The sequence below is a fragment of the Vipera berus genome (genome assembly GCF_964194415.1).
Source record: "Vipera berus genome assembly, chromosome: 4".
In the NCBI taxonomy this organism is placed as follows: Eukaryota; Metazoa; Chordata; class Lepidosauria; order Squamata; family Viperidae; genus Vipera; species Vipera berus.
This window is the reverse complement of record NC_138206.1, coordinates 79696031-79840209: the sequence shown is the minus strand read 5'-3', so window position 1 is coordinate 79840209 and position 144179 is coordinate 79696031. Positions and strand designations below refer to the sequence as shown.

General features: G+C 45.2%; 3 protein-coding genes across 3 annotated transcripts in view; 1 reads left to right on the top strand and 2 right to left on the bottom strand.

Annotated features, from left to right (window-relative positions):
- The window catches only part of LOC308667631 (P2Y purinoceptor 8-like), a 16238-nt gene extending 6604 nt beyond the window's left edge, over positions 1 to 9634 (bottom strand). The window contains exon 1 of the mRNA XM_081326981.1: positions 9624 to 9634. The gene's annotated coding sequence lies outside the window, so the exon portion shown is untranslated. The remainder of the gene's footprint in view (positions 1 to 9623) is intronic.
- Positions 9635 to 43518: 33884 nt separating this feature from the next.
- On the bottom strand, positions 43519 to 92934 carry LOC308667242 (P2Y purinoceptor 8-like; the record flags this gene model as incomplete). The annotated part of the gene is made up of 2 exons (XM_081326382.1): positions 92855 to 92934; positions 43519 to 44605 (listed from the first exon to the last, which is right to left on the bottom strand). Exon 2 carries the CDS (start codon positions 44572 to 44574, stop codon positions 43519 to 43521), a length of 1056 nt encoding a protein of 351 aa, XP_081182508.1. The 5' UTR covers positions 44575 to 44605; positions 92855 to 92934.
- A 27537-nt stretch (positions 92935 to 120471) lies between these two features.
- AKAP17A (A-kinase anchoring protein 17A) lies at positions 120472 to 132516 on the top strand. The gene is made up of 5 exons (XM_081326719.1): positions 120472 to 120637; positions 122448 to 123571; positions 125932 to 126080; positions 129436 to 129676; positions 130719 to 132516. The coding sequence occupies exons 2-5, from the start codon at positions 122810 to 122812 to the stop codon at positions 131589 to 131591; spliced, it is 2025 nt and encodes a 674-aa protein (XP_081182845.1). The 5' UTR covers positions 120472 to 120637; positions 122448 to 122809; the 3' UTR covers positions 131592 to 132516.
- Positions 132517 to 144179: the final 11663 nt, after the last annotated feature.

The following is a 144179-nucleotide window of genomic DNA, read 5'->3' as shown; positions in this document are numbered from 1 at the left end:
GACATACACTCAAAATTCTAGATGTGCCACTGGCACCTTCTCCTGTTCCACTGCAAACCCAGCACCAGATACAATAGAAACCAATGAAAGTGAAAAAGACCATCATCATCATCATCGTCGTCGTTGTCATCGTCGTCGTCATAGTAGTAATAGTAATAATAATAATAATAACGATGATGATGTGGTCAAAAATTTTGCTGATGCAAATATGGGAGTTGGTGCCATTTATCCAGCAATCACCAGATGAACTGGGAGAGATTTTACTAGTAAATGCATGTATCACAAGATAAAGACAATACTTTGATTGCTAGGAATGTATAGAATTTCCATTTTATAAATCATATTATATGCATACTATCTGATTAAAATTTCAAAAGCAAATTAATGCTAATGTCTAGGAGTGTGAGCACTTCCCTTTTCATCACAAGATCGAAGGCAAAACACAAATGGTTTACTACCACAGAAAGACAAGTCATTCCATGTCAAAGAAGAACTGGCCATGCATTTTACAACTAAATACATATGTATATCATGCATGCATGCAGCATACAGAATATAAAGTACGTTATAATATTCTATTTCAGGATTATGCAAAACTCAGAAAAAAAGAAGATGGAATTGTAAGCCAGAGAAGTTATAAACTAGGTTACCAATTGTACCAGTTGTAACCAGTACCAGTTGATTGCTTCAAGGGCAACCAAAGTTCTATTAATTCTGTTATTGTTTCAATCCAATATTTTATTCTGGCTCAGGAGTATTTTAGTGAATGATACAGAAGCAATGGTGTAGATCAGGGCTTTTCAACTTTTTCACCCATTGTACCACTTTTAAGATATGGCAACACGTGAGTAACACCAGTTGCTTAGCAAGATGTCAAAAACCTGATGACCAAGAAAAAAAGGACAAAAGTGATGAAGTACAGATAGTCCTCGACATACAACAGTTTGCTTAGTGACTGTTTGAAGTTACAATGGCACTGAAAAAAGTGCCCCCCAAGCCACAGCTGAGCAAGACACCTGTCTGCCCCACTGGCTGCGCTTTTCCTCCTATCCAAGGTTTTCATTGTTGTGAGCATTTCTGTTGAGGATTGGGAGCATGGGTGGGGTGGGAGGTGTTTGATTTTTATCCCCCCCCCACATCTGCTGGGTGGTTGCAGCAGGTTTTGGTCACTTCACATGAGCCTGGGACAGTGTGACCATCATAAATATGAATCAGTTGCCAAGCATCTGAATGTAAATCACAAGACCCTGGAGATCCTGCAACATTCCAGCTGATTGGTGCTTTTTCTGGGCTCAGCAGAAGCGCCAGCATCAGCGCCGAGCTCCAGCTGGAGCCTGGCATTGTTCCTGGCATTTCTGCTGAGCCCTGACAGCCCCGAAGAAGCGCTGATCCTGGCGTTTCTGCTGAGCCCTGACAACCCTGCAGCTCCAGCCATCTCTCGCTCAGGCTTGTGTGGTGCTGCCACTGGTTCAGCTCATTCCCCTCCCCTGCTACCACTTTTCTAGGATGGTCGCGTACTACCTACCAGGTGCCAATGTACCACAGGTGGTACCCATACCACTGGTTGAAAAGCCCTGCTTTAGAGAGGAGAAGGATGGCACTTTGCGCTTGGCACCTATCAGGTAGTACGCAACCATCCTAGAAAAGTGGTAGTGGGGGAGGAGAATGAGCTGAACCAGTGGGAGCACCGCACAAGCCTGAGTGAGAGATGGATGGAGCTGCAGGGCTGTCAGGGCTCAGTGGAAGTGCCAGGATCAGCACCAGGCTCTAGCAGGAGCTCAGCGCTGATCCTGGTGCTTCTGCTGAGCCCAGAAAAAGTGCCGATCACCTGGAATGTTGCAGCATCTCCAGGGTCTTGTGATTTATATTCAGATGCTTGGAAACTGATTCATATTTATGATGGTCACAGTGTCCCAGGGTCCTTCGGGAGAAGGGCGGTATAGAAATATTAATAAATTAATAAATTAAATTAAATTAAATTAAATGTGAAGTGACCAAAACCTGCTGCAACCACCCAACGGGGGGGGGGGGAATAAAAACCAAACACCCCACCCCCACTGCCAATCCTCAACAGAAATGCTCACAACAATGAAGCGGGCAGGCGGGCAGGCAGGTATCTTGCTCGGCTGTGGCTTGGGGGGCACTTTTTTCAGTAACTTTGAATCATCACTAAGTGAACTGTTGTAAGTCGAGGACTACCTGTACTTCATCACTTTTTTCCCTTTTTTTGATCATCAAGTTTTTGACACCTTGCTAAGTGACTGGTGTTACTCACATGTTGCCATATCCTAAAAGTGGTACAATGGGTGAAAAAGTTTAAAAGCCCTGATTTAGAAAACAAGCAACATAGTTTAATTGTGGTAAATCCACCTGGGTATACACTTAGACAACCTGTAGTTCTAAGTATGTACACCATATAAAGAAAGCAGCTGCTAAATCAAACAAGACTGGAATGAATAAAAGCCTATTTCCTTTATTAGGAATAATTCCAAGTGGAGAGATTCTTGGACTATCAATCAAAATATATTAATTTTCTGTGAAAAGGAAAAAAAAGAATGAAATGAGAAAAGTTGGGTAGATTGCAAATGGGAAATATCATTATTGATTATTATGAAAAAGGATGCTTGTGATGGCAGTTCTGTTTCAGTTTTTGGAGGCTGAATGAGACAAAGCTGAACCCAAGTAGGGTCAAGCTGCTGTTTGTTCATCAGGACTCTCCATGTGCTTCAGGGCTGTATTTCAAAGACAAAGCAAGTCTGTGCCTTGAGGATCCTTGCAAATGTTTTAATAAGTCAAGTCTACTCCCTTTATATACACACTCTCTAAATCGGCCAAATTACTATTAAAGTCTCACATCCATGCATTTCTCAATAATATGCTTAAGAAGCAAAAATCTGCTTTTCATATCACTTCCTAGCTAAAAACCAAACTATACTTCCCAAATGTTGCTGTCACCTCTTCTACTCTTTGAAACAGAAGGTTATATAACACATTCCCAGGTACATTTAATAAGCTAACTCCTCTATCATTTTTGCATTTCTTTCTGTTATATTTCCTTTTGTATAAGAAAATGACATTCTTCCATTTATCAGGTGCAGAAGCATACACATGTATGAAACAAGTTATAGAGTCACTCTATAAGCAAACAGTACCCATATTATAATCTTTCAAATAAAATCTTTATTCTTGTTATACCATCTTTAACTGCAGCCTTACCATATTTCAAGATCATAGACGTTTATTACTCTTGTTTCATTTTTGTTTTTTCTGGGATAATAACATACAGCATATAACAACTGCCAAGGTCAGCTACAATATTTGGGCTTATACAACAATAAATGATGAAAATCAAATCTTTTTAAAGCTATGCTTATGCATCAATCTCTTTTTAAAATATTTTTTCTTGACATTGCATGTACACTTACCTATTTGGATTTTATTTGTTTCTTTGCTTGCAGACAATTTCCTTTGCAGTAATAAAGTTAGAGGGTGGAGAGATAACCACATTACATTTTTCTCTATAAGCTATCTTCTGAAAAAGGAGGGGTATTTTTTATTTGTTTTTGGAAGTATAGGCACATGTAAAGAACTTGTGGTAAGGCACAACATTACCACACCGCAAATCTTGAAAGTCTAGGTAGAGATTTTGGAGCTCCACATAAGGGAGTTCAGGAGGAAGACTTTACAAAAAACAATGAGGTGAAACAACAACTGTGTAATTGCTGTGTTGATTATAGCAGGGAAACTGAGAGACATTAAAATAACTTCAATAAGGTTAAGATAGCAAGGCCAATTATTAGGGATCATGAGAGTTGTCATTTAAAACAGTGGTTCTCAACCTTTTCTTCACCACAGACCCCCTTTAAATACTTTTTCTGGCCATGGACTATGGCCACAGACCATCAATATTTAACTCAAGATTTTAAATCATAACATTTCTTCAAGCATTCACAGACCCCCTGTGATGACATCATGGCTCCTCAGGGTCTGTGGACCACGGGCTGAGAACCACTGAACAACATCTGGAGATCATCTGAGTAAATATCTCTCTAGCCTAGAGAAAAAGGTAATACTGTAAGAAAATCAGTTTGGCATTATTGAATAAGACTCTGCCCCACAATTAAGTTTTTTAATTACCACCAGGTCTTAATCAGAGTTGACGTTATCTGTGACCATCAAGATATGGTTATCAACATTTCCTATGATTAATACATTATTCATGGAGAGCCACAGATTCCCCACTCAAAGTCTAGAATATTGGTGATACAAATGCAAAAATAATAGGAACTTTTGTATCCCCTCCTGTGTACCTTGCCTACTATAACTCTGCAATTTTTTATTATGCACCCATGGGTGATGTTAAAAAACCCCCTCATGTATGACATTACTAATTTAGGCTACAAATATTTATACACAATTTCCTTGAAGTATTATTTGCTGGAGGCAAATTTGGTCTGGTTCAATATTATTATATTACTATTAATTAAATGTATATGCTGTCCATCTCATTCTAAAAAGTGAGTCAATAGAAGCAGAAATTTGTTAAAGAACTCTATATTATTTTTTCTCATCCATTCAAATTATGTTTCTACTCAAAAGATCACCACTTGACATTTTTTTCTTTTTCCTTTTTTAAAAATTCCCCACCAGAGTACTAGTAAAATGTTTATTTACGTATGATAGAGGACTAGCCTCAAAGTAACTAAAATATTTCATTCTAGGACAGCTCTTGTGATCAACCAACCGGAATAAATATTGCAAAAAAAAATGTTCACTGAAATGGATGAGTTCACAACTGTCTCTGTCTCTGTCAATATTGTTACCAACAAATCTCAACAATAACCTTTTTATCTCTTCTGCCAGCCTAATGAAGAATATTCTGCATACTTCAAGCCATTTTTTTTAAGATCTAGTGGTTTCAAGCTTGGCTGATCTGCACATTGCATCACTGCACACAAATAGCTTGCCATGTGAAAATAACTGCTGTGTGGCATGATTTTATCGTAACGTTCATGTGTGCTGTAAACAGACTTTGAAACTGTGAAACAGAAGCCAGAAGAAATGAGGAAGTGGTGGAAATGATTTGCATGAAAGGGTTGTGAGACTCAGAGGGCACACTGCTGAAACACACATTTGAAGGTAACCTCCAAATCTTGCAACCAATCATGTACTATACCAGACTGCACAATTGCTTCAGGAATGAGGACTCACTAAAATTAGGCATTGCATTCCCAAATTTTGGTCAGAGGAAGCTGACAACAAGGCAAACAGTAATAGTCACTTATTTGCACTTAAATTTTATTTTATTATTCAATTAAGTCAATGTAATTAACATAATTGCCTCCACTATAATTAATAATTTCCTTATGTCATATTCAAAATGACAATTTGAACAAAGCAGTTACTTTGGAGATTTTAAAGAGTGATAGGACTCTGAAGCAGCAGTTTATCCTGCTATGTAATAAATGGATAGGTAAAAAAGTGAACTTTAAAAAATAATACCTTATAGAAATTTTTTATATCCAATGGTCTTTCAGGAATATTGGATTATAATGACTATTATTTATAGCCAAGAGTAGCTAATGACCCCTAACTAAGAATTACCCAACCAAATGCTAAGCTTGTAAGCCGCCCTGAGTCTTCGGAGAAGGGTGGGATATAAATGGAATTAAAATAAAAAAATAAATAAATATCACTTTCAGTTGTTTCTTACTATTTTAATGACCCAAAGTTGCTTTTTCAAAAGGCAACTTTGTTTTTCCTTTAAGACATTTCACTTCTCATCTAAGAAGCTTCTTCAGTTCTGACTGAATAGTGGAGGATGGAAGGATTTACATTCCTCGCAGTCCATCCTCCACTATTCAGTCAGAACAGAAGAAGCTTCTTGGATGAGAAGCAAAACATTTTCAAGAAAAAAGTCCAGTTGCTGTTTGAAAAAGCATCTTTGACCTGGATGACTGAGAATCTCCATACACTTATTATTTTAAGTAAAGAGCAAATCAGAGCAATGACTTCTTCCGAGAGAAAATCTTTATCATCACTGTTGCTGCCATCATCATTATAATCTTCACTGATGTAGTGCCTAAATAGTCATGGAATAGGAATACTGTGTCTAAAATCATTGTCTACAATAAATTGAAATGAATATTATAATGCCCAGAATGGAATAACAATAGAATGATAATGATCTATTGTCAACTACAGAGCACTGTTGAGGAAGTAGAGTGTCTAGACCCATTTTAATCAGATTCAGACATGGTCATGGCACAGAAACAGCATTGATTTCATTGGTAGATGACCTCTGTTTGGACATAGATGGGAGGAATGCACCCCTTGGTACTTTTAGATCTCTCAGTGATTTTTAATATTGTTGCTCATGGTAATTCCTCAACTAACTAAAAGAGTTGGGGCTTGATGGTGCTGTGCTTCAATTGTTTCATTTCTGCTTGAGTGACTGGTACCAGTTCTTGGTAGGTAAGAAGAAATCTACCTTGTGGTTCCTTATTTCTGGAGTTCTTCCAAGTTCTATCACTTCACCTGGTTTACATCTAAATGAAGACACTAGCAAAGGTTGCCCATCAATTCACAGTGAGATACCATCAGTACCCAATTACATATCTCCATTCTGAACCAAGCTGGAGATGCAGTGAAGTCTTAAACTGAGGTCCTCAGACTATATGGATTCGAATAGGATGAAATAGTCTCAAATTGAACCCTAGCAACCCTAGTTGCTCTCGGTGCAGAAGAAATCTCTCTTTTTCATTTTTGGTGATAATTCTTAAAAAATGATACTCCCCTAAAAAAGCAGGTACATGACTTGGGATTTTTCTAGATTTATGGCTACTGCTTAATAAGCAGATGGAGACCACAGCTATGGGACTTTCTTCCAGTTTTGGCTGATGTACTATAGTAGGGAACCCTTGCCATAGTAACTTATTTTCTCATAACCATCACTTCATGTATTGTTTTTTTATTAAAGAGTTTTACAAAAACAAAAATTTACAATATATCCCCAAATCCCTCCCACCCCAAACCCACCCACTTCCCCCCCCCCACTTCCCAGAGCTAAATACAGGATTATAGTTACAATAATCATATTCTAAATAAAAATTATGCATAATATACAATTAACCAAATTCATAATGCGCTTTAACTCTCTTTTAACATAACTACCAACAACGTACCAATAACAATATCCCACTAAAATCTACTCATAAGCTAAATGGTACATTTTAGTCCCATATTTGTTTTGAATATAATTTATCCATCTCCTCCAAACTGAAATATATCTTTCCTGTGAATGATCCTTCAGATAAGCAGAAATCTTAGACATTTCTGCAAGATTCGAAACTTTAAACACCCATTCTTCTACAGTGGGCAAACTATCCTTCTTCCAATATTGTTCCACCAGTAACCGTGCTGCCGTTATCATGTTCAACATCAAGTTAGTTTCTTTAACATCACAATCTACAACAATGCCCAATAAAAACAATTGCGGGGAAAACTTTATCTTTCTCTTAAAAATCTTTTGAATGTTCCACCAAATTTTAATCCAAAAAGCTTTTATATTTCTACAAGTCCACCACATGTGAAAATAGGTAGCTTCTAAACTACCATACCTCCAACATTTAGACTGTAAATTAGGATACATGTTGGACAACTTCTTGGGATCCAGATGCCATCTATAAAACATTTTATAAAAATTTTCTCTTAGATTTTGAGCCTGGGTAAATTTAACATTTCTGACCCAAATTATCTCCCAGGTGTCCAACGAAATTGGTTCCTGAATATTTTGTGCCCATTTTATCATGCAGTCTTTAACCAGTTCCGTTTCTGAATCCAATTCAATTAAAGCATTATATATCCTCTTTATATGTGCACAATTTGAATCTCTAATTTGCTTTACTAAATTTTGATCTGTAGTTGTGATGCCAACCTTTTGATCTGACTTCCACCTAGCTTTCAATTGGGTATATTGAAACCAAGAGTAACTTATGTTTTCTTGTCTTAACTCCTCTACTGGTTTAATTTGCCAATCATTCCCTTGCAATTTGAGTAGTTCCTTATAAGAAACCATATCCATACTCACTCCCATAGATACGCCCTCTATCGCGTGTCCAGGAATTCCCCAAATCGGTATTTTATAATTTAACTTATAATAATACTTTTTCCAGACACGCAATAAAGCACTTCTAAGAATGTGGGATTTAAAAGCCCTGTCTACCTTCTTATCATAAAGCAAGTATGCACTTCATGTATTGTTGTTGTTAGTTGTGAAGTCATGTCCGACCCATCACGACCTCATGGACAATGTTCCTTCAGGCCTTCCTGTCCTCTACAATCTTCTGGAGTCCATTTAAGCTCATGCCTACTGCTTCAGTGACTCCATCCAGCCACCTCATTCTCTGTCGTCCCCTTCTTCTATTGCCCTCAATCTTTCCCAGCATTAGGCTCTTCTCCAGTGAGTCCTTCCTTCTCATTAGGTGGCCAAAGTATTTGAGTTTCAACTTCAGGATCTGGCCTTCTAAAGAGCAGTCAGGGTTGATCTCCTCTAGGACTGACCGGTTTGATTGCCTTGCAGTCCAAGGGACTCGCAGGAGTCTTCGCAAGCACCATAGTTCAAAGGCCTCAGTTCTTTGGTGATCAACCTTTCTTATGGTCCAAGCCTTTCTTATGGTCCAACTACTTATTATAACGATCAATAAAACAATACCTTCCCCCTCTTTTCTCCTCAGATTCTAGCTATGAAGTATGTTAAGCTGATAAATGAATAAGTTGCAATTACTCTATGAGCTTCCCAGTCCAACATTCTAACCAATATACTGAACATGATACAGAATCAATGATAATAATCATATTACAGGTGAATAGACTGGGTAGGTAAGTACAAATAAGTACAAATAAGAGCCAATGGGTATTTGGAAGTAGGAGTAAAAAGTAAACACATTTTTAAATACCTAAACATTTTGGTGGAATAGCTATTATACAATATTTTACATTTCAGAAAAGTCTGGGAAAGTCTGTAAAAGCCACTTTCAATCAATTACCTTCTATAAGAAACAACAAAGAAAGTTTCTTTATGCATGTAAAAAATAAATGCTATTGTAAGCTATAATTCCCCATGTTCTGTTTTCAAAGCAGCTGGAGCAAAAAAAGATTCCCTCCCCTCCAATAAAGTTATTACAGTATTTATGTAGTTTATGAATCTTCTCCTAACTTTTGTTTTCTCTAGAACAGCATTGTATATATTGCTTTGTTTTATCAGATGCCTGTCTCAGATGCAGAAATAGTACTAATGTATTTCTTTCTCCTTTAACTAAAATGCAACATTATTTATAATAGTCAATTATGTTAGAACATCAACTACATATGCAGTTTTAATAATAGTTCTGATTACACAGTAACAGCTCTTCCCCAACTCTTTGCTGATTGCATATTAGTGTATCATCTGTTTTAAAAATATCTTACAGTTTTTTAATTTATCAATAGTGGCTTTTTATCAGTAGTTACAATGTAATAAACTATAGTACTATTTTTTATTGAATAATAAACTTGAACTATCTCACATTGTTCTTAGAATGTATATATTTTAAGCAAAAATTTGACAAATGAATAATAATTACCTGCTGCAGTGTGTGCTACATTCAAGAGTGCTTATAATAGGAAGTGAGCTGATTTTGTTTCAGACTAGCTCAGGAAATGACCATCTCTCTCCCTCACTGTCATACAAAGACACACACACACACTTAACTCTTTCATCACTGATATTATGTGTTATGTATCCAGGTGCAGGCATCTGCATAGCAGCAGCCACTAGGGGGTGTTGGCCAGGACGGTTTTGGCGGGAAACCTAGTTTCGGTGGGAAACCTAGGGCCAACCCCATTGGCAGGCCGCCTACCTGGCCAGGTATATAAGGAGGCCAGGTAGCCCTTGTTCTCCAGTGCACACCCCCCACAATAAAGATCTGAACACGTACTCCGGCTGGCGTCTCTTCCTTGCGTCGGATCCACTACATTACAGTGGCGACGAGGGTGGGATTCGGCCGACAGAAGAGCTGAAGTCACTAGGGGAACACACTGCGTGCTGAAGGAAAAGAGGAATCTTTTCCTTTTCCCCCCAACACGACCGCCAGCCACCGCAAGAGACCTGAGACCGGCTCTGGCCACCGCAATAAGCATCCTGACCACACGCCACAGCAACCAACGGAAGGGCGATGGCACAAACAGGGCAACCCCGCAGGTTTGACACCCGCCACCCAGAGAAATGGGCCCGATACCTGTTGCACGCCAAGCTGTACATGAGATTTAACCAAATCTCGGAGGACGACTCTAAGGCGGCAACCCTGCTCTGCATAGGCGGACCCACACTCCTTGAGGTTGCCACAAACCTGTTCGCCCCGGAGGCCATAGAAACCGTCTCTTACCGGGACCTCATCACCAAGCTTAACGTGAATTTCCGGCCCCGCATGTCCAAACTGGCTTCGAGGTCGCAGTTTGAGAAGAGGGACCAGCGTCCCGATGAGTCCGGGGCCGACTACATCGCCGCCCTGCGAGAAGCCGCCGTCGCCTGCAAATTTTCGAACCTGGAGGAGGCTGGTTTGCGGCCTACCAGACATGAGGCTGCAGGAGCGCCTGTTCGCGAAAGACGAGGTCTCGCTCCAGGAGGCCCAGGACGCCATCCTGGCCCACGAAGTGGCCTGCGGGGCTGTCCAGGCTGTCCATGTTCTGTACCAGCCTACTACCGGCCCTGCAGAAAAGGCAGGGACAACCCCTTTACAAACGGTAAGAGGCTGGAACTAAGCCTGCCAAATTTATTAACATAAAACAGAGCAAAACAAGACATGAACCATGAAACAGGAGCTATTCAAACGGTTGCCTTCAGCAAACCAGCCCTCCCACGCATTCCCCTTTTAAACAGTTCAGGGCGTGGCTTCTCTCTGCCTCCTTCCGAGGTACCCCATTGCCTTCCTCTGTTTACTCCTGATTGACTGCCTCCTGCGTCGGGCTTCCTTGAACAGGGCCAGCTGTGGGTCATCTTCATCCACGCTGTCAGGCTCACACAGCAGGGTCTGCATCATAACCAGATGGGAGGGGCCTGGCTGAGGGCTCTGTGGAGCCTCAAGGCCATCATCAGCAAGCTCTCCAACACCCTCAGCAAGCTCTCCAACACTCCCCTCCTCCTCCTCTGAATCGTCCGACCCAACTGCCAAACCCACAGGCTGACCCTGAATCACAACAGTCCAGGAGTCCAGAACTGGCAGCCAAACGGCCAGCATACACCAGCAAGTCATCTCAGCCGAGGATGAGGAGGATGAACAAAGCATCGACCTCCTCCGGCAGAGGTTGACCCCCGACCAACGAGGTGGGTGCCCGGACAAGCCCAAGCTGGCCAACAACTCGCAGAAGTGCGCAGGTTGCGGCAGAAACCACATGCGCAGCCTCTGCAAGTTCCGGTCGGCCACGTGTCGGGCCTGCAAGAAGACAGGCCACATAGCCATGGTCTGTCGTATCCGCCGGCCCCAAGAAGAGATCCACAAGCTGTACCAGGATGAATCACCGTTGAGAGGTACTGGGGCCCCGATCAAATTACGAATTGGCTATGTTGAGAGCTGGCTGGCCATCCACCACACGGGTAGCCGCCGGCTGCTCAAATCAAAAATTAAATTAATAATCCGCTTGCAGGACGTCCCCTGCAGCATGGAGCATGACTCCGGATCGGCGGTCTCCGTCATTTCGGATGAGACCCTTAACTATATTTTTTTTTATTTAAAAAGTTTTACAATACATTTTAACTTTAATCCCCCCCTCCCCCACCCCCACCCAACCCTCCCTATCCCTTCCCCCCATTCCCTCCTCCCCCCCCGACTTCCCAGAGCTAAATACAGGGTATAAAATCAAAAAACAAACATAAGCACCCCTATGTTATCAGCAATAAACTATTAGTTCTATCTCCCTCTAGCTCATGTAAAATGAATACAAACAATATTAATATTACAAATAAAGTAAAAAAGAAAAAGAGAAAAACAAAAAAAAGCTTTACTCAGAATAGATTTTCTTAATCCCAGTCCTTATTCATATTAATTTCAAAGAAAAAAAAATAAACAAATTCTCAGTTACACGCCAAAAGCGCCTATCTATTAACCTTAATAATCTCCAACCAAACTAAACCATAATCAAAAATAATTCTTGCATGTATCACACCAAATGTCTCGCAGTTCCAGGTCATCCTTGAGTTCAAGTAAAAAGAGTAAAAAAAAAAGGGTTAAGCAGTCTGTAAGACAACTTATTGTTAATTAGGAGCTTGCATACCCATTCTTAGTTCAACACACACTTTTGGTCCATAACCCTAATATACTTTTCTAACAAGCAAATAACATCCATCTTAAATTGTGTTACATATTAAAAAAAAACTTTCTTTCTCCTCTATGATAAATTTAATCCATTAAGATACTAATTTAAAAATTTAATCAGCAATCTTAACGCCCCAAAACTTTTGGAGCACGTCTGTCATGACTCCCAAAACTTCTTTGGACCGCGCCCCTCCCACATCTTCACTGTAAATACACTTTGGAGATTCCATAACTATCTGCTGGTCTTGCTCTTGCTCTCGTCTCGCTCTTCTTAAGGCGGCACGCGTCTTCCTCTGGCCTCCTGCAACATCCAATGAAACTGTATCTTGATCCCCTCCAACACCATTATCCTCTATCTGTCTGTCTGCAACATCTTGAAGCTTTCCCTCGCCGTATCCCTTAACAGCTTCCAAAAATGATAGGGGGGTTGCTTTTAACACATTGCTATAAAAATCACGTGCCTGGGCCACAGTAACCAGACGATGTCTTTTACCTTCATGCGTCACCACCAGTCCAACTGGAATCTCCCATCTAAACTTAATATCACATTTCTTAAGTTCCTGTACTAAAAATGCAAAATCTTTCCTTCTCCTTAAAATCTTCGGAGGAATCTCTTTTAAAACCAAGACTTCTTGCTCAGCCACTACCAGTTTAGTATCATAGGCAGCTTGAATAACTTCATCTCTAATTACTCTCTTTGTAAAATAGACCACCACATCTCTGGGTAACTTCCTTTGTCTTGCAATCCATGAATTTACACGAAAAATTTTGTCCATATTTCCCTCAATTTCAGATGCTGGCTGGCCCAATACCCCTTCCAGAGCCTCAGAAATCAGCTGCTTTAAATCTTCTTTACAGTTCTCCTTTAAACCCCTGATTCTAATAGCATACTGCATCTGATGATACTGAGCAAGGCTCAATTCTCCATCCATTTTATCCCTTATATTTTCATTTTCTGATACTTTTGCTTCTAATATAGAGTTCTTTTGACTGAGATCCTTCACTTTTTCATCCAGCTGTTGCACACATTCAGCTACAGATTCAATCATAGACAACATGTCCACCCTCATTGCTCTAAACTTCTCTTCCATCTTCTTCTCCAGTTTCTCCTCCAACTTTTTCAGCTTTTCATCCATCATGTCAGACATCAATTGTGAATGCTTTCCAAGAGCATCTTGTAAATCCTTAAGCGTCAATGCCGGAGGAGGTGCAGGAGGAAGCAAAGCTTGCAATGAGGTCTGTTGCACCAGGGAAGACCCCGCACTCTGAAGAGCTTTAGAAGTTTTAGCCGCCATCTTCCCCCACTTTCACTTATTGCGCACTTTCACTTTGAAGCTATAAAATCCATTGAGCTAGAGAGTAAAGATAAGAGTCCACATCACCTTGACCTCCTGTACCGCTCTGCCTGCATCTTGATAATCAAAGGTATTTCCTTTTGGCAGGGGTGGTTGCTAACGCCTGGCTCTGCTCCATAAATCCCGGAGCAGGGGCGCTGCGCAGCTCGGAGCAACCCAGGCTTCAGGGGGGCTCAATCCTTCAGCCGCCCAAACTCTCAGCTCAGGCGGCCCCGGAGAGCTCAACCCCTACCTGGGGCCTCACCCCCTCCTCTTCTCCCGAGGAGGGGGCTTCAAATCCATCTAAACAGCTGATCGGCGCTGTTTACGATGGAAAAACACAGCTGCGGAGCGGGCAGCCCGAAAACGGCTGTCTTCGGCGTCGCGTCGCCACCGGAAGACCCTTAACTATATTAACAAGCTGGAGCAAGCAGCGGATTCAATTACGGTCCTCAAATTTAGCCCTGACTGACTTCCAAAACTCGCCGGTCAAGGTAAAGGGGGAGGCCACCATTTCCGTGTGGTTTAAGAGTCGCGAGGAGCACCTGGAAGTCGTAGTGGTAGAGGGCCGGAGACCCAGACTATTCGGCCTAGACTGGTTTGAGGCCCTGGGAATTACAGTCTCCAGGATCCACTGGATCCAGGGAGAATCCATCGAGGCCGTCTGCAAGGAGTTTGCAGAGTCTTCAATGGGAAGCTGGGCAAGTACACAGGGCCCCCCATCTCATTCAAGTTGAACCCGAGCGTTCCCCCTATTAGGGTCAGGCCGCGGCGAGTCCCCTTCGTGCTCAAGCATAAGATCAAGAGCGAACTGGACAAGCTGGTGGGCCAGGGAATCTTAGAGCCCGTAGATGGGGGAGAGTGGGAAACCCCGATAGTCACCCCACTGAAAGCCAATGGGGAGGTGAGGATCTGCGCCGACTACAAGTGTTCGGTGAACCATGCCCTAAACCCACACGCTTACCCGGTCCCCACGGTCGGCCACGTTCTCGCTTCCCTCCAAGGCGGCGCCATCTTTGCAAAGCTCGATCTTGCGCAGGCATACCAACAGCTCACGGTTAGCAGGGCAACGGCTGACACTCAGACGATAGTGACTCACAGGGGAGCTTTCAGGGTAAACAGGCTGCAGTTTGGGATCAGTGTAGCTCCTGGCATTTTTCAGGAGATCATGGAGAAAACTCTCAAGGGCATCCCAGGGGTTTGCCCTTATTTTGATGACGTCCTGATCGCAGGAGCATCAGCTGAAGAACTGGCAGGCAGGCTGAGGGAGGTACTAACCAGGCTGCGCGCTGCTGGCCTCAAACTGAAGAGGGAAAAGTGCAGCATTGGTGTTCCCTCCACTGAATTTTTGGGATTCAGGATAGATGCCAAGGGAATCCACCCCACAGAGTCCAAGGTAAGGGCAATCAAACTGGCACCCACACCTAGGAACAAGGCAGAGCTTCAGGCATTCCTGGGCCTGCTCAATTTTTATCACACCTTTCTTCCTCATAAGGCAGCAATTGCAGAACCACTACACAGGCTATTGGACAAGAAGGCAGCATGGTCCTGGACTCCTGTCCATGACCAAAGTTTCAGGGCCTTAAAGGCACTACTGTCTGACAAGTCCACAGTAACACACTTCATAGAAACAAAGCCCATATGCATCGCATGCGATGCATCCCCTTATGGCGTGGGTGCTGTACTAAGCCACCTTGAGCCTACTGGGGCTCAAATCCCAATAGCCTACTATTCCAGGACGCTGTCTGGAGCAGAGAGGAACTACGCCCAAATAGATAAGAAAGCCCTGGCAATCGTGGCAGGGATTAAGAAGTTCCACGATTATCTATATGGCAGGGAGTTCACCATTTACACAGACCACAAATCACTACTAGGCCTGTTCACAACGGACAAGCAGACCCCCCAAATACTATCTCCCAGAATGCTCTGGTGGTCCATCTTCCTGGCAGCTTACAATTGCAAGCTGGTGCACAAGCCAGGGAAGGAGATGGGCCATGCAGACGGCCTGAGTAGGCTACCCATAGACACCACTGAACCAGATCCGGCACCAGCAACACAGATCCTAGCTCTGCAGGAACTACCAGAATGCCCAGTACATGCCAAGGACATTGCAACCAGCACAGCCTCTGACAACATCATGAGCAGGGTACACTCGTGGGTTTGCACTGGTTGGCAGGACAAGTCCCCGGGGCCCGAATTCCAGGCATACTTCACCAGCCCACACGAGCTCTCCACACACCGGGGTTGCCTCCTTTGGGGAAGCAGGGTCATCATTCCTACAGCAGTCCGGGGCAGAGTGCTGGAGTCTCTACATGAGGGACATCCGGGGGTGGTTAGGATGAAGGCACTGGCCAGAAGTTACCTCTGGTGGCCAGGGCTGGACAAGGACATTGAGGAATGGGTCAAGGCCTGTTACACATGCCAGAGATCCAGGCCAGAAATGCCCCACGCCCTAGTGCACAGGTGGGAGTCCACACACACACCCTGGTCCCGCATTCACATCGACTATGCGGGGCCGTTCCAGGGCCAACTGTTCTTAGTGGTAGTGGACAGCCACTCTAAGTGGCTGGAGGTAATCCCTGTCCCCAACATGACCTCAGCAAGGACAATCCAGGTGCTCAGGGCCCTCTTTGCCACACACGGCCTCCCCGACGTAATCGTGTCAGATAACGAGCCTCAGTTTACCGCTGATTTCCAGGCATTCTTGAAGGCGAATTGGATTAGACACGCCACCTCCGCGCCCTTCCACCCATCAACTAACGGGCAAGCTGAACGGATGGTAAGGACGACCAAGGACGCACTCAGGCGCATCATCAGCGGGGACTGGCATCACAGACTGGCGAAATTTTTGCTTGCCCAACACACCACACTGTGTGTTGCCACCGGGAAGAGCCCAGCAGAACTACGATGGGGACGGCACCTCATCACTAAGCTTGACCGGTTGCACCATGACCGAGTGGCGGCAGAGACTGATAGGCCCTCATCACACAGGGTACTCAACGTGGGGGACCTGGTTTGGGTAAGGAACTACGGGACAGGGCACCCATTGATTCTGGGGATTGTGGCTGAAAAAACGGGGCCTCTCTCTTACATCGTGGGGGTGGAGGGGGATCGACACATCAGGCGGCACATCGACCAGCTCAGAGGAAGGGTCCCACGGCCAACGGGATAGCCACACCCCAGAGGAGGCCAGACCAACCGGAAATGGCTCGGACCCTGAACTAGAGGAGAATGGCCTCCTGCAGCCGGCCCTGCAGCAGCAGCAGGGCATCTTAGGAGGTGGGAATCCAACGGCCGGACTCAACCCAGCACAGGGGCATCACGAGCCAGACGTTCGAGGCCAGGGCGAAGCCACACCCAGACAGTCCACCAGGCCCCACAGGACACCAGCGTATTTAGCGGACTATGTTTGCAAGTGATCCCCAACTCGCTGCATATGTATTGGCACACATTGTATATAGTTATGCATGTACATAGTTGTAGGATGGTTCTTCTCTAAGGGGGGAGGGGTGTTATGTATCCAGGTGCAGGTATCTGCATAGCAGCAGCCACTAGGGGGCATTGGCCTGGACGGTTTTGGCGGGAAACCTAGTTTCAGTGGGAAACCTAGGGCCAACCCCATTGGCTGGCCGCCTACCTGGCCAGGTATATAAGGAGGCCAGGTAGCCCTTGTTCTCCAGTACGCACCCCCCACAATAAAGAGCTGAACACGTACTCCGGCTGGCGTCTCTTCCTTGCCTCGGACCCACTACATTACATTATGTAAATAATTGAAGAAGACACAAACTGAAATTATTAACTGAATTTGCGTTATGCACATAGATCCCTCTGATAATATATTTGAGTCTAATATAAATGTTTCTAATTACACATTTGAGTGTCATTATTGTCATACTAAAAGTGATCCAATAGCTATGAAAAAATCAAAATACCTCAGAAGTCAAATTACTGCCATTGAAGATTTCAGAGATTTTTAAAAATGTATGCAGAAAAGGCAGAATTCTGTAATCTTTTAATGGGTAGAGAATCCCTTTAAATTGTTGAAGTGCACAAAGGCTGATGTGGGTATGCTGATAATGACAAATGGCAAGGAAAGGATTTTGTGGGTACAGAGGGATGTTTTTCCTTTTTTAGACAGGGGAATAACATGGATTTTTTAAGGATTTAATAGCCTAGTTTATATTTTCCATCTCAAGAAGATATACAGAGAAGTTTAGGGAGAGGGAGAGGGGGAGGACCTTGGGGGAATCTCCTCTCTCATGTTGCCCAGCTTTACAGAACAGACTGGTTTATTCTTTATGCCAGAGGTCCCCAACCTTTTGGGCACCAGAGACTAGTTCCGTGGAGAGAGGTTTTTCCGTGGACCAAGGGTGTGTGGTTTTGTATGCTGCTTGCATCACACGGATGGGGCTTTGCTTGTTTGTGTGGACTAGTTGCTGGCATGCCTCCGCCTGGTACTGGTCCATGGACCGGGGGGTTGGGGACCCATGCTTTATGCTATTTGTACTTGCATAAAGTTCAAACACAAAGAAATATATTAGTACCATTTCTCTCAACTAAGACTGAGAAGCATTGACCTTTTCATCTAATTTCTTATCTTTGTAACATTCTTTCTTTGTGCTGTATTAGAAATGGCCAATCTGTGGCCCATCAGGTAAAGAGTTCTATATCCTTTCAACTTGAACATGATAGTTGGATTGATTGTGTTCAAGAATTTTGGAGGGAGGTTCATACATTGTCTATCTCTAGACTACACAGTGCTTAGACAAAATGGTGGTGGACAAGGGGCAGGGGCAGAAACTTCTACATGAACTCACATCAATTTATAAAGTGAGCTTTTAAAAATGTGAGAGATTTCACACTGAAATGTCCCTCTGAATTTTTTTCTACATGTGAATTTGGCATAAATGAAGTTGATACAGCTTTCTACAATTTCTCACCTTTTAGATATGGCAACCCTATCTGGGAGTTATGGAACTTGGAATAAAACATGTTTGAAGACCACCAAATTAAAAAAGTTATCTTAAAAGATAAATAGACCAAGCAGTCTTGGATGAAAATATTAATTCAGCAATGGAAGACCTTCACGGCTGCAAGAAAGAAGACAAATATCTAGATTTTTTTTTATTGAAAAGTTTTAACATACAATTTTTCCCTTAGAAAATCCCCCCTCCCCCACCCTTCTCCCTCCCCCCCTTCCTCTCCCCCCTCCCCCCCTCCCCCCCGACTTCCCAGAGCTAAATACAAGGTATATAAAAAAAAAACAATCATAAACAACCATATACTAACAACCATAAACTCTAAAATCTATCACTCTCTAGCTTATATAGGATAAAACAAACCTTAGTAATATTAAATATATGTAAAAAAAAACTAATATAGAAAAAGAAACAAAGAAAGAAGACTTATTCAAATATAAAACTTCTTAACCCTATACTTATTCTGGATAAACTCAAGCCATTCTCTCCCTTCCATAATATAGCGTTCCTGCAAATAATCTTTCAATTAGGCCGAAATCTTCGCCATTTCAACCAGGTCGGAAACCTTTAAAGTCCACTCTTCTATGGTCGGCAGTTCCTCTTTCCAGTGCTAACCTATCAAAAGTCTTGCTGCCGTAATTAAATTCAACATCAACTTAGTATGTTCCACCAAACTTTTATCCAAAAAGCCTTAACCTTTTTACAAGTCCACCATATATGAAAATATATTACGTCTTCATCACCGCACCTCCAACATTTAGGCTAATAATTCAGATACATACTTAGCTTTTTAAAATCTAAATACCATCTATAAAACATTTTGTAAAAATTCTCTCTTAGATTTCAAACTTGTTTAAATTTTACATTCCTCACCCAAATCTTTTCCCACCTCCCACTACTTGGCTGTAAGTACGTTGTGAAAGTTCCATGGACTTCTGCTGATCTTGTTCTTTTATCTTTTTTGATCGTTTTAAAGCAGCACGCGTCACCCTCTGTTCTCTGGGATCATCCAAAGGTGTTATAACTTGATCTCCTCCAGCACCATTCTCCTCTGTCTGTCCATCTTCAGCCTCTTGATGTTCTCCTTCTCCAGATCCCTTTGCAGCTTCCAGAAGTGTTAATGGGGTTGCTTTTAAAACATTATTGTAAAAATCACGCACTTGCATCACAGTAACCAAACGGTACCTTTTACCTTCATGCATCACCATCAACCCAGCTGGGATCTCCCATCTGAACCTTATATCTCGTTGCTTGAGCTCTTGCACAAGAAATGTAAAATCCTTCCTTCTCCTTAAAATCTTTGGAGGAATTTCTTTTAGAACCAGAACTTCTTGATCAGCAATCACGACTTTAGTATCATAGGCAGCTTGTATAACTTCATCTCTAATTTCCCTTTTTGCAAAATAAACCACCACATCTCTAGGCAACTTTCTCTGTCTAGCAATCCATGAGTTCACACGAAACACTTTATCCATGCCTCCTTTTATTTCAGATGCTGGCTGATTCAATACCACTTCAAGAGCCCCAGAAACCAGCTGCTTTAGATCTTCCTTAATATTCTCCTTTAAACCTCTGATTCTAATGGCAAACTGCATCTGGAAATATTGAGCAAGACTCAATTCTCTATCCATTTTATCTCTTAAATCTTCATTCTCCAGAACTTTTGCTTCTAATATGGCATTCTTTTGAGTCAAATCTTCCACTTTTTCATCCAAATCTTCCACACATTCAGCCACTTTATACACTGAAGACAAAATGTCTACCTTCATCACCCTGAACTTCTGTTCCATCCTCTCCGCCATTCTCTCCTCCAACTTCTTCAATTTCTCCTCCATCTGTGCAAATTTATCACCAATTGATTGATTAATTGATTCCAAAAGTACCTGGGTATGTTTTTCAAGAGCATCTTGTAAATCCTTCGATGTCAATACATCAGGAGGATGCAATGCCTGCAATGATGATTGTTGCACCGGAGAAGTTCCAGCACTCCGAAGAGTTTTAGAGGGAGGTTTAGCCGCCATCTTTTACTTTCAATTGTGACGCACTTTCACTTAAAGTTTAAAAAGTCCATCAAGCTCGAGAGTAAAATAAAATAATCCTCTTCACCATTTCCTCTTGTACCGCTCTGCCTGCTCCTTTTAATCCATAGTCCTTTCTTCAGGCAGGGGTGGTCGCAGATGCCTGGCTCTGCTCCAAGAAGTCCGGAGCAGAGACGCTGGCCAGCTGGGAGCAACCCAGGCTTCGGGGGAGTTCAATCCTTCAGCCGCCCAAGCTCCAAGCTCAGGCGGCCCCGGAGAACTCAACCCCTACCTGGGGCCTCACCCCCTCCTCTTCTCCCGAGGAGGGGGCTTCAAATTCGCCCGAACAGCTGATCGGCGCTGTTTCGGGCGAAAAAACACTCAGCTGAGCCGCGGGCAGCCCGGGAAGGCTGTCTCCGGCGCCGCGCAGCCACCGGAAGTCTACAAATATCTAGATTTTTAAGCACCAGAGGGAAGGACAAGAAATAATGGATGGAAACTGATCAAAGAGAGAAGCAACCTGGAATTAAGGAGAAACTTCCTAACAGTGAGGACAATTAACCAGTGGAACAGCTTGCCTTCAAAAATCATGGGCACTCCATCACTGGAGGTTTTTAAGAAGAGACTAGATAGTCACTTGTCTGAAATGGTATAGGTTCTCCTGCTTGAGCAGGGTGCTGTACTAGAAGACTTCCAAGGTCCCTTCCAGCTCTATTCTATTCTAATAACATACAAATTTGGGCTGAAAAAGTATAAGGTGATAAAATATAACATTTAAAAAAAGTATTTAGAAACATTGGGCAACAGTAATTAAATAATTAATGTGTTTAAATGTATTTACTTTAGTTGTTAGACTTATAACCTTTTCTTTCACCTTTCACTTTCAGGTTTGCCCCATAACAACAACCTTTGATGTAGATTATAATGAAAGAGAGTTAGCTGAAGTATATTTGAAGCAAAACAAAACAAAACAAAATGCCTGGCCAATTGTTGGACAATTAGAATACAAAGGTGTTGAAGGAGTAAAATAATAATAATAATAATAATAATAATAATAATAATAATAATAATAATAATAATAATAATAATAATAATAATAATAATAATAATAATAATAATAATAATAATAATAATAATAATAATAATTTAATTTCTATACTGCCCTTCTCCCGAAAGACTCAGGGCGGTGTACAGGGCAATACAATAAAATATAATATATAAAAGTTAAAAAAATATTAAATATTACAGCCCAATTCAATAAGTTAATACAATAACATTAAAATAGGGAGATTGCACAGAAACATAATTAATTTTCATCTGTATTTATTGCAGAAGGTATAGGACAGTGATATCAGCCTGTAACCATTTTCTCAGTAACAACTGAACAGTCCAAATGGAAATTCTAGAACCTCCTGACAAATCACACAGTAGCAAATCACCCAGACCTGTCATCATTAATCTATAAATTCTCATAATCGGGGAAATAAAAAAATGGAGTTGTTCAATATATGGCATGTGAGGAATAGATGGGCATTTCAGCTTCTCTCTTAAGTCTGGCTTCGGTGCAGGTGTGAATCCAAGAAAGTGCAAACCACTTTTGGAAATGCTGCCAAATAAACCAGGGCTTTTCAACCTTTTCACCCATTGTACCACTTTTAGGATATGGCAACATCTGAGTACCACCAGTCGCCTAGCAAGGTGTCAAAAACTTGATGACCAAAAAAAAAAAAAGGAAAAAAGTGATGAAGTACAGGTAGTCGTCGACTTAGAACAGTTCGCTTAGTGACTGTTTGAAGTTACAATGGCACTGAAAATGGCCCGGTGGCACTCTTCCTCCTGTCTGAGGGTTTCATTGTTGTGAGCATTTCTGTTGAGGAGTGGAAGCGGGGGTGGGGGGAGTTTGGTTTTTATTCCCCCCATCTGGTGGGTGGTTGCAGCAGGTTTTGGTCACTTCACATGACCCTGGGACACTGTGACCATCAATAAATATGAATCAGTTTCCAAGCATCTGAATGTAAATCAGAAGACCCTGGAGATGCTGCAACATTCCAGCTGATAGATGCTTCTTCTGGGCTCAGAAGCACCAGGATCAGCACCGAGCTCCAGCTGGAGCCTGGCGCTGATCCTGGCACTTCCGCTGAGCCCTGACAGCCCTGCAGCTCCAGCCATCTCTCGCTCAGGCTTGTGCAGTGCTGCCACCGGTTCAGCTCATTCCCTTTCCCCACTACCACTTTTCTAGGATGGTCTTGTACCACCTGCCAGGTGCCAATGTACCACAGGTGGTACCCGTACCACTGGTTGAAAAGCCCTGCCTTAAACTACTCATTCCTAAATGATGACTGCAATTATATTATTTAGTCCCCAAGATTCTGGAACCCATCCTCTTGTTCCTGGCATTGAACCTGGGCATATCTGTACTTTGGCTTGCCCATCATTTTTTTTTTCTCTCTCTCTCAAATTTATTGGCCACCCATTTTACTGCTGGGTAACTCTGAGTAGCTCATTAGTACCAGCCACTCATCACTTCCTGAAGGTAGGAACAGATGATGTTGTCTTCCTTTCATTCCCATCCTATTACAGCCGTACACCTTATTCATGTTTCTAGCCTCAGTTAAAAACACTGTTTTCTGACTCAAGTTACTTGAGGCCTTCAGTGTAGATAGTCTTTAGGGCTTCATTCCAGTTCTAGTGACAGCCCTAGTTTCACTGGCATTTTCCCACACCTCCAGTGGCTGGTTATTGTCAGGGACAGTCATTTCATTCTGGGGTGCTTTGTTCTCTGAAGGTCAGTGGTGATTTTGTGTCACAGTTTCTAAGGTACAGTATGCAATGTTGATTTAACAGGCCACTGTTGAGTGGCTGTTAAATCAATGATGTATACTTTACTTGAGGGACGCGATGGCTCAGTGGGTTAGGACGCTGAGCCTGTCGATCAGAAGGTCGGCAGTTTGGCAGGTCAAATCCCGAGTGCCGCGTAACAGAGTGAGCACCTGTTACTCGTTCCAGCTTCTGCCAACCTAGCAGTTCGAAAGCATGTAAAAATGCAAGTAGAAAAATAGGAACCACTACGGTGGGAAGGTAACAGCGTTCCGTGCGCCTTTGGCGTCTAGTCATGCCGGCCACATGACCACGGAGACGTCCTCGGACAAGCGCTGGCTCTTTGGCTTTGAAACGGAGATGAGCACCGGCCCCTAGAGTTGAAAACGACTAGCACGCATGTGCGGGGGAACCTTTACCTGTACCTTTATACTTTACTACAGAAACTCATGTTCCATTGAATCCTTAAATCTCCCTTTTGCTTTCTCTAGGCTGGATGAAGCTTGCTCCCTTTGCTTTCCCACCTCTTGCACACAATACTTTAATATATGGTAATATATTTTTTTTTTAAAAAAAGATGCTTAAGGACAGTGATCCCTAACCTTTTTATGGCTTGACAGACCAGTAGGGGGTGGAAAGGGGAATTGGCCTGTGCAACTGAAGCTGAGCTGCATGTGCATGCATGGTTCTGAACGGGCCACAGCCCAGTAGTGGGCTGCAGGACATGGTTAGGGCTTAGGGGACTGGTGGCTAAAGTGTACAATGAATGGTTGCAGGAACTAGGTGTGTTTAGTCTGTTGAGGAGAAAGACTAGGGGTGACATGATAGCAGTCTTCCAATATTGATGGACTGTTACAAAGAAGAGGGGATCAAACTATTCTCCAAAGCACCTGAGGAAAGGACAAGAAGTAACAGATGGAAGCTTATCAAAGAGAGCTCCAATCTAAAATTAATGAGAAATTTCCTGTCAATGAGAAAAATTAATCAGTGGAAGGGCTTGCCTCCAGAAATTGTAGCTTCATCATTTTTAAAAAGAGATTGGACAGCTATTTGTCCTGAATTGTATCAGGTCTCCTGCCCAAGCTGGGGGTTGGACTACTAGAAGACCTTCAGGAACCCTTCCAACTCTGTTATTCTGTGCTCTCCATTTTCTGAGTAATGTGGGTGCATTTGTGACCAAATGTTGTGTACCTTACAACAAAATCCTTCAGTGTGAAACTGATTAAGTTCTGGTAGTTTCAGGCAGCAGTGCCAGGTTGGGTTCTGATCAACTAATTAAGATCACAGAACTCAGCTTCTTAAGTTGTACTTAGCATTTCTTAGGAAAGGGCTATAATGATATGGCTTTGGAGAAAAAAGAGGAAGAGTTACTGCTTAGGTTATGATCAGATAAAAAGAAGGGAGCCCTAGCTGAATAATAGGCAGAGAAAGAAATTTAGAAGGCATCTGCTCTAATGTGCTAGATAGTAAAAAGAGATGGTGGGAGATTTATATTTTCAGACTTGCAAGATTCTGTTAATATAGCTTTTCAATAAAGTACGATTATCTCGTCATGTTTCCTGTCTGGTTACTTGAAAGTCTGACTGGGTTGCACCGTGGAGAAAAGCAAGTCAGGAAGAGATACCTTGTTTAAACTATCTGTCTGCTCTGGGACTGGGGGAAAAAGTGGGTGAGGCACCGGACACTGTACAAGGGAACTATCTGACAACAGCAGCCAGTGTTCTTTGCATATCTCTTTCTCTCTTAGTCATGTGTTTACTTAGTGACCATTTCACTTAACAACAAAGTTACTAAAACAGATAGTGATCATTAAATGAGAGAGGATATTCTTTCTTAAAGCTTTAAGTTGCAAAAGTTTAAGTGCTACATTGTTTCTATGAATCTGAATGATCACTTTTTCCTTGCTACAAAATTTTCATACAAATCTAGAGGAATATAGGAACAAAAGAGCAACCTGTTCCCTAGAAAAGAAGATGAAGGGAAGGGAAGGGAAGGGAAGGGAAGGGAAGGGAAGGAAAGGAAAGGAAAGGAAAGGAAAGGAAAGGAAAGGAAAGGAAAGGAAAGGAAAGGAAAGGAAAGGAAAGGAAAGGAAAGGAAAGGAAAGGAAAGGAAAGGAAAGGAAAGGAAGAGGCCTGTGTTCTCTTCTGTGAACAGAAGTCACAGAGGTCTGTGTCAAAGAAGATGATGAAAGCATGTGTGTGTGGAAACAGCTGGAAAGGAAGGGCAAGGCGTAGGAAGTAGTGAGATAAACAATTTCTAAAAAGAAAAGACAAGCACTTATAGTCCACCTGATCTATGGGAGCCAACTGGTGAGACTTACTTTTCCTGGATGGATGGGAAGAGCCAGAAGAAAGGCAATACCCAATCAGCCTTATGGTAGCCATACTTCAAACTGAGCAACAGTTCACCCCGACTGACAAACCACTAAAACCCAATGTCATGGTCCCAACAGATGAAACCATTCAAAAGAACTTCGAGGCATTGTTTTCTTTAAAGAATTTTTTATTTGGGAAACAAAGTATCAACACTACATAGTTGAACCCAAAAACTAAATTCCCCTCTCCTGGATACAAAGTAACAAAGTACAATTCCCACCCCCAATAAACAGGCATAAAGCACATTCCCCAATTAGCTTGAAGCACGGGCTTTCTCCCAGCTCTCCAGCCTGCCAAAACGTTATCAGCTCTGCACCCAGTTTGTCCTTGGATTCCCACAGCAGAGTTATTATTATTATGACTAACTGAACTCTCATCCCAATTCTCCCTCCCAGCACCAACAAATTCTAAAAACATAGAGAAAATGGCTGCATTTTCATCTGTTGTCAAAGCAAGAACATCCGATGTTAGCAGTGTTGACATCTGGCCCCCCTTACAAAAAGGACAAATCCTGTAATGCAAACAAAATCATATGTTAGGGGTTGCCTCTTGGTTTGTTAGGGTGTTTCTTATAGAACTTATTAATGAGTCCTTCAGCTTTTACATTGCTAGATTTTATCCAGGTAGCTTCAGACAATGGATACCCTTTCCATTGCACTAAGTACTGTAGCTTCCCTTTAAAAAGTCTAGAATCAAGAATATGCCTCACTTCATAGTAAGTCTGTCCTGATACTACAAGAGGTCCAGGTGCCTTCTTAGGGGGAGGTTGTAAGGCAGAATCCTGAAAAGGTTTCAGCAGGCTACAATGGAACACAGGGTGGACTTTCCCTAATAGTCTGGAAAGCTTTAATTCTACTGTGACTGGGTTACGATGGGGAAGGGTCCTAAGTATTTCAGTCCTAACTTCTTACTAGGTAACTTAAGCCGTAAATATTTTGTGGACAAATAAACCTTTCCCCAAGTTGGAATGACCTTTGAGGAGCTCTCTTTTTATCTGCTTCCTTTTTATATGTCTCAGAAGCCTTTTTCAGAGCAATTTTGTGGTTCTCCAGACTTCTTCCTACCCCCTCACCCACTGATAAAGAGTTTGGGGAGGGTCCCTGAGGATATTCAGGTATTGGGCTGATCTCTTTTCCTTTGGCCACTTTAAAAGGTGTCAAACCAGTACTGCTGTGAATAGAGTTATTGTAAGCCATCTCTGCAAAAGGGAGGAGGTCAGTCCAGTTTGTCTGCTGATAATCCACATAGCTTCTGAGATACTGCTCCACCATTGAGTTCACAGATTCAGCCACCTCATTGGTAGATGGGTGAAAAGCTGATGACAGTCCTTAAGATGAGCCAATTAGCTTAAGAAAACCCCTCCAAAACTTGGCTGTAAAATGCACACCCCCGATCTGAGATTATATGTTTTGGTGTGCCATGCAGTCTGTAGATGTGTTTTAGAAACAACTTGGTTAGTCGCTGGGTAGACGGGAGCCCTTTGCAGGCAATGAAGTGAGCTTGCTTTGAAAACAGATCTATCACAGTCCAGATAACTGTATTTCCCCTGCTTTCAGGTAGGTCTACTATAAAATTCACAGCAATTTCTTCCCATGGTTGGGAAGGATCTGCCACCGGTTGTAATAGTCCAGGGGGTTTCCCCAGAATTCTTTTCATGGTGGCACATACAGCACAAGTCCTGATATAGTTCTCTATGTCCCATTTCAATCCCAGCTACCAAAATTGCTGGTGGATGAGGTGTACTGTTTTTAAATATCCAAAGTGCCCAGACTGTTTTACATCATGGCTGTGCTGGAGCACGTTAAGGCAGAGGGTTTCAGACAAGTACAACTTCCCCCCTTTGTAAGCTAACCCATCCCTGCATGTTAGGGAGGTTTGATTATCTTTGAACCATTGGTCGGTGAAGACCTCTTGTTTTATTTTCTTTGCCCTAGGGTCATCGGGGTTTGGGGCTCTTGAAGGTGGGACTCTGCATGGTGTTAGTTGAGAAGCAATTTGTGGAGTAGATATAATTGCTTCATTAACCTCTTCTCATGGCTCTTGTATTAGGGCAATGTGGATAAAGCATCAAATAAAAAGTCCCCCCCCCCCCGTATGTACTTTAGGGTGAAGTTAAATCGGTCAAAGTGTTGCACCCTTCGTACTAGTTTTGGGGACAATTTGCGAAGAGTTTTCAGCACCTCTAGGTTTTCATGATCAGTCCATACCTCAAAAGGCACCTTGCTCCCTTCTAGATAGTGTTGCCAGTTTAATAGAGCCCAACGAATTGCAAAGGCTTCCTTCTCCCACACAGCCCACCTCCTCTCTCAATCAGTGAATTTTTTCAAGGTGTAGGCACAGGGTTGTAGGATCCCATCCTGGTTCTTTTGCAATACCACAGCTTCGATGGCCATGTTACTGGCATCATCTTGAATCACAAAGGGTTTCCCTGGACAAGGATGCTTCAAGACCGGCTCAACCGCAAATAGCCTTTCAAATTCTCAAAAGCAGTTTGACAGTTCATAGTCCATGCTAGTGGCTGGCCTGGTTGCAGCTTCTCTCGCTCTTTGCCTGTTTTCAGTAAGTCCGTAAGGGGTAAAGCAATTTCAGCAAAGGAGGGGATGAACTGGCAGTAAAAGTTGGTGAATCCTAGAAAGCTCTGAAGCTGTTTACGAGTCTTTGGGGGTTGCCATTCGATTATGGCTTTCACTTTAGCCAGGTCCATTTCAATGCCTTCACTAGAAATTCTGTAGCCAAGATAATCTAGTTGGGTCTGGTGAAACTCACACTTTGATAGTTTAACATAAAGTTTGGCATTCAGCAGTTTCTTTAGCACTTCTCTCACTAGTTTTATGTGGTCAGCCATATTTGTGCTGTGTATTAGGATATCATCAAGATACACCAAAACCCCTTTGTATAAATGATCATGTAGTACCTGATTGATCAGCTGCATGAAGACAGCTGGAGCCCCCTGTAGTCCAAATGGCATGACTTTAAATTGGTAGCTCCACATGGGACAGTTAAAAGTAGTCTTCCACTCATCTCCCTCTTTTATCCTCACTCGGTAATATGCCTCTCTCAGGACCAATTTAGTGAAGACACTCTCCTTGGCCAGGTGGGTTAGTAAGTCCTTCAGGCTGCTCGGTTCTTGTTCACATACTGCTGCATTTCCTCCATCTCAAGGGGGGTCATGGCATACATCCTTGGTCATGGGAGTTTAGCTCCCGGTAACAGTTCAATAGAGCAATCAGGCTGGTAGGGAGGCAGGGTGTCACATTCTTTCTCACTAAATGCCTCTGCTAGGTTCAAGTACTCACTGGGGATGAATCGCTTGCCTGGTTGAAACAGAGCATCTACTTTTGCTAGCTCGTTAGATGGGTTAAACTCTCTGGTAACGTCAGTCGAGTTAAGGGGGGCTTGGGTCCTACAGGTAATCTCACAGTTATCATTCCCTTCTCCCACCAGATAAACAGCTTCCATTTGTCTAACCAGGCTAGCCCTAGGATCACGGCCTCAGTCATTTTTGGAGCCACCATGAAATAAATTAACTTCCAGTGCTCACCTATTTCTAAGCGTATGGGTTCAGTTAATTGCGTGACTAAAGTTCCTCCCATTAGAGAGCCATTGGCTAGCTCAAACCTCATGGGTTTGGAGAGCAGCCTTGCTTGTATGCCCATTTTCAGGGCAAGTGACAAGTTAATAATGCACTGGGAGCATCCTGAGTCCACTAGTACTTTCAGATCTACTTGTGCCCCTGTCTTAGGGATTATGAGCTTGACAGGCAGAGAAAAAGGTGGAACGGGCCGACTCACCATTGGGTCATTCTCTCCTTCATTGTCGCTGTCATAGGAGGGCAGAGCAGTGGCAGGTCTGGTTTGGGCCTCAGTGCTCTCCTGTGTGGGCTACGTGACTTGGGCAATGGGTTCCTGCGCAATCAAGTTGGATTTCTCTTTCGCCGGCTGCTGGGCTGGTTTCTTTCTCACTGGTGGTCCCAGTCTATTCTGCTGTTGAGAGTAAGGGACTGGTGTTGTGACTCAGGGCCAGCCGGTGGGTCCGACAGCCGGGTCCGATGTATCGGAGGACTCAGATGAGGGGGAGGAGGGAGACGAACCGGCTGATGATGGTTTGGAGGCTTTGCAGAGTCCTCAGCCGGGGACCTCTTCTCAGCTGCGTGAGCCCGAGAGTGCGGAGGATGATGACCCACAGCTGGCCCTGTTCAAGGACGCCCGACGCAGGAGGCAGTCGAGCAGGAACAAACAAAGAAAGGCTATGGGACTCCTCGGGAGGAGGCACAGGGAGACCACGCCCTGAGCTCTCTATAAAAGGAGTGTTTGGGGAGGGGCTGGTTGCTGAAAGCAACTTTTCCGCTTGAGAAGACAAGCTCTAGTGTTTTTGTTAACTGCATAATTAAATCTTGGCAGAAGCCTTTTAGCCTTGGACGCTCTCCAGTCTCTTCTTTTTGAATAGGGGTTTGCTAGAAGAGGGCTGGTTCAGAACAACTGGGCAACTTGCTGCTCGATGTTCCTGTTGTCCACATCTGAAGCATTTGATCGATGGGTTTGCAGGTGGTTTCGGGTTTTCATTGGCTGCAGTGGTTGGAGGCTTTTGGGGGGGTGGCGGCTCTCTGGGATGATCTGGCCTCGGCTTGGCTTCTTATGGTGGTGGCTTCTTATAGAGAGCAAGCTGGACGTCCAGCCTTACTGCTGCCTGGTACCATTCTTGCAACTGATTAGGGACCACTTGATAGACATAAGCCTGGGAGAAGTGATCATTCAGTCCCTCTTTGAAGTGATTAACTAGGGATTGCTCAGGCCACCTCGCTATTTGGCTGGCTATCTTGCAAAACTTTCACATATTCCATTGCGGGTCTGCCAGGTTGTCTTATTTTATGAATTTGCTCCTCCACTTTGAGGGCTATGGATGGGTCCTCAAACCTTACTCTCAGCCCTAGGAGGAAGAGGTAGAGGTCCCCCAACTCAGGTGCTTGCTTGTTGTATAAATTGTTCAGCCACTCAGATGTTTCCCCGTCCAAGTTGGCCGCAACCACATCGATCATAGCAGCTGGATTTGGGTAGAAATAGGCACAGTGATTCATGTGGGAATGCACTTGGTTGAGGAAGAAGATCAGCTTCTCCGGGTCTCCATCAAAATTTGCTCTAAGGGATGGTGCCATCATCTGTTCCTGCACTCCCCAGTGAACCTGCATTCCTGGTGGTTGCTGGCCTCCCAACTGTGGATGTTGCACCCCCAATGGTTGCTGACCTCCCCATGGTGGCTGCAACATCCCCAGTTGCTGCAGACCCCCCCAGTAGTTGGAATAAATTGAATTGAATTGAATTTATTGAATTTATATGCCGCCCTTCTCCCTAAGGACTCAAGGTGGCTCAAAACAAAAAATTTAAGAAACATGGAATACAAAATTTAAAAAAGAATTAAACAATAAATATAATAGATACATGACAATTTAACTCAATAAAAAACCAAATTTAAAAAACGTAGTCAGTCCAGACCCGCTTGTTGGAATAACCAAGTCTTCAGGTTATGGTGGAAAGACCGAAGGTCAGGGGCCGTCCGCAGCTCCGGAGGTAGTTCATTCCAGAGGGTCAGCACGCCCACAGAGAAGGCTCTCCCCCTGGGGGTCACCAGACGGCATTGCCTGGCCGACGGCACCCTGAGGAGGCCGACTCTGTGGGAGCAAACCGGGCGATGGGAGGTTGATAATGGCAGCAGGTGTTCTCGCAAGTACCCCTAAGCCATGTAGGGCTTTAAAGGTTATTACCAGTACCTTGAATTGCACCCGGAGGGTAACCGGAAGCCAATGCAGCTCACAGAGGAGTGGTGTAACATGGGAGTATTGAGATACTCCCATAAGCACCCGCGCGGCCGCATTTTGTACCAGCTGAAGCCTCCGGGTGCACTTCAAGGGCAGCCCCATGTAAAGAGCATTGCAGTAATCCAGGCGAGAAGTGATGAGGGCATGGGTAACCGTGCATAGGGCATCTCGGTCCAGAAAGGGGCGCAACTGGCGCACTAGGTGAACCTGTGCAAAGGCCCCCCTGGTCATGGCCGTTAGATGATCTTCCAAATTAAGCCCTGAATCCAGGAGGACACCCACGTTGCGGGCCTTTTTTGAGGGGGGCAGTGCCTCCCCCCCATCAAAAGAGATGGAACTTGTTGAACCATACGAGATCCACAGCCACTCGGTCTTGGAGGGGGTTAAGCCTGAGCCTGTTCCTTCCCATCCAGACCCGCACCGCCTCCAGGCACCGGGACATCACGTCAAGGGCATCACTGGGTTGGCTAGGGGTGGAGATGAACAGCTGGGTATCATCCACATATTGGTAATACCTCACCCCAAAGCCATGGATGATCTCACCCAGTGGCTTCATGTAGATGTTAAACAGGAGGGGGGAGAGAACCAACCCCGAGGCACCCCACAAGAGAGAGGCCTTGGGGTAGATCTCTGTCCCCCTGCCAATACAAACTGCAAACGGCCCGAGAGGTAGGAGGAGAACCACCGTAAAACAGTGCCTCCCACTCCCAACCCCTCGAGCCGTCGCAGCAAGATATCATGGTCGATGGTATCAAAAGCTGCTGAGAGGTCAAGTAGGACCAGGACAGAGGAACAGCCCCTGTCCCGGGCCTGCCAGAGATCATCAACCAGTGCGACCAATGCCATTTCTGTGCTGTAGCCGGGTCTGAAACTGGACTGGTATGGGTCCAGATAGTCCGCTTCATCCAGGAATTGCGGGAACTGACGCGCTACAACACCCTCAACAACCTTTGCTACAAAGCGGAGGTTGGAGACAGGACGATAGTTATTCAACGAGGCCAGGTCCAGAGCAGGTTTCTTGAGGAGGGGCCTCACCACTGCCTCTTTTAAAGTGGAAGGGAAGAAACCCTCTATCAATGAAGCGTTGACAACTGCCTGGAGCCAGCCCCCTGTCATCTCCCCGGCTGCCAAAACCAGCCAGGAGGGACATGGGTCCAGTAAACAGGTTGTAGCGCTCAGTTTATGCATAATCCTGTCCACATCATCCAGAGTCACAGGGTCAAACTCACCCCAAATGATATGATCAAGACCTGCCCTCTCCACTCCGCTGGACTCCGCCCAGTCGAAGTCCAAGCCAGTCCGAATCTGAGCGATTTTGTCCTGCAGATACTGTACAAATTCCTCAACCCTACCCTGCAAGGGGTCATCCCTCGGTCCCTGGTTAAGCAGTAAGCAGGTCACTCTAAACAGAGCGGCTGGGTGGTTATCTTCAGATGCAATGAGAGCAGAAAAGTTAACATGCATTGCCGCTTCCATCGCCACTAGGTAAGACTTAAGATAAGTTCTTAGCAGTGTTCGATCAGATTCGGATCTGCTGGACCTGCAACAGCTCTCTAGGCATCTTTTTCGGTGCTTCATCTCCCGGAGTCCCTCGGTAAACCAGGGGGCTACCCGGGATCTGCACCAGGACAGAGGCTGCAAAGGCACAATTCAATCCAAGGCCCCAGCAGCCACCCTCTCCCAGGCTGCCACTAAGGCCTCGGCAGAGTCGTGGGCAAGGGAAGCAGGAAAAGTCCCAAGCTCCATCTGGAACCTCCCAGGGTTCATCAGGCGCCTGGGACAGAACCACCTGGTCGGTTCTGCCTCCCAGCGACAGGGGGCGGCATACTGAAAGTCTAGCCAGAGAAGAAAATGATCGGACTATGACAGGGGTTGGATATGTTTGGGGGCTGCAGCCACCCCCACTGCTGTTGCTGCACTGCCAGTGGCTCCTGGCCCCTCAGTGGCTGTGGCATTCTCAATTGCTGTAGGACCCCTAATGGTCTCAGCAGCTGCTGAAGTGGCACCCCACTTGCTGCAGGCCTCCCAGTGGTTGCTGCACATTTGATGGCCAGTTGCCACCCCCATTCCTGCTGACCTATGAGTGGTTGTGGCATCCCTGGTTGTTGTAGACTCCCCTGTGGCCCCCAACAGTGGTTGTTGCAGTATCCCCAGTGGTTGCTGCATGTTCAGAGGCAGCGGCCAGCCCCACTGCTGCTGCTGCACTCCCAACAGTTGTGGACCCCCTGGTGGCTGTATCATCCCCAGTTGTGGCAAGGCCTCCAGCTGCTGTTGCACATTCGGGGGCTGCGGCCACCCCCATTGCTGTTGGTGCACTGCTAGTGGCTGTTGGCCTTCCTGCTCTGGAGGCTGTGGCATCCCCCATTGCTGTAGATGCCTGAGGCTGGGTGGCCAGTAGGCACATCAGTCCGGGCTTCGGCTGTCCCTGTGGCGGCTCAGGCTCTTGTCTTGGTGGCGGTGATCTGGGATTCTGGAGGGACGATGGTACTCCAGGCTGCCATGTCTGGAATGGTGACTGGAGCTGTCCCTCTCTGTGGGGCTGGAGGGTAATGTATTCATGGATGAGGAAGCTGCTTGCTCTGTGCAGGTGGGATTGGGGCTTCCCCTTGACAGGAATTGGTGACTGCCTCTTCAATCATCATGATTGCTTGCATATGGAGAATAGGAGGGTTGTTCCCCACTTCTCATCTCTAGCCCCTCGAATCTCTCCACCAACTTCTCCACTGATTGACTACGGACTGTGGACAGGTACTTCCACTCACCAGAGTCCTCAGCACTAGTCCATTTTGCAGCTCTCCATCGGTCCGGGGAACATGACTTGCGGGAAGCCCCTCTTTGCAGCTCTACCTCATATGTCTTTGAAGCACTTGATTGTGGCAAAGCCTTCTTGAGGTGTCTGGAGTCTCCACTGGGTAGGGTCCAGTCCAACAACCAGATCAGTTGTCCTCACAGCTTGGGATTTGCCTCCAACTGAAAGGCCTGAAAAAGTTCCTTCTCCACCAGCACGCTGGCCTGCGCTCCCTCCTCTGAGGTGGCAGCCATGGCCGGGGTGCTGCTCTCAGGCACCCTTTCCTTTTCCATGTTGAGATCTTCCCCGAATCTTTGTCAGTCTATCCCTTGACTTTAGGAACAGTGACTGGAGCTTGGGACCCCAGGATGGATAAGTAAAAATTGTAGGTTTTGGGTTAATGTTATGGTTCTGACAGACGAAACCCTTCAAAAGAACTTCGAGGCATTGTTTTCCTTAAAGAATCTTTTATTTGGGAAACAAAGTATTGGCACTACATAGTTGAACCCAAAAACTAAATTCCCCTCTCCTGGATACAAAGTAACAAAGTACAATTCCCACCCCCAATAAACAGGCATAAAGCACATCCCCAATTAGCTTGAAGCACGGGCTTTCTCCCAGCTCTCCAGCCCGCCAAAACGTTATCAGCCCTGCACCCAGTTTGTCCTTGGATTCCCACAGCAGAGTTATTATTATTATGACTAACTGAACTCTCATCCCAATTCTCCCTCCCAGCACCAACAAATTCTAAAAACATACAGAAAATGGCTGCATTTTCATCTGTTGTCAAAGCAAGAACATCCAATGTTAGCAGTGTTGACACCCAGATCATAATTTTTGAAGTTAGCTTAAGAAACAGTCAGGGGCAGCACAGGAAAGTTTTGATTGCAGTATGGAATTGAACTCTTTGTGAATCTTTCTTCCTTGGCTATATATTGAGATCATTCAAGAATTCTTTTAAATCTCAGATATGAATTTGTTAATTTCATAGCAAAATATGTAATTTATCTCTGAAATCAGTGCCAGAGAACTAGAAAACAGCCATCATTACTCTCTTTTTCCCCACAATAACTCAAGACTGATCTAAGCAAATTAAACCCTATTAATTTAATTGTCAGACCCTCAATATATTTCTTTCTTATGCCTTCATTTTCGGGTTCTGCCATTCTATTGCGTGGAGGGGCCCTAGGGATATTCTGCAGTGTACTTCCTTTGCTTTGTTCTATCCTCTTTGAAGTATCTTTTGTGGGGTACTGTATGAAAAGAATGTGCCTCCAGCCATCTGACTTATCTCCAGGTGGATGGGAAGAAGCCGCAGAGAAACTTGGTAGAAACAGTAACTAAAGGAAAAAAATAATAAGTTCAGAGAACAACCTTTGCTAAAAAAAATTGAATTTGCAGTGTTAAATCCTGCCATGCTGATCTGGATATTTTGAACCTGTCTAAAGGATGGGGTCAATCTTTTAACATTATATATTTTGATTTTCACCAAGCTTTGAGCAAAGACATGAGCTTTTATTGACCATAATCTATGACCAAGTAATCTTTTTTATGGGTTGTTAGCTGGCTAAAAAAATAGATGCACCAGTAAGTCAATTGTGCTCCAAACTCTTCCCTGATTAACCAGCCAGCCAACCAACAGATTTCAGTTAGATAAACCTACTTTCTGCAAATTACACCTTAACAGTTTTATGTATAGACTATCTGAGACTGAGACTTTCATTCTTACTCAATATTCTTTTTCAGGCAGGATAAAGAAACATATAAGTTAAGCAAAGGAAGTGCTTACTTCTTTCTGGAGGTCTTTTAAATTAATTTTGATATGTCTTCTATTAGGGACTTTAGAGCATGCAATGAAATCCCTCACAGTCAAAATAAAACAACCGCAGGGAGTTGACCCAAGAGGTGTCACTGGAAGACTGAATAGAACCACAAGATGTACAAATGTAGCAAAAAAGAGAGAATACCTTTGTGCAATGGGAGAAAATAAAATTTGACGCCATATTTTCTTATATTGCAATATCTTCTCCATCCAACCAGGTGTTCTTTGGTTGCTCTACCAAAGAACCTGAATATTGTGAAGTTGCCATTAACTGTGGAGTATGTCTAAAATAAGTCTAGGTGCTCATTTGGTATTTGCTTCTGAGACATGGGAAAAAGATGAGAAACTACTGTTTTACCACTTCACCAAGACTCTTAGGGTGATATATATTGCATCAGTATAGTGTTGGACACATTGCCAAAGAAATATTTCCAGCACCCACCATTTTTATTTTCTAAGAATGTTTAAGGGCCAAAGTCATTTCTGTAATCAAATAGTAGAGGCAGTGCTTTTTTTCTAACAAAAAAAGGTGCCGGAACTCAGAGGTGCTGTCACTTGCTATGGCATTGACGCCCGTCCTTTGCACCCCCACCCCTGTGGCTCAGAGCCACATGCCGCGGGGATTCCCCTCCCTGCAGTTGCCACACCACGGCCCGTGCTGAGCCCCCAACCAGAGCTGCTCCGAACTCCAACCCAGAGCTGTGTTCCTGGTGGCAGTGGTCTCCAGTGCCAAACAGCCTCTTTCCAACCACATCCAGAAAAATTTGTAACAAACATTGGAATTCCCAAGGCCATGTTTGGTATTTCCCAGCAATCTGTTACTGGAAGGGAAAAGCAATCCCTGCTGCATTACTGATCCCAGAGAAGCATTTGCATGTATGCAGGTATCTTTAGGGTGCCATAGTTATGGATGAAAAATATTGGTTGCAAAGTTGGCATTTCTGGATGTAATACAGATATTTTGGACTTATTTTTGTTTCTTTGCATGTTTGATATTTTTAAAAAGGCATATGCTACTGACTACACTTAGGCACATATGTAACATCTTTTGCTAGGATACATGGCCACTGCTTGTCCAAAATGTGAAAAGTGAAAGATTGTGACTAAACAAAATTTTAATGTACAGATAATACCACCAGAAATTATTTTAGCCTTTTTAATAAATGTTGTTATTGATGTTAAGCTCACATGGAAAACATCATATATTGTTATGTATATACTAGGTCAGGGGTCAGCAACCTGAAACAGTGAAAGAGCCACTCGGAACCGGTTCCCTCACAAAAGGAAAAACTGGGAGCCGCAAAAAATGTGTGTGCATGTGTGTACATGCGCACATGCGCAGAACAGGGTTTGACTGAAGAGTGGAGCCAAGGCAAGATATGCACCTACCCTGCATATTTGAATTGATTGGTTGAACTTTTTTAGTCCCACTTTTTTTGGGGGGGACTGCACGGCAGAGGACTGGGAGCCGCAGGAGACAGCTGGAAAAGCCGCATGCGGCTCCGGAGCCGCTGGTTGCAGACCTGTGGTCTAGTGCAAGGGCCGGCAACCCGAAACAGTGAAAGAGCCACTCAGAACCGGTTCCCTCACAAAAGAAAAAGCTGGGAGCCACAAAGAAGGGTGTGCATGCATGCGCATGCACGCGCATGCGCAAAACAACAGGCTCCAACTCTTCCCCCCCCCAGGAAACAAGAGGTTCGTGGACCAGTTTTCACGCCGCCTTCCAGCTGCTGCCACTACTGCTGAAAAGTGGAAAGGGCGATTCATAGCTTCGGAAGCCCCCCAAGCAGGAAAGCGTGTCCCGATGAAGCCTTTTCCTACCAGGCTTTGCTGCAAAACCCCACATTGTCCAGGGCCCCTGTGATCACCCAGAAGTGACCCAACAAACAGCACACCGAGAAAGGCCTGCAAAATGGCACAAGTGCAGCAAACGCCCTCTCCGAAGGGAACCGGGAACCCTTCCGCTCCCTAAACCCAACGATTGGCGAATGGCATCAGCTGGTCTTCTTGCTCCTTTCCCTCCCTTCCTCCCTCCGCTGCCGCCACCGCCTGCCGTTCCCGCGTCGCCTTTACTCCTCGCCTTTACCTTTGCTAAGCCTGCCCGTGACGAGTTTGAAGAGGGTGCGGGCAAATTTCACGAGGCCGTGCTTGCACCGCTTCCTGCACCTGCTCATGGCTCCCGAGGAGGAAGGGCCTGGCTTTTCTCCTGCTAGCTAGCCCAAAAGGTCCTCGCCAACTTTGAGAGCGCAAAACTCTGAACTGAAGCCGGGTGGGGGAAAAGGGAGACGGCCCTTTCGCTGCCACTTCCCCGGACGCCAGGCTTCCCGCGTGAAGCTTGCAGCCTTGGGAGGCACCTGCGCGGCAGCGGCAGTGGGTCTCCCTGATGACGGGCGCTGAGTCGCGGTGCCGTCTTCAGCCCGGGCGCCGCCGGAACCACCCGAGCGCCCTGCCCCTCCCCCCAGGGCCTCCAAACTGCTGCCACCAGTTTGGAGATCATGTTTGACGAAAGCGGAAGCTCTGCAAACGGGATGGCGGTGGTTTGGAGAGCTGCATGCGCAGCTCTCCAAACCGCCGTCGTCCCATTTTCAGAGCTTCTGCCTTTGTCCATGTTTGACGGAGGTGGCCAATCTCCAAACGGGCGGCGGCGGTTTGGAGAGCAGCGCGCGCACTCTCCAAGCCGCTGCCGCCCGTTTGGAGACCTGCTGCGCTCGTCAAACATGGACGAACGTGGCAGCTGTGCAAACGGGATGGCGGCGGTTTGGAGAGTGCGTGCGCACTCTCCAAACTGCCGCCGCCCATTTGGAGACCTGCCGTGCTCGTCAAACATAGACGAATGCAGCAGCTGTGCAGCTCTGCAAACTGCTGCCATCCCGTTTGCAGAGCTTCTGCCTTCGTCCATGTTTGACGGAGGCGGCCGATCTCCAAATGGGTGGCGGCGGTTTGGAGAGGTGCGCACACACTCTCCAAACCGCCACCGCCCGTTTGGAGACCTGCCACGCTCATCAAACATGGACGAACGTGGCAGCTGTGCAAACGGGATGGCGGCGGTTTGGAGAGTGCGCGTGCACCTCTCCAAACCGCCACCGCCCATTTGGAGACCTGCCACATTCGTTCATGTTTGACCAGCATGGCAGACCTCCGAACGGGATGGCAGCGGTTTGCAGAGGTGCGTGCGCACCTCTCCAAACCGCCGTTGCCCGTTTGGAGACCTGCCGCGCTCGTCAAACATGAACGAATGCGGCAGCTGTATGAACAGGACGGCGGCAGTTTGGAGAGTGCGCGCGCACCTCTCCAAACCTCCGCCGCAGGCAGCAGTTCTGCAAACTGTTTGGAGAGCTGCTGCCTTCGTCAAACATGGACGAAGGCAGCATCTCTGCAAACGGATCAGTGGGGGTTTGGAGAGCTACGCACGCAGCTCCCCAAACCTCCGCCGGGGGAGGAAGACTGGGAGCCGCAGGAGATGGCTCAAAGAGCCACATGCGGCTCCGGAGCCGCGGGTTGCCGACCCGTGGTCTAGTGGTTAAGGCATCAAGCTAGAAAACAAGAGATTATTTATTTTATTTTTATTTTAATTCCATTTATATCCCGCCCTTCTCCGAAGACTCAGGGCGGCTTTACAAACTTAGCAGTAGCCTTCATTCTATGTATATGCCTGCTTATTAGGGCTTTCACACACACACCCCAAGCGGCATTATTATAAAGTCAGCTTAATTGCCCCCAACAATCTGGGTCCTCAGTTCAAGTTCCACCTTAGCCATTAAAGCCAGCTGGGTGACCTGGGCCAGTTACTCTTTCTCAGCCCAACTCACCTCACAGGGTTGTTGTTGTGGGGAAAATAGGAGGAGGAAGGTGTGTTAGATATATTCCTGCTTCAAATAATTTGTAAAAATTATAAAGGAGGGATATAAATAAATGAATACATAAATACATTAAAAAGTAATCCACAGACTTAAAATTAAAGTATATAAATTATGGAAAAACAGGGAAAGTATCAAAATAGATACTGGGCTTGTGCAAGTGAAGAGTAGATATAATAAGTGATTAAGGAATTATTAAAAATACTAAAAGTTGTAAAAGAAGAATACTGTAGTTATGGAATGCTGAATATCTGTTTATGGTGCTCAACCAGCATCTCAGATTTTATATGAAGTGTCAATGTGCCAGCTTTAAGTGTATCGAACGTAACCAATATTTCATGTAAGACTATAATGACTATAAAAATACTGATATAGAAATGGGGAAATTATTCTTTTTTTTTTCTTGGAAGCTATGGAACATGTTGCTTATTTTCTTCAAATCTAGGCTTTTCTCCTGTGATGAAAAAGCACTTTTTTTGAATTATATAAATTATAAATTATATAAACTGTACAGAATGCTCAAATATTTAAATAGCTTAAATTTGCTTATCCTAGGAATCAGGCTAGCAATGTTTTTGAATTTAATATATTTACCAGATTTGAATTAATATTCTTTGTCCTGGACTATGCTTTATTTCTGATTTTGATTTAATCATTTTAGTCAATTATGTTGTTTTGTTTGTTTAATCCTTTTATTATACAGTAATTGATTCATTTATGGATCATTTTATTTAATATTTTCATTTTTGTTACCAGTTTACTTACTGCTCTAATAAATTCTAATTTGATTCTCTTCCTTCTTTACTTCCTTCCTTCCTTCCTTCCTTCCTTCCTTCCTTCCTTCCTTCCTTCCTTTCTTTTTCTTTCCTTTCTTTCTTCTCTCTCCTTCATTCCTTTTCTTTCTTCCTTTTTCTTTCACTTTCTTTCTCTTTTTTCTCTTTCTCTCTCTCTCCCCCTTCCCTTCCCTTCCCTTGCAATTTTGATATAATGGTGTCTATCAGTTTTCTGGAGCAGCCAAAAATAAGAGTAAGGTAGGAATCCAGTTTTCACTCACCACTGCCATCTCACAGTCACCTTCTTCAAGTATTACAAACACTGACAACTGGCATAGTATCAACAGCAGCATCTGCCTCCTTAAGGATAAGATGAATTAAGCTGGCATATGCTTGAGCCTCTTCTGAATGTTATCTCATTGTTCTGAACTTAAAAAAGAAACTTGAATGGTTTTACACATTTCCATCAATATCATCTTCCTTATTCTCTACCCAAGTTAATAGGCCAGCTGAAGTATACAATTCTCAATATATTTGCAGGTGTATGCAGTGGTGGGAAGAAATATTTTGGATGGACAAAGTGTTTGCCTATCTCTAGTCATAAGTTAGGGTAAATTGTCAAGTGTTTAATAAATAAGCCTTTTCACAATTAGTTAGCATAACATAAGGATAGCACTGTAGTAAAATAAGACAACTTTATAAAATATTCCATTTTAGGACCAACTGAAAAATAAGGGCAAGCTTAATATGATATATATAAATTTATAACTAAAATTTTCAGGTAGGTGATCTGATGTTTGTACTGAAGACAGAAAATGTGAAAACACTGAAATATTTAATCTCAAACAGAACTCCAAATATGCTGGTAGTTTCCCCAAAAGTATATATGCCAAAGCTGAACTTAATTTCAAACAGAGATTAGTGGCATAACATCAGTTGATATTAATCTCTCTGGACCTTATACATAATTTAAGTATAAATCTGTATCTAGCCTCGTTGACCCAATCCAAACTCACAGCTTTTGCCTGTTCTTGTATCACTTTAAGTGATTTGATCCATGCAAAATGCTAAGCTATAAAGTTATTGGTAGAATGAGTTAAGAAAGTTGTGTGAACCCAGCCATTATGGTTTGAAAAATCATGATTGATTGATTAGCATGTTTATGATTAATTTGTAGTTTATATAGTAAACCATGGTTAAAGAAGCTAAGGTTTTCTTTAACATGGGACAAGAAAACTAACAAACTTATTTGGGGTTATTTCTTTAGTCATTTGAAACATAAAAGGTTGATTTTAATGATCAATTTGACCTGCCATATAAATATGGGTTGATGTCCAATATATAGATGACTCCTACATCTAATATATATTTTGAGAGCTCAGATGATGACTGATGACTTTATGGTTCTTGCCCATAGAGTATTTGTTTATACATTGTTCTTCAGATAATATATAACAGTTTATCCATGGTTTCTATGAAGTCTCAAGGCAACACAAACTTTGTTTCAACCACCCCTATATTGCTTCAATGAAAATTACCAACAAAAGTATCTCATAGAAAGAGTGCAGGTAAAAAAAAATCTAAACAAATCATGCCATGTTACAGAAACAATCCAAAGAAATCCAAATGCAAGAAGTACTGATTAATTAAATATCTGGCTGTTTTCAGGATGGTGCTCTCTTCAATACTGCAAGTGAACTCTTTTACCCTGGTCCAAGTGGAATTACAGAACAACAGAACAGAATAACAGAGTAGGAAGAGATCTTGGACTACAGATCACTCAAATATCCTTAAATTGGGAGATTATTGCTCATGGAGAGCAACCACCCAGAGTAAGTAGGAGTCAAGCAGCATATATATTTAATTAATTGATGATGATGATGTGACGATGACAACAACACCTATTCTGGTCAAGCTTATCTCATCAAGCATGGCTTTTAATCACATAATGGACAAGCAGTTGCTAAATTAACAGTTAATTAGAGCAGTAAATCTATTTCAGACTTGTATTAGTTTGATGTTTGGATAACAGAAATAGCAGAAATAGCAGAATGTCACATTTTTTTTCTATTTTGGCTCATTTTGTAGAGTAACTAACTGCCATACAGAAGAGAAACTTGTATTGTCTTAGTGTTTCACCTTGTTTCTATGGATTATTTCCTATTAAATATTACTTATTTACCTATAGCATTTAATGATCATAAAGGATATTCAATTAATATCTTAATATAAAGACCACAATATTTTTATTTAAACTATATAACTGTTCATGTTTTGAACAATGCCAGTCATGTTGTTATGACAATTGTCAATTTTATACCAATTCACACACTTTAGTAAGGCCTATCTATACAGAGCTTTTTCTAACTATCCTCGGTTTTTAAAAAGCATGTATTGTAAGAATGTAGTACACCAATCAGCTGCTACATCCTTTGATTATTAGTGCAATCCATGTTCTGAGGAAAATGTATTTCAATAAGTCTCTGTTTCTAGATAACAAACCTTTCTGTTAAGAACAGATCCTTCATATGGACATCCATCAGTATGAATTGTTAATTTTTTTGTTTATTTATTGTCATAAATACATTTATTGTTAAAGTTTTGGTGCTTCTTGTGCTGGCATGATTTGCATGTCATGCTGTGAAAAAATTGGGTTTTCACTGAAATTTACTGCCACACACTTGCAGAGTTTCCTCTGTATTTTTTGTTGAAACTCTTTAGAACCAAAGTAATAAAGAAATGGGTCAAAACAGCAATTAAAGCTGGCTGTAGCAAGTGACAGTTTGTATTCCACATAAAAAGATTTCTTTTGGAAAAGGAGAATATAATGGGTCACTGACATGACAATGTAAGGGAGGTAACAAACAGTAATCAGGAACAGCAATGTTATGACAAAGTAGACAGTCTGCCTCTTGGTTTCTCTGAACTGAGAAGATGACTGGAGAAGTGTTACTATGATTGAGATGTAGCAAAATCCCATAATGATCAAGGGTAGGAAGAAAAATAGAAATAGCAGGGATCCAAAATAAACAATAAATTTTTCTTGGGAGCTAAACATTTCTTTTGGCAAAACATCAAAGCAGGTGACAATAGGGAGCTGCTGTAAATGAATGGTGAGCTTATGCTGCATGAGAGGAAAAAGGGTGAGTAAAACCAAGGCCCATATGCTGATGCACACCAGGAAAGAGACCCTAATTGGCTTTGCTGTTTTGTAACGCAAGGGGTAGACAATGCCTACATATCGCTCTATGCTAAGGCTCATCATGGTTAAAATGGAGCAATGGAGGTTCCCATATGACATAATGGTGACAATTTGACACAAGATATCTCCAAAAGGCCAATTATTTTCCTTTAGATGGTAGGCTATTTGAAAGGGGAGGACAAAGGCATAGAGCAAGTCTGCAATGTTTAAATTAATGCAAAATATAATGGTAGGAGTCCAAGGCCTTGAATACCAACAAAGGAACCACAAGGAGATTAAATTGAGAGGAATGCTGATACTGCAGTTGAACATGAAGAGGGCTGGCAAAATCGTCTGCATCACGTAGCTCTGAAGTGCAGTCAGTGTGGCATTGGTCACATTTCTGGGACTGTTTAGATGTGACATCACAAATTCTGATGTGATGGCAAGGGGGACATTCTGAACCATCTTCCTTCTGAAAATTAGTGGAGCTTCAGTTCTAGATTTAAGAAGGAGAAATACAGGCTGGTGAAGTAACCTTTTGCTGCAACATATAAATATTAATATTTAATTAAATATTAATATTAAATTAAATATTAATATTGAATAAACACAAGTATTTCTTCTTCAACTCTTCACTGATTACTTCTGAAAGCAAAATCTATTATGACCTCCTTGCTTCAATATTTTTACTTGAAAGGAGGAAGATTTGTTCTTGCAGCAATAGAAGTTTTAAATGCCAAAATTGCATCTCAAATTTTATATGGAGCTTTGATTTGGATGACATTTGCTAATAACCACCTAGCACAACTGCAGGTGAACATTTTAAGATGTCTTTTAAGTGTCCCAAGCTGTGTTCCAAATTCATTTGGAATTTCCTTCCATGCCTTTATTGCCAAAAATGACTATAAAGGCATGGAAGGAAATTCCAAATGAATCTTTTTTAGATATGTAATTGAAACAGATGACTCAAAAGAATAATCACATTTATAGTGATCCTGGTTATTTATACCCCAGGGTTGACAATTCTTTATATCAAAGATAATTAAGTTCAGGAATTAATGGCCAAAGCCAAAGTATCATATTCACCTACAACATCTGGAATTAATAATAGGCATACTTTTCAACTCCCTAAACATTTAAATAAAAAAGGTAAAGGTAAAGGTTCCCCCACACATGCGTGCTAGTCGTTTCCAACTCTAGGGGCCGGTGCTCATCTCCATTTCAAAGCCAAAGAGCCAGCGCTTGTCCGAGGATGTCTCCATGGTCATGTGGCCGGCATGACTAGATGCCAAAGGTGCATGGAACGCTGTTACCTTCCCACCGTAGTATTTTTCTACTTGCATTTTTACGTGCTTTCGAACTGCTAGGTTGGCAGAAGCTGGGACGAGTAACAGGCACTCACTCTGCTACGCAGCACTCAGAATTCAACCCACCAAACTGCCGACCTTCTGATCGACAAGCTCAGCATCCTAACCCACTGAGCCACCGCGTCCCTAACAGGATACATACGAAAAGCCAAACACATTGCAGTAATAGTATATATTAAAAAAAATTTCAAAATTTCAGATTAAAACCAGATTAGATATGCTGCCATTAAATAAGGTATGTGGTAGTTTTTTTAAAAAAATCCATCTCTGAAAGATTTTGTCCCTGTAATGGTACTGATCCTGCAATGGTGGATTATATTTTATTGCATTGTGAATTTTATAAGAGTCTTCAGCAGGAAGCCATCTTGCCTATTTTAAAATTTAAACCAGGACAAGTATGTAATTTCTGAATATGTAAACATTTTACTTGCAGATGAAAATCCTAAAACAGTTTTTTAACACTGGATACTAAAAAGATATAACTATGTCTTTTTAGATATTCAAAGGACCACATTTTACTTTTGACCTGTGTTCTGTTAATGGGACTCAAAAAGCAGTTGAGGGCAGGGCAAACAGATAGACATAGCTACCACAACACCTGCATTTGATTTAATTTTAAATTAAATTAAAAGATATTTATATAAAAGATATTTACTCCTTATTATGTCTCACGTTTTCTCTATTTAAATTTCAGTGTTAGAGCAATTTGAAGAAGGATTGGATTGGAGAGGGTGGGACTACCTCCAAACCTTCAAAGGCCACAAAACTTAGAAGGTGACCTGAAGCCTCAGGATGTGCACCTGAGTATTAGATTAGTTTGAGTTTAACTATGATGTGACAAGCTCAATTCCAGGTCATAATCCAAAAATTAAAAAAAGTTATTATGGGGCGGATGGATGGACGAATGGATGGATGGATAAATATAGATAGATGGTGGATGGATAGATCACCCCCCAAAATATAATCAAAATATCAGCTGCTATGGTGTGATCAATGCACAATGCATACAAAACCAGGTAGAGCTTTCATTGAGCTGTAATCAGCACCATCTTGATTTTGTAAAATCACATTCTAAAGCATTCTGAATGTGTATGGATGCGAGTATATGTTATATATACATAAAAAAACAACAGTGTTAATTCAAGGGTATATGTCACCCCTAGGCCACATTGACTGATGGTGCCGTCTCCTTCCAATACAGAAGAATACAATTTGTTTTTTTTATTTGGTCCATCACTTTCAATGCAAGATTTGCATTTTTGGAGTGATTTTGAAGGAGTGATAGCATTGTTACCTCCTAAACTTGGGTCCCTAGGCCAGGGTCTATTTGTGCTTAGGTTAAAGGCAGCCCTGAGACATTTAAACATTTGAATGATTTTTACCAGAATATGGTGTGCATTTTTTCCAGTTTTTTCCTCCCAAAATATAATTGCACTTCTTAAATTGTTGAATTAATTCATGGATTGCATAGAGAGCTTTGGCTATTGGTATTTTGGAAATGAAATGAGGTATGCAGGAATAATTAGTGAGCTTATTACATGTTATGAAAAATCAGTAGATGTAGGAAGAAGCACAATTGTAGCAGCCTGAAGCTGTAGAAGAAGGACAGGAGATGCTGAACCAGAGCTTCTAGATAGAGTGGGAGATACAGTGGCAGGAGGCTAATACAGATAGTCATTGACGTAGACCAGAATTAGAACCAGAATTTCTGTTATAAGTGATTGAGATCATAAGTCAAGTTGGACCTGATTTTATTTAAATGTTTATGGCATCATTAAGTGAATCACTACAGTTGTTAAGCAAATCATGCAGTCATTAAGTGAATCCAGCTTCCACAATGGATGTTTTATGCTGGAAATTGGCAAAGAAAGGCCAAAAATTGCAATTACATGACTGCTGGATCCTGCAAACAGCTGTAAATGTGAGCTGGTTGCTAAGCATCCCAACTGTGATTATGTGACCGGTGGTGGCATGACAGGTGTTAAGTGTGTGCACAAGTCATAAGTCTCTTTTTCCAAAGCTGTAATAACATTGAACCATCATTCAATGAGTGATTGTAAATCAAGAGATTTCTGTATAACTACACATAAATATGCATCTAGATGAACTATTGTCTGTATGTACATTTTAGATCAGGGCTTTTCAACTGGTGGTAGGCATACCACTAGTGGTACGCGAGCACCGGGCTGGTAGTATGCGGCATCACCTTCTCCCCACCCCCACTCCATGTTGCGCCCATGCGCCAGCATTGCTGTGTCGACCTGCTGGGAGCTCTTCATGGACTGGAGTCCTTCGGCAGAGGTTGGGCCAGCCTTATGCACCGATCAGCTGGCGACTCCGTAGTGCTGGTCCCGACCTCTGCCAATGGGCTCCAGTCTCCCGGCGGCAGCCGCAGCTGGTGAAAAGGCTGGGAGGGAGGTGGCGGTCTGGTGCTGGTGCTGCCAGGGCTCAAGCGCCAGGATCATAGCCGCATAGAGATGTAGCCTCACCCCAAGCCCAAAAGCCAGCATCCAGTAACAATGACATAAGTGGGGGTGGCAGTTGTTATTAAGGAGACCCTTTGTCTGTGGGAGACCACTGCCCCGCAGATTGGTGGATGTGAGTCCCTTCTCCTGAGGTGGGGTCCTGGGAGTCAGTTGGGTCTGTTGCTCACGTACCTTTCTCCCAGCTGCGTGGCAACAGCCCTGCCCGGGCTACTTGACGCTCTCTCAGGGTTGGCGGTTGAGTTTCCCAGGCTTATGGTTCTGGGAGATTTTAATCTGCCTTCCCTGGGTGGTGTGTCGGGGGTGGCCCGAGAGTTCATGGCTTCCATGATAGCCATGGACCTGACCCAGATTATTCAGGGTCCGACTCACGAGGGGGGAAACACGCCTGACCTCATTTTCATCTCTGGGCAGTGGTTTAATGGTCTGGGTACGGTTACTCCAACATCTCAACCCCTTTCATGGACAGACCATTATCTCCTGCGGCTGAGCCTCCGTCATGCCACTCCCCGCTGCTGAGAGGCGGAACCGACCAGATGGTTCCGCCCCAGGCGCCTGATGGACCCAGATAGGTTCCAGACGGTGCTTGGACTTATTCCTTCCTCACTTTCCCACAGCCCGGTCGAGACCTTAGTTGATGCCTGGCAACGGGCGGCTTCAGAGGCTCTCAACCGTGTTGTGCCTTTGCGGCCTCTGACCCGGCGCAGATCCCGGCACGCTCCTTGGTTCTCTGTGGACCTGCGGGAGATGAAGCGCCGGAGAAGGGGCCTAGAGAGCATTTGGAGGTCCAGTCGGTCTGAGTCTGACCGAACACAGTTAAGATCCTTTTCTAGATCTTATCTTGTGGCAATGGAGGTGGCGAAGCGTGCTCACTTCGCCACCCTCATTGCATCCGCAGATAACCACCTGGCCACCCTGTTTAGGGTGACCCGTTCCCTTCTAAATCAGGGGACAGGAGAGGACCCCTTGCAGGGACGGGCTGAGGAGTTTAGTGAGTATCTGGTGGATAAAATCGCTCAGATTCGGGCTGGCTTGGACTCCGACTGGGCAGTGTCTGACGAAGGGGAAACGACGGGTTTGGCCGATAATATCTGGGAAGAGTTTGATCCTGTGACTCCGGATGAAGTGGACAGGATCATGGGGAAATTAAGTGCCGCCACGTGTTTGTTGGAATCGTGTCCCTCCTGGCTGGTTTATGCAGCCCGGGAGGTTACACGAGGCTGGCTCCTGGCAGTTATAAATGCTTCCTTGAGTGAGGGGTGCTTCCCTGCCACCTTGAAGGAGGCGGTGGTAAGGCCCCTCCTCAAGAAACCTGCCTTGGATCCAGCTATTTTAAACAACTTTCGTCCTGTCTCCAACCTTCGCTTCCTTGTGAAGGTTGTTGAGAGCGTGGTGGCATGGCAGCTCCCTTTGGTCCTGGAGGAAACTGAGTATCTGGATCCATACCAATCGGGTTTCAGGCCCGGGTACAGCACGGAGACGGCATTGGTCGCACTGGTGGATGATCTCTGGTCGGCCCGAGACAGGGGTTATTCCTCTGTCCTGGTCCTTTTAGATCTCTCAGCGGCTTTTGATATCATCAACCATGGTATCTTGCTGCGACGTCTTGCGGGGTTGGGAGTGGGAGGCACTGTTTTACAGTGGTTCTCCTCCTACCTGTTGTGACTCAGGGCCAGCCTGTGGGTCCGACAGCCGGGTCCGATGTATCGGAGGACTCAGATGTGGGGGAGGAGGGAAACGAACCGGCTGATGATGATTTGGAGGCTTTGCAGAGTCCTCAGCCGGGGACCTCTTCTCAGCTGTGTGAGCCCGAGAGTGCGGAGGATGATGACCCACAGCTGGCCCTGTTCAAGGACGCCCGACGCAGGAGGCAGACGAGCAGGGACAAACAAAGAAAGACTATGGGACTCCTCGGGAGGAGGCACAGGGAGACCACGCCCTGAGCTCTCTATAAAAGAAGTGTTTGGGGAGGGGCTGGTTGCTGAAAGCAACTTTTCCGCTTGAGAAGACAAGCTCTTGTGTTTTTGTTAACTGCGTAATTAAATCTTGGCAGAAGCCTTTTAGCCTTGGACGCTTTCCAGACTCTTCTTTTAATTAGGGGTTATGAGAAGAGGGCTGGTTCAGAACACTACCTCTCGGGCCGCTCGCAGACGGTGTTGACAGGAGGGCAGAGGTCAACCCCTAGGCCCCTTAATTGTGGGTTGCCTCAGGGGTCAGTGCTCTTGCCCCTCCTGTTCAACATCTATATGAAGCCGCTGGGTGAGATCATCCGTGGTTTTGGGGTGAGGTACCAACAATATGCTGATGATACCCAGCTTTTCATCTCCACTCCGAACCAACCCAGTGATGCCCTCGACGTGATGTCCCGTTGCCTGGAAATGGTACAAATCTAGATGGGGAAGAACAGGCTCCAGCTCAACCCGGCCAAGACCGAGTGGCTCTATGTGTCGGCATCTCGTGTTGTCCAAGATTTACCATCTTTGGTTATGGGGGAGAGGTGTTGCCTCCCATTGATAGGGCACGCAATGTAGGCGTCCTCCTGGATGCACGACTCGATTTAGAACATCATATAGGAGTCGTGGCTAGGGGGGCATTTGCCCAGGTTTGCCTGGTGCACCAGTTGCGCCCCTATCTGGACCGAGATGCCCTACGTATGGTCACTCATGCACTCGTTACCTCTCGGATAGATTACTGCAATGCTCTCTACATGGGGCTGCCCTTGAAGACCACCCGGAGGCTTCAGCTGGTGCAGAATGCGGCCGCGTGGGTAGTGATGGGAGCATCCTGATACTCCCATATTACACCCCTCCTGCGTGAGCTGCATTGGCTACCAGTTGTCTTCCGGGCGAGATTTAAGGTGCTGGTACTTCTCCCTCGGGAGAAGGGCGGTATAAAAATTTAATAAAACTGAAAACTGAAACCTTTAAAGCCCTACATGGCTTAGGCCCGGGATATTTGCAGGACCGTCTGCTACCGGGGACGACTTCCCATCGCCCAGTGCGCTCACACAGAGAGGGCCTCCTCAAGGTGCCGTCGGCCAGACAATGTCGGCTGGCGACCCCCAGGGGGAGGGCCTTCTCTGTGGGAGCACCAGCCCTTTGGAACCAACTCCCCCTTGAGCTTTGGATGGCCCCGGACCTCCGGTCCTTTCACCGCGACCTCAAAACTTTTTTCTTCCATCAGGCTGACCTGGATTGATGATGGGTTTTTAAATATGTTTTAATTTTTAACTGTGTAGTTAATTTATTTTGGGGCTGTTATTTAATTCTTTTTTAATTTTTGTATTGTTGTTTTTTATTGTTGTTAGCCGCCCTGAGTCCTTCGGGAGATAGGGCGGCATATAAGTCCCAAAAATAAATAAATAAATAAATAAATAAATAAATAAATAAATAAATAAATAAATAAATAAATAAATAAGTGGCAGACCAGAGGCCTGTTTCCCTCCTCCCCCCGGCAGGTCAGGCCCTAGCCAGCTGCCATGTCCCACGCTGCATCGAGCTGCATCCATGCACTGTACGTCCCATGGGGATTCCCCCCCCAGTCGCCATTCTGCCCGTTGCCGCATCACCCATCAGCCTGCAACCCCCTGGAACTGGCCCCAGTCTCCACTGACATCGGCCAGTGAGAGGGTGCACAAGGGAAGGAGGCAACCGGCTCCACCCTCCGCTGGCTTGCTCTGGACCGCAGAGAGGCCCCAGCGGCATTTGCATCCACTTGTGCAACAGCAGCAGCTCCGACTGGTGAGAAGGCATTGGAGGGGAGGCGGTAACTGGCCCCGGCCTCCACTGGCTCACTCTGGATTGCGAAGAGGCCCTGGCGGCATCTGCATCCACTCATGCAGCAGCAGCAGCTCCAACCAGTGAGAAAGAATTGGAGGGGAGGCGGCAACTGGCCCCAGCCTCTGCTGGATCACCCCAGACCACAGAGAAGCCCCGACAGCATCTGCATCCACTCGTGCAGTAGCGGTGGCTCCGACCATTGAGAAGGCATTGGAGGGGAGGCAGCAACCGGCCCTAGGCTCTGCTGGCAAGCTCCAGACCACTGAGAGCCCTGGCAGTGGTGGCGTCTGCTCCTGCAGCGGCGGCAGCTTCATCAGGGTAAGGTGGTGGAGACGGGGTGAGGCGGCAGCCAGCCCCTGTCTCTGCTGATAAGCTCCAGGCTGTGGTGAGCCTCCAGTGGCGGCGGCGCCCACTTCTGTGGCAAGAAGCATCAGTGAGCAGACCCTGAGCTTTCCCCTCCCTCCATTGTGTGTTGGGCCCACAGGGCTCGACAGCTGATTTGCAGCTGATTGGTGCTTCTTCGGGGCTGTCAGGGCTCAGCGGAAGTGCCAGGATCAGCGCCAGGCTCCAGCTGGAGCTCGGCGCTGATCCCAGTGCGTCTGCTGAGCCCCAAAGAACCATTTATCACCTGGAAAGCAGCATTGATCCCTGCTCACATACAAACACGTGCAAGCAGTTACAGCTGAAGGCGTTTCAGCCTTCAACTATGTCTCCCAGTGCTTGCCCCTCACAGGGCTCCTGATTGGCCCTGCAACTGGGCACCTGCCACCTGGGAGAAGCACAGCCCCATCCAAGGCACACATGGTCCGCTTCTCTCCCATCGCCCTTTGCAGGCCTGCCATAGAGCTGGACGTAAAGCGCCCAGGGAAGGAGCCGCGGAGGCGGGCAGGCGGGTAGTGAGTCCCCTCTGAAGTGAGGCTGCGGAGATGCTGTGTCCTCCCAGACCATGCTCTGTTCATCGCCTCAGCACAGTGCCTATCTTCCATGTGGCCGCCATCACCGCTGTCCTTTTTCAATGGGCGCATCCCCAAGGAGGCTGTTGGGCACCACCCACCCAGCCCCAGGCTCTGCCCCCACCCTGATGCTGCCGTCTGAGGGTGGATTTCTGGCCTCCCTCTGTGTGTCTCCTTGCGTCTTCTGAGGCAGCCAAAGCCCGTGTGGGAAAGAACGATCTTTATGGAAGCAAAATAAGCCCAATTTCGGGAGTTTAAGGGCAATTGCAATGGAAGTGTGACTGTGTCTGATACCTCCCTATCTTGGACTTCATAAAGTGGTTTTCCTAAACCGAGAGTGCCTGGTAGCAAGAGGAAATAATGGGGAAAGGAGACGGGGTGGGGGAGCAGACCCTGAGCTTTCCCCTCCCTCCATTGTGTGTTGGGCCCACAGGGCTCGACAGCTGCTTTGCAGCTGATTGGTGCTTCTTTGGGGCTGTCAGGGCTCAGCGGAAGTGCCAGGATCAGCGCCAGGCTCCAGCTGGAGCTCGGTGCTGATCCCAGTGCGTCTGCTGAGCCCCAAAGAACCACTTATCACCTGGAAAGCAGCATTGATCCCTGCTCACATACAAACACATGCAAGCAGTTACAGCTGAAGGCGTTTCAGCCTTCAACTATGTCTCCCAGTGCTTGCCCCCTCACAGGGCTCCTGATTGGCCCTGCAACTGGGCACCTGCCACCTGGGAGAAGCACAGCCCCATCCAAGGCACACATGGTCCGCTTCTCTCCCATCGCCCTTTGCAGGCCTGCCATAGAGCTGGACGTGTAGCGCCCAGGGAAGGAGCCGCAGAGGCGGGCAGGCGGGTAGTGAGTCCCCTCTGAAGTGAGGCTGCGGAGATGCTGTGTCCTCCCAGACCATGCTCTGTTCATCGCCTCAGCACAGTGCCTATCTTCCGTGTGGCCGCCATCACCGCTGTCCTTTTTCAATGGGCGCATCCCCAAGGAGGCTGTTGGGCACCACCCGCCCAGCCCCAGGCTCTGCCCCCACCCTGATGCTGCCGTCTGAGGGTGGATTTCTGGCCTCCCTCTGTGTGTCTCCTTGCGTCTTCTGAGGCAGCCAAAGCCCGTGTGGGAAAGAACCATCTTTATGGAAGCAAAATAAGCCCAATTTCGGGAGTTTAAGGGCAATTGCAATGGAAGTGTGACTGTGTCTGATACCTCCCTACCTTGGACTTCAGAAAGTGGTTTTCCTAGACCGAGAGTGCCTGGTAGCAAGAGGAAATAATGGGGAAAGGAGACGGGGTGGGGGAGTTGGAGTAATTGAAAGTACAATTGCTCAGAGAATGGAGGAGAAAAGAAAAGAAGAAGACCCAAAAATCTTAGGGAAGAACTGGAAAAACAAAAAGGTGACAAAAGAAAAAGCCCAGAATTATGAACTGCTGAGAATGAACTGAGGTTGGTAGAGGAATAAAAAAAACTTCTTCAAATATGATCAAGTTAAAAGGAAAAAAAACAAGGAAGGAAGGAAAGAAGAAAGTGACAGTGGGAGAGAAGGAGGGAAGGAAGGAAGGGACAAAGGGAGGTGTTATATAGCTAGTCTGGACCGTGTGGACCGCATGGACGACTTGGACCACAGGTTACAGCATCAGATCACTCTTTATTGAATGGACACACCGAACTGGGACAAAGGCCACTGTTGGTCCTACATATACACTTAGCCAGGTGAACCTGGGACCAATCTCTTCGTCTGGATTACCCACCGTGGACTATCCAGCCAATCTGGATAGAGTATGTCGCCACCTGGTGGTGTCAGTGGCTCAATGCTGTAAGACTCTATGTACATAACACCCCTTCCCCCCATATGTAATAAAGACACAACAATTGACAAGAAACAGTGTATAACTGATTATTTGGACCCTACTAGACCCTAAGAGACCCTTGCCTCAATCCCTCGCAAACTCCTCTAGATACGCTGGTGGCCTATGAGTCCTGGCGGACCGTTTTGGTGTTTGTTCCTTGTTCATGTCCATCGGGTCCACCATCTGGTCATCAGTTTCACCCTGATCCCATTCCCTATTGACCCCCTCGTCATTTTGGACCTGGGGCTTTTGTTGCTCGGCCCCACCAATGCTTCTGGGTAAATGTCTACTGTCAGAGTGTTTTTCCACCTCCCCCTGACCCGAAGGAAATGAGTCAGATGAAGATGGTTGGTCATGTTGAGCTGCCTGAGATTTCTCAGGGGCCCGCCTCCTCAATTGATCTAGATGTCTTCTGACCTGGCGGCCCTCCTCCACCTCTACAATATATGATACAGGGCCCGTTTTATCAACCACCACCCCTTGAATCCACACGTGCCCAGCACCATAGTTCCTGACCCAAACCATGTCACCTATGTGCAGTTCTCTAGGAGTGTCGGGTTGCTCCATTTGTGCAGCTACTCTGTCCGGGTGCAGTCTGTCCAACTTAGTGATGAGGCGACGTCCCTAACATAACTCAGCAGGACTCTTGCCCATTGATGTGCACGGTGTGGTGTGTTGTGCTAAGAGGAATTGAGCCAACCTTTGGTGCCAGTCTCCACTGTTGATGCACCTCAATGCGTCCTTAGTCGTTCTCACCATTCATTCTGCTAAGCCGTTAGTCGACAGGTGGAAGGCCGTGGATGTGACATGCCTAATCAAGTTGGCCCTGGTGAATGCCTGGAAATCAGCAGATGTGAATTGTGGGCCATTGTCAGAGACCAACACATCAGGTAACCCATGAGTTGCAAATAGTCCCCTGAGCACCTGGATAGTCTTAGCTGTAGTCATACTAGCGACAGGAACTACTTCTAGCCATTTTGAATGACTGTCCACTATTACCAAAAACAGCTGACCTTGAAAAGGACCCGCATAATCAATGTGTACCCTTGACCACGGAGTATGAGTTGTTTCCCACTTGTGTATGGGAGCTTGCGGCTGTTCCGGCCTTTACCTTTGACAAGTATAGCACACGGCTACCTGCTCTTCTATGGCTTTGTCAAGACCAGGCCACTATAAGTAACTTCGAGTTGGAGCCTTCATCCTGACTATGCCTGGGTGACCCTCATGTAGCAACTGCAAGACTCTTTCCCGCAGTTTCTCCGGGATGATAACTCTACTACCCCACAATAGGCATCCCTTATGAGAAGACAACTCATGCCTTCTCATGAAATATGTCTGAAACTCTGGGCCAGGACTCTTTTCTTGCCACCCGGATGCCACCCATGTGAGGACTCTGCACAGTACCTTGTCCGCCATGGAGCCAGCAGCAATGTCTTCCACCTGAAGTGGGCAATCTAGTAGATCTTGGATGGCTAGGATCTGCTCCGCAGGTGCTGGGTCCGGATCCGTGATCATTAATGGTAATCTGCTTAATGCATCAGCGTGGCCCATATCCTTCCCTGGTCTATGGACCAGTTTGCAAGTATAGGCAGATAAGAATATAGACCACCTTAGCATTCTTGGGGAAAGAATTTGTGGTGTTTGTTTATCAGTGGTGAACAACCCCAACAATGGTTTGTGATCTGTAAAAATAGTGAATTCTCTGCCATACATGGAATTTCTTGACTCCTGTCATGCTTGCTAAGGCCTCCTTGTCAATTTGGGCATAGTTCCTTTCTGCCCTTGACAGAGTTCTGGAGTAATATGCAATGGGCCTTTGCTCCCCATTTTCTTCAATGTGGCTCAGTACAGTGCCCACACCATAAGGGGATGCATCACAAGCGATGCATATGGGCTTATTTTCCATAAAATGTGTAACAGTTGAATCACTGGACAATAGCTGTTTAAGATTCCTGAAATTCTGATCATGGATTGATGTCCAGTTCCATGGGGATTTCTTATCTAATAATCTATGTAAGGGCTCCGCAATTGCTGCTTTGTGGGGCAAAAATGCATGGTAGAAATTAAGTAACCCCAGGAAAGCTTGCAATTCAGCCTTGTTCGTTGGGGTTGGAGCCATTTTTATTGCTGTCACCTTAGAGTCTGTAGGGTGAATTCCCTTGGCCTCAATCCTGAACCCTAAGAATTCAGTGGATGCCACTCCTATACTGCACTTACCCCTTTTCAGTTTGAGCCCAGCAGAGCAGAATCTGCTTAAAACAGCCTGCAGCCTGTCAGCCAAGATCTCCTCAGATTCTCCAGCAATCAGAAAATCATCAAAATAAGGACATACCCCAGGAATTCCCTTCAGAGTCCTTTCCATCACTTCTTGGAATATCCCAGGAGCTACAGTAGCAATGCTACTTCGTAGACTTCTGCTATTGAGTCAGCGCAGATGGGAACAGCATCCCACCCTCGTTGCCACTGTTATATAGCTAGTCTGGACCGCGTGGACTGCATAGACGACTCAGACAACAGGTTACAGCATCAGATCACTTTATTGAATGGACACACCGAACTGGGACAAAGGCCACTGTTGGTCCTACATATACACCTAGCCAGGTGAACCTGGGACCAATCTCCTCGTCTGGATTTCCCGCCGTGGACTATCCAGCCAATCCGGATAGAGTATGTCGCCACCTGGTGGTGTCAGTGGCACAATGCTGTAAGACTCTATGTACATACCAGGAGGAAAGGAAGAAAGGAAGGAAAGAAGGAAGGAAGGGACAATGGGAAAGAGGGAGGAAGGAGGGCACCCACCCCAGTCCCACCCCCCTCCACCAGAGACACATGGATTCCCCACACACAGGCACCCTGCAACCTGAGTGATGAGCTGCCCTCTCCCGGCCATTGACTTTGCTTGTCAAAAAGTTGCAAAAGGTGATCACATGACCCCTGGACACTGTGACCATCATAAGTATGAATCAGTTGCCAGCCATCCGAATGTAATTGACATGACCCTGGTGATGCTGCAACAGTCATAAGTGTGAAAAATGGTCATAGGTCACTTTTTTCAGTGCCGTCGTAACTTCAAACAGTCACTAAGAGAATTGTTGTAAGTTGAGGACTACCTGTACTTTATCATCTTTTTCCTTTTTGGGGGAGGGTCAAGTTTTTGACACATTGCTGGGCGACTGGTGGTACTCGGACATTGCCTTATCTTAAAAGTGGTTGTTGTTGTTGTTAGTTGTGAAGTCGTGTCCGACCCATCGCGACCCTATGGACAACATTCCTCCAGGCCTTCCTGTCCTCTACCATCTTCTGGAGTCCATTTAAGCTCACGCCTACTGCTTCAGTGACTCCATCCAGCCACCTCATTCTCTGTCGTCCCCTTCTTCTATTGCCCTCAATCTTTCCCAGCATTAGGCTCTTCTCCAGTGAGTCCTTCCTTCTCATTAGGTGGCCAAAGTATTTGAGTTTTAGCTTCAGGATCTGGCCTTCTAAAGAGCAGTCAGGGTTGATCTCCTCTAGGACTGACCGGTTTGATCGCCTTGCAGTCCAAGGAACTCGCAGGAGTCTTCTCCAGCACCATAGTTCAAAGGCTTCAATTCTTTGGCGCTCAGCCTTTCTTATGGTCCAACTTTCACTGCCATACATTGCAACTGGGAAGACCATAGCCTTGACTATACGCACTTTTGTTGACAGGGTGATGTCTCTGCTTTTTAGTGTGCTGTCTAGATTTGCCATTGCTTTCCTCCCGAGGAGCAAGCGTCTTTTAATTTCTTGGCTACAGTCCCCATCTGCAGCGATCTTGGAGCCCAGGAAAATAAAATCTGTCACTACCTCCATTTCTTCCCCATCTATTTGCCAGGAATTGAGAGGGCCGGATGCCATGATCTTGGTTTTCTTAATGTTTAGTTTCAACCCAAGTTTTGCACTCTCCTTCTTCACTCGCAACAAGAGGCTCTTTAGTTCCTCTTCACTTTCTGCCATTAGAGTGGTATCATCTGCATATCTTAGGTTGTTGATGTTTCTTCCGGCAGTCTTAATTCAAACTTTTGATTCATCTAGCCCTGCCTTTCTCATGATGTGCTCCACATATAAGTTAAATAGGCAAGGCGACAGTATACAGCCTTGCCGGACTCCTTTCCCAATTTTGAACCAATCAGTGGTTCCGTGTCCAGTTCTCACTGTTGCTTCTTGGTCTGCATATAGGTTTCTCAAGAGACACGTAAGATGGTCTGGTACGCCCATCTCTTTAAGGACCTGCCACAGTTTGTTATGATCCACACAATCAAAGGCTTTATGAAGCAGAAGTAGATGTTTTTCTGGAACTCTCTAGCTTTCTGCATGATCCAGCGTATGTTAGCAATTTGATCTCTAGTTCCTCTGCCTCTTCGAAATTCTGCCTGTACTTCTGGTAGTTCTCGATCCACATACTGCTGAAGTCTAGCTTGTAGGATTTTAAGCATAACTTTACTAGCATGTGAAATGAGTGCAATGGTGCAATAGTTTGAACATTCTTGTTCTGTACCAGCCTGCTACCGGCCCTGCAGAAAAGGCAACCCCTTTACAAACGGCAAAAGGCTGGAATTACGCCTGCCAAATTTATTACTACAAAAACAAACAAGACACGAACCAAGAAACAGGAGCTTTGAAACACTATCCAAGCGGTTGCCTTCAGCAAACCAGCCCTCCCCACACATTCCCCTTATATAGAGTTCAGGCCGTGGCTTCTCTCTGCCTCCTTCCGAGAAGCCCCATTGCCTTCCTCTGTTTACTCCTAATTGACTGCCTCCTGTGTCGGGCGTCCTTGAACAGAGCCAGCTGTGGGTCATCTTCATCCACACTGTCAGGCTCACACAGCTGGGTCTCCGTTGTGACCAAGTGGGAGGGGCCTGGCTGAGGGCTATCATCAGCAAGATCTTCAACCCCCTCAGCAAGGTCTTCAACACCCCCCTCCTCCTCTGAGTCGTCCGACCCAACTGCCGAACCCACAGGCTGACCCTGAATCACAACACTATCCCGCACCGCAGGGCCCTTCCCCCGGGTCTGCTGATCCGGATGCGGTCGGGATGGAAATTGTTCATGAAAAGTGGTCACCAACGCAGGGGCATAAACAGCGGTCGCGTCTTCCCAGGTGAAGTCCTCTGGTCCGTAACCTTTCCATTCAATCAGGTACTGGAAACGGCCTTTCAGCCAACGGGAATCCCTGATGCTGGCGACCTCATACTCGGGGGTGCTGCCGCCATCACGAGGTCCTGATGGGGGAGATTCCGCTCGGCGGAGTGGAAAGGCCAGTTGCTTGGGGACCAACAGAGACCGATGAAAGACTGGGTGCACGCACAGGGAACGTGGCAGAGTTAAGCGATAGGCGACCGGATTGATGACAGCCTCGACTGGGAATGGTCCTAAATATCGGTGATCTAACTTTCTCACCGGCCGTGTTGACGGTACGTTCCTGGTGGACAACCAGACCCGATCTCCCACCGATAGTGGAGGCGTATCCCGTCTTGACCGATCAGCAAACCTTTTGTAATCGGCCTTGGCCTTCTCTAACTGACGTCGCACCAATCGATGGATCGCCTGTAACTCTGCCATGATGTCGTTCGCTGCCGGCTCTGGTGAGTCCACGGGAGAAAGGGGGAAAAACCGGGGGTGATATCCCACATTGGCCAAGAACGGTGTCATCTGTGTGGAGGTGTGCTGCGAATTGTTAAATGCAAACTCAGCTATGGCCAGATAGTCCACCCAATTGTTTTGCTGCAGATTGACGTAGCAGCACAGATATTGTTCCAGGATACCGATGACCTTCTCGGTTCCCCCGTCAGTTTGAGGATGATGCGCGGATGAGAGGCAAATCTTGATATCCAACGCATGCATCAACTCCAGCCAGAAGCGGGCTGTAAACTGGGCCCCCCTATCAGAGAGGACTCTATCAGGGAGGCCGTGCAGCCGAAACACCTGCTGAATGAACATACGACTAGTGGCGCGGGCTGACGGTAAGCCGCGACAGGGGATGAAATGCGCCATCTTGGTCAGCATGTCCATCACCACATACACTGTCGTAAAACCAGAGGATGGGGGTAAATCCGTCAGAAAGTCCATGGACACAGCCCCCCAGGGTCTTTTGGGTGTTGGCAAAGGCTGCAGTAATCCAGGCGGGGCCCCTGTCGCTGACTTGGCCTGCCTGCATGGGATGCAGGAGGTAACATAGGACTGGACGTCGTGTCGGACTCGGGGCCACCAGAAGGTACGGGAGACCAGGTTCAGGGTCTTGAACAGGCCAAAATGCCCCGCCGCCGGGTTATCGTGACACTGGCTGAGGATGAGTCCCCTGAGTGGCCCTCCCGGAACGTAGAGCCGGTCACGATAATACAAGAGTCCATCCGTGACCGTCCAAGGAGAATATGGCCCCACCTCCTCCTTCCGCTGAGCCACCCACACCTCCTGCTACTGTGCCTCCCGGATCCGAGCCCGTATATCAACCGGCTCCCGCACCGCAGCAAAAGACTCGATGGGGATCACTGTCCTGGGCAGAAGCTTGTCTTCCACTCGGGAATATTCGGGCTTCCTGGACAGAGCATCCGCTCTTTGATTGTGCCCGCTAGGTATGTACCGAACCCGGAAGTCAAACCTCGCAAAGAAAAGAGACCACCGGATCTGGCGTTGGTTCAAATTCTGAGCGGTCTGCAGGCTTTCCAAATTCTTATGGTCCGTCCGGACCTCGATTTGATGCCGCGCTCCCTCCAGATGATGCCTCCAGGCCTCGAACGCCGCTTTGATGGCCAGCAGCTCCTTCTCCCAGATTGTATAATTGCGCTCCGAAGGGTTCAGTTTTCGTAAATGGTACGCGCAAGGGAAGAGGGTACCGCTGGGCGTTGTTGCCTGGAGTAACACCGCCCCAATGGCAATGTCGGAGGCGTCCACCTCCACAACAAATGGCCATTGCGGGTCAGGATGCTTCAAGATGGGCTCCTTCATGAAGGCTTCCTTCAAAGTCTGGAAAGCCTGTTGTTCTGGAGCGTTCCACTGGAACTGAGTCTTCTTCTGCAGGAGCCGGGTGAGGGGGGCTGTCAAGGCAGCAAACCCAGGGATGAAAGTTCGGTAATAGTTGGCGAACCCAAGAAGTCGCTGAACATCCTTCACGCAATGCGGGGGTTGCCAACTCTGCAAAGACTCAACCTTACTCGGCTCCATGGCGATGCCCTCAGGAGAAATGCGGTGACCCAGGAAATCGATGGTCACCCGGTAGAACTGGCACTTCTCCAACTTGGCAAACAGCCGATGTTCTCGGAGTCGCTGCAGGACCTGATGGAGATGCTGATGGTGCACCTCACACGATGGGGAGTAGATCAGGATGTTGTCCAAGTAGATCACGACAAACTGATCCAACAAATCCTGGAAAATGTCATTCATGAAATGCTGAAACACAGCGGGGGCGTTGGTCAGGCCAAACGGCATCACCGTGTACTCAAAATGTCCATAGCGAGTACCAAACGCCGTCTTCCACTCATCACCCGGCCGAACCCTGACGAGGTTGTAAGTTCCACGCAGGTCCAGTTTCGTGAAGATCTTAGCCTCCCGGAGTCGGTCCAAGAGTTCGGGGATGAGGGGCAGCGGGTAACGGTTGCGCACCGTGATGGCGTTGAGTTTCCTATAATCGCAGCAAAGCCGCAATTCGCCCGACTTCTTTTTGACGAAGAGCACGGGTGCAGACACTGGCGAGGACGAGGGCCGGATGAAACCGCGAGCCAAATTCTTCTCCAGAAAGTCCCGCAATGCAGCCAACTCGGGGTCCGACATGGAGTACAAACGCCCCACTGGGAGAGGCACATCAGGGACTAAATCAATGGGGCAGTCATAGGGCCTGTGCGGGGGTAATTGATCCGCCTCTGTCTCGCTGAACACATCAGCAAAGTCGGACAGTTCGGGAGGCAAGGAAACCCCTGGGAAACCCTCCACCTGGCCGGCACAGATATGGCGGGAGTGATCCATGCACTGCAAGCTTGGGAAGGTGACCAGGTTCTGTGACCAATAGATCTGTGGGTCATGCGCCCGGAGCCACGCCAGTCCCAAGACCACAGGGAAGTGCAGATCTGAGGTGATATAGAACTGGATGGCCTCCACATGGGAACTGATGGCCATACATAATGGTTGCGTGGCGGCCATAATAGGCCCAGACAGGAGCACTCGACCATCGATAGTCTCCACTAACATGGGCGGATCCACCGGGCACTGGGGAACAGCCCATTTGGCCACAAATGCTGAGTCCATAAAATTTGTGGTGGCCCCAGAGTCAATTAAGGCATGGACTGGAATCCCCTCTGGCTTGCCAGGAAGGATCAGACGTGCCTCCAAAATCAAATGCCGTGGAGGTCCACAGGCAGCATCGGAAAGACGTTGCTCAGTGTTGTTGTGGGACGCCCGATCTATCACACCGTCTAGATCGGGCTCGGGGCGTTTCCCGACAGAAAAGTAGGGGACTTTCTCGGGGCAGGCTCGGTCACTGATGCCCGCTGTCGCTTCTTTGGGCAAAAAGCAGCCAAATGCCCAGGGTCCCCACAGTAAAAACACAACCCCCCCGATCGTCGTCTGTTCATTTCAGTCACCGATAGATGAGACCTGGCGGCACCCAGCTCCATTGGCTCCTCCCTCTGAACTGGGGGCTCACGCACAACAGGGGCTGAAGGGGTCTGTGGGGTGGCACGGCGACTCCTTCGCTGCTGCAACCGAGCATCGATCCGCAGGCAGAGATGGATCAGCCCATTCAGGTCTGAGGGAATATCCACACGGGCCAGCTCATCCAACATCTCCTCCGACAATCCATCCTGGAAGGCATCCACAAGCGCAGCCTCATTCCAGGCGAAATCCTGGCTAAGCAGCCGAAAATCGCTGATATAGCCCTGTAGGGGGCGTTGACCCTGCCTTAGAGCTTTCAGGCGTCGAGTAGCAGTCTGCGTCTTAATAGGGTCCTCATACATCAGACGCATATGATCACAAAACCCCACAAAGTTGTCCAACAATGGGCTAGGTTGAGCCAGCAGAGGCGTGCCCCAACGAGCTGCTTCACCCGAAAGAAGGCTTAACACAAACCCCACCTTATCCCGGTCAGTGGGGAAATCAGCTGCTCTCACGCTGATAAAGAGCTGGCATTGTCCCAGGAAAGCAGGAAACAGTTCTGGAGTGCCTGTAAATTTATCCGGCATTGCAACTTGGCATTTTCTCCTGGGTGGGGGTGATGGTGGGGGTGCAGCATGAACCTGAGCTTGCAGTTGAGCCACCTGAGCTGCCAACAAAGTGAGTTGCTGGGTGAGCTGGGCATTCTCAGCACGTAGCTGCTCCATAATATTAGTAAGGGGTGGGAGGCTGAAAGCAAACTGTTCTGTACCAGCCTGCTACCGGCCCTGCAGAAAAGGCAACCCCTTTACAAACGGCAAGAGGCTGGAATTATGCCTGCCAAATTTATTACTACAAAAACAAACAAGACACGAACCAAGAAACAGGAGCTTTGAAACACTATCCGAGCGGTTGCCTTCAGCAAACCAGCCCTCCCCACACATTCCCCTTATATAGGGTTCAGGGCGTGGCTTCTCTCTGCCTCCTTCCGAGAAGCCCCATTGACTTCCTCTGTTTACTCCTAATTGACTGCCTCCTGCGTCGGGCGTCCTTGAACAAGGCCAGCTGTGGGTCATCTTCATCCACACTGTCAGGCTCACACAGCTGGGTCTCCGTGGTGACCAAGTGGGAGGGACCTGGCTGAGAGCTATCATCAGCAAGATCTTCAACCCCCTCAGCAAGGTCTTCAACACCCCCCTCCTCCTCTGAGTCGTCCGACCCAACTGCCGAACCCACAGGCTGACCCTGAATCATAACAATTCTTTGGCACTGCCTTTCTTTGGAATTGGAATGTAAACTGATATTTTCCAATCCTGTGGCCACTATTGAGTTTTCCAAATTTGCTGGCAAATTGAGTGTAGCACTTTTACTGCATCGTCTTTTAAGATTTTGAATAGCTCAGCTGGAATACTGTCACCTCCCCTAGCTTTGTTGTTGCTCAGCTTTTCTAAGGCCCACTTCACTTCACATTCTAGGATGTCTGGCTCAAGGTCAGTGACCACCTCATTGTGATTATCAGGGACGTTAAGCTCTTTCTTGTATAGTTCTTCTGTGTAATTTTGCCACCTCTTCTTAATCTCTTCTGCCTCTGTTAGGTCCCTACCATTTTGGTCCTTTATCATGCCCATTTTTGCATCAAACGTTCCTTTCATCTCTCCAATTTTCTTGAAAAGATCTCTGGTCCTCCCTATTCTATTGTATTCTTCTATTTCTTTGCATTGTTCATTTAAGAAGGCATTCTTATCTCTTCTAGCTATTCTTTGGAATTCTGCATTTAATTGGGCATATCTTTCTTTTTCTCCCTTGCCTTTCGCTTCCCTTCTTTCCTCAGGTATTTGCAAAGCTTCCTCAGACAGCCATTTTGCTTTCTTGCATTCCTTTTTCTTTGGGATGATTTTGGTTGCTACCTGTTGTACAATGTTGCGAACCTCTGTCCATAGTTCTTCAGGCACTCTGTCTATCAGATCTAATTCCTTAAATTTATTTGTCACCTCTACTGTATATTGAACAGGGATATGATTTAATTCATACCTGACTGGCCTAGTGCTTTTCCCTACTTTCTTTAATTTAAGCCTAAACTTTGCAACAAGAAGCTCATGGTCTGAGCCACAGTCAGCTCCTGGTCTTGTTTTTACTGACTGTATAGAGCTTCTCTATCTTTGGCTGCAGAGCATATAGTCAATCTGATTTCTGTGTTGACCGTCTGGTGATGTCCATGTGTAGAGCCGTCTCTTGGGTTGTTGGAAAAGAGTGTTTGCTATGACCATCGTATGCTCTTGACAAAATTCTATCAGCCTATGCCCTGCTTCATTTTGTACTCCAAGGCCAAACTTGCCTGTTATTCCGGTTATCTTTTGGCTTCCTACAAATGGTACAATGGGTGAAAAGGTTGAAAAGCCCTGTTTCAGATGCCTGTTAAAGTAGTTTATGTGTTCCCATATGTTCTGAAGTACAGCTCCAATATTTCCTGTTTATGCTATCTGTGACTTTTTGAAGTACAGGTAGTCCCTGACTTACAACAGTTCATTTAGTGACCGTTCAATGTTACAATACTGAAAACAGTGACTTCTGATGGTTTTTCACACTTATGACCGCTGCAGCATCTCCATGATCACATGATCAAAAATCAAATACTTAGCAACTGACTCATAGTTTTGATGGTTGCAGTGTCCCAGGGTCATGTGATCCACTTTTGTGACCTTCTTCAGAAAGCAAAGTCATTGGGGAAGCCAGATTCATTTAACAACCATGTTACTAATTGAATAACTGCAGTGATTCACTTAATATCTATGGCAAGAAAATTCATATAATGGGGAAGAAGTCACTTAACAACTGTCTTGCTTAGCAACAGAAATTTTGGGCTCAATTGTGGTTATAAGTTGAGGACTAGCTATAGTAGTCAGAGGTTTTGGAGAACAGCAGAAGTTTTCTAATTTCACTCCAGATTACATTCTGATTTTCAGAAAGATTTCCATGGCCCTTCAATAAAAAATAGAAATATACTTTTAAAAAATAGAAAAATTGAAATAGATTTATAAGAATGCCTACATGGAAAAAGATAGAAAAAGAACTGATATAGTCTCATGCAGGGCTGATTCATAAGTTGTCAACTACTGAAAAGAAAATTCACATGAGGCTACAGATGTTTCATTCTGTATTCATCTTTTGATTTGCTTGCTTGCCCATTGTATCCAAAATTAGAAACTGGATGACTGCAACAAACAAGGGAAGAATGTTAGTGATGACTTACCCTTTATCTAGATATGAGTAATCTATTACATTTAAGTTTTGCTTCATTGCAACTCATCTTTTGTCAGCATTGCCAAAAATGATGAAAAAGACCTAAGAATCAGTGTTTGAAGAGCCACAGGATTTTACCTTCTATCAGCTCTAAGCAAAGGCTGTCTGTTCAACCTTTATGTACAAAATATGACTGTATTCATCTGTTATCTTTTAGCTTTTGCTCTTTAGATGTACCATCTGTTATGGTGAGATTTCAAGCTTCACTGCGTAGCATGGATGAAAACAGGCTGTCTTTCCGACAACCATGAAAAATTATTTAGACATAATACTTCTTCATAACAAAGGTGCAGAGTGGCACCCTTCAATCTACTGAGTAGTATGTGGGCCATGATGTAGGTGGCTCAGATGCTACGTTAGTTATGACTTGTGAAACTATAGGTTATCCTCCACTTACAACCACAATTGGGACCAGATTTCTACTTGAAAGACATTACAGTCATAAATCAAAGCTCCACATAACTGGACCTAGTTTTATAACATTTTTTGCATTGGTTGTTAAGCAAATCATTTTGTGATGTCATTAAGCAAACAATGCAGTCATAAGTGTGAACCCATTTTCCAAAATAGATGGGGTTTTTTGCCAGAAACTCACATAAAAGAATCACAAATCATGGTTATGTGATTGTGGGATGCTACAACTGGTTGTAAAGGCAAGCCGGTTGCTAAGTGCCCAAAATAAGTGCTAAGTGCCCCATAGGGAGGAGGGAAGGGCACAACATTTTACAATAGCCAGAAGTGCTTTATGGACCACAATGCAGCTGTTCCACTGTAATTCTGAACAGCTATTAAGCAAGCAGTCATAAATCCAGGACTACCTATAAAGATAATACAGGTAGTCCTTGACTTATGACCACAATTGAGCCAAAATTTATGTTGCTAAGTGAGACATTTGTTAAGTGAGTTTTGCCCCATTTTATGGCTTGCCACAATTGTTGAGTGAATCACTGCAGTTGTTGAAGTTAGTAACACAGTTCTTGAGTAACTCTGACTTCCCCATTGACTTTGCTTGTCAGAAAGTCACAAAAGCTTGGACTCTTGTGATGGTGACTCTTGGATACCATCATAAATATGAACCAGTTGCCAAGCATCTGCATTTTGATCACATGACCATGAGGATAGTGCAAGAGTCATTAGTGGTAAAAATGGTCAGAAGTCACTTTTTTCAATGCTGTTGTAACTTTGAAGAGTCACTGACTAAACGAACTGTTGTAAATCGAGGACTACCTGTAAGCACAATCTGCAAATGAATCAGCATCTCTCTGTGTTCCTCCCTTCTTATAATAAAATGGGAAATGCATAAAAATGGTAGAGTAACTGTTATGTACTGGGCTTGTCGTGATACATCATGTGCATTGCTGGAGCAGCCAACAGCTCTCCAGCAACCCAGACTGGCTGTCTCCGGTCCTGCAATTGGCTAGCCCCAGGCGGCAAGAGTGGATTCAAACCCATTGGCTGCCGCCTAGGGGCTAGACTATATACTGTGGCTGGTTGCAGCCCATGTTTCAGTACAGTTCCAGCAAGAATAAAGTATGAGTTATCCTGTACTTAGCCTCGTGTCATCATTCCTGCACCCAAGAGCTCACAACTTAACAGTGGCGACAAAGGTGGGATCCTGCTTCGCCGATTAAGAGCTGAAGTCAACGAGGGGCCAGCAGTGTTATGTATCCAGGTGAAGAGAACACATACACACTTACATAGCAGTCACCACCAGGGGGTGTTGAACTGTAACCATTTCAGCGGGAAACAGAGGTTCAAACCCATTGGCTGGCTGCTCACCTGGCCAGGTATAAAAGGAGGGCAGGTAACCCCTATTCCCCAGTACAGTCACTTCCACCTAATAAAGATCTGTCATGCTGTACTCATCGTCTCAGCGTCCTCCCTGTGCTCCAGGACCCACTACACAATAGTGGCAACGAGGGTAGGATCCTGCTTCACCTTAAGAGCTGAAAGTCACTAGGGGACAGCATCGCTTGCTGGAGGAAAGAGGCATCTTCCCCCCCAATGACCGGCTAGTCACCACGCTAGCGGCCACATCGGTGGAGCAGGATTCTCGGAAGCCGGACACAGAAGATGACACAGATCGGCCAGCCCCGAGAATTCAACATCCATCACCCCGAACAGTGGGACTCTCACCTGGGACAGGTTGAAAATTTCCTCCGGGCAAACTGGATCACCAAAGATGGCCTGAAAGCGGTGACCCTGCTTTGCGTAAGCGGGCCCACCATTTACAATTTGGCCATAAGCCTATGCTCGCTGACGGTGATCAAGACCGTCTCATTTAAAGATCTCACCAAGAAGCTGAGCGGGCATTTCAAGCCATGAATGTCCGAGCTGGCCTGGCAGTTCCAGTTCATCCAGATGGTCCAACGGCCGGGTGAATCAGCATTGGAGTTCATTGTGGCCTTGCGGCAGGCCGCCTGCCTCTGTAAGTTCTCCAATTTGGACAAGAGGCTGCGCGAACGGCTCGTGTTCGGCCTACGTGACAAACGCCTGCAACAGAGGCTGTTTGCAAGGCCCAACCTAACCCTCCAAGATGCTCGGGACGAGATCTTGGCCAACAAGGCAGCCGGTGGCACAGGGCAAGCCGTCTAGACCCCCCGACCCAGCAGCCCAGGGGGATCCATCCACCTCGAAGACGCTGTGCATGGCAGGAGCGGAGAAGCAGAGGAGACCAACATCGACCAGGTTTGGCGGAGGCCGGAACAACGGGAGCGACATCGAGGAAGCCGGGAGAACCAGCGGAAGGCAATTCCCTTCCCAAAATGTGCAGGCTGCGGCGGAGACCCCGCACAGACAAACTGCAAGTTCCGGTCGGCCATGTGTCGGGCCTGCAGAAAACCAGGCCACATCACAGCGGTCTGCCGTAGCCGTTTCCGAGAGGGCCTCCACGAGCTACAGCCAGAGGACGCGTCACGGAAAGGTACCGGGACCCAGAAACCGACCAGCATAGGGTTTTTTGAAAGCCGGAGGGCCATCTGCTGAACCAGGGCCCAACGGCCACTTAAACCCAAAATTAAATTGGACGTCCATTTACAGGGCATTCCCTGTAAAATGGAGCTTGACTCCGGCTCTGCGGTCTCAGTCATCTTGGATGAGACCTTCAAACTCATTTGCGGCCGGAGCAAGCGATGGGTCAAATTGAGGCCCTCAAACATTATCCTCACTGATTTCCACAACACCCCAGTAAAAATCAAGGGGGAAGCCACCCTTTCAGTGCGGTTTAAGAAGTTCCAAGGGCACTTGGATATTATCGTAGTTGAGGGCTGGAGAACTAGTGTAGTTGGGCTGGACTGGTTTGAGGCACTAGGCATAGGGATCTCAGGCATTTACAGGACCCAGGGAAGCAGCAGCGAATCCATCTGCAAAGAATTTGCAGATGTATTCAATAACAAGCTAGGCAGGTACACTGGGGCCCCCATCTCTTTTAAACTAAACCCCAGCATCCTTCCCATTAGGATTAAACCCCGGAGAGTCCCCTTCACGCTTAAACACAAGATAGAAGGTGTTGTGACTCAGGGCCAGCCTGTGGGCCCGGCAGCCGGCTCGGATGTATCGGATGACTCAGATGAGGGGGAGGAGGAGGGTGTGGGAGACGAACCGGCTGATGATGGCTTGCAGGCTTCGCAGAGCCCTCAGCCGGGGCCCTCTTCTCAGCTGCGTGAGCCCGATAGTGCGGAGGATGATGACCCACAGCTGGCCCTGTTCAAGGACGCCCGACGCAGGAGGCAGTCGAGCAGGAACAAACAAAGAAAGGCTGTGGGACTCCTCGGGAGGAGGCACAGGGAGACCACGCCCTGAACTCTAAATAAAAGGAGTGTTTGGGGAGGGGCTGGTTGCTGAAAGCGTCCCTTCCGCTTGAGGATTCAAGTTCTTGTGTTTCTTGTTCTGTTGTTTTGCTTGTGAATTAAACTTGGCAGTCGCTTTGCAGCCTCAGACGCTCTCCAGTCTCTACTACTTGAACAGGGGTTTGCCTTATTACAAGGCCGGTAGTTGGCTGGTTCAGAACAGAAGGGGAGTTAGACAAATTAGTCGAACAGGGAGTCCTACAGCCAGTAGAAGGGGTAGAGTGGGAGACCCCCATAGTCACCCCTCTCAAAGCTAACGGGGAGGTCAGGATCTGCGCCGACTATAAATGTACGTTAAATCGGGCCCTTAACCATCAGCCATGTTCTCGCTTCCCTCCAAGGCGGCGCCTTCTTTGCTAAGCTAGATCTTGTGCAGGCGTACCAGCAGCTGCCGGTTACCAGGGAGACGGCAGAAGCGCAAAAAATCATAACACACAAGGGAGCCTTCAAGATTAACTGCCTGCAATTTGGTGTCAGTGTAGCCCCAGACATCTTCCAGGAGGTAATGGAGCGGACTCTTAAGGGCATTCAAGGGGTATGCCCTTATTTTGATGATGTCCTCATTGCAGGGGACACAGAAGAAGTACTGGCTGAAAGACTGAGGGCAGTTTTAAGCAGGTTACGTGCTGCAAGTCTCAAATTAAAAAGGGACAAATGCAGCATTGGGGTGGCATCCACGGAGACGTGGTTGGGCTCAGAGGGAGGAGTCCCTCTGATTGATTTATGCCCTCCAGGTTTCCATGTGCTGCATCAGCCTCGGGCTCAGGGTAGGGGCGGTGGGGTGGCGGTTGTTATCAAGGAGGCCCTTTGTCCGTGGGAGGCCACTGCCCCTCAGATAGGTGGATGTGAGTCCCTCCTCTTAAGGTGGGGCCCTGGTGGTCAGTTGTGCCTGTTGCTCATGTACCTTTCTCCCAGCTGCGTGGCAACGGCTCTGCCCGGGCTACTCGACGCTCTCACGGGATTGGTGGTGGAATTTCCCAGACTTTTGGTGCTGGGGGATTTTAACCTTCCTTCCCTGGGGGGGCATCGGGGGCCCCCCGAGAGTTCATGGCTTCCATGATGGCCATGGACCTGACCCAGATTATTTAGGCCCCACCCCATGAGGGGGGAAACACGCCCGACCTTATTTTTATCTCCGGGCAGTGGCTTAATGATCTGAGTGGGGTTTCTCCATCTGTACAGCCGCTTTCATGGACAGATCATCATCTTCTGTGGCTGGGCCTCCGTCATGCCACCTCCTGCTGCTGGGAGGCAGAACCAACCAGGTGGTTCCGCCCCAGGTGCTTGATGGACCCAGAAAGGTTTCAGACAGCGCTTGGTTTGATTCCTGCCTCCCTCTCCCACAGCCTGGTCAAGACCTTGGTTGATGCCTGGCAACAGGGTGCTTCTGAGGCTCTCGACCACGTTGTTCCTTTGCAGCCTCTGACCCAGCGCAGGTCCCGGTTGGCCCCATGGTTTTCCGTGGACCTACGGGAGATGAAGCGCCAGAGGAGGGGCCTAGAGAGCGTTTGGAGATCCAGTCGGTCTGAGTCTGACCGAGCACAGTTAAGGTCTTTCACTAGATCTTATCTTGTGGAAATGGAGGAGGCGAAGCGCACTTACTTTGCCTCCCTCATTTCGTCCACAGATAATCGCCCAGCCGCCCGGTTTAGGGTGACCTGTTCCCTTTTAAATCAAGGGACAGGGGAAGATCCCTTGCAGGGACGGGCCAAGGAGTTTAGTCAGTATCTGCTGGACAAGATCGCTCAGATTCGGACCGATCAGGACTCCGATTGGACAGTATCTGACAAGGGGGAAGCGACAGGTCTGGCCAATATTATCTGGGAGGAGTTTGACCCTGTGATTCCGGATGAAGTGAACAGGATCATGGGTAGATTAAGTGCCGCCACGTGTTTATTGGACCTGTGTCCCTCCTGGCTGGTTTATGCGGCTTGGGAGGTTACACGAGGCTGGCTCCAGGCAGTGATCAATGGTTCTTTGAGTGAAGGGTGCTTCCCTGCCGCCTTGAAGGAGGCAGTGGTGAGGCCCCTCCTCAAGAAACCTGCTCTGGACCCAGCTATTTTAAATAACTTTCGTCCTGTCTCCAACCTTCGCTTCCTTGCAAAGGTTGTTGAGAGCATGGTGGCACGGCAGCTCCCGTTGTTCCTGGAGGAAACTGAGTATCTGGATCTGTACCAATCAGGTTTCAGGCCCGGGTACAGCACAGAGACGGCATTGGTCGCACTGGTCGCTGATCTCTTGTGGGCTCGGGATAGGGGTTATTCTTCTGTCCTGGTCCTATTGGACCTCTCAGCGGCTTTTGATACCATCGACCATGGTATCTTGCTGTGACGTATCTGGGGGTTGGGAGTGGGAAGCACTGTTTTTACAGTGGTTCTCCTACCTCTCGGGCCATTCGCAGACGGTGTTAGCAGGAGGACAGAGGTCAACCCTGAGGCCCCTTGATTGTGGGGTGCCTCAGGGATCGGTCCTCTCTCCCCTCCTGTTCAACATCTATATGAAGGCACTGGGTGAGATCATACGTGGTTTCGGAGTGAGGTATCATCAATATGCTGATGATACCCAGCTTTTCATCTCCACTCCGAACCAACCCAGTGATGCCCTCAACGTGATGTCCCGTTGCCTGGAAATGGTACAAATCTGGATGGGGAAGAACAGGCTCCAGCTCAACCCGGCCAAGACTGAGTGGCTGTACGTGTCGGCATCTCGTGTTGTCCAAGATTTACCATCTTTGGTTATGGGGGGAGAGGTGTTGCCTCCCATTGATAGGGCGTGCAACGTAGGCGTCCTCCTGGATGTACAACTCAATTTAGAACATCATATAGGAGTCGTGGCTAGGGGGGCATTTGCCCAGGTTCGCCTGGTGTGCCAGTTGCGCCCCTATCTGGACCGAGATGCCTTACGTACGGTCACTCATGCACTCGTCACCTCCCGTATAGTTTACTGCAACACTCTCTACATGGGGCTGCCCTTGAAGACCACCCGGAGGCTTCAGCTGGTGCAGAATGCGGCCACGCGGGTTGTGATGGGAGCATCCCGATACTCCCATATTACACCCCTCCTGCGTGGGCTGCATTAATTGCCGGTTGCCCTTCGGGTGAGGTTCAAGGTGCTGGTTCTTACCTATAAAGGCCTACATGGCTTAGTCCCTGGATATTTACAGGACCGTCTGCTGCCAGGAATGATTTCCCATCACCCTGTGCACTCACACAGAGAGGGTCTCTTCAGGGTACCATCGGCCAGACAATGTCAGCTGGCAACCCCCAGGGGGAGGGCCTTCTCTGTTGGAGTGCCTGCCCTTTGGAATCAGATCCCCCGAGAACTTTGGATGGCCCCAGATCTCCGGTCCTTTCGTCGTGACCTAAAGACATACCTTTTCCAACTGGCCGACCTGGACTGAAGACGGGGGTTTTAATATTGCTTTATTTTATTGGTTTTAGTAAATAATGGGGCTTTGTAAATTTAATCTTTTTTAATATTTGTATTTATTGTTTTTATTGTTGTTTTATTGTTGTTAGCCTCCCTGAGTCCTTCGGGAGATAGGGTGGCATATAAGTCCCATAATTAAATTAAAATAGATGCCAGTGGGATCCACCCTGCAGAATCCAAAGTGAGGGCAATTAAGATGGCCCCCACTCCCAAGAACAAGGCTGAACTGCAAGCCTTCCTTGGGCTGCTCAACTTTTACCGTTCCTTCTTACCCCACAAGGCAGCAATAGCTGAGCCCTTGCACAGGCTCCTAGATAAGAAAGCTGCATGGAGCTGGACCAACGTCCACGAAAAAAGCTTCCAATCATTAAAGGCACTTCTTTCAAGCAGGTCTACAGTCACCCACTTCATAGAAACAAAGCCCATCTGCATTGCTTGCGATGCTTCACCTTATGGAGTGGGCACAGTACTGAGCCACCTAGAGGAAAACAGGGAACAGGTGCCCATCACATACTACTCCAGAACCTTGTCGGGGCAGAGAGGAACTACGCCCAGATAGACAAGGAGGCCCTGGCAATAGTGGCTGGGGTCAAAAAATTCCATGACTACCTCTATGGTAGGGAATTCACTATATTCACAGATCATAAGCCTCTATTAGGGTTATTCACCATGGACAAACAAACCCCCCAAATTCTCTTCCCAAGGATGCTCAGGTGGTCCATATTCTTATCAGCATACAACCTTAAGCTGGTTCACAAACCAGGGAAAGAAATGGGCCATGTGGATGGGTTAAGTAGGCTACCCATGACTAACACAGAACCTGATCCGGTGCCTGCTGCACAGATACTGGCAATCCAAGAGCTACCGGAATACCCTCTCCATGCAAGGGACATAGCAACTGAGACTGCATCAGATAAAATCCTGAGCAGGGTCCAGTCATGGGTATTGACAGGGTGGCAGGATAAGAGTCCAGGCCCGGAATTCCAGGCTTACTTCATAAGAAGACATGAATTGTCTGCCCATAAGGGATGCCTGTTCTGAGGTAGTAGGGTCATTATACCAGACACACTGAGGGATAGAGTCTTGAAATCCTTACACGAGGGGCACCCCGGTATAGTGTGAATGAAGGCGTTAGCTAGGAGTTACCTATGGTGGCCAGGGCTAGATAAAGCAATAGAAGAGCAGGTACACGGGTGTTACAATTGCCAAAGGTCCAGACCTGAGATGCCCCAAGTGCCTGCCCACAAATGGGAGGCCACACACACACACCCTGGTCCAGGGTCCACATAGAGTACGCTGGCCCATTCCAGGGGCAGCTCTTCCTATTAGCGGTAGATAGCCACTCCAAATGGTTGGAGGTAGTTCCAGTCTCCAACAAGACCACGGCCAGAACAATCCAAGTGCTCAGGGGACTTTTTTACCACACATGGTCTGCCTGACGTTTTGGTATCGGATAATGGGGCTCAATTTACCGCTGCTGAATTTCAGGCCTTCATGACAGTGAATTTGATTAGACATGTCACATCCGCGCCCTTCCACCCGTCGAGTAACGGACAAGCTGAACGCATGGTGAGAACAACCAAGGACACACTCAGGTGCATCATCATTGGTGACTGGCATCACAGGTTGGTGGACTTCCTACTATCCCAACACACCACACCATGCACAGCAATGGGGAAGAGCCCGGCAGAACTCCGGTGGGGCAGATGCCTCATCACCAAATTGGAAAGACTTCACCACGACACAGTGGCTTCGGAGACTGAGCAACCCAAAAGCCCTAGGGAGTTACACCCTAGTGACTTGGTCTGGGCCAGGAACTATGGATTGGGACATTTGTGGATTCTGGGGGGGGGGTGGTTGAGAAAACAGGGCCCTTATCCTATGTAGTAGGGGTGGAGGGGGGTCGTCAGGTCAGATGGCACATAGACCAGGTCAGGAAATGGGTTCCTGAATGGTCATAGAGCAAACATCTGGAAGACTACCCATCATCAAGCTCAAATCATCACTACCAACCCCACCGACAAACAATTGAACCTGAGCCCGAGGAGGACCTCACTGACCCAGTACTATTGCCAGTAAGCCCTGTTTGACCAGGACAACAACATGACCAGGACTGCAGCGACAACCCAGCCACGAGGTCAGACTCTAGGGTGGGTCAACAGGAAACAGTCAACCAGGACTCAAACACTGACTCTGCCATCCAAGACATGGGGGAAGTTCCCCTAAGACGTTCATCCTGGGTTCATCGACCACCTGCGTACCTATCGAACTATGTGTGTTAATAGGGACCGCTGTTTGAGGGGATTGTTTTGTCTTTTAAGGGGGAAGGGGTGTTATGTATCCAGGTGAAGAGAACACATACACACTTACATAGTAGTCACCACCAGGGGACGTTGAACTGTAACCATTTCAGTGGGAAACAGAGGTTCAAACCCATTGGCTGGCTGCTCACCTGACCAGGTATAAAAGGAGGGCAGGTTACCCCTATTTCCCAGTACAGTCACTTCCGCCTAATAAAGATCTGCCATGCTGTACTCATCGTCTCAGCATCCTCCCTGCACTCCAGGACCCACTACACAATAAGCAGCACACGCTGGAGGGAAGAGGCATTTCCCCCCCCCTCTCTAGGCCAGCTAGCAAGCCACACTAGCGGCCTCGCGCTCAGTGGATGCATTCCCTGAGCCTAGAAGCAGGATCCGAAGATCGCAGGAATTTGAAGGAAGAATGCCAAAGGTTGGCAAACTAAGAGAATTTGATGTGAAGCATCCAGAATAATGGCCATCTTACCTTTCACAAGTAGAGAACTATCTGAGAGCAAATCAGATCATGGAGGAAGGTCTGAAGGCTGCAATATTGCTTTGCGTGTGCGGCCCAGCAACCTTCGATTTGGCAGAGAATCTTTTCGCGCCAACACCCATTGAAGCAGTCTCATACGCAGACCTTAAGAAGAAGCTAACCAGGCACTTCCAGCCCAAATTTGACCAAAGAGTGCAGCTACCTGGGGAGACAGCTTCGGAGTTCATTGCAGGCCTTAGACAGCCTTTGCAACTTCTCAAACTTAGAAGAATGACTAAGAGACCGGCTTGTCTGTGGCCTTCAGGACAGAACCTTTCAGCAGAGACTGTTTGCTAGACCCAGTTTAACGTTTTCTGAGGCACAGGACGAGGTGATGGCTGACGAAGCCGCTGGGGGCGCAGTGCAGACAGTTCAGCCCACCAAACCTTCAAAAGTCGAAGAATCGGTCCATCTTGAGGTTGCCAAATGCGCCAGAGAATCGTCAGAAGAAGAACCTGAAATCAACAAACTCCAAAGGCAACCCAATGCGCAACACTGCAACAGCAACCAGCGAGAGGATGGTTACAAGGCAGTTCTCTTACTGAGATATAAGGGGTATGGAGGCAACCATATTCACGCCAACTGCAGATTTTGTTCGGCCACGTGTAGAGCTTGTGGAAGAACTGGCCACATCGCGATGGTTTACAGAGCCCGCCAGAGAGACCGGCCACCCAAACACCAGTCGGAGGAACTGACTAGGAGAGGTACTGGAGCCCAGGGTCCAGATAGTGTGGGATTCTTCAGAAGCCGGAGAAGCATTTGCCACACTGGGGCTTGATGTCCCCTCAAGCCTAAACTTAAGCTCTTAGTAGAGCTACAAGGAGTACCATGTAAGGTGGAGTTGGGCTCCGGCTCTGCTGTCTCAATCATTTCGCAAGACACATACAACTTTGTGTGTAGGCGTAGTAACAATTGGGCCAAACTAAGACCCTCAGATATCATTTTAACAGATTTTCAAAATGCTTACGTTAAAGTTAAGGGTGAAGCCACCGTATCAGTAAAATTTAAAGGGTTTTGGGGGCACCTGGATGTAATAGTAGTAGAGGGCCAGAGAACAAGTCTCATTGGACTTGATTTGTTTGATGCGTTAGGTATTCAGATTACTGGCATAAACTAGACACAAACGGCAGACCTCATGTCAGTGTGCAAGGAATACACGGATGTTTTTGATTCAACCCTAGGGACTTACACAGGCCCGCCAATTTCTTTTAAGTTAGATCCTAACATTGTCCCAATCAGGGTTAAACCTCGCAGGGTCCCCTTTGCCTTAAAACATAAAATTGATTGCGAAATTGATAAGCTTGTAGAACAGGGCGTGTTACAGCCTGTTGATGGTGGGGAGTGGGAAACTCCTATTGTCACTCCACTTAAGGCCAACGGGGAAATTTGCACTTGTGCTGATTATAAATGCACATTGAATAAGGCCCTAAAGCAGCATGCTTATCCGGTTCCAGTGGTCAACCATATTTTAGCTTCTTTGCAAGGGGGAACCATTTTTGCTAAACTTGATTTAGCACAGGCCTATCAGCAATTGCCGGTTGACGAGGCCACAGCCACGGCTCAAACAATCGTGACTCACAGAGGGGCATTCAAAGTCAAACGCTTACAGTTTGGAGTCAGTGTTGCACCGGGTATTTTCCAAGGGATTATGGAACGTACACTTAAGGGTATCCAGGGCGTCTGCCCTTATTTTGATGATGTTCTTATTGCTGGGGAATCCCCAGAAGTGTTGGCCAGAAGGCTCAGGGCTGTTTTGCAGAGGCTTCGTGAAGCAGGCCTCAAATTAAAGAACAAGTGTAGTATTGGGGTCTCATCAACAGAATTCTTGGGTTTCCGCATTGATGCTAATGGTATTCACCCCGCTGATTCTAAAATGAAGGCCATTCAAATGGCTCCTAGGCCCAAATCAAAAGGAGAGCTGCAAGCATTTCTGGGTCTTCTAAACTTTTATCACACATTCCTACCTCATAAGGCAGCAATAGCAGAGTCCCTCCACAGGCTACTTGAAAAAAGCCCCTTGGAAATGGACTACTTACACGAAAAAAGTTTCCAGGATTTGAAAGCACTTCTATCAGAAATGTCCACTGTAACTCATTACATAGAGTCTAAACCTGTATGTCTTGCATGTGATGCATCTCCCTATGGGGTGGGGGCAGTCTTAAGCCACATAGAGAAAAATGGGAAACAGGTCCCTATTGCATTTTACTTAAGGACCTTGTCCTCTGCTGAGCACAACTATGCCCAGATTGACAAAGAGGCCCTGGCCACAGTTGCTGGAGTTAAAAAATTTCATGATTATTTATATAGCAGGGATTTTACTGTCTACACTGACCACAAACCTCTGTTGGGACTGTTCACAACAAACAACCCCCCCCTCATACCATCTCCAAAAATGTTGAGATGGTCTATTTTTTTGTCTGCATACAATTTCAAATTAATTCATAAACCAGGAAAGGAAATGGGCCATGCTGATGGCCTCAGTAGACTACCACTGCCACTAATGGATCCAGATCCAGCTCCTGCTGCTAGAATACTGTCCATACAGGACATACCTGAGTTTCCTCTCCATGCAGGGGATATTGCTGCTGAAACTGCCACAGATAAAATACTGAGTAGAGTGTTGTCATGGGTATACACGGGCTGGTTGGAAAAAAGCCCAGGCTCTGAATTTCAAAGTTATTTTGTCAGGAGGCATGAGTTGTCTGCACATAAAGGGTGCATTTTATGGGGGAACAGAGTCATAATTCCCACTTCCCTAAGAGACAGGGTCTTACACTCCTTACATAAAGGACATCCAGGCATTGTCAGAATGAAAGCCTTAGCTAGAAGCTACCTTTGGTGGCCTGGCCTTGATAAGGCCATCGAGGGTCAAGCCCATGGTTATTATATATGCCAGCAATCTAGGCCTGAAATGCCTCAGGCCCCAGTTCACAGGTGGGAGGAAACGCACACTCCCTGGTCTAGGATTCACATAGACTACGCTGGGCCTTTTCAGGGGCAGCTTTTCCTGATAGTAGTGGATAGCCACTCAAAATGGCTGGAAGTAATTCCAGTTCCTAACATGACTACTGCTAGGACCATCCAGGTGCTGAGAAAACTCTTTGCAACACATGGGTTGCCTGATGTCTTAGTTTCTGATAATGGGGCCCAATTCACTGCTGCTGAATTTCAGGGTTTTCTTAGAGCTAATTTCATCAGACATGCAACGTCTGCACCATTTCATCCATCTTCTAATGGACAAGCCGAATGCATGGTGAGGACAACAAAGGAGGCACTCAAGCGCATTGTCACAGGTGACTGGTATCACAGATTGGCAGATTTTTTACTCTGCCAGCATTCTACACCCTGCACTGCTACAGGTAAAAGTCCTGCTGAACTACATTGGGGGAGGCATTTGATTACTAAACTGGACAGGTTGCATCCAGACAGAGTGGCAGCAGAAGCCTCTCGACCAAAATCTCCGAGGGGGCTGCACATGGGCAATTGGGTTTGGGCCAGGAACTATGGTCAAGGGAATTTATGAGTTCCTGGTCAAATAACCAAGGCATCTGGACCCCTATCTTATGAAGTGGGGTTGGAGGGAGGGCGAGTTGTCAGAAGGCATATCGATCAACTCAGGAAAAGGTTTCCAGAACAGCCACTAAGTGAGGACTGCATCATAAGTCCCTCCCAAGTTCCTCAAACTTGCAACCAAGCCAGCCCTCACTTGGACCACCAGGGTTTTTCCTTTTCAGAGGAGATGGATTCTGAGGAAGAACTGGGTAGCACAGGAGTGCAACATGGACCCCCTGGCGAAGCGAGCCAACCGAATTTCAGCAACCACTGTGCCTACTCTGCTGAACAGACTGACTCTGGGATGGGCCAACCTGGTGAGGCCAGCCAGAGCATTTCGAATCCCCTTGACACTGGAGCACAAAGGGACATGGGTCTACCCAGCCCACTGGGTAAGATGGTAGACCACAAAGTGATGGAAACTCCAAGGCGTTCCTCTAGGCCACACAAGCCTCCTGCGTACCTCACAGATTACATTGTAAAATAAAGTGATGCATATTGTTGTAAAACTTGTTACCACTAACTACAGAAATTAGTGCATTGTGAAACTGCTCTTTTCTGCAATAGAAACCTGTTCATTAGATGTTGTTTAATCTCATTGTAGCCACAGTGATTTTATTATTTTTATTATTTTTATTATTATCACTACAGTTGTATGTGAGTTGATTAATAAGTCTTGACAACTGTCAAGAGTAATTGCGGTTGTTATAGTTCGATCTAAGAGGGGAGGGGTGTTATGTACTGGGCTTGTGGTGATACACCATGTGCATTGCTGGAGCAGCCAATGGCTGTCCAGCAAACCAGATTGGCTGTCTCTGGTCCTGCAGTTGGCTAGCCCCAAGCAGCAAGAGTGGGTTCAAACCCATTGGCTGCCGTCTAGGGGCTAGACCAGAGCTTTTCAACCAGTGGTATGGGTACCACCTGTGGTACATTGGCACCTGGCAGGTGGTACGCAACCATCCTAGAAAAGTGGTAGCAGGGGAGGGGAATGAGCTGAATTGGTGGCAGCACCGCACAAGCCTGAGCGAGAGACTGCTGGAGCTCCAGGGTTGTCAGGGCTCAGCGGAAGTGCCAGGATCAGCGCCAGGCTCCAGCTGGAGCTGGGCACTGATCCTGGTGCTTCTGAGCCCTGAAGAAGCACCAATCAGCTGGAATGTTGCAGCATCTCCAGGGTCTTCTGATTTACATTCAGATGCTTGGCAACTGATTCATGTTTATTTATTTATTTATTTATTTATTTAGATTTATATACCGCCCTTTCCCGAAGGACTCAGGGCGGTTTACAGGATATTTAAAAGAAAATCAATACAAAAGTTAAAACAAATTAAAAAAGATTAAATGAAACCCTGAGGAAAAATAAAAACCCAGTTGAAATTAAAAATTAAAAAATTCTCAGCCTGGGCCAGAGAGCTCGAAGAGCCAGGTCTTCAGGTCCCAGCGGAATGAACGGAGGTCGGGGGCAGTCCTAAGCTCCACGGGCAGCTGGTTCCAAAGGGCAGGCGCGCCCACTGAGAAGGCCCTACCCCTGGGTGTTACCCACCGGCAATCTTTAACTGGCGGCACCCTGAGAAGACCCTCCCTGTGGGAGTGCACTGGACGAAGGGAGCTTGATGCTGGCAGCAGGTGTTCCCTCAAATATCCTGGACCCTCGCCATTTAGGGCTTTATAGGTCATCACCAGTACCTTGAATCTCACCCGAAGGGCAACCGGAAGCCAATGCAGCTCACGGAGTAGAGGTGTTACATGGGAGTATCGGGAGACCCCCATCACGACTCGCGCAGCCGCATTCTGCACCAGCTGAAGCCTCCGGGTGATCCTCAAGGGCAGCCCCATGAAGAGAGCGTTGCAGTAGTCTAAACGGGAGGTCACGAGCGCATGAGTGACTGTGCATAGGGCATCTCGGTCCAGGTAGGGTCGCAACTGGTGCACCAGGCGAACCTGGGCAAAAGCCCCCCTGGTCACGGCTCCTATATGATCTTCAAAATTGAGCCACGAGTCCAGGAGGATGCACACGTTGCGAGCCCTATCAACGAGGGGTAACACCTCACCCCCCATCGTTAGAGATGGAATAGTCTGGTTGACCCGAGATGCCAGTATGCACAGCCACTCAGTCTTGGCAGGATTGAGACGAAGCCTGTTTCTCCCCATCCAGACCCGGACCGCTTCCAGGCAATGGGACATCACGGCAAGGGCATCGCTGGGTTGGTTTGGGGTGGAGAAAAAAAGTTGGGTATCATCAGCGTACTGATGATAGCCCACCCCGAAACCATGAATGATCTCGCCCAGCGGCTTCATATAGATGTTGAACAGGAGGGGCGAGAGAACTGACCCCTGAGGAACTCCACAAACGAGAGGCCTCGGGGTGGACCTCTGCCCTCCTGTCAACACCTACTGCGAGTGGCCCAGGAGATAGGAAGAGAACCACCGCAAAACAGTGCCTCCCACTCCCAACCCCCTGAGACGCCGCAGTAGGATACCATGGTCTCGATGGTATCGAAAGCTGCTGAGAGATCTAATAGGACTAGGACAGAGGAACAACCCCTGTCCCGAGCCCACCAGAGATCATTCACCAGCGCGACCAATGCCGTCTCCGTGCTGTGCCCAGGCCTGAAACCCGATTGGTACGGGTCCAGATAATCAGTTTCATCCAGGAACAGAGGAAGCTGATGAGCCACCACACTCTCAACAACCTTCGCCAGAAAGTGGAGGTTGGAGACCGGACGATAGTTATTTAAAACAGCTGGGTCCAGGGCAGGCTTCTTGAGGAGGGGTCCCACCACTGCCTCCTTCAGGGAGGCGGGGAAGACACCCTCCTTCAAGGAAGCAGTTATTACTGTCTGGAACCAGCCTCGTGTCTCATCCCGAGCTGCATAAACCAGCCAAGAGGGGCACGGGTCCAACAAACAGGTGGTGGAGCTCAGCCTCCTCATCATCCTGTCCACATCATCAAAGGAAACAGGATCGAACTCAGTCCAGATAACATGCTCAAGACCGTCCGATTCCTCCACGTCAGACTCTGCCCAGTCAGAGTCCAAAGCGGCCCGGATCTGAGCGATTTTGTCCATCAGATGATGACTAAACTCCTCGGCCCGCCCCTGCAAGGGATCCTCCCTCACCTCCTGGTTAAGAAGGGAGCGAGTCACCCTAAACAGGGCGGCCGGGCAATTATCTGCGGACGCGATAAGGGCAGCGAAGTAATTAGCCTTCGCCGTCCTCATCACCACAAGATAAGACCTTATAAAGGTTCTTAACTGCAATCGGTCAGATTCAGATCGGGTGGATCTCCAACAGCTCTTTAGACCCCGTCTCCGACGCTTTATCTCCCGGAGCTCCACAGAAAACGATGGCGCCCAACGGGATCTGCGCCGGGTCAGGGGTCGCAAGGGTACAACACAGTCGAGTGCCTCAGCGGCTGCCCTATCCCAGGCATCAACCAAGGCATCAACTGGGCTGTGAGTGAGGGTGATGGGTATAAACCCAAGCGCCATCTGGAACCGTTCCGGGTCCATTAGGCGCCTGGGGCGGAACCACCTGGTCGGTTCCGCCGCCCAGCAGTGGGGGGTAGCATAACGGAAGACCAGACGCAGGAGATAATGGTCGGACCATGACAGGGGAACAATGACCGGTGAACCCCCTCCTAGATCATCCAACCACTGTCCGGACAGGAACACCAGGTCGAGAGTGTGACCCCCCCGCATGAGTCGGGACCTGAATTACTTGAGTCAGGCCCATGGCTGTCATGGAAGCCATGAACTCCCGAGCCAACTCAACGTTTATGACGGTCACAGTGTCCCAGAGTCATGTGAAGTGACCAAAACTTGCTGCAACCACCCAGCAGATGGGGGGGATAAAAACCAACACACCCCCACCCCACCCCTGCTGCCAATCTTCAACAGAAATGCTCACAATGAAAACCTTGGACAGGAGGAAGAGCGCCGCCGGGCAGGCAGGCAGGTGTGTTGCTCGGCTGTGGCTTGAGGGGCACTTTTTTCAGTGCCATTGTAACTTCGAACAGTCACTAAGCGAACTATTGTAAGCTAAGGACTACCTGTACTTCATCACTTTTTCCCTTTTTGGGGGGGGTGTCATCATGTTTTTGACATCTTGCTAGGTGACTGGTGGTGCTCGGATGTTGCCATATCCTAAAAGTGGTACAATGGGTGTGTTCTGTACCAGCCTGCTACCGGCCCTGCAGAAAAGGCAACCCCTTTACAAACGGCAAGAGGCTGGAATTACGTCTGCCAAATTTATTACTACAAAAACAAACAAGACACGAACCAAGATACAGGAGCTTTGAAACACTATCCAAGCGGTTGCTTTCAGCAAACCAGCCCTCCCCACACATTCCCCTTATAAAGAGTTCAGGGCGTGGCTTCTCTCTGCCTCCTTCCGAGAAGCCCCATTGCCTTCCTCTGTTTACTCCTACTTGACTGCCTCCTGCGTCGGGCATCCTTGAACAGGGCCAGCTGTGGGTCATCTTCATCCACACTGTCAGGCTCACACAGCTGGGTCTCCATGGTGACCAAGTGGGAGGGGCCTGCCTGAGGGCTATCATCAGCAAGATCTTCAACCCCCTCAGCAAGGTCTTCAACACCCCCCTCCTCCTCTGAGTCGTCCGACCCAACTGCCGAACCCACAGGCTGACCCTGAATCACAACACTAACCCTCACCGCAGGGCCCTTCCCCCGGGTCTGCCGATCCGGATGCGGTCGGGATGGAAATTGTTCATGAAAAGCGGTCACCAACGCAGGGTCATGAACGGCGGTAGCGTCTTCCCAGGTGAAGTCCTCTGGTCCGTAACCTTTCCATTCAATCAGGTACTGGAAACGAATGAACATACGACTAGTGGCGCAGGCTGACGGTAAGCCGCGACAGGGGATGAAATGCAACATCTTGGTCAGCATGTCCACCACCACATACACCTGCTGAATGAACATACGACTAGTGGCGCGGGCTGATGATAAGCCGCGACAGGGGATGAAGTGCGCCATCTTGGTCAGCATGTCCACCACCACATACACTGTCGTAAAACCAGAGGATGGGGGTAAATCCGTGAGAAAGTCCATGGACATAGCCCCCCAGGGTCTTTTGGGTGTTGGCAAAGGCTGCAGTAATCCAGGCGGGGCCCCTGTCGCTGACTTGGCCTGCCTGCATGGGATGCAGGAGATAACATAGGACTGGACGTCGTGTCGGACTCGGGGCCACCAGAAAGTACGGGAGACCAGGTTCAGGGTCTTGAACAGGCCAAAATGCCCCCCGCCGGGTTATCGTGACACTGGCTGAGGATGAGTCCCCTGAGTGGCCCTCCCGGAACGTAGAGCCGGTCACGATAATACAAGAGTCCATCCGTGACCGTCCAAGGAGAATATGGCCCCACCTCCTCCTTCCGCTGAGCCACCCACACCTCCTGCTACTGTGCCTCCCGGATCCGAGCCCGTATATCAACCGGCTCCCGCACCGCAGCAAAAGACTCGATGGGGATCACTGTCCTGGGCAGAAGCTTGTCTTCCACTCGGGAATATTCGGGCTTCCTGGACAGAGCATCCGCTCTTTGATTGTGCCCGCTAGGTATGTACCGAACCCGGAAGTCAAACCTCGCAAATAAAAGAGACCACCGGATCTGGCGTTGGTTCAAATTCCGAGCGGTCTGCAGGCTTTCCAAATTCTTATGGTCCGTCCGGACCTCGATTTGATGCCGCGCTCCCTCCAGATGATGCCTCCAGGCCTCGAACGCCGCTTTGATGGCCAGCAGCTCCTTCTCCCAGATTGTATAATTGCGCTCCGAAGGGTTCAGTTTTCGTAAATGGTACGCGCAAGGGAAGAGGGTACCGCTGGGCGTTGTTGCCTGGAGTAACACCGCCCCAATGGCAATGTCGGAGGCGTCCACCTCCACAACAAATGGCCATTGCGGGTCAGGATGCTTCAAGATGGGCTCCTTCATGAAGGCTACCTTCAAAGTCTGGAAAGCCTGTTGTTCTGGAGCGTTCCACTGGAACTGAGTCTTCTTCTGCAGGAGCCGGGTGAGGGGGGCTGTCAAGGCAGCAAACCCAGGGATGAAAGTTCGGTAATAGTTGGCGAACCCAAGAAGTCGCTGAACATCCTTCACGCGACGCGGGGGTTGCCAACTCTGCAAAGACTCAACCTTACTCGGCTCCATGGCGATGCCCTCAGGAGAAATGCGGTGACCCAGGAAATCGATGGTCACCCGGTAGAACTGGCACTTCTCCAACTTGGCAAACAGCCGATGTTCTCGGAGTCACTGCAGGACCTGATGGAGATGCTGATGGTGCACCTCACACGACGGGGAGTAGATCAGGATGTCGTCCAAGTAGATCACGACTAACTGATCCAACAAATCCTGGAAAATGTCATTCATGAAATGCTGAAACACAGCGGGGGCTTTGGTCAGGCCAAACGGCATCACCGTGTACTCAAAATGTCCATAGTGAGTACCGAACGCCGTCTTCCACTCATCACCCGGCCGAACCCTGACGAGGTTGTAAGTTCCACGCAGGTCCAGTTTCGTGAAGATCTTAGCCTCTCGGAGTCGGTCCAAGAGTTTGGGGATGAGGGGCAGCGGGTAACGGTTGCGCACTGTGATGGCGTTGAGTTTCCTATAATCGCAGCAAAGCCGTAATTCGCCTGACTTCTTTTTGACGAAGAGCACGGGTGCAGACACTGGCGAGGACGAGAGCCGGATGAAACCGCGAGCCAAATTCTTCTCCAGAAAGTCCCGCAATGCAGCCAACTCGGGGTCCGACATGGAGTACAAACGCCCCACTGGGAGAGGTGCATCAGGGACTAAATCAATGGGGCAGTCATAGGGCCTGTGCGGGGGTAATTGATCCGCCTCTGTCTCGCTGAACACATCAGCAAAGTCGGACAGTTCGGGAGGCAAGGAAACCCCTGGGAAACCCTCCACCTGGCCGGCACAGATATGGTGGGAGTGGTCCACGCACTGCAAGCTTGGGAAGGTGACCAGGTTCTGTGACCAATAGATCTGTGGGTCATGCGCCCGGAGCCACGCCAGTCCCAAGACCACAGAGAAGTGCAGATCTGAGGTGATATAGAACTGGATGGCCTCCACATGGGAACTGATGGCCATACATAATGGTTGCGTGGCAGCCATAATAGGCCCAGACAGGAGCACTCGACCATTGACAGTCTCCACTAACATGGGCGGATCCACCGGGCACTGGGGAACAGCCCATTTGGCCACAAATGCTGAGTCCATAAAATTTGTGGTGGCCCCAGAGTCAATTAAGGCATGGACTGGAATCCCCTCTGGCTTGCCAGGAAGGATCAGATGTGCCTCCAAAATCAAATGCCGTGGAGGTCCACAGGCAGCATCGGAAAGACGTTGCTCAGTGTTGTTGTGGGACGCCCGATCTATCACACCGTCTAGATCGGGCTCGGGGCGTTTCCCGACAGAAAAGTAGGGGACTTTCTCGGGGCAGGCTCGGTCACTGATGCCCTCTGTCGCTTCTTTGGGCAAAAAGCAGCCAAATGCCCAGGGTCCCCACAGTAAAAACACAACCCCCCCGATCGTCGTCTGTTCATTTCAGTCACTGATAGACGAGACCTGGCGGCACCCAGCTCCATTGGCTCCTCCCTCTGAACTGGGGGCTCACGCACAACAGGGGCTGCAGGGGTCTGTGGGGTGGCACGGCGACTCCTTCGCTGCTGCAACCGAGCATCGATCCGCAGGCAGAGATGGATCAGCCCATTCAGGTCTGAGGGAATATCCACACGGGCCAGCTCATCCAACATCTCCTCCGACAATCCATCCTGGAAGGCATCCACAAGCGCAGCCTCATTCCAGGCGGAATCCTGGCTAAGCAGCCGAAAATCGCTGATATAGCCCTGTAGGGGGCGTTGACCCTGCCTTAGAGCTTTCAGGCATCGAGTAGCAGTCTGCGTCTTAATAGGGTCCTCATACATCAGACGCATATGATCACAAAACCCCACAAAGTTGTCCAACAATGGGCTAGGTTGAGCCAGCAGAGGCGTGCCCCAACGAGCTGCTTCACCCGAAAGAAGGCTTAACACAAACCCCACCTTATCCCGGTCAGTGGGGAAATCAGCTGCTCTCACGCTGATAAAGAGCTGGCATTGTCCCAGGAAAGCAGGAAACAGTTCTGGAGTGCCTGTAAATTTATCCGGCATTGCAACTTGGCATTTTCTCCTGGGTAGGGGTGATGGTGGGGGTGCAGCATGAACCTGAGCTTGCAGTTGAGCCACCTGAGCTGCCAGCAAAGTGAGTTGCTGGGTGAGCTGGGCATTCTCAGCACGTAGCTGCTCCATAATATTAGTAAGGGGTGGGAGGCTGAAAGCAAACTGTTCTCTACCAGCCTGCTACCGGCCCTGCAGAAAAGGCAACCCCTTTACAAACGGCAAGAGGCTGGAATTACGTCTGCCAAATTTATTACTACAAAAACAAACAAGACATGAACCAAGATACAGGAGCTTTGAAACACTATCCAAGCGGTTGCTTTCAGCAAACCAGCCCTCCCCACACATTCCCCTTATAAAGAGTTCAGGGCGTGGCTTCTCTCTGCCTCCTTCCGAGAAGCCCCATTGCCTTCCTCTGTTTACTCCTACTTAACTGCCTCCTGCGTCGGGCGTCCTTGAACAGGGCCAGCTGTGGGTCATCTTCATCCACACTGTCAGGCTCACACAGCTGGGTCTCCATGGTGACCAAGTGGGAGGGGCCTTCCTGAGGTCTATCATCAGCAAGATCTTCAACCCCCTCAGCAAGGTCTTCAACACCCTCCTCCTCCTCTGAGTTGTCCGACCCAACTGCCGAACCCACAGGCTGACCCTGAATCACAACAGGGTGAAAAGGTTGAAAAGCCCTGGGCTAGACTATATATTGTGGCTGGTTGCAGCCCAAGTTTCAGTACAGTTCCAGCAAGAATAAAGTATGAGTTATCCTGTACTCAGCCTCATGTCATCAAGAGCTCACGACTTAACAGTAACCATCCAAATAAGCTTACATTTATACCTTGCTATACCTTTTGTGGGGACGCAGTGGCTCAGTGGGTTAGGACGCTGAGCTTGTCGATCAGAAGGTCAGCAGTTTGGCGGGTCGAATCCCAAGTGCCGCGTAACAGAGTGAGTGCCTGTTACTCGTCCCAGCTTCTGCCAACCTAGCAGTTCGAAAGCACGTAAAAATGCAAGTAGAAAAATAGGGACCACTATGGTGGGAAGGTAACAGCGTTCTGTGCGCCTTTGGCGTCTAGTCATGCCGGCCACATGACCACAGAGACGTCCTCGGACAAGCGCTGGCTCTTCGGCTTTGAAACGGAGATGAGCACCGGTCCCTAGAGTTGGAAACGACTAGCACGCATGTGCAGGGGAACCTTTACCTTTACCTTTATACCTTTTGTGGGTGATGCAAAGCATAGAGAAACAGTAAGTAGTACTAAGCAAAGAGAAAAAGCAAAAAAATCTAATGACACCTAGTTTATACCAACCCTGTCTTTCTGTCTTACTTCTTTGGGAGATTCTCAAAGACTGCATCCATTTCTTGCTCAGTGTTCTCCTTCTTTCAATCCATTTGCATTTCCTTAAGTATTTGTTTTGTAAATCACTTCTCATTCATTCTCTATAAGCCACATCATGTAATGTAACTTTTTAAAAAATGAAAATAAAATAAGGCTTAACCTAATTTAACTGAATACAGATAATCTTTGACTTATGACCATAATTGAGCCCAACATTTCTGTTGCTAACTGAGACATTTGTTAAGTGAATTTTGCCTCATTTTACAACCTTTCTTACCATTGTTGTTAAGTGAATCAGTGCAATAAGTTAGTAACATGGCTGCTAAATGAATCTTGCTTCTCCATTGAGTTTGCTTGTCAGAAGGTTGCAAAAGGGGATCATATGACCCTGGGACACTGCAACTTCGAATGGTCAATAAACCAACAGTTGTAAGTAAGGACTACCTATATAAATTTAATAAATAAAAATAAAAGAAAGTAAGAAAGTAAGAAAGAAAGAAAGAAAGAAAGAAAGAAAGAAAGAAAGAAAGAAAGAAAGAAAGAAAGAAAGAAAGAGAAATGCATTAAATCCTGATTCTATCCATATGTGTGACTTGGCTCCACAAACTTTTTTTCATTGCTGCACCTAACTATTCTTAAAATCTTTTTCTTTTATCAAGTACAGTAACGTTGCATATCTTCTTTTCCATATATATTTCAGAAGGGGATGTAAATTATTTATTTTATATATGCAGTCTATAGGATTCCAGATTAAAAATCTGGGGAAACCCTATTAATTGTTAATATTTAATTCCTATACAGAAATTCCAAGTATATTTTAAATAAGTAACTTGTATTATTGGGGTTTATTTAGAACTTATATAATAGGAAGGCTAGAATATAGTGTGAGAACAAGGGTAGTGGGGTACATTGCTTGTATGGCTTGTTGTTTATTTGCTGAGCTCAGTATGATTATGACATGTTTTGGAAATATTAAGAAATTACTCAATTTTCTTGTTATTGTTACATGCAAAAACAAAACAAATGAAAATAAAATAAAAACGGGAACTAAGTTGTTGTGTTGTACATGGCATTGGGACATCATCTTTCTTCACACTATTTCACTAAGAATGGATGAGTATTCCATACCTCCATGAGTAAACTAAAGATTTACTTGTCCCAAGGGATTCAAAAGCTTTCAGAGAGAACATTGAACTAATTAGCACTCTCATTCACTTCCTATTACAGAGCACTTCTTTCCAAATACCAAAGGTCAGAGCCCATAGTCAAAGTCAGTCTTCATAAATCTCTCTAAACAGATTGCCATTTTCTTGTAAACACCTGCTTACTCATTTGATTCTCGTTTGAACATCCCTAAGTACATATGTCAATGAAGGTTCTCTGTCATCCAGGTGGAGCTGTCTGGAACTTGAGTCTTGGCAACAGGATCTCTTTTCTTTTTGGTTTGAAACATTTTGCTGCTTATCCAAGTAAGACTACTTGGATAAGCAGCGAAACATTTCAAACAAAAAAGGAAAGAAGTCCAGTTGCCATGATTCAACTTCCAGATTCCTATGTACAGTAACATTTTCTCAAGAAAATTAATAAAACATATTATGATTGACCTGAACAGTGTGGTGGCCCTGTGGTGACAGTTGAGAATTCAGTCCTCCCACTCAGAAGGTTGAGAGTTCAATCCTAGGTAGTGGCAGATATTTCTCTCTCAGGGTGTAAAGAGAAAATATCTGCTGCATATGCCATGGGGGCATCAGGGAGGGCATCCTACCCGTAAATGCTCATCTCCATTCAGTTGTCCCAAGTCTACCCCAAATTAAGAGATTATAGGATTGTAAAAAGGAAAAGATTGGCCTATGGAGCCTTCCCTTCTTTTTCTTCTAACCAAAGATTTTCAAAACTGCGCTTAATCAGTCAGCACCTACAAGAAAGTCTGAAAGTAACTCCTCATCCATAATTATACAAGTGGAGAGCTCTCTAGCTCCAAATGGCTGGATGCCCTGGAGAAACTGAAGTACAAAGAGAAGAACACTCTGTTCAGAGAAATGCCACTATTGCAGGAAGATCCTGATCAAACCTCAGATGATTAGCAGATAAGATTACTAACAAAATCAACAGGAAGACTGAAGCAGATACTTCAGGTGATACATTTGAAGCCTCAAGATTTTTATCCTGCTTTCTTTTGCTGAAAACAGTCCTTTTGGTGCTATGAGCTATGAGCTAACAAGAATGTATTGTGTGACCTAGAAAAGCAAATTATAAAAAACTAACATAGTAAAAGAAACCCAATAGTAGTAAGAACTCAAGCTTAATCACATGTTTAGCAGAATAGCTAGGTTGATACAGGTGCTGCAAAGACAAGCATTTAAGACATTGTGTGTCCTTCCATAGCTTATAGGACTTTCCATAGCCTATAAGACCATTCCATTTATTAGGTCCATGCAATTATTCACTATAATGCTTTGAAGTACCTTGCGGGATAGATTTATCGAAACTATGAAGCTACCACAGCCTGGATGAAGGTTTGGTTTCTTTGAGGTCTTCCTGTAGATTTCTAGACATGCATGTGGCTGCCAGTGATTTACATAAGTCAGGGCTCTTCCGAATAAGCTACACTGATATAATATTTGCTGCCCCACCAATCCTGCTTCCAAATTGTATACTGTTCAGAGTCCCTTCTTATGAGATGTGTGGCTATATAAATTAGATTAATAAACAATAAATAAATAAAACAAGTCATATAAATGGTGCCATATGGTGTGCATTAACAACAGGGATTGGCAGATTCCCCTCAGCTTTGCTTCCCTCCATTTTTCTCAAACATCATCAGCTAAAAGGGAAACATCTGCCTCACTGTCCTTAAGGTGACTGATGACTATATCTGCTGGTCTAATAAGTTAAAACTTCCCTCATCACCAGCCCCATGCCACCTTAAGGACAATGAGGCAGATATTTTCCTTCTAGCTGGTCAAAACCTTCTAGCTGGTTAAAACTTCTGTGGATGGTAAAAATGTTTGTGGGCATATTCAAAGAAATCCAAATGAGACAGACAGAGAAAGAAAGAGATGAAATTTATTATTATATTAAAATTTATATGCTAATAGCCTATAAAAGTGTTGGTCCCAAAGACTGAGTTTTATGCAACAAAGACCTGTTTCTGAATGAGCAAAAATAGCATTTTTTGTGCAACTTAATTAGCAAAAGAGCTGTTTCATGCCTCTAAATTTTTAGTAAATAAGAGTAGAGTAAATTTTCACACTGACATTTAGCACTCAAATGTGGATTTGAAATTCTGGCAGTTGCAATTTCAAATATGTCTTGAAGTTGTTTGGTTGAAGAAACCTCCAACTGATAGATATGTAGATAAACAGAAAGACAGATATAATTGGATAAATAAGTTTGAATTATTAATGCCACACACACAAGTACACATAAACTTGTGTGCTTAGACATGAATAACAGCTTTAGTAGCAATACATAATACACATTTTAAAGGATATAAATGTTCACTACTTGATCTTATCTTTTAGACGTTTGAATGCCAAAGCAGCTTGCCTGTGTAACACAACTGAATTTTGCCATACAAATAGATTGCACTATGTAACATTTTAGCAATCAAAAGTAACATAAAACATTTTTAAACCATTAAACACACAAAAGAGTAACAAACTCACCTGTTTATTTATCTGCTTCTGACTCTGTAAAATTTTATAATAAAGTGTCTTGTATTGCACTATGTACTTTATTGCAAAACGTCTACTTCCTTTCCTTTCTTATTATCACCTCCTCTTGCCCTAGAAAAAGAGAAGATCAGGGATCAGAAGAACAACTTATTCAATGTCAACTTAAATTAGCATGGGTGGTGCAATGTATTGGGCCTTTTACTTGAACTGTTTTCACATGTTTTTGAATGCTGCTTGAGATTGCTTAATTAGGGTGTCTGTGTAACAGTCACTGGCTGTCCAGACATGCAGTCTCCAGGACGATCAATGATTGGGTCTGGGGCGGGAATAGGTTCCTTTAAACCTATTGGCCACCACCTAGTGGCCAACCGTATAAGTAGCTGCGTAGAAGCTTCTGTTCTCAGTTCTGTTCCTGTTACTACAATAAAGCAATGTTCCTGTTTGAACCCTCTTGTCTTACCTCCTGTTTCCAAAGGACCCACTACACAACAGGTGGGAAGAATTACCGTATTTTTCTGTCTATTAGATGCATCCCTGTATAAGAAGCTCTGGCATGTGAGTTTCTCCACGCCGATCAACTGTGCGGTGGAGCACCAAACAGCTGAGCCAGCAAATCTGGAGGTTCGGCCGGCTGAAGATCTTGCCCCCTCACTCCTCCCGTTAGGGGCAACCCCACAGAGGCTTGACAATTGCACCAGGTGGCATGGCAACCCACACAGGCAGGCCCTGGGCTGTGGAGGTTATCATTATTTTTCTTTGTATAAGACGCTGCACTTGTATAAGATGCATCTGGTTTTTGATCAGGGTGTTTGCAGGAAAAATAGCATCTTATACATGGAAAAATATGGTATGCAGAGTGATTATATTTAAAGTAGGAAGGACAAAGACACAGTTTTATTTTATTTTCATATGAAAAGCTGCCATTCTGCAAAGAAATACCCTATACATATCAGGCATAATATAGTGACACACAGAGTATTTTTTAAAATAAATAAAAATCAGTGACTGTAGCAGGAATGGGGAATGCCTTTGAAGGAGGAAAAGCTGCTACCAAGATAATGGTCAGAGAAGCAGGGCAGTTGAGTAAGCAGTTGAGTAAACATCTCAGATAAACCTCTCCATGTTTTCCATGAAGATAAAGGGATGGAGGGGGAAGCACATTGAAACTTGCACGTTTGGTCTAAGTCCAAAAAGTTACACACTCTAATAAATCAATTCCATATAGGCCAGGACTAGTTTTATTCTGTTAGAATAACAGAACCTATAATCTCTACAGTGTTCTAAAAGCCTCAGTATATGTCTGTTTTTAGAATTTGTAAAATGGTAGTTGATTTTCCTGCTGCACAGTTTGGAAAGGGTTTCTAGAAAGATGCCTCCCACTATCATTTTCTCCATTAGCTAAACTAGAGTAGTAGTGCCCATAAACTCCTAGAATAAAGAAATGGTACTTGCTTTCAATAACAGAGGACAAATGAGCTAGTCCACAGTTCCCCCTATATTGTCCTAAAATGTGTATCAGTCCTTTAGATTGTGGTTTTTTTCTGCTATTTTTATTTAAGTGGCACAAAAGAGCTTGTAATTAAAAAAAGGAAGCAAATAGTGGAGTTTACTTTTTCTAGCATAAAGGCATAGTGGATGTCCAAAAGTACTTTGGACTTCAAGAATACTGGTATTGAATAAGGTCTCAAAGAAAACTTTCCCAAGACAAAAAGTGAAGCGCTGAACTTTGAATCACTGAATTGTACAATTGCCAGCTATTCTGTAAAAAACATAACGTTTTCTTTTTTAAAAAGACAAGAGATTCTAATGAAAAGGACTGATTTAGATGAATGGAAAGTTGAGGAAAAACTATTCATGAAATATTGTTGTTTCAAAGGACAACTGATGATAATTAGGAAATTTCCAACTTTAGTTGGAAAATGATCCAGTGGAACAAGTCAAGAAGTTTTATTACCGGCTTCTGGTTCCAGACTTTCAGTGCTCCCAGACGTGCGAGGGAATTGCTCCTTGTGTCGCCTGGATTTCTTCATCGGGGGGCCCCTGTAAAGGGGTCAAAAGTCACCCTGGACGGGCAATGAGTGGGGAGAGGTCTCTCCAGTCAGTGGTAGAAGGGTGGCGGCCCTCCCGTTGGCTTGGAGCTACTCTCCAAACCAAAGAAGAAATGATCGGCCACTCCCATGGCCCATCATTTAGCCATTTCCTGCTGAAGCCAAAAGCACAACAAAGCACTTGAAAGCACTTGAAAACTGGGTGAGAATTGCCTTCTTGTTTTCCTAATTGTTTACTTTCCCTGTCAAAAGCTTCTTGAATTTGCTTCCCCCTGTGAGGAGAGAGGGAAGGGATTTTTTTCCCCACCATCCTTAAGAGCAGCCTTTGTCTACATTGGGAGAGAAAAGAAACAGCCTTCTACTAAATTATACTGATTTATTGGACTTACTGCCTTTCTACTTTTGGCCCAAAGTTCCTATATTTACAGAAATGGACTATTCTACCTATTAGTCTAAAAAAGGGGACAAAAAAAGAATAAATAAAAAGATACTGTCTGAAAAGGATTTGAAGTATTCTGCGGATATCTAGTGAATACTATTGGCAAACAAGCTTGCTTACATTTTGGACTGACCTTGGCATTAACATAAAAACCTGAAACAGCTGGAGATGAATTTGGCTTAGACTTGTGGAGGTGGACTCTTACTGATTTTTGTTTGAAACATAGCCTCCACCAAGGACTATTTATAATTATTACAAAATGGAGAAGGATCAGCCACAAACCTTGCTTGATTAAACCTCATACTTGAAACAATCTACAGAGTCACTGAGATGTCTATCTCCAGATTTAATAATTTACATGCTAAACTTAAGTCAGACTGCAACTAAAGAATTTATACTTCAGAATATAACAAAATTGGAAGATATTACTATTGAGACAGGGGAATATAAGCAACAACTATCCAAAGATCCGACAACTCTAAAAGTACAAGGAACTATCACTATGGCAAATAACCTTAAGGACCAACAACAAACGATGGGAAAACTTAATACTCAACTTTTGACTCCATCACAAGAGCCTATAACTTTAGAAGTATTCTATGTACAAGATAGTGATGCTAACAGAGGATGTGGAAGATCAACAAAGACAGTTTTCTGAAAGCCTGGATAGCCAAGCATTAATTACAAAATTGGATAAGACTCTTTACTTAAAGCAGATGAACCCAGACAGAAGAGGAATCCAGACCGAACTGAAGATAAAGTTTTTTAGAGCAAATACAGAGACTAAAACTAACGGCAACAACATAATGATTACAAATAGTTTGGTTTTTGTGGATCACTGATGGCTAGTTGGCCTCCTTCAATTCAAATAATATGTATTGGAGCGAAGGGAGACCTATCTGGCAATTCAAAGGCCTTGGTTTGGAAACCTGATTGGCAAAAAAGAAACCCAGAGTTAGATTGTAAAAGTGAGTTTTTAGAGAACCATTAAAGTTTATCCTTTTAGTAATCAGTGATCTATCAGGATCTAAAATAGAAAATGTTTATGAGATAGAACTAGAATGTGTTTATGTATCTATTAGGCTTATTTTAGACATTATAATTTGTGCACTGACATAATGGAAATTTGGTTTATAGATCCCACTTTTGATGTCAAAAGACATTTGATTATTCTATTTAAGAATTAAGAAGTAGCTAAAATTTAAAATAGAATCTGGTTGTGTATAAATAGTTGTAGATTGATAAACATAGGCTGTGGTCCTATCAGTAATGTGAGGACCCAGATTGTTGGGGGCAATAAGCTGACTTTGTAATAATGCCGCTTGGGGTGTGTGTGAAAGCCCTAACAAGCAGGCATATACATAGAATGAAGGCTACTGCTAAGCTTGTAAGCCGCCCTGAGTCTTCGGAGAAGGGCGGGATATAAATGTAATAAAAATAAAAAAATAAAATAAAAAAAATGTATTAGGATGTGAAACAGACAATATTTATTAGGTAGAACATAGTTACTCAGCCACTGTGTACATGTTAGATGCTATAGTTTTTGCAGTAATGAAATAAGGGAAATTTGGGTTGTGAATATTATTTGGGATGTTAAAAGCTAAATTTGAATAATATAATTAAAATTAAAATTAGGTAAACTTTAATAACAGCACATAGATATATTTCAATGAAATTGAATTGACAAATTTTTCAACTGACCATGCTATTTCTAGAAATTTATTAGTTTATACTGGTTGTATGAAATATTAAGGGAAATTGAGAAGGATGTTTTAATAATGTAACCTGAATTATGTACTGAAAACTGTTACTGAATCTCTGATTGCCCAGTCATCATGATGCTTTCTAAATATGTAGATTTTAACTGAAAAAAACAATAAAACTTGGTTTTTTAAAAAAGAACTTTTATTCCCTAATTTAAGAACTGCTGAGCAAGATGCTGGTTAATTTCTCTGTAAGCCATAGCTGGAAGAATCTGGAAAGCTCTCATATCTGCAACAACACAGTGTGTGGACACCATGAGGTTGAACCCGAGGATCAGCATGAGAGGGAAGGAAGATTAAACTTTCTGAAATTACTCACAAAAACTTCAGTTAGAATGGAGAACAAGAATAAAGTTTATTAAAAATATGTTCTTACTAACTGATCACTGGATATGGGTAATGGAGTTCAGCCTTGTACAGCACAAAATGAAAGGGCATATAATAAAAAATGATTATGAAAATAATCTGTCCTACAAAGAAGAAGGAAGGATGGAAGAGCCAGAATAATGTTTTCAAGTATGCTAAAGCGGCAACGAATTCTTTAGCTATCTCCAACATAAAAATGAACAAGTAATTATAGCTACCTTCTGCTCTTTATGAAAGATGGTAAAGGCTTCAGAGATATAAAGGAAACAAGGTGTGATAATTATTCTACATTACCTTAGTCTTCTCCAATACAGGGATCAGATGAAATTAAAAAGAAATCTAAATAAAGAGCCCACTTGATGTAGTAAATAAGGCTCTAGACTATAAGCACAGAAGCCAGATGGACAACTGTAGGTGCGTCTCTCTCTCTCTTAGTTCAACCCTTCTACTATATTGAAAATTGGAGGAGGAAGTGTTATTTTGAATGGTAAAAAAATAAAAGCAAGGTATAAACGTAATACATAAATAAAAGAAAAAAATGATAACAATCTTCATTATCATTATCATTATTTATTAAATTTAAATGCCATCCATCTCAGTATCCAAACTATGCAGATAGTCCTGAACTTACGACTACCAGTGGGACCAGTATTTCTGTTGCTAAGCAAGTGGATTGAGTTGCAACTAATCCTATAACCATTTTTTTGCCATGGTTGTTAAGTGAATCACTCCAGTTGGTAAATGAATCATGCAGTTGTTAGGTGAATCTGGCTTCTTCCATTGACTTTGCTTGTCAGAAGCCAGCTCGGAAGTTTGCAAATGGTGATCGCATGACCCCAAGACTTTGCAATTGTTGTAAATACATGCCAATTGACAAGCACCCAAATTTTGATAATCCGATAATGAGGATGCTGCAATGGTCCTAACTGTGAGAACCAGTTGTAAGTTACTTTTTTCAATGACATTGTAACTTCAAATGATCACTAAATGTAAGTTGAAGACTTACAAAAAAGATCAAAGAACTTTAGCTGATCGCAAGCTAAATAGTAACTGCTTTTCCAAACTAAAGAATTATTTGATCAAAATGCCAAAATATAATGTTTGATTTCTGATCTCATCTTTCCAAGGATGGAGTGGGTGGAGCTCTGTGGAAAACTTTGAAAAGAGACAAGTGAATTAGTGATGCCTGTCTGGCCTCAAATGAGTTAGAAAGCACTCCAAATCATTCCATTCTTCATTAAATCTTAATTGTCTACCATCCAAGCACTTTTTGTTGTTGTTTATTCAATGAATTGCTTTCAGCTCATATTTCAACTGATATAAGTTTGGTTAGTAATTTATCTGAATACTTGTAGGTTCATACATGTGTCATTAGTGATAATATCTATATACATTCTCTTCTGTCAGACTCTTTTTTGATTGCCTTCAGTTTTTTTTAAATACTGGAAACTTCTTCAATAACTTTTGCCTTCATATTTCAGGTAGACCTTGCTTAACAATTCTTTGTTCAACGACCATCCGAACTTACAACAATGCTGTCAGAATCCATTTATATTTCATTTCTAACTATCTCTTCTTTGCAAAACCCAAATCTCACCCCCCCCTTCCCGGATTCTGCCATTCCCAAGGAGGAGAGGGAACAAGCATGGGTTTTTATTGCTTTCACTTCCTTCCTCAAATGTAACCTTTTGTTTATTCTGCCTGCCTGCTATCCATCACAATATAATCAATTACTCTCTCACTAGGCATTTCCCTCTCATCTTACGGGCAACTAAGAAAGGGGGTGGAAAAGGGAGGAATGAAACCCTCGGGAATCTGGTTTGTTTCTCTGGATGGAATGTGAGTGGGTGGAAATCATCCTGCTACAAATGGACTGTTATCTCTTCTTTCCCACGATGGGCGAATGAACTGTGGGGTGGGGCTTGCTTGGGCACATTTAAAAATATCGATCTGTGAAGGGATTTCTCAGATCCTGTCTATTATGCCTGCTATCTCCTATTTCTTAGTAAAAGTTGCTACTTGGAAAACCTTGTCTCCAAGAGTCCTTTCTTAAGATGTGGGTTGAAGTGGGTTCTGACAAATGCTGAATAAAGAGATTTATGTCCTATACTGAAAGTTACAGCCATGGCAGTACCCTCCAGAGTCACATATGAAAATCCAGGCATTTGGCAGTCTATCTGCCCTTACAATTGATTACAGGGTGCTGCAATTGCCCCACCCGCTGTCCATAGTTGTTCAGCTCCTTGATGGAGGGTTTCTTGGGCACTGGGATGATAGTAGAGTGTTGGAAACAAGAAAGGACATAACACATCTCGTGATTTATTAAAGATGTGGGTGAAGATGGGGGGGCAGTTGATCAGCAGACTTTCAAGCAAGAAGCCTTACCTTCATACTAATGGTTTCACCAAACATTATTTATTAGAATTATTTCACTTTGTACTTGCTGATTTGTTCTTCTTGTTGAAGGTATTCTCAAACATCTTCTCCAATTTTGCATTCAGATATTTTTCTTCATTTATTCCATCCACTGAACCAGTTTTCATAATCATGTTACAACTGGAAAAATCATGGCTGTGACAATATCTACTTTTGTTCTTAGTGTTATATCTTACTTTAATATATTATCTAGATAAGGCATTTCCCCACTTTAATTTTAAGCTATTGACTCTTTCCAAAAACAGATGGAAATGAAGCCAGTTTAAGATATCTTTTCAGGTATCAATGTCTTATTCTATTCTACTCTGTTTTTTGTCTCGAATGCTCTTACCATGGTACTTATTATCAGATCAGTAGGTTTCTTGCTTGTTTACCCCACCCCCCTATACAAGAACAGCAAACACCAATCACTTTCCTTTCTGTGGGTGAATCTTCAGATCTGTGCTTTCCTTCAATAGTTTTTTTTACAAGCCTTCTTCAGCTGAATCTCGTGATACTTGACATAGACTTGTTTCATGCATCCATTGCTGGATCAAATTTGCGGGCTCAGGGTAGGGGCAGGGGGGTGGCGGTGGTTATACGGGAGACCTTATGTCTGTGGGAGACCACTGTCGTACAGATTGGCGGGAGTGAGTCGCTCCTCCTGAGGTTTGGCTCTGGGATTCAGTTGGGTTTGTTGCTGACATACCTGATGCCCAGCTGTGTTGCAACAACCCTGCCTGGACTTCTCGACACCCTTTCAGGGCTGGTCGTTGAATTTCCCAGAGTTATGGTTCTGGGTGATTTCAACCTTCCATCCCTGGGCGGGTCGTCAGAGTTAGCACGGGAGTTCATGGCCTCCATGACGGCCATGGACCTGACCCAGATAATTCAGGGCCCGACCCATGGAGGGGGCCACACTCTCGACCTGGTTTTCCTATCTGGACAGTGGTTTGATGATCTGGGAGGGGGTACACCAAATATTGTTCTCGTCATGGTCCGATCATCACCTCCTACGGCTGGTCTTCCGATACGCTACCGCTCGCCGCTGGGCTGCGGAACCGACCAGGTGGTTCCGCCCCAGGCACCTAATGGATCCTGAATGGTTCCAGACGGCGCTTGGGTCTATACCTATCTCCCTCACTCACAGCCCGGCTGATGCCTTGGTGGAGGCTTGGGAGAGAGCCGCCACCGAGGCGCTTGACCAGGTTGTACCCTTGCGACCCCTGATCCGGCGCAGATCCCAATGGGCTCCATGGTTTTCCGTGGAGCTACGGGGGATGAAGCGTCGGAGACGGAGTCTGGAGAGCTGTTGGAGATCCAGCCGGTCTGAATCTGACCGATTGCAAATAAGATCTTTCACTAGGTCTTATCTTGCGGCGATGAGGATGGCGAAGTCTAATTACTTCGCTGCCCTCATCGCATCCGCAGATAATTGCCCGGCCACCCTGTTTAAGGTAACTCGTTCCCTCCTCTCCCAGGAGGTAAGGGAGGAGCCCTGGCAGGGGCAGGCCGAGGAGTTTAGCCAGCATCTGGCGGACAAAATCGCTCAGATTCGGACTGGTTTGGACTCTGACTGGGCAGAGTCTGATGGGGAGGAATTGAGCGGTCTTGAGAGTATTATCTGGACTGAGTTTGATCCTGTGACTCCTGAGGAGGTGGACAGAATTATGGGGAGGCTGAGCTCTACCACCTGTTTAATGGACCCGTGCCATTCCTGGCTGGTTTATTCAGCTCAGGAGGAGACACGAGGCTGGTTCCAGGCAGTGATATCTGCTTCTTTGAGTGAGGGTGTCTTTCCCGCCGCCTTGAAGGAAACGGTGGTGAGACCCCTTCTCAAGAAGCCTGCCCAGGATCCAGCTATTTTGAATAACTTGTTAGATGTTTTTTGTGCCAGCCATGGCAGTTCCCCAAAAAGGTCATCAGTCACCAAGACTGCTGAGACACCAAGGAAGCGGCCAGGAACCAGTCCAACCCCAACGTGGACCAGATGACTGAACAGGAATGCAGGGAGCTGCTCCGAACGCTCCTTGCAGCTCAAAGGATGCCACAAGCCTCACCGCGAGGGATGCCAGCGCAGGGGGCCTCTGGACACCGGGTAAGTCCTTCCCCAGCGCCCAAGAGGCCCCCTAACATGGCACCCACCACCCTGGGGAACCCCGGGGCCCCGGAGCATTTGGCGGGAAATTTCCTGCCAAACTGTGATCTGCAGCTTCCGGGGCCAACCAGAAACAAGATGGCGGCCCCCAGGACACCCACGTGGTCTGATAGGCCTCAGCCAAGCCTCGAGGCCCAGCAATTGGTGGCATCCAGCCGAAGCGGCACGGAAACCACCCCGTCTTCCCCACCAGAAAGCCTCAAGGCCTATGATGGCCTCAAAGCCTGCCCAACCGAGACTGCTATAGCAGAGATTGGAGCAACTATCCAAACCCTGTTTGCAGCTCTGGAGGCCGAAACGACCGCAGCCTCAACATCGGGGGTAGCCAGCCTCCCTCGCTACCCCCAGGAGTCTCCCGGAGGTGCTCTGGGGCCTCCAACCATCTTCCCGGGGCCTAACTGCTACGTCCTGCAACCCCAGAGGGCCCCCAGTGAACCCCCGTGCCCTCCAGCCTACTTTTTGCCGCCGCCCAGACACCCTGCTTGCCAGATGGTCTTCGAGGGGCCTCCGGATGAGGCCCCCTCCTCCAGCGCCGTCTTCAGCCTCCTCCAGGGTCTTCAGGACCAGCGATGGGCTCTTCGCCCCCAGTAAGTGTTCCAGTGCCGGGGGGGATCAGGAGGAATCTTTGGGGCTTCTGCGGCCTTCACCCCCTCTTCAGGCCAAAATGCCGGCCTACAGGCCCAGGCCTGGGCCTGGCCCAGAGGCAGAGAGAGAGACATCCGCTCCCTCCACCTCCCGGGCTCAAATGAATTCTGAGCATGCTCAGTCAGAGCCATCCAAAAATCAGAGAAAAATACCACCACCTGCCGGCAGAGGGATCCCTCTTCCATTCACCTCAATGGAAAGCTGTCAGATGTATAGACATGGACAAAGAGCTGGGGAAAATCTCTTTCATTCCCAGATCTCTTCATCTGCTTCTGCACTCTCAAATAAATTTGAAAAACTGCGCCTTGGGGGGGAAAATTTCAGCAGCTGGAATAAAGAAGTGCAGGTATGTCTATTAGAGCAAGGGACTCTAGAGATGGTTCTGGACCCTCCAAGGGACCCCAAGAAGAGTGGTATCATAGGAAAGCATATACCACTCTACTGAGCTCACTGGATGCTAACTTGTACTCCAGCATTCCAGATGGGCTCACAGCTGGTGAAGTTTGGCGGTTATTATATAATTTATTCAACAGCGACACCATCGGTTCGATCACCAGACTCACAACTGAGTTTTACACCACCAGGCTGAGGTTTGGGGCTAACATGGCTGAGCACCTGGGAAAATTGAAGGCGCTCAGGGCAGAACTGATGTTCAGAGACTACCTTGTACCTGAGGCGAACATGGTCGCCGTCATTCTGGCTTCCCTGGACAAAAATTGGAGCAGTTTCATTGTTTCACTGGAGGGGACAACGAAGGAAGTCATGACTCTGCCCTACCTCACAGGGAGGCTCATTGAAGAAGACAGGAAGTGAAGAGATGCAGGAGAATACGCCAGAGCCACCACCCAGCGAGCCGGCAGGAGGCACCACAACTCAGAGCAGGTTAATGCTCTACTTAAGTGTTTCATCTGTGGCTCTGAGGGGCATCTGAAGAAGGACTGCCTCCATCAACAACAAGGCCCCAAGCGTGGTCCCAATCAAGGAATGGGCAAGGGGCAAGGAAGGGGGCGTGGCGGGGGCAAAGGTAGTGCCAAGGGCAATTTTGTGTGTACTTGTGCTCTCACCCCCACCACAAAGGCTGATAGCCCCACTGACTTATGGTTACTGGATTCTGGAGCTTCATCTCACATTACCAATATGAAACAAGGGTTTAAAAGGTTAAAGAAAATTAACTCATCTGTCAAGGTGGCCAATGGTGATAAGGCTTTGGTTGTTGGGGAGGGCACTGTCTCTGTACCCGGACTAGGAAATGTTGAAGGGGTACTGCATGCTCCCTCCATTGCCAACAATCTGTTAAGCATTATCAAATTATGTGACGATGACAAGGTGGAAGTTTTATTTCGCAAAGGGGGAGGTCATGTCACCCGGAACCAGAGGGTCATTGGAAGTATTGCCATCATAAATGGTTTGCCATACTTCTCCCCTGAGAACCAAGCCACAGAGGACAGTCCACCAGGTGCCACCTCAGAAGGGGCCTGCGCACGGAAAGAGAGAAAGCCCCCACGGCCAGCCCCAAGGCTATCTAAGGAGCGCAAGGCCGAAGCGATTGCACCCAAGCCATCTCAGCCAGCCCCACGGCTTTTCAAGGGCAGTGTGGACAAGAAACCCAAACCTCAGCAGGCACCCAAAGCACCGCTCAAGGCAACCAGAGCCAAGAGGGTATCAGTGGAGAAGCCGTTCCACGATAACTGTGCCCATCTCTTACACCGAAGATTAGGTCATGCGAGCTTCCCTGTGGTTAAAAAGATGGGAGAGTTTGCTGAGGGAGTCCAGCTCAAGGATTGTGAGGTGTTCCTGGACTGTGCCATCTGTAAGAGGGCAAAGAGGAAGGCTGCCCCCATCCCTAAGGTGTCACTGCGTAAGACCCAATACCCGTACCAACTAGTACATGTTGATTTGGTTGGGCCATTCACACCATCACTAGGGAAAAGACAGTATTTTCTCACTGCCGTTGACGATTTTTCACGGTACGGCCACGTGTATACCCTCACAGAAAAATCTGAAGCCTTTGACGCCATAAAATCACAGTACAACTTTGTAGAGACCCAGTATAAGACCAAGATCGCACAACTGCAGAGCGACCGCGGGGCTGAGTTCATGTCCCGAAAATTCCAGGACTGGGTAAGGTGTAAGGGCATCCGCCATTTTCTTACAGCGCCCTTCACTCCTGCTCAGAATGGCGTAGCAGAGAAAAGAAATGGAATCCTGCAAACTATGGTGCGTAGTCTGATTGCAGACGCTGGGGTTGCAGAATCATACTGGGCAGAGGCGGTGAAATACGCCAATTACACCTTAAACCGCACCTGGAGCAGTGTTGTGAACCAGACCCCATATTTCCTGGTCCACGGTAGGAAACCAAGTCTGGGACACTTGCGTGTGTTTGGCTCCTACGCTTGGGTGCACATCCCCAAGCAACTGCGGAAGAAGGGGAGATCTGTCTCCCAGAGACTGAGGTTCTTGGGCTATGCTCCTGGCTCCAAGGCCTACCGTTTCCTGGGAGAAGGGGGCAGGACTGTGACTTCCCAATCTGCCTCCTTCGAAGAGGACTCCTGTTGTGATTCAGGGTCAGCCTGTGGGTTCGGCAGTTGGGTCGGATGACTCGGATGACTCAGATGAGGGGGAGGAGGGGGGTGTTGAAGAAGAACTTGCTGATGATGGCTTGGAGGCTCCGCAGAGCCCTCAGCCAGGCCCCTCTTACTTGGTGGAGACCCAGCTGCGTGAGCTCGACAGTGTGGATGAAGATGACCCACAGCTGGCCCTGTTCAAGGACGCCCGACGCAGGAGGCAGTCAAGTAGGAGCAAGCAGAGAAAGGCTGTGGGACTTCTCGGAAGGAGGCAAAGAGAGGCCACGCCCTGAACTCTTATAAAGGGAGTGTTTGGGGGAGGGCTGGTTTGCTGAAAGCAACCGCTCCGATAGAGGATCAAAGCTCCGGTATCTTGTTTCATGTTTTGTTTGTTTGTGTAATAAATTTGGCAGACGTTTTCCAGCCTCTGCCGTTTGTACAGGGGTTGCCTTTCTGCAAGGCCGGTAGCAGGCTGGTACAGAACAACTCCAATTGGACCCAGATTCACTCAAATGATCTGAGCCCATATGTCAACCGACCCAGCAAGGACACACCGACCACGACATCACCTGAGACGACCACATACCCTGCCACCGACGAAAGTGAGGAACAAGACGAAGATGTCATCCTACCTGGTTCAGATGGGGAGGATGAGCCGTCCAGTCCCAAGGGGGAAGACACGCCGTCTTCACCCCCAGCGACGCCTCAAAGACCCATGATGCCCAGCACCTGGGACCGAGGGTCTACATGTCCCAATTGTGAAATGCTGGCTAATAAGGAACCCGCAGAACAAAAAGGCGGTGAGTGGCAGGAGGTCAGGAGGTCAAAGCAGTCCAACAAAGGGATCCCACCAAAGAGAATCGACATTGGGCACATCACGTCTGTCAACAGCGTTGTGGTCACCCCAAAATCCTTCTCTGACATCCAGGAGCTGCCCATCGAAGAACAGGAGAAATGGCAGTTCGCGATGGAGCAGGAGATGGTGAGCCTGAAAAAGCTCAAGGTCTTCACCCCCCAGCAACCACCAAAGGAGAGGAAAGGTGGGTTTTCAAGGCCAAACCACTTGCCAATGGCCTCTACCTGTATAAGGCCCGTTTGGTAGCTCAGGGGTTCACCCAGCGCTACATGGAGGACTACATAGACACCTACTCCCCAACTGTCTGGGCAGAGAGCGTCAAGGCTGCCCTCGTAACTGCAGCCGCTCTGGGGGAGGAAGTCTTCCAGTTCGACATCCAGACGGCTTACCTCCACGCCAACTTGGACCGGCAGATCTACGTGAGGGCCCCTCCTGGCTACCAGCAGGAGGTGGGAAATACATGGCTGCTCCGAAAAGGGTTATATGGCCTCAAGCAGTCGGGGAAACTATGGTACGACTGCATTAGAAAAAGTTTATAACGAGTTGGTTTCAGTGCATCCCATGCAGATGAATGTGTTTTCACACGCAACTCCAAGGGTTCCACAGAACGGGTGTTAGTTTATGTGGACGACCTCCTATATGTAGGGCCTGACAAGGAAGGGTGTGATGAATTTGCCAAGGCCCTGGGGGAAAAGTTTACCCTGAAGTCTTTGGGGCATGTTGACAAGTACTTGGGTGTGAACATCTTGGCCACTAAGGGGGGGTTCGCCCTATCTCAGAAAGAAAAGATTGAGGTGTTATTGGCCAAATGCAAAGTGGCAGAATCTAACCCAACGCGTAGCCCGATACAAAGTGACTATTACAATCACACTCACAAGGACGGTCCTGAGTTCACAGATAATGGGCTTTACAGATCTGTGATCGGCTCCTTGCTATATATCAGCAATTGGAGCAGGCCTGACATAGCTTTAGCTGTGAATCTACTGTCCAGGCATGTGGAACACCCAGGGGAATTCCACTGGACTGCTGTTAAGAGGGTACTTAGGAACCTCAGGGGCACGACCGATGCTCTCCATTTTTTTTTATTAAAGAGTTTTACAATATTTTACAATATATCCCCAAATCCCTCCCACCCCAACCCCCCCACTTCCCCCCCCCACTTCCCAGAGCTAAATACAGGATTATAGTTACAACAATCATATTCTAAATAAAAATTTACACAATATACAATCAACCAAATTCGTACTGCGCTTTAACTCTCTCTTAGCATAACTACTAACAATAACAATATCCCACTAAATTCTACTCATAAGCTAAATGGAACTTTTTGGTCCCATATTTGTTTTCAATATAATTTATCCATCTCCTCCAAACTGAAATATATCTCTCCTGTGAGTGATCCTTTAAATAAGCAGAAATCTTGGACATTTCTGCAAGATTAGAAACTTTAAACACCCATTCTTCTACCGTGGGCAGATTGTCCTTCTTCCAATATTGTCCCACCAGTAACCGTGCTGCCGTTATCATATTCAACATCAGATTAGTCTATTTGACATCACAATTTACAACAATACCCAGTAAGAACAATTGCGGGGAAAACTTTATCTTCCTCTTAAAAATCTTTTGAATGTTCCACCAAATTTTAATCCAGAAGGCTTTTATGTTTCTACAAGTCCACCACGTGTGGAAATAGGTAGCTTCTAAGCTACCACACCTCCAACACTTAGACTGCAGATTAGGATACATGTTGGACAACTTCTTGGGATCCAGATGCCATCTATAAAACATTTTGTAAAAATTTTCTCTTAAATTTTGAGCCTGGGTAAATTTAACATTTCTAACCCAAATTATCTCCCAGGTGTCCAACGAGATTGGTTCCTGAATATTTTGTGCCCACTTTACCATGCAATCTTTAACCAATTCCGTTTCCGAATCCAATTCAATTAAAGCATTATATATCCTCTTTATATGTGCACATTTTGAATCTCTAATTTGCTTTACTAAATTTTGATCTGTAATTGTGATACCAACCTTTTGATCTGACTTCCACCTAGCTTTCAATTGGGTATATTGAAACCAAGAGTAATTTATGTTTTCTTGTCTTAACTCCTCTGCTGATTTAAGTTGCCAATCATTCCCTTGCAATTTGAGTAGTTCCTTATAAAAAACCATATCCATACTCACTCCCATAGATACACCCTCTATCGCGTGTCCAGGAATTCCCCAAATCGGTATTTTATAATTTAACTTATTATAGTACTTTTTCCAGACACGCAGTAAAGCACTTCTAAGAATATGGGATTTAAAAGCCCTGTCTACCTTCTTATCATAAAGCAAGTATGCATGCCATCCATATACCAAATCCCATCCCTCAAGATGAAGTATTCTCTTGTTAGTTAAATTAAGCCAATCACTAACCCAGGTCAAAGCAGCCGCATCATAGTACAATTTCAAATTCGGCGCCTTGAGTCCCCCTCTTTCCCTGGCATCCTGTAAAATCTTGAATTTAACTCTTGGTTTTTTCCCCGCCCAGATAAATTTGTTAATACCCTTCTGCCATTGATCAAGGTTGGCATCCTTTTTCAGTATAGGTATCATCTGAAACAGAAAGAGGAACTTTGGTAGAACATTCATTTTAACAACTGCAATTCTTCCCAGTAGTGATAATTGTAATTTTTTCCAATTATTTAAGTCCCTTTGTACCTTCAACCATAGTGTTTCATAATTATTCTTATACAATTTTACATTTGAGGCTGCAATATGCACTCCTAGATATTTAACCTTCTTCACTATTTCAAAACCTGTTAAGTTAGATAACATATCCCTTTCACTCGTAGATAAATTCTTGGATAATATCTTAGTTTTATTACTGTTCACCTTAAACTCAGAAACCTTACCATACTGAGTTATAATTTCCATCAAGTCTACAACCGACTGTAGCGGTTGGGATACTGTCACAACCAAGTCATCAGCAAAAGCTCTCAGTCTATAATCATTCTGTTTTATTTTAATTCCCTTTATCAAAGAGGACTCTCGAATTTTAATTAGTAAAATCTCTAATGTTAAAACAAACAATAATGGTGATAGGGGGCAGCCCTGCCTTGTACCTTTTTCAATTCTAAAAGTCTCTGTTAGTCCCCCATTAACTATAATTTGTGCAGTTTGTTGTTGATATATAGCTTTAATAGCATGTAGAAAACCTTCTCCAAAATTCATCTCCTCAACAACTCTTAATAAAAACTGCCAATTCAATTGGTCAAAGGCTTTCTCTGCATCCAAAAATATCAGTGCTGCGGAGACTTGGTTGTTCTTATCCAAATATTCAAGCAAGTTAACAATTTGTCTTACATTATTTTTCATATACCTCCCAGATATAAATCCCGATTGGTCACTATGAATCATTTGTTTCAAAACTTGCATTAATCTATTAGCCAATACTTTCGCAAAGATCTTATAATCTGTATTTAAGAGCGATATAGGTCTATAATTTTTAGGTTGGGTAAGATCTTGATCCTCCTTTTGGATCAACGATACAAAAGCTGTCCTCCATGATGGAGGAACTGCGCCTCCAGTCTGAATTTCATTAAACAAAATCTTTAAGGGTTCAATCATTTCAGGCAGCAACTTTTTATAATAAATTGCTGTTAATCCATCTGTTCCTGGAGTTTTGCCCAATTTCAACTGTTTAATAGCTAAAGAAATTTCTTCTGGTGTAATTGGGCAATTCATCTCAAGTTGTTGTTCTTGTGAAAGTCTTGGGAAATGAGCTCCCTGTAGATACTTATCTATATCTAGAGCTGGTATATTCTCTTTAGAATATAATTTCGAGTAAAAATCTAGGAAACTCCTCTTAATCAAATTTTGTTGGTAGACTTCTTTTCCTTTATATTCTATTTTGTCTATAGTACGTAATTTCTGTTTCTTCCTTAATTGATAAGCCAGCCATCTACCAGGCTTGTTGGCGTTACAGAAAGTATTGTGTTTGGCATAACGCAAATTAGTTGCTACTTGATCAGCCAATAGCATATTAAATTGTTCTTTCAATAAATGTATTGAGATCTTTAAATTATTATCCAATGGATTCAAAATAAACTTTTTCTCTTTAATTTTAATCTCTTCCTCAATATCTAAACGTTTTTGCACTTGCTTACGCCTATAAGCATTATTCATATAAATCAAAACCCCTCTCATATAGGCCTTACTAGCATCCCAGACCATTTCCATCGAAGTACTTTTATGCATATTCGTGACAAAAAATTCTTTCATATGTTCTCTACATTTCTGCAAGAACAAGTCATTTGTAAATAAGTTCTCATTCAGCCTCCAGGATCTCCTACTAGTGTCTTCAGTAAAGAGCTCCAGCCAAACAGGACTATGGTCAGACATTGTCCTAGGGAAAATCTTAACATTCTTAACCGAGGAGGAAAGGTCAGTAGTAATCAAAATGAAGTCAATCCTGGAAAAAGATTTGTGTCTATCCGAAAAAAAAGTAAAATCCCTGTCTCTCATATTCCTTTCCCGCCATACATCTCTTAATTCCAGATCTTCCTTCAAATCAAAAAAGGCTTTAGGCAATTTTGAGTTACAAAGGGTTTTAGAAGACCCCTTCTTGTCTTCAGATGGCACCAAGACCCCATTCCAATCCCCCATCATAATAACAGATTTGTAATCCAGTTCAATTAGCCTTTGGTGTAAGAATTTAATTTTTTTTGCTGTTGTTGATTTGGAGCATATAATCCAATAAGAAGAACTTTCTTTCCTTGTAATATTAATTCAATACTAACATATCTCCCTTGCTTATCTGATTCAATCAACCTTGCCGAAAAGTCTTTTCTTAAGTAAATAACCACTCCAGCCTTCTTGTCCGGAGCAGAAGATGCAAAATATGTTCCCAATCGGGAATTAGTCAAATATTTTTGATCTCTTAATGCAATATGTGTCTCTTGTAAACAAACAACGTCATTTTTATGTTGTTTCAAATAAAAAAATACTTTCTTTCTTTTCTGTGGTGAATTTAGCCCGTTAACATTCCATGTCAGGAACTTCACCATCTCTGGTGACCATGAGCCTTTGGAACATGGCCTGAAGATCAGCTGTTGCTCTCTTAGGACGTGCTCCTCCCATGGGCTCTAAAACAGTCGCATCTTGCGTAGCTGAACCAGTTGCAGACTTCTGTTTTTGTTCCTTTTCCATACGCTTATGTGCAGCTCTTGTCATCCTCTGTTTTTTGGGGTCTTCCTTTAATATCAAATTCTGCTCTATGGCCTCCGGTTTCTGGATCTCCTCAGGGGGCAGTAACATTGCCTCTTCACTCAATTGTTTATCATCTTGTCTAGCTTCTGTTCTCTTAATTCGGGGAGATGGTGGTAAACCTGCTTTCAGGACCTTAGTGTAGAAATCTTTTGCTTTTAAGATTGTATCCAGTCTGTATCTGGTCCCTGCATAATTTACCACAATCCCAATAGGAATTTCCCATCTGAACTGGACTTGTCGCTTCTTAAGCTCATCAGACAAAAAGGCAAAGTCTTTCCTCTTTCCAAGAATTTTTGAAGGTATCTCCTTTAAGATCATAATATCTTGGCCTGCAATCTGGAATTTTTCCCGATAAAAGGCCTGGATAATAGAATTTCTAGTTGATCTCCTGGAAAAATAGATCACTACATCTCTAGGTAGACTTTTTTGCCTAGCAATCCAGGAGTTAACTCTAAATATCTTATCCATTTCCTTAAGTAATTCTTCAGGTTCCCATTTCAAAACAGGAGCCACTGCTTGTGCTATTTCCCATTCCAGATTTTCTTTAGGATTCTCTTTGAGGCCTCTAATACGCAAAGCAAACTCCATGCTCTTATACTCTAATATAGTGACCTCATCCCCTGTTCTGTCAATCTTGGCCTCTGCTCTATCAACCTTCTGCTCAGCATCAGTAATTTTATTTTCCAAGTTCTCCACATACTCCATAACTGAATCCACACGAGCATCCAGGCGTTCTATATGTGCTGCTAAGCCCTGGAGTGCAAGCACTATATCTTCCCTCATCTGGTTGTTTTGATTCTTTATTTCTTGTTGCAGAACTTGCGTTGACTGCATCACAACTTGCTGGATGTCTGTCAGTGTAAATGCAGGAGGTGGGGGAGAGGGTGGTTGTACTGTAGGTTTCATCGAAGTCTGCCCTGCAGTTTGTGGCATAGGTGAGGAGATAGCGTTCTTAGAAAGCGGGGGCCCTCCCCCACGTTTCGCAGCCATCTCTTAAGTTTCAATTTCCTCTGTCACCCAGCAGAATCAAAGTTCAGGAAGAAAAGGGGGAAAAAAAGTAACAATTCTCCCAGAGTTTTTAACTTTCAATAAGAAGAATAGGGAACAGGCTTTCAAATACACAAAATCAAATACACAAAATCCAATACTGAATAGAGTCAATTGCGAGTTGTATCTCTTGCTTTGTAGCAAAATATAACACTTTTCAAACACAGTCACTTCCCACAGGAGAGAAACACTCCAGCGCCATTTTCACTCCATTTCACACTTGAAGCTTGAAGAAGATAATGAAACTGAGTTAAAGTTAAGATCCAGTTTAAAAATCCAGATCTTCCTGCTTTGCTCTGCTAGCTTTTCAAAATACTCACAGTCCCCTCTAAGCAGCAGGTGCAGTTGTCGCGTCTTGTTCCACTCCTTTTGGAGCGAAGACGTCCTGGGAGCGGAGAAAGCCTGGGCTCCGAGGGAGCTCACCCTTTTATCCCCCAAACTACTTGGGAGGATCGTATGGGGGCTCTACCTCTATCCAGGCAGGCTCGCCTCTCCCTCTTCTCCCGAAGAAGCTCCAGTGCCGCAGAACAGCTGGTTTTGCTGCCTCCGGGCGTTTTGACGCTTCCCAGGATCGGGCGGCTTCAGAACGCCGCCATTCGAAGCGGCAGTGCTGCCGGAAGTCGACCGATGCTCTCCTTGTGCTGGAGCCAGAGAAGGGGAAGATGGCCCAGCTCTCCGCTTACTCGGACGCAGACTGGGCTGGCGACACTAAGAGTAGACGGAGCACCTCTGGTTTCCTCATATTGCTAAATGGCTGTCCTATCCATTGGCATGTTAGGCAGTAAAAATTTGTTTCTTGCTCCACAGCCGAGGCGGAATATGCCAGCCTGTCAGACACGGCCAATGATTTGATTTGGTTCGATGCTCTGATAACGAGCATCTGGGCACCTCCTCCTCTGCCCATCCAAATTCAAGAGGATAATACGGCTGCAATTGCAATCTCGGGGGCATATGCAGTGGGCTCTAGGTCCCGCCACATAGATATACGCTATAAAAATGTCAGGCAGCTTGCCAAAATGGGGTTTATACATGTTGAGCATTGTAATACAACTGACCAGATAGCTGACCTGTTCACCAAACCTGTTCCCATTGACCGGCACAACCTTCTGTGTAAGCGTTTCTGTTTGGTCTTCTGAATGTGTATATGCATGTCTATGACACCTGCTCGCCCCCTCACATACATTCACTGGTCTCTGTCATTGGCTGGCAAGAAGGGGAATTGTTAGATGTTTTTTTGCCAGCCATGGCAGTTCCCCAAAAAGGTCATCAGATGGGAGCAAAGAGGCATCTTTGCTCCCACTGGTGGGTCAGGGGTCCCCGGCCCCTGCAGCCCCATTGGAGAGAGTTAATTGGTAAGGGAGGGGCTGAGGACCCCCATAAAAACCTCTGCTCAGGGGCTGCTCTTGTCTGCTCTCTTTGTTCTCTCTGCTTGCTTGCTTGCTTGCTTGCTGATCCATGAGCTCAATCCAGGCATGGATGCCTCCATGCCAGGGAACTCTTTCTCTTTACTCTATCGTTAATAAAGCTTAATCTGATTGCATCCCTGCGTGCTGCTCTTTTTACTTGGAAGCACCTTAATGAACCATCGATCTCGTGAGGCCATCTCACATAACTATCGTCCGGTCTCCAACCTTCGCTTTTTAGCGAAGTTTGTTTTTTTTTAAAAAATGAATCTTTATTTACATTTCGTGTTAAAAACACACCATACACCAACAAAGACAAAAGAAACATTTACAATATACAAAAAATGAAGAAATCAAAAAATTGAAAACCATTTCAAAAATTTCACATTATATCTACTTCTAAACTAACAATTATATTCCACTCATTAAGTCTCTTATAACTATTCAACTCCAAAGCTTATTCATTAACAAAGACTATATCACTTCATTTTTGACCAACCTCCAAGCCACCCTCATTTCTTTAATCTTTTATCCATCCAAATATACCATTTATTCCATGATAGAAATGCTGGTGTCTCTTCTTTACCCTTCAACTTCTTGGTCAATGTGTCTGCTTCTGCACAATCAAGTATTCTCCTAATTATAACTTCATCTGGCGGGGTATGATTTGCCTTCCAAAATTGAGCATACCCCATCCTTGCCGCCGTTAAGATATGTAAAACCAAATACCACATTTCCTTCTGAATATTTCCAGGCCTGGACCCAAGCAGATACGTCTCTGGTTTAAGATCAACTAAACACCCTGTGATTTCCTCTATCCATTTTTGGATCCTCATCCAATATCTAACCACTTCCGGACATGTCCACCATAGGTGATAGTATGTGTCAATCCCTTTACCACACTTCCAACAATCGGCCGACAATCCGGGGAACGTTTTGGAAAGTCTAGCCGGAGGGAGATGCCATCTATAAAGCATTTTGTATATGTTCTTCTTATATGACGTGGAAACCACCAGCCTCATATTAGTCCACCAAATCTCTTCCCATTTCTCAAGTGGAAGTGCATAACCAAAATTCTTCCCCCAGGCAATCATCGCATCTTTTACCACCTCCTCCCCTACTACCCTAGTTAGCAACAATTTATAGCACTTAGATATCATCCCTTTCTCCGGACCCAGCAGAATCTTATCTAATTCCTGCAGATTCAGATAAATACCCCTTCCTTCCTTATCCTTCTTATACCTTGACTGGATCTGCAGGTAGGCCCACCACTCCAATTGAAACCCTTGCTGAGCCAGATCTTGTCGTGTTTTGAGTTCTCCCCTGCTATCTAGAAGTTCTTTATCAGTTGGTCTTCTTCCCTTCTTGAGTAGGGTAGGATGGGTCAAGGCTTCCAAAGTTGATAACCAACACGGAATTTGCGCATAGTACGTAGCCCTTATCTTATCCCAATTTCGAATCAGTATATCCCTTATGTAGTGGCGAGTAAACTGTTTGCTTGGAGGAGTACTGAAGGTTGTTGAGAGTGTGGTGGCGCATCAGCTTCCTCTGTTCCTGGAGGAAACCGATTATCTTGACCCGTACCAATCGGGTTTCAGGCCTGGGTACAGCATGGAGACGGCATTGGTCACGCTGATGAATGATCTCTGGCGGGCTTGGGACAGGGGTTGTTCCTCTGTCCTAGTCCTATTAGATCTCTCTGCGGCTTTTGATACCATCGACCATGGTATCCTACTGCAACGTCTCAGGGGGTTGGGAGTGGGGGGCACTGTTCTACGGTGGTTCTCCTCCTACCTCTTGGGCCGTTCACAGTCGGTGTTGATGGGAGGGCAGAGGTCCGCCCCGAGGTCTCTCGTTTGTGGAGTTCCTCAGGGGTCGGTCCTCTCCTCCTGTTCAATATCTATATGAAGCCGCTGGGCGAGATCATTCATGGTTTTGGGGTGGGGTATCATCAGTACGCCGATGATACCCAACTTTTTCTTTCCACCCCAAACCAACTCAGTGATGCCCTCGACATGATGTTCCGTTGTCTGGAGGCGGTTTGGGTTTGGATGGGGAGAAACAGGCTCCGACTCAATCCTGCCAAGACTGAGTGGCTGTGCGTACAGGCATCTCGAGTGAATCATTCTATTCCACCTTTAATGATGGGGGGTGAGGTGTTACCCCCCATCGATAGGGCTCGCAACTTGGGTGTCCTCCTGGATTCGCGGCTCAGTTTTGAAGATCATATAGGAGCCGTGACCAGGGGGGATTTGCCCAGGTTCACCTGGTGTGCCAGTTGCGGCCCTATCTGGACCGAGATGCCTTGCGCACAGTCACTCATGCGCTCGTGACCTCCCGGTTAGACTACTGTAATGCTCTCTACATGGGGCTGCCTTTTAGGACCACTCGGAGGCTTCAACTGGTGCAGAATGCGGCCGCGCGAGTTGTGATGGGGGCTCCCCGATACTCCCATGTAACACCTCTGCTCCGCGAGCTGCATTGGCTTCCGGTTGCCCTCCGGGTGAGATTCAAGGTGCTGGTGATGACCTATAAAGCCCTAAATGGCTTGGGTCCGGGATATTTGAGGGAACACCTGCTGCCGGCATCAAGTTCCCTTTGTCCTGTGCACTCCCACAGGGAGGGCCTTCTCAGGGTGCCGCCGGCAAAGGATTGCCGGAGGGCGACACCCAGGGGGAGCGCCTTCTCTGTGGGCGCGCCTGCCCTTTGGAACCAGTTACCCGTAGAGCTCAGGACTGCCCCAGATTTTCGTTCGTTCTGCCGGGACCTGAAGACCTGGCTCTTTGAGCTTTCCGGCCAGGACTGAGAACTTTTAATTTTTAACCTATTATAATTGGCTTTTTAAATTAGAGTTAAGGGTTTTAGATTTTAATTAAGGATAATTTAATTTATTTTAATTTGTTATTAACTTTTGTATTGTTATATTGTTTTATTTAATCGCCTTGTGAACTGCCCTGGGTCCTACGGGAGAAGGGCGGTATATAAGTTTAAATAATAAATAAATAAAATAAATAAAATAAATTGAAATGAAATTTCTGCAAAAAGGTTTTGCTGTTTGTAGGTCATCCATTCGTATTTAAAATCAATCATTTCTTTAAACAATGGCACGGTAAAAAAAAAGACACTAGATTATATTCTTTTGAACTATACATATGAAAAATAACTCCATGGATTTTTTTTAAACAAGGCAAGCAAAATTCTGTTGTTTAAAAATTAGTCTATTTGACAAAATGAATTCAGTTAACCTATATTTTTGTTATGTACATACAATTTCTTGATAAACATGAGTCCCTTCACATATGCTTTTGCAAGACTGATGACTTGCATGTATAAGCAATTTAGTGTGAAAAACTATTTGGGTTGAAAAAGAAAATTTAGTCATGAGTGTTTAGAAAGTTACATCATTAAGACTTAGGCAGAACTTTAGGGCAGTCACTAATCTTTGTCCCATGAAACATAATGTAACTTTAATTAACAGAGGTCTAATAAAAATAATCAAAAGCAAAATAATAACAATTAGATAATCTAATTAAAATGCTATGCTTCTCTAAAGTTATGTAAAAATATGAGACTACTAGATTCATGCAGAAATATTTGAGAAAAACAATTCTATCCTGGTTGTTCAGAGAGTAACTCATTCTTTATTAGTTATGACAGAGCCTAACCTGAGTCGTGCCCAGCCAATATATATATATGTCAAATACTTGTTAACTATTTTTAGATTACCTTGCTAGGCCCCAAACATGGGACAAATCCTTATTTCCTGTGTCAGCCTAACCTAAAGGCCATCGACAGGCAGTAGTCACACCGGTGACAGCTCATATATGTGTAAATTTTAAATTGCTAACAAAGAATTAAGGGAGACTGATATGCATTTCAAACTTATTAGTTTTCATCAGTCAGCCATACCCTCCTGAGATTCGAACCTGGGCTGATTGCACATTAGGCAGTTGTTTTCACCTCTGAGCCACAGGCTCTCTCTCGCTTTGTTAGCTGAGAAGCAAGGGGAGATATGTGTCAAATACTTGTTAACTATTTTTAGATTACCTTGCTAGGCCCCAAACATGGGACAAAGCTTTATTTCCTGTGTCAGCCTAACCTAAAGGCCATCGACAGGCAGTAGTCACACCGGTGCCTGTCGATGGCCTTTAGGTTAGGCTGACACAGGAAATAAAGCTTTGTCCCATGTTTGGGGCCTAGCAAGGTAATCTAAAAATAGTTAACAAGTATTTGACACATATCTCCCCTTGCTTCTCAGCTAACAAAGTGAGAGAGAGCCTGTGGCTTAGAGGTGAAAACTGCCTAATGTGCAATCAGCCCAGGTTCGAATCTCAGAAGGGTATGGCTGACTGATGAAAACTAATAAGTTTGAAATGCATATCAGTCTCCCTTAATTCTTTGTTAGCAATTTAAAATTTATATATATATATATATATATATATATATATATATATATATATATATATATATATATATATATATATATATATATATATATATATATATATATATATATATATATATATATATATATATATTCCAACCCTCTAGCAGCAGCCACGCCAAGGTTGACCAATTGCAAGGCCAGAGACGGTCTGTCTGGGTTTCAAGGGAGCTGTTGGCTCACATGGTGTAGTACCACAAGCTCAGTACATAACACTCACAGTACATATAAACATCTTTCTTATAACCCTGTAAATATTCTATATAAGAATTTTCAATATTTTACAATATTGCTTGAATTTATATTATTGTATTACTAATTCATTAAAGAAAATCTCACACACAAACATTTAAAGCAGTATGACATTCACATCTTTACTTCAAAGAATAGTCTATTGATAAGGCCTTGCCATTTAGGACATCAGTGATGCTATTTTTATGCTTGGTCCATTATTCTGACTTTTTAAAAATGTAATCTTTTGGTAAAAGATCACTGAGTTTTCATATGATTTCTATATGGGATTTAGAATATAGAATAATAGAGTTAAAAGGGATCTCAGAGGTCTTCTAATCAAGTAGGAGACCCTATATCATTTCAAATGGTTGTCCAGTTTCTTTTTGAAAGCCTTCAGTGATGGAGTATCCACAACTTCTGAAGGAAGGTTACTCCATTGGTTAATTGCTCTCACTTTTAGGAAATTTCTCCTAAGTTCTAGTCTGTTTCTCTCCTTGGTTAGTTTCCAGCCATTGTTTCTGGCTTGCCTTCGGGTGCTTTGAAAATAGGTTGATCCCCTCTTCTTTGTAAGAGCCTGTCAAATATTGGAACAGTGCTATCCTGTCCCCCCTCCACCTGAAACTCTTTCCAAATACCAGATATGTTGGTTAATATCAAACACATACTAAACATTATGGATCTGGCCAACAATGCATATTCTCTTGATTTTACACAATTGCAACATGGAAAAATGTTGTCTATGTATCCTTCTGGTTGACTGCCAGGTCTCCTCAGGAAAAAAAAAAGATGATTATAAGGTAGTACAGGTAGTCCTCAACATACAACAGCTCATTTAATGAAAAGGTTACAACAGCCCTGAAAAAAGTGACTTATGACCGTTTTTTTACAGTCATATGATCAAAATTCAGACACTTAGCAACTGTCTCATATTTGTGATGACTACAGTGTTCTGGGGTCATGTGATCATGTTTTGCAACCATATGACCAGCAGACAATGTGGAAGCCAGATGCAATTAACAACTAAATTAACTGAATAGAATAGAGCTGGAGAACCTATACCATCACAGACAACTGTACTGATTCACTTAAGAACTGTGGTAAGAAAGGTTGTAAAATGGGGCACAATTCACTTAACTCTCCCGCTCAGCAACGGAAATTTTGAGTGTAACTTGCTCCTAAATCAAGGACTATCTACATGTATAGTAAAGATACAGTATGTACTCAGCATATAGCTCAATCGTCCCACCTAGTGGTTCTCTGAAGTTTTGACGCCAGATATATACGGCACTGTTATTCAAAATCTACAACCAACTTTACAATCTGCATTAATTGCGCCTGTTTCTCCTTCTGCCATTTAAACCCTACTGACTTAAAGACACGTTGTACTTTTAAATATTTTTTTTAAAAAGACACAGAGAGATCGTGAACCATTGCTGACAGACAACGAGATGCACAGCTGAATAAGAAGCCGTTGGAAAGTAAAAAAAACAACCGGCAGATCTACTTCCGGCGCTCTAAAGAACTACTTCCTTTTTCCGACGTTCATTGATCTCCTAAGAGAGCGGAAGTGTTTTTGTTTTGGTGCCGCTTGGTACTGTGGGAAGGCCGGTGTCGTAGGTGCGCCAGCCCGCGGTACGGGAATCTCGAGGTGGGAGAGGCCCGAAGGGAGCAGCGACCGGTTCTTGCTCGTCTGTCAAGGACTGGAGAACGGGGCCCGCGGGATGTGCGGTATGTCCTTTGCCTTGCGCCCTTCAGCGGCATTGGAAGCGTTTCCATCTCCGCGCTTCCCGAGTTAAATGGGTATTGTAGTCGCAGGAGAGAACTGAAGTGAATCTCCTGAAGCTTTCCTGCCTACCCGCCTGGGAAAAAAAGCAAGCCGAGCCAGCTGTATTAGGCCAACCTGCCCCTGCTGGATCCATAGGGAGATGGAGCGGCATCAGTGGTCGATTTCCAGCACCTCATTCGGAGTTTGTCTCTCTACGTTTCTTGAACAATGTTACATTTTATGGGATCCTAACTGTCAGGGGGAGAGTTGTAGAAGCAGGACGTCCTGCTGCGAGTCCCCTGGGACTTGGTCTGTAATTGCCTCCTCACGGCGAGCCTCCCTAGCATCAGCTGCTGGTTCGCTTGAGATTCTTGTTTAAAAAAACAAGTTAATTTGTAAAGATGTCTGCTGTGGCCTTTCATCAAACTTAAATAGTTTGCCTTTTTTAAAATTAATCTGTTTTCCTGTGTGCTATTCTCGGAATAGGAATTGAATTGACAGAGTTGGCTGAAATTTATCTGGCTCGCCATATTCTTTCAATAATTGTATTTCTCAGAGAGTTGAGTGCTGCTGACTCCAACCTAGCTTTTATGTTGGGATGAATTCTGGGGTCTGAAGTCTGATACATCTAATGCATCACATTTGGGAAGTTGGCCTAGGGCAGTTATTTCTACTTTTCAGATCCCAGACCGCTTTTTATATTCAACCTGCCCATAACGCCCCTTTTAAAGATTATTATATTTTTTTCACTTTATATCTGCTTTTATAAATTTTGACGTTCAATAGACAGGCTACGTATTTGAAAAAAGGAACATGGGGGCAAATTATAGGGTTCTCATCTATATCAGTGATGTGTACTCTTCAGATATCTATAGTTCATCCCAGGTCAATATAATCCATTGGCCACATAGACCTTTAATCTGAGTCAGAAAACCTGTACTTATGTTCCTTTTTTCTTTCCTTTACAAATGAAGCATTCTATTATGGCTCAATGAAATTTAATTATAAACTCAGTAGAAATTCTTACGGTTCATGTCCCCAACTTAAATGATAACACTTGCTGAGAAGGAAAAGAAATCAACGCAAGATTTAAACATTTTTTAATTAAAATTATGCAGCAATGGCTACTTTGGGTTGTCTTCTGGCATCTGTAAATAATTATCTTGATCTTGATGTAATTGAAACCCTATTTTACTAATATATTGTGAGGTAGAATATTCTTTTCTCCCTCTTATTTAGTTCTTGAAATTTGCTTTTTAATTTTAGTAGAACAATCTTAAGATTAAGTAAATCCACTCAAGCCAATTTTGTGTCTTTTAAGAAACATTTGTACCTTGTGATTCATTTTGCTGATGTAACTTGATACACATATGAACATACATTTTGCTCAATTTAATTTAGAACAAACTTATCTTGCCCACATATTTTCTTGGAAATTCATATGTATTATTTAGAATCAGGTTCTGTTGAATTCACTTATTTCTAGATAAATATGTATGTCATTGGGATTTAATATAACGACATGCATTTTTGTCCTTAAATGGCTTAAAGTTGTGGCATTTATTTTTTTTAAATTTTACTTTGTTTTGTTATATTTTGTTTTATGAGTTATAATTTTTCATGGAATGTTTGGATTGTGGGTTAAGTTGAATATTTCAAAAAGTAATTTAAAGGTTAGCTTAATATCTAAAAGTCTGCTAGGTTTTCATGAACAATTCTATGTTTGATAAAAAATTTGCAAGCCTGTAATTCATCTATTTCATTTTTTCTTAGATTTGTGTTCTTCTGAAAATGCTGGAATTCCTCTCTCTTGCTTGTGATCCATCCTATAATCTGCAATCTGTCTGAAGGCCATAGTTCTAGAAAAATTTCTTTTTTCCTTATAAAAACTAACTCCTCCCATAGCTTTAAAATTCATTTGGAAAATTTATATTTTATGTTTCTTGAAATTGGAATATTCAAGTACATTTTTGCAGACTAGACAGACATTGTAACAGCCTCTAACCTTCGATGTAATTTTTATGAAACCATTAAGATGAACAGTTATATTAGAAAGGGGGGCATTTTTTACCAGTGCCTACAATATAGATAAGCAACTTACTTTCTTTTCAGGCTTTATTATTATTATTGTAGTTATGGCAGCTGCAACAATAGTTCATGATACTTCTGAAGCTGTAGAGCTTTGTGCTTCATTTGGTTTATACCTTAAGCCCATTACAAAAATGACTATCAGTGTGGCACTTCCACAGTTAAAGCAACCAGGGAAATCCATTTCCAACTGGGAGGTAATGGAAAGGCTAAAAGGAATGGTGCATACTCATCAGTTCTCAACACTACGGATTTCTAAAAGCACCATGGATTTCATCCGATTTGAAGGAGAAGTAGAAAATAAGTGTTTAGTTAAATCCTTCCTTGCATGTCTAGATGGCAAAACTATCAAACTTAGTGGCTTTTCTGATATTTTAAAAGTCCGTGCTGCAGAATATAAAACTGATTTCCCCACACGACATGACTGGGATTCTTTTTTCCGTGATGCAAAAGATATGAATGAAACTTTGCCAGGAGAAAGACCAGATACTATCCATTTGGAGGGCTTACCTTGCAAATGGTTTGCATTAAAAGACTCTGGCTCAGAAAAACCAAGTGAAGAAGCTCTCATTAAAGTATTCAGCAAATTTGGAGAAATACGTAATGTGGATATACCAATGTTGGATCCATATAGGGAAGAAATGACTGGCAGAAACTTTCATACATTCAGTTTTGGAGGACATTTGAATTTTGAAGCTTATGTTCAATATGAAGAATATGCAGGTTTCATCAAGGCTATGAATGCTTTGCGAGGAATGAAGTTGATGTACAAAGGTGAAGATGGCAAAGCGGTGGCTTGCAACATAAAGGTGATGTAGTGCTGAATTCTTCTTCATTTTCGAAAAATCATTCAATTTCAGGCAGGTATTCTGCTAATTTCTGTTCAGAAACTTTTTCCTCCAAGGGGTGAAAAGAATAAAATGCAATATATTTTAGCAACTCTTTAAAATTATTTATCAAATATGCATATATTAGCTTTCTACAAATAACCAAGCTGGTATCTTTTCCTTACTCTGTACACCGCCCCGAGTCCCTCGGGAGAAGGGCGGTTTATAAAAACAAACAAATAAATAAATAAATAAATAAATAAATTGCAAGAGATAGTAGGGGGAGTTTAGAACTTTATAAAGGGTAATGTTCCACATTCAAATGATAATAAAGTACATATTACTAAAATATGCTTCATCAGTTAACTATAAGCTTAGGAAATGTAAGTGAATCAAAAAGTATATTTTTCTAAGGAAGATATTTTAAAATACTATTGGTAAATATCCATCTTTTAATGAATATAAATTCATTGTGCCATTACTTTGAATATTTGCTTTTTGTATTTTTCTCCCTGTGCTCACACTTTACAAGCAAAAGGGAAAAGCACTAATGGCATAAATCAGAAGTGGACAACTATCTTCAGCTAGCAATCAGAACTTATTTATCCTTATCATGACTTGCAAGAGAGCTGTCCAAATGATATGATGTTTTTGGAAAGTCAGAGCAACACTTTTGGCCTCTTTTGGGTAGAGTTGGCTTACACATTGGAGAGGCTTATTTGGTCTTAAAAGCCTTCTATAGCAAAAAAAATGGCCTAATTTTCTTTGAAGACTTTAGAGGTTTCATGACATGAAGATGGTGCCTTAAACGTTTGTACCCTTAAGGCACTATTTAGTCATCTGAAACTCCCAAAGTTGCAGAAAGGGCAAAATTCCACGTCTCCTACTTCAAGGTTATGTTGTAGGAATATTGTGGTTCTACACCTGGCTCTTGGGTGATTCATGAGTTATGCATGCTGTATGGAAGTAGACAAAAATAGTTTCGTGAAGAGCTGCCTCTAGATGAGAAGAGCAGCACATAAATCTAATAAATGGATAATACTGTTAAATAGGCATTTCCCTTAGAATAGCTCAGGGGAGTCTCCTTGCAAAATGCACATTTGCCAGTAGTTTAAAATTTATATTAGAGACTCGGCTGTGGTAGTGATCACACTTGATTTAGAGGTTACCCTTTCTGTGTTTAGATTGTTTGCAGACATTAATTTGCATGATGTGCAGTTCTAAAAAAATACATATAGTTTTCATTTAATGTTAATTGGGAATGGAAATTCCATTGAGTGATATAATCATATGTTAAAAAAGCATGTGACCATGACACTTAGTGATAGCAGTTATGGCAGCCCTCATTGTATAGCTAAGTGGGCACATGACCACAACTTGCGACTTAGTGCCAAATTCCACATTGACTTTTCTTGTTGGAAACTGGCAGAGAAGGTTGCAAATAGTGACCATAGAATGTTGCAATGCTCATAAATATGAAGGCCAGTCATAATTAACGAACAATGGTTCAGCGCCACCGAAAGTTTGAGCAGTTGAACAAGTGGTCATTAAATGACTACCATCTGGACTCATTTGCAACTCCCACTAAATTCAACAGTGTTTCTCCAGATAAATGTGCACAAGTTTGAAGACAGGTTGTTTGATAGAGCCATATCCATATGTTAAGACCACAGTAACAGGCACATATGACAGGGCGTTTTCTATAGTGGCCTCATTCTTAGGTGCTTAGTTTTATTAGAGTTTTAGCTGTGCTCAAATGGATTATAAAAGGCAGTACATTTCAATCCATTATTAAATTTCTGGATGGTACTGTATGGTTTTAATGTTTTAATTAAAACTGTTTTTCTTATTTTAGTTGGAATTATATTTGAAGCTGGTTTATTTGATCTACATATAATAAATTTCTATTTCAAATTCCTATTTTACATGACATTGATAATTTAAAAATAGTTCAACATACTTTAAAATATAAGGTTAAAAACTTACAGCTATTTTGAACACCATTAAAATAGGTGGAGGCTGATGGCGCAATTAAAAAAAGAATAAAAAGTGCTCTATTAACAAAAAATCAAGGTTTCGGGCATGTCTCTCTTTCCCACAGTAAATAAATTCATTTGTTAATTTAACTGATTATAAATATCAAGGGAGTCCAACCATTTATGTAATGACTATTGATTGAATAGTTGCACTGAAAAAGGATTATTTTCCTAGTATTGTTTAAAATTCTCTGTCCTGCTCTGAGTTAGTTCAGTGTAGTACTGTTTTAATCCACACTCAAAAAAATTCTATACTGATCCGAGGTTCTTAACTTTAATAAAAAAAAATTACCTACTTCTGTAAAGGTTTCATTTGATTCCACAAAACACCTGAGTGATGCATCAATTAAGAAACGTCAGCTTGAAAGACAGAAGCTCCAAGAGCTTGAAAAACAAAGAGAAGAGCAAAAACGTAAAGAAAAGGAAGCAGAGGAAAGACAAAAAGTGGAAGAAAGGTAGGTGTCACTCTTTCATAGGAAATATAAATACTAGATTATAAACTTTGCCAAATTTTTGCCAAATTTATATGTATATTGGGGGTGATGTTTGTGTTTGTAGACTGAAGATATTTTAAACTAATTTATATTTCATGAAATTTATAGGAAAGTATATTTTCAGATATTGTAATCTGGCCAGTTACAGATCTAAATTAATATGCTAGAAAAATTCTATGCATATGTCAGCTATCAGCTAACCGACTCATGTGGGAGGTCACACCCTGGATTTGGTTTTCCTATCTAGACGATGGTTAGATGATCTTGGTGGGGGCTCTCCAATTGTTATGCCCCTGTCATGGACCGATCATCATCTCCTGCGGCTGGTCTTCTGTTTTGCCACTCCTCACCGTGGGTGTGTTGAGCCAACTAGATGGTTCCGCCCCAGGCGCTTAATGGACCCACCTGCCTCCTCTGCTCACAGCTCGGCAGATGCCTTAGTGGAAGCCTGGGAAAGGACGGCCACGGAGGCACTTGACCGAGTTGTACCCTTGCGGCCCCTGACCCGGTGCAGATCCCAGTGGGCTCCATGGTTCTCCGCGGAGCTCCGGGAGATGAAGCGTCGGAGACGAGGCCTAGAGAGCTTTTGGAGATCCAGCCAATCTGAATCCGACCGATTGCGACTAAGAACCCATATTAGGTCTTATCTCGCAGCGATAAGGGTGGCGAGGTCTAATTACTTCGCTACCCTTATCGCGTCCGCAGGTAATCGCCTGGCCGCCCTGTTTAGGGTGACCTGCTCCCTCCTTAATCAGGAGGTGAGTGAGGAACCCTTGCAGGGGCGTGCCGAGGAGTTTAGTCAACATCTGTCGGACAAAATCGCTCGGATTCGGACCGGTTTGGACTCCGACTGGGCAGAGTCGGACGATCAGGACACGGGTGGTCTTGTCAATGTTATCTGGGAGGAGTTCGATCCTGTAACTCCGGAGGAAGTGGACAGGATTATGGGGAGGCTGAGCTCCACCACATGTTTATTGGACCCGTGCCCTTCCTGGCTGGTTTATGCAGCCCGGGAGGGGACACGAGGCTGGTTCCAGGCGGTTATATCTGCCTCTTTGAGTGAGGGTAGTTTTCCCGCCGCCTTGAAAGAGGCGGTGGTGAGACCTCTCCTCAAGAAGCCTGCCTTGGACCCAGCTGTGTTAAATAACTTTTGTCCGGTCTCCAACCTTCGCTTTCTTGCGAAGGTTGTTGAGAGTGTGGTGGCGCATCAGCTCCCTCTGGTTCTGGATGAAGCGGATTATCTAGACCCGTACCAATCGGGTTTCAGGCCCGGGTACAGCACGGAGACGGCATTGGTCGCTCTGGTGAATGATCTCTGGAGGGCTTGGGACAGGGGATATTCCTCTGTCCTAGTCCTATTAGACCTCTCAGCGGCTTTCGATACCATCGACCATGGTATCCTGCTGCGGCGTCTCAGGGGATTGGGAGTGGGAGGCACGGTCCTTCAGTGGTTCTCCTATCTCCTGGGACGCTCGCAGTCGGTGTTGGCAGGGGGGCAGAGGTCGACCGCGAGGCCTCTCGTTTGTGGAGTCCCTCAGGGGTCGGTCCTCTCGCCTCTCCTGTTCAACATCTATATGAAACCACTGGGTGAGATCATTCGTGGTTTTGGAGTTGGGTATCATCAGTATGCTGATGATACCCAGCTTTTCATTTCAACCCCAAACCACCCCAGTGATGCCCTCGACGTGATGTCCCGCTGCCTGGAGGCGGTTCGGGTCTGGATGGGGAGGAACAGGCTTCGACTCAACCCTGACAAGACTGAGTGGCTGTGCGTACCGGCATCTCGGGATATTCAGGATATCCCATCCCTCTCTATGGGGGGTGAGTTATTACCCCCCGTAGATAGGGCTCGCAACTTGGGAGTCCTCCTAGATTCACAGCTTTCTTTAGAAGACCATATAGTAGCTGTGACTAGGGGGACCTTCGCCCAGGTCCGCCTGGTGCGCCAGTTGCGGCCCTATCTAGACCGGGATGCCTTACGTACGGTCACGCGCTCGTGACCTCTCGTCTGGACTACTGCAACGCTCTCTACATGGGGCTACCCTTGAAGACCGCTCGGAGGCTCCAACTGGTACAGAATGCAGCTGCGAGAGTTGTGTTGGGAGTTTCCCGACACTCCCATGTTACACCTCTGCTCCGTGAGCTGCATTGGCTTCCAGTTGTCTTCCGGGTGAGATTCAAGGTGTTGGTAATGACCTACAAAGCCCTACATGGCATGGGTCCGGAATACCTTGGGGAGCACCTGCGGCCGGCGTCAACTTCCCTCCGCCCAGTACGCTCCCACAGAGAGGGCCTCCTCAGGGTGCCACCGGTCAAAGAATGTCGTCTGGTGGCCCCCAGGGGGAGGGCGTTCTCTGTGGGTGCGCCGGATTTATGGAACCATCTTCCGGTCGAGCTCCGGATGGCGCCTGACCTCCGCTCCTTCCGGCGCGATCTCAAAACCTACCTTTTTGTACAAGCTGGCCTGGCCTGATGGGATGGGGTTGGGTTTTATAAATTTGTTTTAACTTTTTAATGTGTATTAACTTATTCATGGGCATTGTTGTTTAATCACTTTTAAATTTTGTATCTCGTTTTTTAATATGTATTGCCCTGTTCACCGCCCTGAGTCCTTCGGGAGAAGGGCGGTATACAAATTAAATTAATAAATAAATAACACACTATAAGCTTTTGTACATTAAAATAAAGTAAATCTATCTCAGTAAACGTATCTCAGTGTGCCAAATATTTTCTTATACGTATAATCTGAGATATTAAATCAAGGTTGATTTCTATCATCCATATGCATGTATTTAAGGTATTATAAAGTTCACTGAGGTCTACTGTTGAACATATTCAGAATACAGAAGCCTCCAATCATTTGTAAGGCTAGTTTTGACAATAGTTCCATTGGGATTCCATTTTGTAAGTGGCATGAAAATTGTTCATATTCTCTATTTTTTACCTGTTTGTCATAAATAGCATAGGGATGGAGAGATTTAAATAAAATGCTAATTTAAGTATAAAATGAGAAACACAAAATCTGGATGATATTTGCAGAAATAACATTATATGTTGGTTCTCACCATATTTTCTTTAGTAGAAAAACAATAAGTCTGTATGCCTTAGGCTAGAATAAGCCAAATTATTGTTATGTATTAGATTTGATTTAAAATGTATAGAAAAATATAAACTTGGGACAATTCAATTGAGGCTGGTAAAACAATTTTACATTGCTTTAACCTTCAAATGAATGTTTGAATTTCAAATATAAGTAATAGTAGTTTTCTGTTTGAAACATGAACGCCTGAAATTGTAACATAATATGCCTTTCTAGGAAACAGAAAGAACTTGAAGAGTTAGAAAGAGAGAAAAAAAGAGAAGAAAAATTGAGGAAGAGAGAGCAGAAACAAAAAGATCGTGAAATACGTCGAAACAAGAAAAGACTTGAAAAGCTTCAAGCTGAAGAGCAAAAAAAATTACAAGAAAAAATAAAACTAGAAGAGAGGAAGCTGCTTTTAGCTCAGAGAAATCTTCAGTCCATTAGACTAATTGCTGAACTACTGAGCAGAGCCAAGGTAGCCTTTTTTTCTTCAGTTGTTCATAGAAAAATGCCCTGCACCCGAAGAAAAGAATATTTGTAGTGGCATATGTTAAATATCTGCTTATAATTTAACTAAAGACATGCATATCATTTGTCAGATGCTTCTGATTTCCTATCTTTTCCAGTTGTTGTAAAAGTCATTATACCAGTTATTGATTTTTATGTCAGCACTAGGCTGTTTCTCTAGGCTAAATCTCCTGTCTCCTTTTTCCCTTTCTTATTTGGAGGATTAATATGCCAGTTGTGTTTTCCTATATAACAAAATCAAATTTTAATTTTAATTTATTGTACAGGGGCCTTTAATTTTAATTTTATCTTAACTTCTGTATTTATTGTATGTTATTGTTGTTAGCCGCCCAGAGTCCTTCGGGAGATAGGGCGGCATATAAGTCCCAATAATAAATAAATAAACCCAAATAAAGCGGAGGGGCAAAAGGGGCAAACATCAGGATTGGATATCAAATCCTCTCTCTTCCAGAATTTCCATTGTTTCAGTTTCCTCAACTGTAGTCATCAAAACTACTTGACTGAGTGCAGTATACAAGAGTTCAACTCATATTATAATCTTGTCATTATATTAAGGAGTTTTTGGTTAAGAAAACCTAATTTGTCAGCTTCATGGTATCAGATTGTCCCTACTTTAGGATGTGAATACTATAATGGTATTATATGAAGTATTGAAATTCTAGCAATGCCTTCTAACAATTTTGTCAGGGAGAATAAATCCACTCAGGTAACCTGGTGACATCTCTTGATGGAGATTTCTTAAAATCTGTCCATGTAAAAGTATAAGGAGTAAATAAACTTTCAATCTGATCTCTGACGTTGATTCATGTTAATTCCTAGGCACTGCTTAGGTTGATCTATCTCAGGAGCAATTGAATTTTATTTACACTTCATATAAATAAAAAACTTGTTTTAGATTTAATAAATATGTTTATTACATTCTTTTTTTGAACTTGTGCAGTTGATTTTATTATGGAATGTATATATTTCTTTTTCTTCAATATTGGTAGGTAGTAAAGCTTTTGGAACAGGAACATAGTGAGGAAAAAATCCGCCTTCAGCAGTTGGAAGAGAGGAGAAAACTGCAAGAGGCAGAACTCCGACGAGTAGAGGAAGAAAAAGAAAGAGCTCTTGGACTGCAGAGGAAAGAAAGGGAATTGCGAGAGAAATTGCTCAACAACCTTATGAGCAAAAAAATGGAAATAATGCCTGTGAAAAAGTCCGACCCTAATATAGTGCATTCTCCCACTTGGAAAAGTCTTGCAAGTGTTCCCCATTGCATCACATCTACCTCAGTGCAGTCCATCTTGTCCCGACCACTCCACATTTGTCAAAGCAGCATAGCAGCTAATGAAAATTTCCCTCATCCAAAGTGCTTAAATGGGAGCTTCCATGAGGAAGTTCTTCAAGACACTATGGTCAATATTAACAACAAGGTTTCTGACGAAAGTAGTTTGGGTGTCCTTTCTAGCGTACCTGCAAATCAGCAACACAACAGCACATTGGATCATGAGAAGTTCCTTTATAAGAACTCCCTCACAGAACAAGGCAAATGCAACAGAGAGCCAAGCAAGGGGAGAAGTCATTCATACAGAGACAGAGACGTTTGTAAACACCAGAGCAAAAATAAAATTGAAAAAAGCAGACACAGAAGAGACTTAAGTAGTGAGGATGAGAAATGCAGAAAAGAAAGGCACCCTTATAAAAAACACTCGAGAAAGAGTAGCAGTCCTCACCAGAGGAGTCCAAATTTGGAATATACACAACAGAGACAGACATTTAGTAGCAACAGAGACCAGGATAAAAGAGACCACAGCCACAAGAGGACTGGGAAAAAACAGAAGCATCAGAAGAGATCTTTGAGCAACCAAAGAAGTAGGTAATAGAGGAGTTATCTTTTTCTAAGGGCTATTTTGGAAAAAGAACTACAGTAGATCTCTGCTTTGTCTCGCAGAGAGAAAGGAAATTGAATTTTTTACTTGAATGATTTGCAGAATTAAAGAATTCAAAACTACCCTTTTCAAAACATATCTTTTTGTGACTTATTGTCAATGGTTTCTTAGCTGTCAATTTTTATTGTTCTTCGTCACGTTGAAACCGTGATAGCCAGATTAGTTTCACTTATTTCTAGTATCCAGTTCTTTTTATTGGTAATGACTGTAATCATAGCAGTTTCTGTTTAGAAATTGGCATGTATATGTTTCTAATAAGAACTGTAAACTTGAGTTACTACATACTTGATTTGTTAGAACTCAGTAATTCCATGCAGGACTTTATGCTATCTCAACAGGTGCTAGATGCAACCATATTTTTATATAGTGCTGTGATGCCTTTGCTATTTTTGCCAACTGCATTATTTCCTTGACCTTGTAGGTCATGATGTTTATTCTTTTACATGTTTTGAAGCTCTGTTCCATTTCAAAGCAAATATCCAACATTTGGGTGGGAAGGGTACTTCCAAGAAAGTAGATTACAAAATTTTTGATGTATCAGTATTTGATTCCCCCCCCATCACTCCTATAGATGGAGTGAGGCATATATATTTGAAGAAGGGCCTTTCAGCTAAGTAATATATATGTGTGTGATATTCAGGTTCAAAGTTATATTTTCTCCTTTTAAAACATCTTTGCTTCAAGAAATGAAGCTCAGGAATTTCCCCAAAATATTTTCATAGTGCAAACCAGCTTTCTTACAATTTAATGGTAAAACTGCAGAAGACATTGCCAGTGAATACAAACTGCTTTGTATCTGGAAATAATAAAGATCTATACATACTTCATTAAATCTGACTTTGCTTGTGTTTGAAGTATTATTGACTTCTATAGAATGCTTAATATAAATTCAAAATTTGCTGTATTTGTACTGCTTTACTGTATTTATAAAATAGAGTTGCACAGTCTGGCTTTGGGGCTGCACTTAATTATGAAAATGGTTTTGGGTTGCAGGTGATGCCATTGGATGGGGAGGTCAGATGTTAATTCTGAGGGAATTAATTGAGCTGCTGAAAACCAGTCATTTGGCAGCATAATCTAAAAACTCAGAACTGAGAACTATTAAAAACAGAGGTCTCTATTCAAAGAACACATCAAGGAACATAAAAAGGAAAAGCAAGGGCAATGGCAGCATGTCAGACAAAAAAGAAAAAAATATGAGAAGATAGGCCCTGCCTTCTCTAGAATTGCACAATTGATTTCATATCCTCACCCAGGAATACACATACAGACATCTGAAGAAAGGACTTCATTAGGTGTTCCAGTGATGATAATAAAGTAGCTCACTCTTCCCAAAGGAAAAATGGGTCTGATCGATAAAGGTTCTGAAGGCTAAAATCGAATAACGAACAATAGAGGGAGCTAGGTATGTCTATTAAAGAGAAGGATTATGGGTTATTAGCATATGGCAATGTTAATTAGCCAGAAACTGCAATTTCATTGACTGCCATGGTACTAACTTTGTTGTAAGAAAAGCTCGTGTACTTCCCATTGTGCACCATAAGAGAGCGAGCTGGCTTCATACCAGAAAGAAAGACAAGCAGCTCTTCCTGTAGTGTCATCCAGGCCTACTCCCTTCTCGGAGCTATCTCACAAATGGGCATTGCAACTGGGAAGGTTCAGAGGGCAGGATTCTGACTGCCTGTGTAGAGCACTAGCTCGTTCCCCCCCACAAAGTGGTACCTATTTTATTTATTTATTTATTTAATTAGTTTTCTATACCGCCCTATTCCCGAAGGACTCAGGGCGGTTTACAGGGCAGCATATAAAAGACAATATAAAAAGATAATATAAAATTAAAATGACATAAATTAATTAAAGCCCAACAATTAAAACAATATTAAAAGCTAAAACCCCTTCAGTCCAACAACAACAATAATAAGTTGGAAGGGACCTTGGAGGTCACCTAGTCCAACCCCTTGCTCAAGCAGGAAACCCTATACATTTCAGACAAATGGCTGTCCAGTCTCTTCTTAAAAACTTCCAGTGTTGGAGCATTCACAGCTTGTGGAGGCAGATTGTTCCACTGATTAATTGTTCTAACTGTCAGGAAATTTCTCCTTAGTTCTAGTTTGCTTCTCTCTTTGGTTAGTTTCCATCCATTGCTTCTTGTCTTGCCTTCAGGTGCTTTGGAGAATAGCTTGACTCCCTCTTTGTGGCAATTCCTGAGATATTGGAACACTGCTATCTTGTCATTCCTTGTCCTTCTCTTCATTAAACTAGGAATACCCAGCGCCAGCAACCGTTCCTTTTATGTTTTAGCCTCCAGTCTTAGGGAATCATCTTTGTTGCTCTTCTCTGTACTTTTTCTAGAATCTCAACATCTTTTTTACATCGTGGTGACCAAAATTGGATGCAGTATTCCAAGTGTGACCTTATCAAGGCATTGTAAAGTGGTATTGACACTTCATGTGATCTTGATTCTATCCCTCTGTTAATGCAGCCTAGTACTGTGTTGGCTTTTTTGGCAGCTGCAGCAAACTGCTGGCTCATATTTAAGTTTGTCAACTAGGACTCTGAGGTCCCTCTTACAGTTACTACTATTGAGCAAGGTACCACCTATACTATACCTGTGCATTTGGTTTTCTTGCCTAAATGTAGAACCTTACTTTTTTCACCATTAAATTTCATTTTGTTAGATAACACCCAATGTTCAAGTCTGTCAAGATCCTTCTGTATTTTAAGCCTATCTTCTGTAGTGTTGGCTATTCCTGCCAGCTTGGTGTCATCTGCAAATTTGATGAGTTCCCCATCTATCCCCTCATCCAAATTATCAATGAAGATGTTGAAGATCACTGGGCCCAGAACAGAGCCCTGGAGCACCCCACTTCCCTCTGTGTAGATGCAGTTCCATTGATGACCACACGCTGAGTATGGCCGGTCAGCCAGCTACAAATCCATCTGGTGGGGATGCTGTCTAACCCACATTTTTCTATCTTATCAAGTATTTTTTTTATTTTTTATTATTTTAATTCCATTTATATCCCGCCCTTCTCCGAAGACTCAGGGCGGCTTACAAACTTAGCAGTAGCCTTCATTCTATGTATAAGCCTGCTTATTAGGGCTTTCACACCTCCCCCAAGCGGCATTATTACAAAGTCAGCTTAATTGCCCCCAACAATCTGGATCCTCATTTTACCTACCTCGGAAGGATGGAAGGCTGAGTCAACCTTGAGCCTGGTGGGGTGCGAACCTGCACTAATTGCAGGCAGCTGGTGTTACTTAAGGAGGCATTAGCCCACTGCTCCACCAAGCCTCTTAGTAGCTTGTGGTAGTAGTAGGTTGTGGTCTACTTTATCAAATGTCTTACTGGTCCACTAATTTTGTCACCTGGTCAAAGAATGCAATAAGATTTGTCCAGCATGATCTGTTTTTGACAAACCCATGTTGGCTTTTAGAAATGACTTTTTTTGCCTCTAGGTGTTCGCTCATTCGTTGCTTGATTATCTTTTCCAGAATCTTCCCAGGTATTGAGGTTAGGCTGATAGGTCTGTAGTTTCCTGGATCCATTTTTCCCCTTTTTTGCAGATGGGAACTACATCAGCTCTTTTCCAGTCCTCTGGTAGTTCCCCAGTGCTCCAGGATCTTTAAAAGAGAGATAGTTCAGTGGTTCTGAGATCACATCTGCCAGTTCCTTCAGAACCTTGGGGTGTAATCCATCTGGTCCTCATGATTTGAACTCATCTAGGGTGGACAGGTGCTCACCATTTTCTTGCCTATCTTAACTTGTGTTTCTAATCTGCTATTTACGGTACTGTTTTTGATGGTTGGACTGTTTTTTCCCTTTGTGTAAAGATGAATGCAAAAAACAAGTTAAGTCGTTCTGCTTTCTCCGTGTTGCTTGTCACCTTGCCACTTTCTCCCACTAATGGACCAATCATTTCCTTAACATCTACTTGCCTAGAACATACTTTTGAACTGAGGTGGACAGAAGCTGAGGCGAGTTACCAGAGCTTACCCCGAAATGCAGTGCTAGGCCTTGAACCATTAGAGCAGAAACCATCTCCAGCATCATTAAGCCACTGAGCCACACCACCTCTTATAAGAATAGGGGTGATAGGATAGCTGTCTTCCTGTACTTGAGGGGCTGTCACAGAGAAGAGGAGATTGACTTATTCCAAAGCACCAGAGTGCAGGAGAAGAAGTAATGGATGGAAGCTTGTTAAAAAGAGATCGAATGCAGGAGAATATGTACTTATAATTTCCTTCTATTTCCAATAATTGCTAGAGTCTTTTAAATAGGCCCTTTAGAATTCTATAAGGTAGAAACCCTGTTACCACTTGGTAGCAGTGCAGCTGCAGATAGTTTTCTTTGTGCCAACCAAGCTCTCTGCACTTCTCAACTTACTATTTTAAAGATAGTCTAATATTTTCTAAAATTAAGTTGGAGTTCTAAGCACCAACCACTGTTAGAAAATGAAAATATGAGTGGCAGCAGCATACGGTCTAATTTGCAAATATACCTTCAAGTCTATAAAAAAAATGGACATACAGCAGAGCAGATTACATCCTGAGGAATCTAAAGAGAGAATTAGGGAGCAGTTTATCTGACCTGACAAAAGCATTGTAGCCATTTTGTAAAACTATCTATAGCATTTTCTAAATGTATCTTCCACCCCAAGAAAATTGCTTATTCCCAATAGAGGTGTGCTTTTGAGTGGCAATCAGATGTAATATATGGGATCAAAGCAAGTTCTGATTTTCTTGGCTGAAAAGTTTTCACAGTTTTAAAATTTATGGAATTCTAGAAGCTTTTTGTGGGAAACGAGCCAAAAGATTTTTCATGTATTTAAAACAGTCCAGCACTCAACAGTTTGTATGTGTCTTCAAACTTCTATAATGTTGAATATTGTACCATCATAAGATTATCTGCTATCTTTTCAATGATGTCTATGTTGCAGTCTGAAGGAAGAGTCAGAGCATTCCTACTATATTCCGAGAAGCTAATTCTGAGATCTTGGAGTGGTTTAAGGAAGAGCCAAGTGGTTGCTAGTGGTTAAAGTGTATCCTAACACTTTATTCAATGTTACATTCATGCTGCTGCTTCAAATCAAATATTCATATTCCTGGTAACAGTATTGCTGCTCTTTTTTTAAAAAAAAGGGTTATTTTTTAATTTAAACTGTTCAAGCTTTCTTACTTTTAACTTAGCCTCTAGTGAACAAACCATTATGTACTAGAAAGATTTTTCTTTCAATACAGATTTGAACATAGCAACAAAAAGATGGTTAAGGGCGAAGATCCTGATGGTCTGTCATGGAAGATCCTGATGGACTGCCAGGTTATTATGGTTACAGATTGAAAGTATGCAACACTGTATAAATTACTTTTGAATCTCAATGTTTATCAGCTTGTGACTACCATTTAGAAAATTAAAATTGACATATTTTATTCCATTTAACTTTAGGGCTGAACAATGCCTTGGATTCGTTCTCTGACATGCTTTGGGGCATAAAAATATCTCCTATCTACAACACATAGAAGTGGCTAGTCTTTCTGAGGATCAGGTCATCCCAGGAACCAGCTGGTTTTTTTTGTTTTTTTAATCCCATTTATATCCCGCCCTTCTCCGAAGACTCAAGGCGGCTTACAATCTAAAGCACAAATCAATGTGCTTAGCAATAGCCTTCATTCTATGTATATGCCTGCTTATTAGGGCTTTCGCCCCACCCCCAAGTGGCATTATTACAAAGTCAGCTTATTGCCCCCAACAATCTGGGTCCTCTTTACCTGCCTCGGAAGGATGGAAGGCTGAGACAACCTTGAGCCTGGTGGGACTTGAACCTGCACTAATTGCAGGCAGCTGGTGTTACTTAAGGAGGCATTAGCGCACTGCTCCACCGGATGCAATATTTGCATGTTCCTAAGCACCTTTTGGAGATCAAAAACTGCATGGCCCTAGCAAAAATATTTACCTTCTGAACTATCTCAGACAAAGATCAGAAGAGACGGCCGGCTTGGGGGTTAACGATTTATTCGCTTCAGCTCCGGACAAACTGACAAGCGGTAAAACATGCCTTTATATAGTAAACTGTAAACGTCAACAACAAATCAGGAACTCGTATTCTCCCACCGTGAGACCCACGTCCAATGGCCAGCTGGCAGCTTTGACAGCTCCCTGGTGATGGCGCATGCGCAGCTCGGCCGGGGGGAATCCGTCAGCTGGCTGGCGCACCAGCTGAGTAGCGCGTGCATCCTTGGCCGGCATTCTGACAGCTCGCGGCTGTCAGTCTGTTGGGTAATGCGCCTGCGCGGCCTTCTGACCTGTCAGTGTCGGCGGCTGCTGGCACGCATGCGTGTTTGGTTCCGGCGGCCTTTTGACAGCTGTCAACTGTCAAGTGCGGCCGCGAGGAGTTTCCCTGTTCTTCTGCGGCTGGGAGAATGTCAGTATGTAACACCCCTTTCCCCCCCCTTGGATTGAAACTAACAACAAATAAGTTTAACCGCAACTGTTGTTTGTCGGCATGCTTCCGGCCCAATCGAAGTCCACGAGGTAGGCGGGAGGCCGTCTGGTCCTGTTAGAGCGGCAGAGGAGGGGGCCTTCTCCTACCGCGGAATTGTCCCCTGGGGAAGACGCGGGTGGGTTTCACGAGTCCGGGGGTGATTGCGGTTCGTCAGGATAATTGCTCCCTGATAAGACAGTATCCTCGAGTACTGGTCTTGGGGGAAGGTTGGGAGGTGACCTGGGACGGAGCTGATCTGTGTGCCTGCGGAGGGTGAGTCCTCCGCTGACGTTTATGGTGTAGGAAAGGGGCCCCGTTTGCTCCAGGATAACACCCTGGGTCCATTTATCCCTTCCCCATAGTCCCGGGCCCAGACATTTTGTCCCTGTGTGAATGTCCTGGATGGGGGTTCGTTGGCTTCTTCGGCCACCGGTCTGTCGGGGTGCAGTCTGTCGAGCCTTGTCACCAGTCTGCGGCCCCAGTGGAGTTCGGCGGGGGATTTTCTGGTGGTGGAGCAGGGTGTTGAATGGTGAGCTAGGAGAAATCGGGTTAAACGGCAGTGCCAGTCCCCCGTGACGATTCTTCGGAGGGCGTCTTTGGTGGTCCTCACCATGACCTCTGCAAGACCATTGGACGAAGGGTGGAAGGGGGCCGACGTGGCATGCCTAATATAGTTGTTCATCGTGAAGATCTGAAATTCACGGGAAGTAAATTAAGGCCCGTTGTCAGAAATTATTACGTTGGGGAGGCCATGTGTTGCGAAAAAACCCCTTAGAGCCTGAATGGTGGCAGCCGTTGTTGTGCTAGAAACCGGGAGAACCTCCAACCACTTTGAGAAACTATCCACTATGATGAGGAAGACTTGTCCCTGGAAGGGGCCAGCGAAATCAATATGGATACGGGACCAGGGGTTTCGGGTTGTTTCCCATCTGTGAATTGGGGCTTGGGCCAGCACTGGTCTGGACTGCTGGCATAGGTAACAGCCGGCTACGTGTGCTTCGATATCCCTATCGATTGACGGCCACCAAACGTAGCTACGTGCCAGGGCTTTCATTTTTATGATGCCCGGGTGTCTCGTGCAAGGTTTGAAGGACTTTGGGTCTGTGACCCGGTGGCACTATCACCCTGCAGCCCCAGAGTAAACAGCCTAAGTGCGAGGTCAGCTCGTGTCACTTTGCAAAATATGGCTGGAAGTTGGGACCGGGGCTAACGGACTGCCAGCCTGAGGATACCCAAGTTAGGATTCTGCTGAGAGTTGGGTCTCTGCCGGTGGCGGCAGCAATCTCTTTCGCTGTCAAGGGGCACTCGGAGAGCTCTTGAATGGCCAAGATGTGACAGGGTCAGGGTCCACTTGGGGCAGGGGAAGCCTGCTGAGGCCATCCACATGGCACATTTCTTTGCCTGGTTTGTGGATTAATTGGTAGGAGTATGCCGAGAGGAAAGTTGTCCACCGCAGCATTCGAGGGGATAAATTTGGGGAGTTTGACGTTCCCAAGTGAATAAACCAAGTAGGGGCTTGTGATCAGTGAATATGGTAAAGGGCCTGCCGTAGAGATAATCATGGAATTTTTTTATTCCCACTACGATGGCCAGTGCCTCCTTGTCGATCTGGGCGTAGTTCCGCTCAGCCTTAGAGAGAGTCCTAGAATAATATGCGATGGGCTCCTGTGTCCTGTCGCTTAAGAGGTTGCTTAGGACTGCTCCGATCCTGTAGGGGGATGCATCGCATGCAATGGATAGGGGTTTGTCCTCCTTGTAATGAGAAATGGTGGTGTTGCTTGACAGCAACTGTTTAAGTTTTTTGAAACTGTCATCATGGACTGATGTCCACTGCCACGCTGCCCCTTTGTCTAGTAGTCTGTGGAGGGGTTCAGCTATCGTTGCCTTCCCTGGTAGGAAGGCATGATAGAAATTTAAGAGCCCCAGGAATGCCTGGAGCTCTGATTTGTTCTTAGGAGTAGGGGCCGCCTTGATTGCTAGGATTTTAGAATTTGTGGGGTGGATCCCTTTGGAGTCTATCCTATAGCCCAAGAACTCGGTGGAGGGGACTCCGATGGAACATTTTTCTTGTTTTAATTTTAGTCCTGCTCTGCGGAATCTAGTTAGAACTTCGTGCAGCCTGGCTGCTAATACACTTTCGGAATCCCCTGCGATGAGGACGTCATCGAAGTAGGGGCAGACCCTGGGGATTCCCTTCAATGTTCTTTCCATGACCTCCTGGAAGATGCCAGGAGCTACGGAGATTCCGAATTGGAGGCGGGTTACCCTAAAAGCCCCTCGGTGGGTGACTATTGTTTGGGTGTCAGCTGTGTCTCTGCTGACAGGGAGCTGCAGGAACGCATGCGCTAGATCGAGTTTCGCAAAAATGGAGCCTGAACCAATTTCTGACAGGACGTCCCTGACAGCGGGGACTGGGTAAGCGTGAGGGTTCAATGCGCAGTTGAGGGTGGCTTTATAATCCACGCAGATCCTCACGTCACCGTTTGGCTTGACCGGTGTGACTATGGGGGTCTCCCACGTCCCGCTGTCGGTGGGTTCTAGGACCCCTAGGGTGACTAAACGATCTAATTCTCTATCAATTTTTTGTTTTAGCGCGAAAGGGACCCTTCTGGCTTTGATTCTAATGGGCCCGACCTCAGGTTTGAGCTTCAGATCAATGGGGGGACCTGTGTATCTGCCTAACATCCCATCAAAAACGTCCGCAAAAATTTTGCAGACACCTTCCAGGGTCATGGACTGGACGCGGTTGGTCCCTTCTAGGTGGATGTCTAAAGCTTCGAACCAGTCCAGGCCGATGAGGCTGGTCCTGGGTTCCTTCGTTATTTGGGCTAGAAGGTTTCCTTGGAATTTTTTGAATTCTATTTTTAGATTGGCTTGTCCCTTTAAAGCTATGGGAGCACCCTGGAAATCTGCTAATAGGATTTTGGAAGGTTGTAGGGGAATGCGGCACTTGCACCTAGAACTGATCCTTTGGAGAGTGTCCCACGATAGAATAGAGACGGAGGACCCCGAGTCAACTTCCATCTCGCATGGGACCCCTTGGATTTTGACCCAGACCTTAACCTTGGCTCGTATGAGATGGGTGGCTGAGGTTTTGGGTTTGGAGAGGATGGACAATATGGGGAGTCGACCGCCGGGGGTTCGTGGTCTGCTTCCCAGGCTTGATGGACCAAGCCGCTGGGGTTGTCGCCGAACGCCGGAGGGTCTTCGCGGTGGCTATCTTTGTATGCCATGATCTCTAGGGTGAGTTCTGCGAGGTCCATTGTGGGCTTCACCACTAGTTTTCGCTGGAGCCAATCGTTCAGGAGGCCGGCGATGATCTGGTCCCTAATGCGGTCCTCCAGGTCCGGGAACTGGCACCTGCGAGCGGCATGACGGACCCCTGCGATGAATGTGGTGGATGCCTCACCTGGTTGCTGTCATCGGCAGGCGAATTGGAGTCACCAGTACAGTTCTGACCGCCTAGGCATGAAGTGCTTACTGAGGCGGTCCGTCAGCTCCGCGTAGGGTATAGTGGCGACCGGGTCCAGGCTGCAAAGTCCCACGGCGATGTCATAGACGGCCGGTCCGCTGAGGCAGAGGAGTGCAGCGGACTTGTAGCGATCCCCCGTGATTTTGTTCACGACGAGGTACCCCTCGACCTGGCCCCAGTGCGACTCCCATCCTTCGGGATGTCGGACATCGAACTCTCTGATGTGTCCGAGATTGGCCATAGTAGTGAGTCCGCGGTACCGTACAAGCCAGTAGAAGGGTGTCCTGCCCTCAGCCTGTGACTTCAGCAGTGACTTGAGCAGCTGGGACGGAGCTCCTTCTGGCCGTGACTTAGCTCAGTGACCAGCTGTGTTGTACCGGGGTCCCACCCTCGTCGCCAGTGAACTATCTCGGACAAAGATCAGAAGAGACGGCCAGCTTGGGGGTTAACGATTTATTCGCTTCAGCTCCAGACAAACTGACAAGCGGTAAAACATGCCTTTATATAGTAAACTGTAAACGTCAACAACAAACCAGGAACTCGTATTCTCCTGCCGCGAGACCCGCATCCAATGGCCAGCTGGCAGCTTTGACAGCTCCCTGGTGATGGCCCATGTGCAGCTCGGCTGGGGGGAATCCGTCAGCTGGCTGGTGCACCAGCTGAGTAGCGCGTGCATCCTCGGCCGGCATTCTGACAGCTCGCGGCTGTCAGTCTGTTGGGTAATGCGCCTGCGCGGCCTTCTGACAGCTGTCAGTGTCGGCGGCTGCTGGCGCGCATGCGTGTTTGGTTCCGGCGGCCTTTTGACAGCTGTCAACTGTCAAGTGCGGCCGCGAGGAGTTTCCCTGTTCTTCTGCGGCTGGGAGAATATATTGTCAATATATTGATTTATATTGTTTGCAAAGAGTAATATAGTAATTATAGTCCTGGATTTTTTTTTGCAGGGACTTAAGATTTAAAGCCACATCAAATCCACATTACCTCAACTTAGCTGAGTAAGGTTTCCCCAGTGTCTTTTACAATTAAGAGTTGCTGATTAGAGAACTGCTACTACTAGTGAGTTTGGGACTTATTTCTAAAAAGTCTGGCTCAGCTTAGATACAGAAATTTACAAGAATGAATATGTCTGTAGCTAGAAACAACTCCAGAGGATTCTTACAGGTTCAGTCTTCTATGGCACTAATCAACTAGATAAAACACTTTTAGATGGAATACTAATTCAAATGTATTAGCAGATACTAACATCTAGTTAAAAAAATACATATGTTTCCAAACTTTTTTTTTGTCAAGTGTAAGTGAAAAAGAGGTTCTCATTTGCACATATTGAGCCTGTGAAGAGTCTTCTCTTATATTCTTTTCCAGAGGCAACTTAAAGATAAAAGAATTCCCAGAAATGGAATGTTTTAAAAGCTATTTGTCAGCAAATTGATAATAATAAGAGACAAGGACTTTACAAGCAAGACTAGTCATCACATAACTGAATTCTGAGCTTCCTTAAATGTTCAATCACAACTATGCAACATCTGTAGAATGGAAAATGTTCTTTCCCTCTCTTGCAAGATGGATGAGGAATGACTACCTATTTGCCAATCTCAGGCTTAGAACTTTTACCTTGTTCAACCAAGATCTAAAAAGTTGTATGATCTATTTTCCCTTAGCTGTTTATGTGAGGTGATCTCACGATGAATCGTTAAAGGAGCTTCCAAGTAAAGGCATCACGCAGAGATGCAATCATATTAGCTTTATTCAATGATAGATCAAAGAGAAAGAAATACTTGGCATGAAAGCATTCATGCCTGCATGTGAGAGAGAAATAAAATAAAACAAAACAAGCTAGCATTACATGACTAAAACAGAAGGACTAAGAGCTAGGAGAGGAGAACTGGAACTAGAAGGAGAAATGGAGACTAGAACAAAGAGCAGCCCCTCGAGCAGAGGTATTTATGGGGGGTCTTGGTCCCTCCCTGACCATAAAACTCTCTCACCAATGGGGCTGTCGGGTCCGAGACCCTTGGCTCATCAGTGGAAGCAAAGAAGCCTCTTTGCTCCCATCTGATGACCTTTTTGGGGAACTGCCAATGGCTGGCACTAATCATCTAACAATTCCCCTTCTTGCCAGCCAATGACAGGGACCAGTGAATGTATGTAAGGGGCGAGCAGGTGTCATAGACATGCATGAAAACATTCAGAAGGCCAAACACAAACGCTTACACAGAAGGTTCTGCCGGTCAATGGGAACAGGCTTGGTAAACAGATCAGCTATCTGGTCAGCTGTATTACAGTGCTCAACATGTATAAAACCCTTTTTGGTAAGCTGCCTGACATTTTTATAGCATATGTCTATATGGCGAGATCTAGATCCTACTGCATAAGCCTCCGAGATTGCAATTGCGCCAGTGTTGTCCTCTAGAATTTGGATGGGCAGAGGGGGAGATGCCCAGATGCTTGTTATGAGTTCATTGAACCAAGTCAAATCATTGGCCGTGTCTGACAGGCTGGCATATTCAGCCTCGGCCGTGGAGCAAGAAATAAATTTTTGCTGCCTAACATGCCAATGTATTGGGCAGC

Coding starts and splice junctions, on each gene's coding strand:
- AKAP17A (XM_081326719.1), top strand. CDS start 122,810: ATGGCAGCTGCAACAATAGTTCATGATACTTCTGAAGCTGTAGAGCTT. Junction 123,572..125,931: donor CGGTGGCTTGCAACATAAAG/GTGATGTAGTGC, acceptor ACTTCTGTAAAG/GTTTCATTTGATTCCACAAA. Junction 129,677..130,718: donor AACTACTGAGCAGAGCCAAG/GTAGCCTTTTTT, acceptor CAATATTGGTAG/GTAGTAAAGCTTTTGGAACA.